Raw genomic sequence first — 137,991 nt, forward strand, 5'->3', positions numbered from 1 at the left:
TTGTTGTGTAGCGTGCGCGACTCCGCATCCAATGTAGACAGCACTGCTTTTGTTAACACACAGCTCGTAGAAACGGACCTGGCAGCTCGCGCCAGTTTTAGACACGGTGAAAGTTTCCTGATTGTGACGGAAGGCCGAATTTACATGACACATTATAAATGAGCATAGTCTGCGATAGATACAGTGCCAAAAAGAAGAGAAGAGGATAAAAGGGGATAAAGACAGAGGTAAAGTGATGTAGTGAATGAACAATTTATGGCATAGGAGTAAGATACTATAATTTCATGGCAGTTATTTTTACCTTAAACTTAATGTTAGCAGTTGTTCTGAGTTCTCCAGAGTCCCCAGACTGTGTGGTTTTGTAACAATCATGTCAGTTTTAAGACGCATTTTTTATTATCACTTTTTTATTACTGTTTTACTCTACAGTTGTGCAGTTGTGGGGATACAGTACAGGCCAAAAGTTTGGAAACATTACTATTTTTAATGTTTTTGAAAAAAGTTTCTTCTGCTCATCAAGCCTGCATTTATTTGATCAAAAATACAGAAAAAATAATAAATATTGTGATATATTATTACAATTTAAAATAATTGGTTTTCAATTTATTATACTTTAAATTATCATTTATTTCTGTGATGCAAAGCTGAATTTTCAGCATCATTACTCCAGTCTTCAGTGTCACATGTGACATCCAGTCTATCACATGATCCTTTAGAAATCATTTTAATATTCTGATTTATTATGAGTGTTGGAAACAGTTCTGCTGCCTAATATATTTGATGAATAAAATGTTAAAAAGAACTGCATTTATTTAAAATAAAATAAAAATATTTTCTAATTATATAAATCATCTTTACGATCACTTTTTATCAATTTAACACATCCTTGCTGAATAAAAGTATTGATTTATTTCAACCAAAAAAAAAAAAAAAAAAAAAAAACAACTGACCCCAAATTACTGACCATTAGTGTATATTGTTGTTACAAAAGATTTCTATTTTTAAAACATTTAAAAAAAAATTTATTTATCAAAGTATCCTAAAAAAGTATCACAGGTTATGAAAAAATATTAAGCAGCAGAACTGTTTCCAACTTTGATAATGAATCATATTAGAATGATTTCTAAAGGATCATGTGATAGACCGGATGTCACATGTGACACTGAAGACTGGAGTAATGATGCTGAAAATTCAGCTTTGCATCACAGAAATAAATGATAATTTAAAGTATAATAAATTGAAAACCAATTATTTTAAATTGTAATAATATATCACAATATTAAAAATTTTTCTGTATTTTTGATCAAATAAATGCAGGCTTGATGAGCAGAAGAAATTTATTTCAAAAACATAAAAAATAGTAATGTTTCCAAACTTTTGGCCTGTACATTTTATGGCATAGTAATGATATTTATTTACAGGTTTATTGAAAATAGCAAAGTTCACATTAAATCTTTATTGTAAATCGTGCTATAAAAGATAATGGGGACTTGACATGAATGCTATGTAATGCTCTTGGTATATATAGATATATATATATATGCTAAATCATGAACACAATGACGGGGTGAAATGGGCTGTGATGCATGGGGCGCCAGGTAAAATCTTGCCTAGGGCAGCAAATTGGTCAGGGCCGGCCCTGTCACAGAGGATTCCAGTCATTGTCCAGAGTGACACGTCCACTCTTCTGTCACCCAAGATAGAGGTCAGTGGTTTTCAAAGCTCAGTCAATATTCACACTGAAAAAGCAATGGATTAGACTACTGTAAACATATTCTCCATACCCTTTTACGTTGTTATATAATTTCTAGTTAATGTAAAAAATAAAAAATAAACTCTGAAAGAAAAAAACTTTGAAAAAGTATTGGCACAGTTTGGAATCTGGGGTTTTAAGTCTATAGTTTAAACTCGAAGTATTTACTTATTATGCTGAAATTATATTTTAAAAAAATCATAGAATAAAATTCAGATCGGCCCCGCAAGTTTAGAGCCTCAGCTGGACATTCAATCTCGTTTCGCTTCTGGCCCTTTAAAAGTCTCTTTTTGAGTTGGAGAAACATCTGGTTGTTGAATGAAACCCAGTCATTCATAAAAACAGGAGAGAAACATGCTCTGATTGGCTGTCTACAGCCTCAAGATCGCATTGGTAATGCAGTGACAGCTATTGGTCAATCACTTGAATGACATGGTGGACTAGCCAATGAGCGTGACTTACAGTGTTAAGCCGATGCTCTTGGAAAAGCAAGCGATCCCATTGAGAAAATTTCAGTCGCGTCAAGCTGAGGGAGAGTGCGATCATTAGTGCTTTCAAAAGCTGTCTGTTTTTCTCTTGGATTTATCAAATCACTTCATCTTTTTTCAAAATCAAAGGATTTAATCACCGTTGGGTGAGTATATTTTGCACGCTGCTCTAGCGTTGTATTGTTTAATTATGACCCGATGCAAGTTTCGTCTTCTGCTTTTATTTTTATAAAGTTGCATTACTTAAAACGGTGCGTTTAGTTTTGCTGGTTCGCCACGCCATTTTCTTCTTTGTGCGCATATTTGGCAACCATTCCCCCAGTTTTTCAGTACTTTATTAAGCTTATTGTAAACTTAATCATAAGCGCAAGTTTGCGCTCTGCAAAATCCATATGTGGTTTGGAGAAGTGCTTCTCGCGCGTTTGGTGTTTTTATGAATGGAACGTCTGAGGTTTTTTCGGGTAGCGCGCACGATGGATCAAATTTCACTTCATTGAGAAAAACAAGCGTCCGAGGGAAGGGAGGGGGAGCGCGCGGCGATAATGGGCGCTGGGGGTGGGGGGGGAAGGGATTGGACTTCTTGAACTCGCTCTTATACCTGTTAACTCGCTGTTGTAATGCTATAATCTCGCTTTACTTATTCAACAACTATAGCTTCCGCTGGCTGTCTTTATTGTCGCCAATAAAAATCTTTAAAAGCACAAACTCTTCTTTTTCAGCATGAAATGTGCAGACGCACGTTCCTCCTGTTTTATAAAGGTCTGATAAGCTTCAGGAAGCAATAATGTTAAGCTATGGATGTTTAATTAGTTCTTGGTCCAGAGAGGTTGGCTCACTGTGAGGTGTTTTCTTGGCCTCGCGGCTGTAATACGATTTTATGGCTTGAACACTTGCGTCAGGGAAAATAAACACACGTGTGTGACGAAGCGTGAATAGCTTAGGCTGCTTATTTTATTCATGGCGTTCCACTATTTAAATCCGAACCTTATTTGTGTTAATAAAAGTTCCTTTTATTATTATTATCTCTTTCGTTTAGATTCATTCTTAGTCTCTTGGGCAACAGATGGTACTGTATGGTTATGTAAGGACCCCCATCTGTACAGTGTGTGTGTGTGTGAGAGAGAGTGTGTGTGTGCGTGAGAGAGAGAAGAGGCTGAGCAAGTGTAAGTGTCCTGCACTAATGCAGCACACTTCATCTGAGCAGGAGCTGAGAGTGAGTGTGTGTGTTACACAAACAAACATGCTAGCTGAAGTTTTCACAGATCAAAGGGACAGTTGGTCCTAAACTGTCAGGTCCCGGGACGATCACTGACAGCTGCATCAGATCCTGACTTGTCTTTCTCTAAGTGCCATTTTTCTCGGCTCTTCTTCCGACAGGCGACGATATCACCCGTGGGCCCACCCCCCCTTTATCCCTGTTTATTCCTGCTTTCCCTCCTGCTGCAGCCCTAGGCCGCAGTGAAAAGCAAGCGACATGGACGGATTTTACGACCAGCAGGTCCCTTTCGTGGTGCCCCCCAATGTACGTCTCTGCTTTAACTTTTCATGCCTCATTTTCTTCACTTTTTAGATATTTCACTACTGAATATCCATTTGTGGATGGCTGTACACAATGATCACTGGTTTCAACTTCATTGTTTGATCTTGGTCTTATTTTACAGAAGTCTCACATGCAGGAAACATTTTGCAGAACTTTCAATGACCGAAAAAGGAAGTTTGTTGACACAGAGCTGGCACAGGATACAGAGGGTAAACAAATGAGCATGCAATCAATCCATCCAGATCTCTCTGAAACACATCATTTAACCCAGGCCCAAACAAGTCAGCCTGTTTATTCACAAATCAATCTTTGTGTTCCACAGATCTCTTTCAAGATCTCAGCCAGCTTCAAGAGATTTGGATTGCAGAAGGTACGTCAACAGCTCTAGAATAGTCTAGGTTATGGAATACATTTCATAACTACTGTTAAAACACAACTTGGTGGTTAATGCATCCTCTCAGTGGTTGATCTTCAAATTGTATAAGACAATATGGCATGTATAAACATACAAATTATTGATATTCATGTTACTGACTCTGAAGCAGGTTTGCAAGCCAGTCAGTATAAATAGTTTTCCTTCTCCATGTGCAGCCCAGGTACCCGATGACGAACAGTTTGTTCCAGATTTCCAGTCGGATAACTGTGAGTACCTTTTGAATATTCATGTAGCAAGGAAGTGGGGTTGGTTGCAGAATAGCACATAGAACTTGCCTTTATGAATTATAGAAACTCCCAGCATATGAAAAACATTTATTTATTTATACTGCACAAATTATTAGCACTGGATAATTTGCTATGGACATTATGAAGCGTTTTGAGATGCATACTACCTTCCTCCTTGAAACCAAGAAAATGTATCACTAAGAGTGTCTGTGCCAAACCTGATTCTTAGCCATGAGTTTAAGATGTTTCTATGGTGTGAGTGTGTGTGTGTTCACACACACGTGAGGCCCAGTCTGCCGCTGCGGTGCTGTAACTCATGGCAGCCTCCAGCTTGGTGACATTTTAATGGGGTTGGATCCTCGGCGCACACACACTCTGGTTATTATGTGCTGGTGAACAGTGCTCTGGCTGTTTCCCTTGTTAGCTTTTCTTCCCATTTGGCTCTGAATAAGTCTTAATTGTGTGCATTTCAATGGTGTTTATTGTAGAACGTGAATGCACATGGATGTGTTTGCATAGAAATTGTGTGTGAGAGGGTATGTGTGTGTTTGTCTGGCACAATTCCTCTTATCTGGCATCGTGCCTGTAGTTCTCACAGGCCCCTCTTTCACCACAGCTGGGCAGTGGGGCCCTTTTCCAGAGGAATCACGCGATAGTCTGCGAGTTCTAACTTGCGGCCTCCTTTTCTAGAAGGAAAGGCCTTTTTTCCTTCCCCTCTTTAAAAGGAGTAGTTCTAGTAGTTCAGTGCTAAATATTTATCAAACATCTGACACCAGAAACAAACTAGGTTAGGTTCCAAGTTAAAGAACTGTATTTTTGTTCTGGCATTTTAATTTATGTAGACACAATGTATTAAATTAAATGAAAAACTTTCTCTCTAGTGATGTTCCATGGACCTCTTCAAACTAAAGTAAAAAGGGAACTGAGTCCAAGCAGGGAATTTTCCCCCTGTGGACAAGAGCAGAGACTCTCTCCATATGGAGAGAAGTGCCTATATAACTACAGGTATGTATTTCCTTGTCCTTTCCCCATCTTTCCCTTCTCCATATTCCCCTCACTCATGCTTTATTTGTTTTGTCGATTTTAGTGCCTTCGATAGGAAGCCATTTCCTTTCAACAAGCCACTGACTCCTCCTTCTACACCAGCATCACCCTTTGGCTCCTCCACCAGCACAGCAACGCATAATGTGCAAAAAAGAGCAATGCAACCAGCCCAAACTCAGACACAAGGACTGCCACTATTACCTGTCCTAAACCACAGTTCTACCCCACCACATCAGAGAGCACATACTCCACTCCACAGTCAAAGCCCACCTTTTGCTGTGCCCTGCCAACCAGTCAATCACCCAGATGCCTCCTACAGTACAGACCACAGGTATGAATATATAACATCTTGCAATTTATTAGGTTGTTTTTATTTCCGACACTTCACAGTCATTTTTTTGGGTCACGATGATCGATTTCTAACCTCATTTCTATCTTTGGCGTCAGCTTGAACTGCTCGTGCATGTTAAAAGTACTGTAATCAGCTCAGGTTGAGCCTTTCATTGGGTATTATCTTGTTAAAGATGCCACACTGACCTGGAAAGCAGTTCTATGTTTATCCCATTCAAGTCTCCAGGTTTAACTACTGGAAAAAAAGAGCTTTACCACTAGACTTATCCCTCATGATCTCAATTGCCCTTGATGTTAATGCCTTATGTCTTTTCTCCACTTTTTTCCCTTTTTCTTGCTCTTCATCTCGTTAGGTTCCATCGGCAGCTTTCCGAGCCCTGTCTGCCGTTCTCACAGTCCGATGGTCGTTGTCAGACACTTTACCCCCCACACACCCGTGGCCATTTTCCCCGACATAGCCGGCCCCCTTATCACCGGCAGATGTCAGAGCCGTTGGTGCCAATGCCTCCCCAGGGATTCAAAAAGGAAATGGTGGATCCTCGTTACAATGACCAGGGTGTGCAAAACATGGGGCCTCCTCGTGCACCGTTGATCCACCAACTGTCAATCAAACAGGAGCCCAGAGACTTCGGCTTTGACTCAGGTGGGTGTAAATCTCTCAGAGATTTTGGATTCAGTCCCTGTGAAGCATGTAGTGGTGTAATGAGAAATCCTTTTAGCTCCCACTAGGTCAGATGTACTGATGACTATTGAACTGTCAAAAAAGTGAAATTTTAAAAGCAAAAAAGGTCCATTGTGAATAGTGTAGCGACTTGTGAAGCACAGCTCACACAGAAGTCACTTTCTGTTGGTCAACATGGCAAAATTTGTGACCAATTTAATCTGAAGATGAAATGTGCATGGGGAAATATTTTGACATGAAGCGAAATTCCCCGTAGTGTGGATTCCTATAGAAATTACTCCTAGGAACTCCGATGAACTTGAAATTCCAAACTTTACATTTTATTATATTGTATATATTTAAAAATGATTATTAATGTGATTTTATAAAGTGGAACTCTGATAAAAACTCTGATGTATATATTTTTGCAAAAATATTTTTAAGGAGATTTTTATATAAAGGAACACTGATAAACTTGAAATTCCAAACATTGTTATATTATATATATTTTATTAATATTCATGTGTTTGTCTTGCAGAAGTACAGAATTGCCAATCATCTATTGGCAAATCAGCAAATTTCTATGGAGCCAACAGCGAGGGTGAGGTTTTTATCAGTTTAGTTTCACCTACTATTTCCATAAAGTACAGATGTTTTATTAAGCAACAGCTTCTGATTAGTCTTCTGTTGTAATGAAAGTTCTTTCTCAGACTGTCCATATTAAATCCAAATTTTTTTTTTTTTGGGCTGTCGATTGCAGGTTTTGGGTATGATGGAGAATCCCACCTTTATTATGATGATGCGTGTGTGGTCCCAGACCGCCTGGAGGGAAAGCTGAAGCAGGAGGGTGGAGTTTTTCGAGAGGGTCCTCCGTATCAACGAAGGGGGTCTCTGCAACTCTGGCAGTTCCTGGTCACTCTGTTGGATGACCCATCCAACCGCCACTTCATTGCTTGGACTGGCCGTGGGCTCGAGTTTAAACTCATTGAACCAGAGGAGGTCAGTGTGTTATGAAAGCCAATAGCTTTATAGGCCATTTTTATTTCAGCCAACAAGCAATATTAACAACACCAACACCTTCAATAGGTTGCTCGCCGTTGGGGTATCCAGAAGAACAGGCCTGCAATGAATTATGACAAGCTGAGCCGTTCTCTGCGTTACTACTATGAGAAGGGCATCATGCAGAAGGTAAAGGCACGTTCACGTTCCAATGTCATTTTTCTTCATTCAATCCCTTAATAATTAGATTGTAGTTCCCTCATTACCTGTAGTTAGTAAAATCCACCCCATCAAAGCATATCAGCTTTTTCCAAACAAGATTTTCTAAAACATTTCTCTTTCTCTTGTTCATATGTAGGTTGCTGGAGAGCGGTATGTGTATAAGTTTGTGTGTGATCCCGATGCACTCTTCTCCATGGCATTCCCTGACAACCAGAGGCCCAGTCTGAAGGCAGACCCCGATGGGATGCAGGTTCCTGAGGATGACACCGTTCCACTCTCACACTTTGACGAGACTAACAGTGTCCCTTATCCAGCAGATGCCAGGGACCAGTGCTTAGTGGGGCCGTCCTTTCCTGAAAATTATGCTTTCTGAACTGTTTCACTACCAGAACTCTAAAATGCATCCTCACACTCCAAATGCAGCTCATGTCAAATTGTAATCGCTCCAATGAGGAATCTGTAACGCCTGCTGAAAAGTCTCTAAACTTTCTTGCCACATTTTTATTGTTCATTTGTTTGTTACTACACAGGTTCCATTATAGAAAAAGGCTTTTCATTGCTTTTTTAAATGTACACAAAAAAAGTAAAGGGACACAACAGTATTTTTTCAGTATAACCTTTTATATATAATATAAATAAAATCAAAGGTTATACTGAAAAGTACTGTTGCTTTCTTTGTGTATTGGGCCTGGTGTCTATTTTTCAATGCTCTACTTCAGTGAGTTTTTTTAGAACACTTCTGACAATGCATAATGATGCACCTCAGGCTGTGTTGTAATTATCTGTGTATATAGCTTTGATTATAATCTGGAAAAATGCACAATTTTTCTCCAGCTGGCCAAGTAAAATCTTAGTAATTTCAACTGCTTTTGTAATGTGATTTTTATGGATATGGGGCGGGGTAGAATAGGCAAAAAGAGAGCAGGGGAAATGAAAAGTGAAGAATCTATGTATATTATGAGTATATTTTTGCAAAAGCAGAATTGAATAGCATTGTATAACCTGTACAACAGACTTTTATCACTTCTAATCTGTTCTGTTTGTACAGTGGTGTGTGTGAAATTGAAAACCAGCTCTTGATATAGGGCAAAATTGAGGATGAAAAGCCTGATTGCTGATTCAGGATCAGTCATGCTTGTGTGACCTTTAACTGTTTACCAAAGGATTAGAGCAAGGCCATCTGATCACTGTTCAGTAGTAAACCAGCATGGCAAGAAACCCCCTAGCTCTTTCCACAGTCACTGTCAACCTTAATTGTCTTTCCTAGGTACAACAGACCCCTAGTTCTGTTTCACTGTGGATAAAACTGTTGTTTCATTGTCTTTTGAAGGCAATTTCTTTCATTAAGAATTTTTAAGTACAGTTTTGGTGTACAATTACAGACCTGTATTTTCTGAACTATATAAGTACAGGATAATAAATGTCCATAAACAGATATGGTTCTTTTTGGATACAGTTTGTTTGGTTTTTGTGTTATTTATAGCCAGTGGCACATCACCTACACTTTGAGAACATATTTGGGGTAAATAAACAAAGTAAAGAGCATTATGACGGTCATTAATACACTGGTTTCACAGACAGGGTTTAGATTAAGTCAGGATTAGACATTAGTTTTTTAGGGCATTTAAGTAGATTTTATATGTAAATGTGCCTAAAAAACATTACTGGTGTGCATCCTGAGACAAGCCAATGGCAAGCCAATATTTTATGATATGCCAGTGCAAGTTGCTTTCACTTAAAACCACTTAAACATGCCTTTAAGTCAGGGACTAGCTTAAGGCTTGCCTGTGAAACCGGGGGTACATGACTTTTGCTCAGATTTGCATTCTGGACAAATCTAATTGATTCTTGTTGACGAAATTCAGAGCAGTCTGCAGATTTTGGGCAGTTCGAGTTGACAGATTTCACAGAAAATCGTGTAGTGTATGATGGGCACAGACTAAAAAAATGTTTTCGCGTTTTTCACATACAGGCGACAACATTGAAAAAATGATTCCCATTCACACGGATCTGCGAAAACAACTAAAACGCTGTATCATGCTGGCATACCAGTATGTCACTTTGTAAAGAAAAACGACTGAACACGTAATACGCATGTGCATGACATCACTGTTTTCACAAATTTGCATTTTTGTAGTTTACACAGAGACGACAACGGTATTGTTTTTCAAAAACTTGCTCTTTGAGGCCAGTTACATGAGTGTTTTCAACTGAAAATGGAAAACTATATGGGTTTAAGCCGTTTATTTATGCGACAACAGCATTTTGGGAGACTGAAAATGCAAGTTTTTGAAAATAATACCAGTAATGTCTCTGTGTAAACTACAAAAGCCAAAACAAGTGTTCAGTCTATAGACGTTTTTAATTGTTTTCGTGGATCCATGTGAACGGGGATCGTTTTGATAACATCATCTGTACGCGAAAAGTGCAAAGTGAAAACGTTTCAGTTCTTATTACATCATTGTCGTACACTTTGAAACCCATTTTCAGGCCCTCAAAATGCTGTTGTCAGGTAAATGAATGGCCAAAAACCATCATTTTCACAAATTTGCATTTTTTTGTTTTGTTTACACAGCGAAGATACAGTATTGTTTACAAAAACGTTGAATCCCATTTTCAAAGGTTTTAGTTTTCAGGCCCCCAAAATGCTGTTGTCGTGTAAACAAACGGTCAAAACGCATAAAATGTTTTCCGTTTTTAGTTGAAAACACTGCCGTGTAAACGGCCCCTATGAGTCCATCCAGTCTGAGAATATCAAACATGTTTGATATTTTGAGCCGGTTTTAGAACACATTGTTTTCATTTGTCATGTGTCTCCACCAAACCATGTTTCTGCATTCATTTGTTATGTTCTTATGGTTTAAAAGTCTGGTATGTGATCCTCAGGCATTTAGTGTATAATGCTAAAATCTATTCAGATTTTAAAAGTTGTGTACTGTATTCCAGCCTTTACATTTAGACTATTCAGTCCATTTGGCACATTGAGGAATCTCATTTATGTGCGTGATCTTTCCAGGAACCTCTCAGTCTGACTACTAAACTGTAACCCAGCAAAGCCTGTGTAACGAGGCGATGCAAAGTAACAGGGTATTGCATAACCTAGTGACGCTCGTTCTCTTTCTTCTCTCCTCTCTCCTTTAGCAGGGTTAGTCTTAATCCTGCTGGTGACCTTGTTCCATGGAGCCAGAGAATAGAAGAGTTATTAAGCTGTCATACACCCTTATCATCATAAAGGAACTCAACCTTAGTGAATGCTTGACAAATTATGAAGTATTACATTTTTGGTGCCAAACCACAGAAAAGTTACATACCTAAAAATGTGTAATTCTTAGAGATTGAGTACCATAAGTACTGTTATACAACAGTTCCAGCACTCAAATCTGATTGGCTGAGCTGCGATATAGGTATAATAGCACCGGGATATTTAACTGTTCGTATAAGTCAGTTCCTCGGTTTATGCTGTCCCAGACCACAGTGGTGCTGAGTAAAAGGCCAAGCAAAGAAAGATTTTCATCAGAAATGTAAATTACTTTGTATCATTACTTGTTTATGGAACTGTTGTATAAGAGCAATATCACATTCTCATTTCTCACATACTCACATTCTTGCTAAATATCATCTGTGATATTTCTGAAACAAGGCTGCAGCTCTGCAGATATTCAGCACTCCTGCTCATGTGATATTGCTTAAATAAATTTACAGTTTTTTTGTGTATTCAAGTGGAATGCTTCTTCATTAAATTTAAAATGTAGCTCTTAAAGGGCTCCTATTATGCCCTTTTACGAAGTCTTGATTTTGTTTTTGGGGTGTACTAGAATATGTTTTCATGCTTGATTGGTTAAAAAACGCATAATTTTGCCCAGTCTGGCTCGAACACGCCGATTTCCATGAAGCCCCTCCTTCCGAAATACGAAATGTGCTGTGATTGGTTAGCTGACCCATTGTGTTGATTGGCAGCGCTTAGCGCGTGTTCGGGAAGTGTCCTGCCCATTGATAACTGCAAGTTCTTCTCTATTGTAAATATTAATGACGGCCTAAATTTCAAACCATTTCGAGCCCGATTCAGACCCTGACAATGTTAATTACCCATAACCCTTAATGCTATTGGTTAATTTCAGGTTCACCAGAGAACCTTTTAGTGAACACTTTTTTGGTGAGTGTGAAAAACAATGTAATACTCTTAAGAATCCTTTCCTACTATAAAGAATCTTCAGTGCAATGGAAAAGTTCCATGGATGTTCTTCGTGGAACTAAAAGATGTCAATAAAGGACCTTTATTTTTTAACCCAGCAAATAGCCATCATTTCACCGTCTAGGTTAACTATGGACCCGATATAGTCTGGCTATGAGCTTGAATTGAAATATTGAATTGAACTGAAAATAACCATGAATTTGGTTACATGTCGTTTTTGCCAAAATAACTTGTGAGATGATGTTCCATCATGTAAGCAAAGTCAACAGTGATCATTTTTTAAACATGTTATATGCATAGCCTGGGAGTCTATTCTTGGGCTATGGTTATATTAAATGTTCACTGACAGACCAAATTTTGCATTGTTTTAGCCTAGACGTCAGGGCTGTGTTTGGATGGCTATTGGACGTTTTTTAAACACAAAATTGCTTGCTGGGAACTTGGAAGGGTATGTTATGACGTCCAAAACTTTCATACGCACAAAACATCCTGAATGGAAGGAGTTGTCTCCTTTATTATTGTTGTGGTTGATATTATGTGATGTATGATTACTCTTTTGTATGTTTCCGTTCTCTGCAATAAAAAATAAATAAACAAATAAAATCCTGAATGGAAGGAAACTCTGTCCAAAACGTTCTTCCAAACTAGAGTTTTGTTGCTGGGTTGAGCACAGGAGCTGCTAGCTTCTACTTTTAGTGTTTTAGCGCCGACCGCTGGTTGTCAACGTAAATTACAGGTTGGTGTTATATAAGCACGCACCATTGATAAACACGTCACCCCGGCCAATGGCGAATTACTACAGAATAACTCCATTAAATGAATCACCAGTAAATACGTCTGTGATCATTTTGAACGTAACAGTGTTTCCCATGATGCATTTAATAAGCAAAACTGCTGTCAAATTGCCATATGACTTCGGACTTCCGTGTAGGTTATATCTGTCACTGAACGCATGCTTTACATTTGGAGGTGTGATCCAAAATCGGCTCTGCATAGATAATATAGTCATGTTTTATGACCTAAGGTTAAACTAAAACTCTGCAACCAGTCATCCGATCGCTGTCAGTCCCGCTGATCATAATGACGTCATCTATGACTTCCCGCAATAGTCGAAGTAATCCAGGAAGTGATCTGGACTGGCCGAAAACTTTCCCATAAGATTCATTTTTAAGTCGTTTCTGTTCCTTGAGGGTGCAATCACTAAGTATGGCGTATCCTGGGTATAACAATGTAAGTATCACTTATATGTTTTATGTTGTAGAATGTAAAAATGATTTGATAATTAGTTTAAGAAACGCCAGATTGGTTGAAAAATCTGTATGTCTTGTTACGCCCCATATTGTTACATTGAATAAATTACATATAATTTAATACCGGTAATTACATTTCCTCTAATATGGATTTGGCATAAACTAATATGGATTAGGCATACCGATTGAAACCACAGCAAGTTAGGCTATACCTGAACCCGGTATCAGTAATGTAACTTTTTAACTAACGTTACAGGGCTATTATTTTGCCCACCGCCCACCCGGTTTTCAAGGGGAAAAGGACATTTTCAACAATACAATATATAAGCCATGACATTTTTGTTTTGTTTTCCATTGAAACATAAACATTACTAAAGCAAATTATCTTGAGATTTAAAATTGTGGAAGATTTTTTCTTGAAATGTGTTTTAAGCATAAACTTTCACTTCCACTTCTAGACATTTTATTTTAAGAATGTTTAGATGTTTTTATAAAATATCTACACAAAAAAAATAAAAAAATAAATAGTCACAGCACGTTGTCCATCTATGCCAAAAACAAGCTAAATGAATCAAGAGAAATAAATTATTTATTTGCACACCACCCTCACATATTTTTTAAGGGCAAGGACATTTTCAACAATACAATACATAAGCGATAACATTTTTGTTTTGTTTTGGTTTCCATTGAAACATAGAAAGAAACATTACTAAAGCAAATTATATAGAAATTTTGTTGAACCTATTGGCAAATAATTTGTCTTGTTTTAAGCATAAACTGTCACTTCTAGTAAATCTTATTTTAAGGATGTTTAAATATGTATATATATATAAAAAAAAACAAATTTGTTTTTTGTTGTTGTGTGTCACAGCACGTCGTCCATCTATGTCAAAAACATAAGTTAAATTCCTACACTGTCAGGAAGAAAAAATGTGCAAAAATGATGCCGGTTTAGCAAGCCACACCTTGTGACTTGCCTCTGGGAAAAGCTGTTGTACCCTTGAAAGTTTGTTTTCCCCCTTTTTTTCTGAGAATGTATAAGTCCAAATATTTATTTATTATATTTTGTCACTTTTATTGACATTTTCTGCTCCCAAGTCATGTCTATCTATATGCCTGTCTAATTTTGCATGGACAGGTTAAAGTAAAAAAAAAAAAAGGTATATGAACATATAGCATAGATGTGGTTTCACCACAGAAAGCACATGTATAGCCTCTTGGCTAATATGTAGGCTGGACTTTATTTAGGCCCAATAGTAATTGGCCGCCCCTGTCTGTACTCTTGGTAAAACCCAGTGGAATGTTATGAGTTTAATTGGACAATTGTGTGTGTTTTGAAACAAATCCAAGTGAAGTAATACATGATGTTCAGCAATTGGTTGGTTGATACATTATTTTGAACAGACACTAACGGTTGATTTAGATTGCACATTTGATTCTAGCTGTAGCCTATTAGGGCTGTTTTCAGGGGCAGACCACTTGAACCTTGTTGTGTAAGTGTACCCATTAAGCCCATTTACCCTTTAAGCCCACTTTCAATTCTGAAGTCAAATGAATAAAAGAGAAAATTATATTTTATGCTGCTCATTATTTTAACCAATCCAGTGATTTGTTACTTCCCTGGCATTTTTTATTGCATACCAATCACATTTGGCAATGTTGAGTTAGCCCCACACATGTGCATGCTGTCTCAGGGGAGGCTCACACAAATTTAGGTGTTTTGGGACCCTTCAGAAATCAACACATTGCTGCAATTTCAGCCATTTCTTTGGTAACTACATTGATATTATGTCAAATAAGAGATAAATGTACTGTTTTTTGTGTATGAACAAATAGTACTTTATCATTGTATATAATTTTCCTTTAAATGGAAAGATGAATTTTATTAGCTTGCGTTCAAAGCTAATCTCTAGGTCAAACCATGAGCCTTACAGAAAGGCTAGACTGCCAAAGAATTAAGCATGTGAACTGCAAACAATAAATGTTTTGTGATTCATTTTACATTAATTTACAAATAAATACATTATAAATAGTTTTTTAGAAAAGATTCTTTTCATAAATTAAGTTCTTTTTTAAGATGGCCTTAAATGGTACAGTGCCACAAAACGCATGCAAACTATAGCCAACACAAGCTAACCTTGAATTAAAAAAACGTAACATTTCTCAATGTTGGCACAATGAAAATTACTATGATACTTAGTCCACAGTATATTTAAGCTCCCTGCATGTATTTGTAAACATATCTTACTTTTTTAAAGGGAAAACATGTGCATTCACCATTACTTACTGTGGAACCATTTAAGCCCACCTTATGTGTTTCAATGAGGAATCCCTCTAATTGCAAACTTTGATACATTTTCTGAAAGTGTTTTTTAATCATTTTAACAAATGATTTTTCTTATAAACTATGTCAATATCCATGAAAAAAACCTAGACTTAGATTTTGGTGGGCTTAATAGGTACACTTACCTAAGTCTTAAATGTAGTCATGAACCGAAATTTACATCTGAAAATTATTTCTCGTTTTTAATCAATCTGCATTTTGATGAACCAAGATATTTTAGTCTATACTGTTTTCAGTTAGGCTAATGCATGAACAAAACATCACTAAACATTATTTTAGCGCACTTAACGTTACCATCTAATAATCGTAATAAGCATTGTGCTTTGATACGTAACAAAGTGTGAGCTTTAAAATTCTGTACATTTTGTAATGAAATTCAAACAATAAATGTTGTGCTTTTTTGAAATATCACTGTAGCCACCTCAGTTATTCTTCTTTACTTATAGCACGAAATAAACAATAATGGCCGTCAGAAGGTATGTTAAAAGAAACTGTACAACTTACTGAAATGTCTCATGTAATCGCTCCATTAACCGTTAGAGCGCCAAAAGTTACAGGCTGCAGCTTTAACCTGTTGTCTCCATTATTTAATGTATGTTTGATTAAATCTGTCAAGAAAGCACCATTTAAATGTTAATATTTCAACAATGAATTAGAGTAGAAACATAATTATATCATTAAAGGGTTGATACAAAACTGCCATATGTGCAATTTAAATGTTTGTATACAGCTCAGTATATATATAACTAATTTGATTAATTAACTGATTATTAAATACATTTTGAGGTTCGGTTTTTCAGCCAAATAATTTTTTTTTTCCGATCAGTACAGTAGGCTGCTTAAAAGTCTCACTTTTTTACTTGCAGTTTGGTGGTCCAATGCCAGGAGTTCCTGCTCAGGGTATGGCAATGCCAGGGGTCCCTGCTGCAGGTGGTTACCCAGCACAACCATATGGGGCGTACCAGGGGACTTTTCCTGCTTCTCCTGCCCAGGACCCAATGTGGGGCTATTTCACAGCAATAGCTGGTCAGGTGAGAGCTGCTAGCTATACTGTCTTTTCTGTCCCATTATGTTGTTCATGCAGTAAACATAAATCTTATGTCAGGATGGTGAAGTTGATGCTGAAGAACTTCAAAGGTGCCTCACTCAGACCGGAATCAGCGGCACCTACAGTCGTGAGTACAAAGATTGTAGAAGGATTTTTAGTTCAAAATGCTTGGACTAGCAAATCAATAATATAGAGCGAGTGTCGATCATGCTCACTGTGCTTCTTTTTTTGCAGCCTTCAGTTTGGAAACCTGCAGGATTATGATTGGCATGCTGGATGTATCCTTTACAGAAAAATGAAACAGCTCTGTTCTTATCTCTACAACTTGAGTCAAAAGTTTGCTTCATGCAGTATCCCAACATCTTGATGTGGTTTAGATTCTTTAAGCATGTGTGTACAGAGAGATCTCACCGGAAAGATGGGTTTCATTGAGTTCAAAGAATTGTTCACTGTGCTAAATGGCTGGAAGCAGAACTTCATAATGGTGGACAGGGACTGCAGTGGAACGGTGGATCCTCATGAGATGTCCCAGTGCCTTGCTAACATGGGTGAGTTTGACCTTTCATAATAGTATAAGTCTATTTCCATTGACTGAGATCAAAATGTAGCTAGTTCTCAGGGCAAAATATCTCTCATAGAATAAATAACAAGTCACTAATTTTGAGCTTTAAAATCAAATCAAAACTACAGGGCACAATGTACATGTCTTAGCCAATAGCCTTGGAGACTGTGTTGTAAGCAAAAAATGTGTCATGATTGCACAGGTTTCCGAATTAGCCCACAGGCACAGAACGCCATCATCAAACGCTACAGCAAGTCTGGAAAGATCTACTTTGATGACTATGTGGCGTGTTGTGTGAAGCTAAGGGCACTTACAGGTGAGACTTTTTGTAAAAATTTAGAAATGCAAATCTATACAAAACTTGATTATTATAACTACACCGATTATAGTTATACTAAGTATTCTGTTAATTGTATTTTTGATCAAACACTGTATGACTTTTTTATTTTTACGTAGACAACTTTAGGAGGAGAGATACAATGCAGCAGGGAATGGTGAACTTCCAGTATGATGATGTAAGTGAAGACAAAGTTTTCCCATTTAAGTGCCTATATTTTCTTATTTTTAAAATCTAAGATGGTTTTTACTGATTAATTGTAGAAGTAAAATGGTTTACTTCTTAAAAGAATATAGGAAGCTGTTGTAACATCTTCAATTTCCTCTTGCAGTTCATCTTGTGTACTATGTCTCTCTGAAGAGGATTAAAGACAAGTAGAGTATGCACTCCAGGAAGAGCACTGAGTGACTGAAGGTGCAAAGAAATATATGTGCTAATTTGCCAGTATGATGTTATATGTGAACGTAGGAGTAAATCATATATTGCTTGAAATTGCTTTCAATATTTGTGCCAAAGCAGACCTCAATTGTTTTTAAATGATCTTTTTCATATTCATTCTTTATAAATTATGTGTATTATCTTAAAATATAACCTCACTTACCATATATTTTGCCAATAAAACATGGTACATCTTTAAGAGTTGTGTTCTGGCTTTATTTAGCAGCAAGGACAGTGATTCTCACAGTGAACCATGTGCTGTTGTGGTTCATGTAGGTAGTAAAAATCAGTGTCGGGGTATCTTGTACACATTACAAGTACGTAATCAGATTACTTTTTTCAAGTAACTAGCAAAGTAACACTACTTTTTAATTTACATTTATTTACTGACAGCTTTCCTGTCCACATGTTGAGAGAAATCGTAAGTAAGAGCAGAGGCGTTGTGTGTGCTGTCTAAACATGAGCTGACTTGTTGTAGTTCTAGACTAAATGTGAGCATGCTTTTACTCGTCTCACTTGCACAAAAACAGATCAAGTACCTCAAGTCAAGTAACCTTCATTTATATAACGCTTTTAACAATATAGATTGTTTTAAAGCAGCTTTACAGTGAAAATAGGAAATTAAAGTAACAGAGATTGTTTTGGCTTAACAGCAGCTCTAGAATTAAGTTATTGTCCAGCTAAAGTTAGTTTTGATTGATTCACATCCGTTGCAAAGATCATTAGTTATTAACTTAGGGGCCGCTTACACAACACCGTTCTACCAGAAAACCCTTAACGCGCTCATTCCCACAACAACAGTGCCTGGTGGCTCGAGAACGCAAACACTGAAATAGGTTTCAAGGTGCAAGCGTTGACTAATTTTGAAAAACGTCATCTCCGCGTAAACTTCAAAAACGCTAATCTGTGAAAACGCTGATGGCGTGCACATGCGTATTACGTGTTTAGTCTATAGGTATGCGCGTTTGAATATACATGTGTGCAGGTGTGTTGTAGTCCTTCTTTACAAATTGACCTCAACAAATTACTTGTCTGGCCTATGAATTCATAATTCATCATTTTTTGTTGCTTCCGCGTATCCATGTAATGTAAACTGGAATAATTTTGACTGTTGACGTTTTAACTGAGCAGAGGTAAAGGGAAGGGAGGGAGGCCTTCACAGGGAAGAGACTAGTTGACACTTTAGGACTGTGTTGTCATGGTGTCCAGGTGCAGGTCCTTCATTAGATCTGGATACGGCCTGGATCCGGCGGACTGCGATAAACCTTGGGATAAACAAAGAAACTAATATTAGTGTAGACGCCATTCTTATGATGCAACGAGTACATCAGGATTTATGGGAAGTGTTCCCGGTTCCGGCTGACCTAATCTGTGCAGCCTAACATTGAATCATCTAAATTGATAATGTGTTATGTGTATGATAGGTCAAAGAGATGTGTTTGATACAATGAATAAAATTATAAAAACGGTGAAATGCAAACTCTGAGTATTATGCAAGCCTGCAAAAATGAAATGTTAATTAACACAAATATTCTTAATGTATTTAATCTCACGTTATTAAACAATGTCTTTGCTGCTGACCTTCGATGATCCAGTTCAACCATATGAGTAAGCAATAATCACTTTAGTTAGACATCACTTTTTTTTCTTTCTTTTTTATTGCTATGAGGGGCTGCATCCGAAATAGCAAAGTGTCCAAAGCCTACTCTTTTATGAGCACTGTGTATGCGGGCATACTTTTGTCTTATGCTGTTTTTCGCCTACAATATAGTAAGGATGTATGTGATTTTAGATGCAGCCAGAGTTAGTCTCGCGTAGCCAGACCTTTAGCCAACGTTCTGTGGGCGTGACGTCTTGACCTTTCTTCTTCTGCAATCCAGAATGGCAGTATGCAAAGCTGAAAGGTTTGTCTAAGCTGTGCCCTCTACTGTTCAGGCGTGAATTTGCATTTTCTTCAGCCTGAGAATATTTATTCCAGTTATGGTGTGAAAGGGCCTTTACATTTGCCAAAAATGTAACTTTTTAAAATTATTATTATTAAAAGAAACAAGCCCGGGCCAGCCCAGCAAAAATTACGCAAAAGTAATGCCACACAATACTTTCAATAAAAAGTAACGCAGTTATTACTTTTTAGGTAGTAACAATATTGTAAAGCATTGCTTTTAAAAGTAATTTTCCCCAACACTAGCTGCTAAAATTCAACTAGTAGGATATAATAAAGCAATGAGACTCCTTTCTGTCAAAAATTAGGTTTTGGGTCAGCTATTTTTTATGTTTAATATATAACTATGTGTTTTTAAATGATTCTTGTTGCAAATTATACAGATATGCACAAGCAAAGAGTTCAATACATGAAAAAAATAAAACACTGAATAAAAAGACACATATACACAGTGATGCTCTGCATCACTTCACAAACAAGTTTTATTAGTCATCACAAGATACAAAATATATATACTTTTTTAAATTCTTTTTTTTTTTTTTTTTTACACTGATTTGCCAGAGGAATAGAACAATTAAGCTGATCACAATAACCATAAAGTAGAGATATTTTGACCAAGGAGGAAAAGGGGGAATTCGATCACTGTCGTCAACATAACACTGCAACAGATCAGCATGTTCTTCAAAATTGTATCTGAAATTCAACATATCTTCCACTTCAAGTTCCTGCTGTCACATGAGCATTTGATAGCTTTCTCATTGAAATGAAGTGTGATGGATTCCCATAGGAAACTAAAGAAATGTGGAGTCTCTAGGATGTGATTCAGACACATGAATAGGCTCAAATGGAATCAGCAATTTTTTCCACATTTTATGTTCTGCTTGTGAGGGCCAGTTGTTATAACTATGTATAATAGATTAAAACTGTAAAATGGAAATGGATTTATTTTTATTTTTATAAATGAACATGCAAGGGGACGTTTAAAATTCTGAGGGCACACGTTAGCATTGAATGTGTGTTAAATATGTTGAACATGAGACTACAGCAAAGCTCACCTTCATGAAAATTGTTTTCCCCGCCCCCTACCACCCCAGTAGACAAGACTATTGTGTAGGAAACTCACATAACACTGAAGAAGTGTACGTAACAGGACTAAGTCATCACCATGGTGAAACTGAGGGCAGCATAAAAGAGAGAGCGCAAACACGGAGAAACAGACTTCCCTTTAGATAATTACATTTGTGTTACCAAGAGTGAAGGCAAGGAAGAAATCAGATCTTGAAGAGCGTAAATATAGGTCCAAGTATATCTTTTTTTGTGAGTATTCATTTAAAGGAGATTTGATATTACATGCTGTAGGAAGGCAATTTTGGAGAACTAGTTGGGATATGTGGTTTTGAGTGTTTATGTGCAGTAAATCAGAAGTAATAATTAGGGATGCCACAGAGTAATTTTGTAGGCAAGTACTCTTACATTAAAAACAAGTAATCATTACTCCTAAAAAAAACTAAAACGTAAAAAAAAAAAAAATCAACTTTACAATGGTTTCACAAGATAACAAGCTATGTCTTTGGAAATCATGACTCTAACAAGAACCATGAAGACTGATATATTGCACACTTAGATCTCTCACCCCTCTTCATCATGTATCCAGAGTGCCACCCAATGCACTTACCGTAGAAATAACGATTGAAGTGAAGGCAAAGGAAAATCAATTTGCGAGTAGTTTGTGTAGAGTTTTACTAGTTAGTTGTAGAACGAGTACTTGACTAGTTGATTACTTGTGCACATCCCTAATACTAACCTCAGTGGCCACATAAGGCATGTACACATGCATGTAATCTGTGAGTGTGTATGTGTGTCTGCTCAGTCATGGGAATTCATTTCACTGGGGTAGAGCTTTGAGAATAGCATTAACCTCTTCAGCAACAGCGGTCAGTGCAAACTCAAACTGATCCTGAGGAGAGAGAAAAGCATAGATCAGCGTTTATATTTTACGATCCACTACTCCATCCGTCAAACTCTCCTTTAATAACACCATCAGCGCCAATGAAAATGATATATAGCAGTTACTGCAACTGAGGAGAACAAGAGAGGCTGCAGATACTATGGTGTTTTATGGGTACAATAGTGCTTTTATTTCTCATTTGGGGCTCTGTGGTGTTACTGAGCACAGCTCTGCTGTTCTGTCCTTCATTACCTTGGTGCGCACCATTCCTGGCCTCTGGTCTCGAATGTGTTCCAGGGTTGCGGCAATATCGATCTCTTTTACTCCTGTGTTAAAAAACAACAACAAACTTTATTTAGCATCTTCAGTATGTTGTACTTTCCTAAACACTGATTTCTTCACAAGCTTTACTAGTTTGTATCATGTGCTGACCTTTAGCCATGCGGTTCAGGACCATGTCGATCAGGATGTATGTTCCAGTCCGGCCTGTACCATCACTGCACAGAAGGGCGATACTGTGAGCAATACACTCTAAAAAAATCTAATGTGCCATTTGTGAACATACAATTCACAACACAATACTTGATCTCGACAAGAATACTGGGTGTTTTTCAAAACACCTTCTAATAAAATGTTTGGTAGGCTTAGCATCTCTTAAAGGGGTGGTTGATTATGATTTCACTTTTATAACTTTAGTTAGTGTGTAATGTTACTGTTTGAGCATAAACAACATCTGCAAAGTTACGACGCTCAAAGTTCAAAGCAAAGGGAGATATTTTCTTTTAAAGAAATCACTTTTAAGGACTACAACAAACGGCTGGTAGGGACTACACGACATTCCTCCCGGGTTAGTGACATCACAAACCTTTAAATTTACATAAATCCCGCCCCCGGAACACGATTTATAGATTATCAAGACAGAATATGCTAATCAATGACTAGAAGATAACTACACATAAGCTACATAAATTCATCAACTAACCATTCAGAAATGTTGTCTACATGTTGTCACTTCTTCGTGAGTCTCTCTATCTTTGTCTGACTCCGGTTTGAACATAAAAGGCTAAAAGCTTTTGAAATTTTCAGTGCATGTCTGTGTGAGTGGAAGCTGTTGAAGCTCGACCCTCTGTGCCAGGAGCAGCAACTCATTTGCATTTAAAGGGACACACACAAAAACGGTGCATTTTTGCTCACCCTCAAAAATGTATTTTGAGGTATTTTGAGCTAAAACTTCACATACACACTCTGGGGACATCAAATACTTGTTTTACATCTTGTGAAAAGGGCATTATACCACGCCTTTAATATTAAACTCAAAAAGGAGTCAAACTACACTTTTTAATAAAAACGTTTAATTCCTCAAACGCGCCAATGTGTTAAAATACCTGCAGTGCACGATGATGGGGCAGGAGCGTCCACGGTAGCACTTGTTGACTTTCCTGAAGGGCAGAAAGAAAGATTTCCTGAAGGAAATACTAGTGCTTACAAAGCAGCAAAAAATAGTTTTTATGTTAGATTAGCTCTGGTTCTGAGTAAATGAAGTAACGATTATAAGTTGCAATGGCATTGCTTTCTGTCAGATGTTCACAAGAATGCATACGACAGTGTAAAGGAGTATGCAGTACAAAAGTATGTAATATGTACCGTAATTAAATGCCAGAAAAGCAATCCAAATCCATTATCCAAATATTACGATGTTGAATAACAAACATTCTATTAATGTAAGTCCGTTTCTTAAATGTCTATAAAAACTGTATAGAACTGTATTCAACGGTTTGGGTTTAGTACGATTTTTAATGGTTTTGAAAGAAGTCAATTATGCTCACTGAGGCTGCATTTATTTGCATATTATTACAATTTAAAAACTGTTTTCTATTTTTATATATTTGTAATTTATTCTTCTGATGGCAAAGCTGAATTTTCAACAGCCATTACTCCAGTCTTCAGTGTCACATGATGCTCCAGAAATCATTCTAATATGCTGATTTAGTGCTTAAGAAACATTTATTATTAACTATCATATATGTATAATTATAACATTTATTATATGATTATTAATTTTGTAAACAGTTTTGATACTTAATATTTGGTATAAACAGTGATATTGTTTTTCAGGATTCTTTGAAGAATAGTTAAAAGTTCAAATGTATTTGTATAGCACATTTAAAAACAACCACAGTTGACCAAAATAGCTTGGTTTCTATTCTAAGATGAATAGAAAGTTTATTTTATAATAAAAAAATTTTTTGTAACAATGTAAAAGTCTTTTCTGTGATTACTATGTGATCAATTTAATGCATGCTTGCTGAATAAAAGTTAAATCATTATTAAAAATAGTCCTTACCTCAAACCTTTGAAAGGTAGTGTGCATTTATAATGTAATGATTCATCATTTTAATCATTTAACATTTTAACATACAGAACATTTTTGAAGTTTAAAAAAATAAAACAAATAAGTATAAATATGTTGCTCTGTGTAATTTGTTGTGCTTATACGATGATTGTGATTTGTATTGATGATGATGACAAATATAACAAGTTTTTTGTTAAAGTGTATATATATATATAAATATACAGTATATACACGAAGACTTCAGATGTCCCAAAAAAACCTTGAGCATTTATGTTTTTAATTTTACTCATCAGTGAAATTTTTGAAAATAAGGCAGTTCAATAATCTTCACATAATAACCTTTTCATTGCCATTAAAGTGAAATTACTGAACCTAAACATAGGAGCCTGATAAAAAAAAAAGGTCATTTAAAAAAAATATGTCAGACCGACTTTGAGGATTTTGCAAGTCTTTATATATACACGTTGCTCTGTCTGTTATTTATTTTTGTGTTTATATTAATATTATGATGATTGTGATTTGTATTGATGATGATGGCGAATGTTTGGATTTTGATATGGTTAAGCTTTATAATTGAATAAAAAACGAAAAGAAAATTGAAATATGTTCCATTGGGTGTTATTCATTTTAGTGTTTATAATAATATCATGATGATTGTGATTTGTATTGATGACGAAGAATGTTTGGATTTCGATACATTTTCTCAGTGGCTGAAAAAAAACAAAACAGATAGCAAAGCACAACATAAGCTTAATTTAATCTACAGAGCAATGATTAAATTGTGTCTGGACTGGAATATATGTAGCCATTTAAGATGAAATAATTGCAGACTTTGGTGGAGAACAAAAATTTATAAAGATGAGAGGAATTTCAACACAGTGGTCGCCTTGCAAGAACTGTAAAATCGAGGCTAATGTAGAGTAGAGACCCACAGAGATCAGAGGAAAACATCAGGACCACTGCACAGCAGAGAGCCAGAAAGATCAAAAAGAGGAGTGTTATACCAGTCAAGAGTGGTAAGAAACAAGCAACATCAACCCCAAACATCAAAAAGCATGTAATGTAAGGACGTGTTGGAGAAAGGAGAGACACAGAAAAGGAAATGAAAAGAGACTAAGATGGAAAGGTCGACAGAGAACGTGGAGGGGGAGTTAGGCGATGGAGCGTTTCATCAGCGTTGCTGCAGCCACACCTGTCTGTGCTCATTTTTGTGACTATGCAACTGGAACCAGACTACTAGCTGCAAACCACAAAAATGACACAGACAGCTGTGCAATACCTCGCTACTGCGCTCCATCGCTCTCAGAAAGAGACTGACAGAGGTCGAGAGGATAAAAGAGACTGAAGTGAATGGAGGGAATAAGAGTATAGCATGATGGAATGATATCATGGCAGCTGGGAGAAAAGAGAGAGCAAATGGAGAACATGACGTCAAACTGACATATACATAAATTCACACAGAGCTGTCATGGTTTTAGCTGCAATTTTTTTTTTTTTATGTCATTTCTGACTATTATTTGTCATTTTCTGTATGAAAGTTATAGTGTACGCTTATTACACTAACACCTTAAGAATTCAGTTGTTGTTATTAAGAATTAATAACAACAACTGAAAAGCTGTAAAATGACATGAATAAAAATATTTATAATTGTTAAAAAATACCACCTATCCCCACCTTAGTATATAATTAACAGTAAAACAAATAAAATGATGGTTCTTATTATTTTATAGCATTTTATAATATTATGATGTTATTGCCATTAGAGTAAATAATCACAATCAGGCAATAATTAAGCCTTCATACATGTGTAAGTAATGTATTTACACATTAAGTATGTTTGTGAGCATGTGTAGTACCTGCGGAAGTCCAGCAGAGGGCGTGTGGAGGTGGGTATTCCCTGTGCGGGCCAGCTCAGGAAGTGGAACTGAGTGAGGGTTCGAGTTTCCTGGGTTTGGACGTTCTTCAGGTAGAAACTACGCACCAGGAAGTCATTACACCATATATGCTCAGACACCAGGTTCACCTGAGAGAGATGATTGAAGGGTAACAACATTTTATATAGTTTACACTACATAAAGCAAACTGCTCAAGGCATCTCTTCAGGTTCACAAGTGATATTACAAACCTCATAAATGTGGTAAAGAGAAGATCCCTCATCGGGCCAGTAGCGATCGCACTGCTTTTCTCCGTCCTCAACCAGAGCCGTCATCATCACTATGACTGTGCATCCGCTCTCCCAAACCATCTGCGCAACATACACGCCTTACAAAACATGCCATTTAAGCTGTATTTACATGAATGCACAGAAAATAAGCAATAATTGATACGTAGAACAGTGTAAAATATACAGAAATACACCATTAAAAAAAGATTTTTAAAGTTTTTGAAAGAATTCTCTAAAGCTGCAAAATTATACTATTTAAATGTAATATATAATTATTTATATATTCATTTATATTTTAAAGTTTTATTTATTCCCGTGATGGCAAAGCTGAATTTTCATTACTCCAGTCTTCAGTGTCACATGATCCTTCAGAAATCATTCTAATATGGTGATTTGGTGCTCAGATAACATTTCTTATTATTATCAATGTTGAAAACAGTTGTTATGCTTAATATTTTTATGGCAACCGTGATGCATTATTATTATTATTTATCTGATGAATAGAAAGCTAAAAAAAACCAGCATTTATTTGAAATATATATATTTTTTTAAATGTAGACATCTTTACTGTGACTTTTGAACAATTTAATGCATCCTTGCTGAATAAAAGTATATATATAATTTTACTGACCCACATTTTTTAATGGTAATGTACATTTCAAGCAACTTGTATAACTTTATATCAAATGATTACAAAGGTCTCACATCCATACACAGATGTGACTGACCTGCCAGAAATCAGAGATGGTGTGTGAGAGAGGTCCTTGGGTGGCAATATAAGCTGGCATCCGGGGGTCATGCTCGATCTAAAGGGTCAATAGTAGACAAAAGGTCAGGGGTCAGTGCTTTAGCCCTTCTTAACCCTGGATCTGCCCATCACCACGACAACAGGCCATTAATGTGATCCGAGGCGCGTGAAGGCTTAATTGATGATCCCTTGCTCTCAACTACAACAGAGCAGCAGGGGATTCCAGACCTAAACATCATGAATGAGATCAATGCAATGTAACCATGGCAACGCTGAGAGGGGGATTCCGAAACCAGTGGCAGCCTTGCACATCTATGAGGAATAAATGGATTATTGCCTTGGTAACAGGAGGAGATGCAAGGAAGGGACGGCTTTCTAGCTTTAGATTTCAGCTACCGAGGAAAGGAAAGAGACAATAATGCAGGCCCTTCAAACTGCACTGAGTCACATGATGAGGTCCAGGTCAAAGAGGACCATCAAGTGCACATACTTACAATGGTGCTGGCGTTGATGTAATCTGTCCTGGAGGGGTTAATCTCAGCCTTCAGCTTCACTCTTGAATGGTCATCTGCATAAAACAATTGACGGTTACACATCTAATCCATTAAAAAGGGTCGATCAGGTTGTGTGAAAAAGAGATGCGTACTATTTTACGTACTTATGCACTTTTTTATGCCATTTTATAGTATAAATAGCGTGAGTAGTGTGTTCACACTGAACTAACTCCTCAGGTACACTTGCAGGCAGGGGGTGGGGGTGGGGGGCAATGGGGTCGTACTCACAGGGCACGGCATCAGAGCAGCGGTTCTTCTTTATGTTACTTTCACTCTGGGCCACTGAGATGGTGCTGGGTTCAGCCTGGTAGGAGCACAGAGCCTCCCATTCTTTGAGCAAACGGTCTTTATTCTTCAGATGATCCTCCATATATGCCTAGAAAACATGAGAGAGAGACAGAGAGAGAGAGAGAGAGAGAGAGAGAGAGAGAGAGAGAGAGTGAAACACCAGTAAAGACTCCTGATTTCTCAGAAATGCTGCTCATTCATGTGATACTTAAAAAAAAGAAAATTTAGAGAATGCCAGTATACTAACAAAATCAAATCAAAAACACTCTTTGTAAAGCATGAAGTAAATAATATAATAAATATTAATGTTTATGAACAGCAGCAGGCCAATTCATATACAAAGTGTTAACCAAAGGGAAAGAATAAAAGGCTGTGACACACCAGGGATGAATACTATAATGATAACTATAAAGTTTTAATAAGTGTTGTAATTCTATGAGAATAGGAAAGTCCACACCATATAGTAGAGCTGCACGATTTAAACACCCACACGATCTCATTCCTAAATGACAACAATTCTCCTGTGTCTACTAAAATCACACCGGAACATTCAGATCTGCGTTGGCGCTGCCACTGACCTGGAGAAAGAAGTTGTCATGTATAGGTACTGAACAGCTTCACAGTCTTTTCAACCAAAGCATCATTATTTCTGTGTTACAAACAGGGTTTGAAATTAACACCCGCCAACCCGCCTAATGCGGGTAAAGACCAACTGTGGCAGGTAACGCTGTCAAATCCCTAGCCAATTTGGCAAGTTATTTATTGTTTACTCACTTTGCTGGGGAAGTTTGTGTAAGCCAAATCTGCGTAGATTTAGCGCAAATACTCAACTCGTGAGTCATCATGATATATTAAATACAGCGTATTGCGCAAAATCTGCACATATCTGGCTTAATTGAACATACCCATCACTATAGTGGTGGGCTTGTTCATTTGCATTGAAGTAATAGCAACGATTAAAAAGCATTTGGCACACTATGCAGTTTCCGTTTTTCTCAAACAGCGACCCCTAGAGTCGCTGTGGAGTACTTGTATTTAACGTTACTGTCGTAAATACCACTCACGCAGAGCCATCTCTGCACTCTTCCGACCACGCTATCTTCGTCATATCTATGATATCTGCCATGATTCACGTCTGAAATGCGTGCTAGTGTCTTCCATAGAGGCTACTTCATATGTTGTTGATGTAAGTGACGTTGTGCCGTAAAGCAAGTCGTGATTCTTGCGAGATTTGTCAGGGCGCCACCTCTCAAACTTGCATTGCTGGTGAAAAGGATGAGGATGAAAGAGGAAGGGAGGAGATGACTGGATTTCATACATTCATTTCTTGTTCAAACAAAATCCTAAATTTATAATATAAGCTGTGACGCAGTTAATCTGTTTTTTTCTCTCTCTCTTTTTTTTTTGTGTGTGGGGAGGGGATGGGGGCTAGAAGAAGTTCTGAATGGCCGGTAACAAATTGGCTGGTGAGTGAAAAAGTATTCAATGTATTCAAATGATAGCAGAAAGTAACCCCTTTTGAAAGTAACTTGGTGCTTCATTTCGAATGAATTTTGAAATATTGTTTAGAACAGGTAGTCTGCGAATTGGGATGTAGCGACATATTCATCCAGCAATAAAACAAGTGAAGTATTTATGAACGAGTCATTGAATCATTAATTCAAACCGATTGTTTTTGAAAATAATTTATTCAAATTAATTAAACGCTTTTTAAATAAACAGCAGCCATTAACATTTTTTCAGATCCTCTAGTAAATTACTTGTTATTCTGTTTAGTTGTCTGTTCAGAATCGTTGGAAATCGCAATCTCTATTTGAAACAAAAAAAATGTGATTCTCAATTTATCCAGAATCGTTCAGCTCTACCAAATAGTTATCGTTCTTGGTGTGAACGGGCCTTAATTTTTTTGTGTCGGTAAATAGGGGTATAGAGTGTCTACCAGTATCATGTGCCCAGTGGAGATATCCATGTTAGACTGTGCTGGCTCCTCACACCAGGAGGGGGTGCTGCTATGTGAACTAGGGCTTGGCTGAGGTGCATCACTGAACTGTGACGACACGCTACTGACTCGTGACGTATCCGTTCCTCCTCCACCACCTCCTCCTCCTGCACCGGCACCCCCTGCAGCTCCGACTCCGCAGTCCTGCCTGCCCATAGAGGACTTAGCAGCCATGTGCTGCCGACAAAGATCCTGAAAAATTAAGAAAATCAGAGAATGTGAGAGAAAGAAACAGAGAATTAGCTATTACTGACAAATTGCAGCACATGCTGCATATGAAATTCAGACAGTAAATGAATATCAACGCTAATCAAATTACTCTGCTTTGCTTCTGTTCAAATCAAATAGCCTAAATCTGATCACATTAGTGTCAGATAATAACATGCCATCACAGCCAAAGCCACTAAATTAGCTTGAATTCAGAGATTTTATTACAGAGATATGATGCAGTACGCATTTCAAACACTCCTTCCGACCTGGTACTCATAATGCGTCACATTTCCTGCTTCAGGTCCTAGTCCCAGTTTCCCTGAGGCCAACTGGCGGGCATGGGTGCGCAAGCAGGCGATGGTCAATGCCCCCACCAGGAGTCCACCCACACAAGCCACACCCACAAACATGAGGAACACCCACTGGGTGTTGTCACGTACACGTGTTGCCACTGGCAACGCATGGCCATCGTTCTTCTGCAATGACGGAGAGAAGGAAAAAGATGAAAACAAATATATGAATCACAAATCATTTATACATCCCATACTTAATGTTGTGTTACCATAGTTTGTACTATCCTAGAGAAGCACAAATTTTACCCCTGAGAGGAACCATAAAGGACTCTGAAATATTTTAAGATGGAAAAGTGAAGAGGGAGAGAGGGTCCATGAGAGTATTAAAAAGAGTATTTAAAACAGGGCAGAACATCCCACCCCGCTGTCTGGAACTATGACTCAGTGGGCAACATCATAACGTCTGATGCAAGTACCACAGTAGTAATTAACGTGACAATAGATATAAAGCAAATAACTGATGAGAGAAACAGAGAGTGGAAGACTATCTAAAATCTTTATTACACCTCATTTCAACACACAAGAATCCCATCATATTCCCTAGTCCTATTTCTCTGCTAGAATGATGCAGACCACACAGGAGCCAGGGCATTACATCATCACTCCTGTGTGCACACCGCACTGACCTTGTCGCCACAGCAACCAACTTTACCTGACATCACTGTCTGTGCTGAGATTCTGAGTGCAAATCATTCTGATTGGTCATTTTTTATGCGCGTTCTTTATTTCAACAAATCACTGAGCACTTCGAGGAAAACAGTTTAACGACTACAGCAGGTTCCTAGATTCAAATAAAACAGTCTGGACCGGCCAGTAAAGTAACTCATTTATTATTACATTTAACGTACATTTAATTATTTATCAGACGCTTTTATCCAAAGATTACAAGTCTGATCATTTAAAACACTGACTTCGGAGAGTGAGTAAATGAATGCTGGTAAAACCAAGGAGTTAGATAGTGTGTGGTTAAAACGGTCATATTTCATAATTAACGTTTTTAAATATTTTTTTTTTCCAGCAACATGTGATCTGTATGAGATTTCTAACCAAGAATCAAGTGAACTGAAACGACAGGTAGGTGGATACGTTAGATTAAAAAAAGCAGATTTCTTTATAGTTTTACTGCTCCGTATGACCTGCACTTGCACGTGTTTAATTAACATGTTTAATATAATGTAACACTATATTAATACAACGTAACATTTAATCAAGTTTAAGAAGAAGTGCAACTCACCAAAAAATCAATAAACTAATGGAGAATGGAAACCTCACGCGCCCCGTGGTCCGCCGAAGATGAGCAGAAATTTGTACGTGCAATAACCCTAGAGCTCTTCTGCACCGGTTTGACATTTGAATTTCGTCCACTTTTCTTAGGGAGTGGAACGGTTGGTAAGTTTAAGTTCGCGGGAAACGAACAACGGTGACCGAGCTCAGCCCTGGAACAGACATCGTGATGTTTTGCGGGAATGTTGCGCTCTGAGGGGGAGAAGCATTTGGGATGGCAATCGGTCGCGCGCTTAGAGTCGTGAACGCGCCTGACAGTTTGACACGTATGATGTCGTTGTCATAGCAACAAAGCAAATGAGACGGGGCGGGGGTGGGTGTCAGGGGTCTTGTGAGATATTCCCTCCTCAACCATCGAAAGAGACAGAAATCATCGGGAAAGGGATAAACAACAGGCTCAAAAGTTAAGACATTGATTCAATGTTTCTGCACATCCTTACCTCCCCAACACCTGCCTGAAGCACCTTTAGACCAGTCTCTGATTCTAGAAGGTTCTTTTGAGCCACTGCATGTGAAAAAAATTAACAAAATCAATGTAAAGACAGTCACAGACAGCTTATTCTAATGTTTTCTCCACATACTTTCTTATAAACGGATACATAGAAGACATTTAAATAGACAGGTATGAAAGCGAAGCTGTGAGGGATAGACTTGCCATGTTTTCAATGGCATGGGCTGTATAAAGCTCCTAGATCACTTATAATTTTCCATAGTTCATGTTGTCTGGAGTTTTTTTGTCTACTGAAATTTCTTGGAAATATCATTTTGCAGTGTTTTGTAATCCAAAAACACATTAAATAACAGTACAACCCACTGAAGAGATGTATGTCTATCCCTCATAGCCTCGCTTTCATTCCCATTAAAAATCAAAGATGGTGCTGCTGTGAATAAGGTCTATTCACTGTGCGCCAGTCTTTTGTCGTATAAAGCAACGAAAGGTCACAAAAGGTTGTGCATTAGGCTACAGTGATTTTTTTAACGCGATTAGAAAAGCGCACAGCTTTAAGTAGCTTATTGCTTTAATAATGGTACGTAACTGAAATATGATCAGATACACATAGCTTATGTTCAATAACATTAATCAATAATGTATACACTTGATGCAAATATAGAATTCAAAGGATGTGGGTCACGTGACTCATCCAAACAGATTTTTAGTCACCTGGGTCTGTTTGCTTTTACGGCTAGTGTGCTCCAAAACTTTGTCAAAATTCACTTTTTATACGCAATTACAATCCAGTCCTCTTCCAGAAGCAGGCCAAAAAAACTGATGACTCATGGTGCACTCACTTATTTAGTCAAATCAAATGCTCTCTAGAGTGAGAATGCCCCTCCCCCTAATAACACCAACATCTAGTGGCAAATCATCTTAATGGCTGTAGCATAAAATAAAGGCCATTTTCTATTTAAAAACAAGGACAAGCTCTTCAGAAATACATCAAGATAGGGGGGAAAAAACTAAGCCTATCAAGTATTTAGTTTTTACTTTGTGTTATATGAGTTCTGAGCCATTATTATGTATCTCAGAAACACTTCTGTGTGACCAACATCACTAGTCAATAGTCATGAAACATTCTCTTCATTACTCACCGGTCTTTTCGGACACCTCATTTGCTGATAAATTCTGGCTGTTAGGGAGCACCCGGAAAGTGACAGCTGGACCAACCACACTGTGTAGAGCAGAATTTTTAATCACATGCAAGTTTCCCGTATGATTATGAACAGGGTTTGAAATAAACTTTTTCACTCACCAGCCAATTATGCCACTAAATTTTTACGTTACAAGCCATTCAGAACTTCAGAAATAAACCAGATTACCAAATTCAAAGCTTAGATTTAAATATATCTCATTAAATCTGATTCTGAATCATTGAATGGCTTCCAGTTTTATAAAAATAATGTTTGCAGATACCAAAATAAAACAAAATGATCTGTGACTTTTCACATTTTCTAATTTTAAAGATGTGGCACGACACACCTCGTCAAAGTTCTTTAAGCTTTTGTTTCAATAATGTTGGAGGTTCCTCTTAGGGGAAGGGCTCTGGACATAATAAGGAAAATAGGAACTTCATAGGAAAAAAGTCATAGGACATCATTTATGAAACATAACCTGTCAAATTAGCTAGTGAGTTGATATGCATTACCTGCCACGATAGATTTTCATCTGCATTTGGTGGGTTGGCAGGTGTTAATTTCAAACCCTGATTATGTTAGATTGTGATCCAAGCAAAAAGGGAAGGACAAGTAGTGAAGCAAATCCACTTTTGAGGTCAGTTCATTCCATTCACTTTTCTCTCTCATTCTTTCCCTCTTAGCCATCCCCCTCTGTCCTCCTAGGACAATGGATCAAGGTTCCAGCTCACCACAGTTTGATTTAGTAAAAAGGGTTGGTGGGATTAGTGTTTTCTTCCTAACCACAGCAACAAACAGTAATCAAGACTGTTTGCTTTAATAAAATAATTATATTAAATAAGTAAAGCATTGTTAGCTAAGTTAAACAGCTTGCTTTTTTATTTCCATATCTTCAAATTGTGTGTTAGTACATACCTTTGCAAGTTTGCTAATTAAATAAAGCTTAGGGTTAGTGCCCACCGCATCAAAGCTAATTCTGGGACTCTCCTCAGCTTTTGCTGCTAAACCTAAGCCTACCTGATATTGATGAAAGAGCCAGTGGTGAGATGGATCCTCTCAGCAAGGGTCTTCAGAAGACGAACCCCATCAGACAGACTAAGATGGCTGTAGAGAGACATACACATTCATATGCCCCCACACACAATTTCACAAGCACAAACCAACACATAACTCACAAAAACAACACACAAACAGACTCTCCACTGAATATCCCATTTGACGTGTGCCCTCAGGTCCTTCAGTAGTGTTTTGAAAGTAAATACCACATGACTACTTTGCTTTCAGACAAAAGTAACGCCCACATAGACTAGCACTCAGTACAACAGTCTAAACTGTTAGTTGTACCTTTGATTGGTGACAATGTATCCAAATTCCTCCTTTAACTTGGTTTCATTCTTTCCTGGTTGCACACTCAGGGCTCCCTTTCCAAGTCGTCCGTCCTCTTGTTTAAGAGCTGAAGGCCCTAGTGCACTGGCACCCATTGGGATGGAGTTATCCTGGGAGGTTCCTGGGGACCCGGGGCTCTTATGGGAGGTTTTGGGCCCGGGGTTGAGTGGGGAAGGGAAAGAGGAATTTGTAGCTGGGGCAGAAGCCTTCTCCACCACATGGGTCATCTCCTCCTCTGAAATCTTCATCTGATATAGCACATAAAACATGCCATGTCAGGAATAGGCTGGAATAAACTCCACAACTTTTACAAATTTTAAAACAATAGGCATCATATACTTGCTGACTTGGTTACACTGCCTACCAGACATTAAAGTTGTTCGAAACACAACCAAATCAGTCAGAAACACTTGCCTTGTAGCTTGTTCTAAAATTTGCTCAAAATATCAAACATGTTTGATATCCTCAAATTGGATGGAATCATAGTCTGATTGTGAAGCTAAAAAATCAGAGTCATCTTACACTACACGATTTTCTGTGAAATCTGTCATCTGAAATCTGTAGACTTGCTCTGACTTTCGGCAACTAACCTCGACTCATCCTGTAAATCTGAGCAGAAATCTGGGCAAAGGTTGTGTAGTGTATTCCAGCCTAAAACTGACAACAGATAATAATTTGTTCAATTTATGATGTATAGTGCTTTTCTCTCTTATTTTCTTTAAAATGCCTTTGGGAGGACCATCAAGTAGTGTCTGTTTATTTTTTAACCATGACTATTGATCATAGACGAAAGGTGGAGGAAAGGATATCTTGTTTCAGCAGTATAAAAGCACCTATGTGCAGAGATACAATGTTTGGTAAGAGGCCTAAAAGATAAAAGATTTACAAAACAAATCACACATAATCATGCTCTTGTTTCCCTCATGTTATACATTTATTTTCATAGTATTATGAGTTAACACTTGCTGCCCCCTGTAGGTAATATATAGCATTACTACTGAGATGAACGCAACCTTGTAACAATACTAAAGCACTTTACAGCAAAAACATTTTGATGCTCACCACTTTTGGAGGCCCAGAAGAATCCTTTGTTTCAGCTGAATAAAGGAAAACAAGCATTTATGACTTTACATATTTTTTGGAGCTCCAACTCCTCGTATATGGTGCGTATATTTTGGAGTTGTATACTGATACTCTATAAAAGTTCCAGTGAAATCTCAGGGTGCTCACGTTTTCTCTGATTGTTTGTCGGTTCGCTTTGCAGGAGTTGAAGAACAGTGAAGAGACGCTCCGTCTCCTCGGGGTTCAGGTGGTTTAGATCAAATCCATGTTGCAGGAGCAGCTCATTCAGGCTCTGTTGAGTGGGTCCTGGAGTCAGAGTTCAGAAGTCATTGGCAAAGTATAAAAGTATATATAACATACAGTGTATATATATATATATACATACAATGTTTTTTAACTAAACATAAATTAAAAAACAATCTCACCACTGTGCCCAGGAAAAACTCCATACTTCTGAGGACCTTTCTTTTGCTCCTGTTGGCTGTTGATCTTCTCATCTTGGGAAAAGAAGCCCTTGTTATAGTCAAGCGGGAAATCCAGCTCCTGAAAAAAAGACGAGGCGGAGTGAGGCGCTGCCACACGATGGCGTGAGGTCGGCTGTGCAGGCGAGGAAAGGAGGAGAGTCATCAGATCCTGCAGAAGCTGATCATCTTTATCTAGAGACGGAGGAAGTGGAGAATTTCCCTTAATTCGAGAGGAGGCCGGTGGGTACCTGCCCCCATCCACCAGGTTCAAAGAGCGCTCCTCTTCATCTTGGTAACCATACTGTGAGACAAAAAGACATGATGCAGGAATTAAAGAGAAGTAGTTGTAGACATCCGGCCAAAGCTACAATGAGCACAATTGAACAAAAGTGCTACAGTATGTGTTTGGTGCTTGTGCAGGTTCTCTCACTCGCTGGTAACTATATGGATCCAAACTCTGCATATGGAGAGATGACTGAGGTGGATCGACAATCATGTAGTCCATATAAGGCTGCACCAGTTTGGAGTTGAGCTGGTTTGTAGGGCGAATCTGAGGCCTTTTATAATAGAGAGATTAAGAGAAAAATAAATGCAGTGGAAGAAAAGGGAAAGGAAACTGAATATGTGACAAAATTGTATACTCTGTGGATGGGACATTCTTTATCCCAGAAGAAACTGGGATCTTCGGAACTTTGCTAAGTTCTTTCTTAATCACTGATTGGGTGACATCATCCCGCCAAGTTAATCCTGCAAAATAAAAAGTGAAAAATACATCAGCCCAGAGCAACCAAAAAGGTTTGTATTGTTTGTGGGTAAATTACACAATAAGAATGTTCATGATAAAAAAGGGAAAAATCTAGTCTAAAACATGCGAAATGTTCTTAGAAATTGTAGCCTACTAATTTCAGTTTCATTCTAAAAATGTCATTTGTTAATCCTCAAACTAAAAGTTATAATGTTTTCCTTAAATCTTAAGTGTTATTTATTTTTATGGTTTTAAAAAATATATATATTAAAGTATATTTAATTAAATATATTACAAATATCATGAGTAATTAGTTTTAGAGAGTTTCACAGGGTAAGGAGTTACACGGTCCTCTCAATGGCACATCAGAAGATTTTCTTTTTTAAGAATGATGATTTTTATTGAATGAGGCTTTTTTATTATGATACCAGGACAGTTGTAGCACCCTGACATATTAATGCTTTATCGAAATAAAGAGGTGATTTAAGTGCAAGTTTAAGTTAAACTGCATTATTTTTATTTATTATTAAACCAATAGATCCAGAAAAAAGGCGTCATTGATACATGTATATTCACACATGTATTCACTTTTGATTCATTTGACCTTGGTTACTGTGGTAACACTTGGACCATTTTCTGTCACATGTTGGTGGATGAATCGTCACTTTGCCCATCGTGTTTGCATTGTGTGGTTTCTATGCCAACCGTCATTTTTTTGCTAGCTGGAAAAGTGCCAAGAATTTTCATTTCCACTGAAGGAGGATTTTAAAATTTGCATGAGAAACTCACCTTCCTTCATGAGCGTTTGCAATAATGACTGCAGTCTGTCTAGTAAGGCTGCAGTCACCCTGTAGCGAAACCTTTCCTGTCTCTGTGTGAGACACTGACCAAACAGCTCATCTGGAAAACACATATAGAAACCTTACACTATGTGTCTTAGACAGAGTATAAATATTGACAGTGGTCATGGCTTGTGCAGTAGCATCAAACAGCTCACCTAATACATACATATATATATTGTGCAGCTTTCTATTTAATGTATTTATGACAGCCACAAACATTGACAAAAAATACACTCAAAGGTTTATCTGAGGATCTCTTTGCCTTTTTATATTTTGATTTCTCACCCCTGCTCTTTCTGCTTGTATTAGACATAAACAGAGACTCCAGGAGGGTGAAGTTGTGTGATGTCACAGTTGCCATGGAAATGGTTGAAGAACACTGATTGGGTAAGACCAGGTGATGGTGAAAGTGTGTGTTTAGTGTGTAGTCAATGATTATTTATTTTTTTTACACTCTAAACTGCACAGATCAGCTTTAGCTAAAAGCTACAAAATAGTCAGAGATCAAACCTACACATAATAATCTGTATTTACAGGATTTTTTTTTTTTTTTTTACAAAATCAGTTTGTCGTGTTTGTCAGCATGACAGGCAATGAAGGCGATTTTATACACATAAAACAAATAAACATGAGGACAAGACTGGTGCATGAAAGCCAAATAAAACATAAAAGACGGAAGGGATGGCACTACCACTACTATGTAGAGTCAATATTGCACATCTGTTCCAGAGACTCATAGTTATTCATTATTGTTCATTATTTTCCAGTGATGAGTAACATTATGTAAAACGGAAACTGTAAAATATGGCAGCACTCACCATCCCAGCAAACCTGCCCACTGGAGCACAGGCCTTCATCAAACAGACAACCTTACCAGAAAGAAATGGAGAAAAAGAACAGAGTATGAAAGACTTTTAGGTTAATGTTTTTCTGACATTTGACAAAATAGACCAGCACAGACCATCTCTTCTCATAAGTGAGCAGGTTGTTTCAAGATTTGTACTATAGCTGGCTCACAGCAGCACAAACATCCCAGAGATATGAGTTACATTTACATTAACCAGCACACCTCTGACAATTTCAGCACCATAAGTCAGTTTGTGCAATTGCTTATCAAACAATTTCAATCAATTTAACACCACAGCAGCAAACAGGTTCTGGTTTGGAATAATGACCAGCCACCATAATGGGCATTAGTAAAATTTGCCAGAAGATAAAACAAGCAAGAGTAGCTCTAACTGCCATCTGCATCTCGGTACAAATGTTTCTTAATAGGATTTACAAATAAGAATGGTAAATTACGGAGAGAGAGAAAAAAAAAAGAAGAAAAAAACACAAAATCAAGCTCTATAGGACAAGCCAGTTTTTCATGTTTGTTTGAAAGCATAAAAGAAAATTTTGCACTCTGCCAACCTTCTGTTTCCTCCAGTCCCCTTGTGCTCTCTCAAACATACACACACACTTGAGAGTTGGGCAGACACACTCATCATATATAATTGAATCATGAGATGAAAGTTGGTTACATGAGTGGGAGTTCCTGCTCCAGTCTGCTGTAGGCTACTATATCAAAATAAATGTAAAGTCTTTCTGAGGCTGTATGTGAGGCAAAAGTGTAAGAGATGGGGTGCAGAAGAGGAGAGGAGATAAATCCCCCAAGATTCCTTTCTTAATTTGAAACCCATAATTAGTAGCCTAATTACACATCTCCTATCTATTATGCCACTTTTGTCACATGGAAATCAATATTTATGCTGTTCAGCTTCCACAACAGCTCTCTCATAGATTAATGACACATTCCCATAGAGTTTTGTAGGCTATGCCTCTGCCCTCACAGTGACGGCTGTTATAAGAATGACGTGAGATGGATCGTCAGTGGTGAGTCAGCCTGCCGAAGAGGAGCTAACACAGATGCAGTGCACAAGCGAACATACTATCTCTGTGTACGAGACAACCACTCAGACACCCCCCCACCCCGCTTACATACGCCCCATCAACTTCAGTTTAATTTGAAGCAATTGTTCCCAAATCGACCCCACTGTGCGCAATTAGAAATTGACTACTTCCGCTGTCCATGGTGCTGAGTTTTTACACCACAACAAACAGAATGGCCTCTTAGCAATGGACTATGGTCTTGTGTGAAAGTCGTAAAATGCCTATGAAGGCAGAGGATTGCTCAGCTGTTCAAATTATCGCTGCATAAGTGATTAATGCCACTAAATAACCATATTGTACCAGAATAAAAATAGTGTTGTTACTGTGAACTATTTTAAACACAGATGTGGCTGTTCGCGTCGTATAAATCGCACAGTATGCTGCGTTGTTGCGGGGATTATGAATCATGCCTGTATCTCATGCCAGATCGCCAAAATGTTGCCTTTTTTTGTCAGAGAATAAGAATATTATACAACATAAGACAAATAATACAAAATAAGGTAGAATAAATAAATATTTTGTACAATTTGCACATACTTAATCTTAATACACAATCTTAAAAGCTTTTTATTCAGTTTCCTACTCGCAATGAACCCCATGATTTTCCTTAATAACACACACAACAAAGTTAGTTTTGTTATCAGTAAATTTACATTAAGACTATTGTGATAAATATATATTTGAAATGTAGCCAAATATATATATATATATATATATATATATATAAAATGAATACAACTGTTTTATCATCATCATCATCTTAAAGATAAGTGAAAACAATAAGCACTTTTCCCACAATTAAATATATTTTCTAACGCTGCCATTCATCCCACCCGAGACAAGCGTTATATCTTCGACGTCAACATTACAGCAAGCACAGGATTTTCTTTGTCAAAATTATATTAAATACATGTAACAATTTTACTGATAGCGTTTAGCAAGCACGTTCTTGTGCATAACATTGCGCGTTTTTACTAATTCCAAATGCAGCTTTAGATTATAAACGCTTACAATGTGACATTAAAGTAAAAAAACAAAACAAAACTATGAAGGCTATAGATAGTGCACATGCATTTAATGTGTGTGAGTGGGGGGAGGAGATATGCAACCATATTAAAATCTGTTATTTAATACAGTTGATTTTCCGCAGTTGAATCATGCATCAGTCAGCTGAAGTTAACCTGTGGCTCGTGCTCTTGACGTACCGTATCTATCACCGGTGCCAAGCTGACAGCACGCAGTCGCCAAACAGACCAGCATCCACAGACGCGCCGATTTCATCTTCCCTCGGCTTCTCTCTCCTCGGTCTCCGTTTACACCGACATATTTAGATGACACAGCGATCAATGTGATGTTGCGCGCGTGCCAAACTTCAGAAACACGAGACGTGGGCAAGAGTGCGATAAAGATGAGTGTTTGCGAGAAGAAGCACCAGTGCGCTCCTGAAGGGAGGGGGCGAGAGGGCAGGACAGACTGAAAACCCGGATAGTGGGCACGACAATCAGTACAGTAATGCAGTTATTTTGAGTAATACACAAATTACATCATAATGGCCACTGCTGGTCTGTGGTTTGGACTTAATGCTTACATATTAAAGGCACATATGACATGCAAATAACAATAATGGAAGACATGAAACATGGCATCATAGGTTTATCGGTTTTATTAGCAAGTTCACAAAGTTGAGTGCATGGAAACGTTGTTGAAGTACCACACTATATGAGTGTTTAAAGTCTCCATCTTCACCAAGCAGTGATTAACAAATGGATATATGTTGACAAATGAACAGATGGCAGTGATTGATACAATGAGAAAATGAATGGGTGTTGGACAAGTGATACTGATTTCGCTAATAATGATGTCCATGAATCCCATCTGTATGGTTCTGATGATTCAGTCTAGTCCACAGTTACTGTGCTTCGTACAATGGGGAAGTGCTCAAAGAAGCCCTGCACATTACAACACAGTTATTACAACCCAAAACAGACTTAAAAAAACATTGATTAGACAATTCTTCCTTTATCCTTACAGTTCACCCAAAACTGAGCTCGCCCTTATGCTGTTCCAAACCCATTTTTCTTGAATTCTTCCATGATACAGAAAAGATGAAAATGTAAAATATTGCACTTGTCACTCCTTTTCATGCAATTACAATGAATGGAGCATGAGGCTTCAAAAAGTGCTCTTCTTATTCTAATGTGTTGGATCTTTTTAATATATTGGTTGACCCCGTTCACAAAACCTCTCTGAATAATTTATTCACCAATATAACAACATTTTATGATGCATTCATGGTGCTTTTTTGGAAACTTAAAAACCGTCAGTCTCCATTCTTCATAGTTGTAAAGGAGAGACCAACGCAATATTTCAAAAATGTTCCTGTGTTCATGGAAGAAAGCAAGTTATCCAGGTTTGAAACAACATGAAGAGTAAATTACATATTTCATTTTTAAGTGAACCATTTCTTTAAGCTTATTATCCGCATTTTACATGCCTGATTTGTCATTCTGAAATAATTCACTTAATAACCATGGCCATTTAATATAACATTTTTCATAGAACTCCAAATTTTACAAGTAAATAGGAGTGTTTTAGATTTATATTTGCCCTTATAATACTGAATGACCAAACCTTATGAGGTTAAGCTGGCGTTTACCTTAAAGAGGGTGGTGGTCTGGAGAACTCCAGATGTGCAGCACATCTCACGAATGGAGTGCATGGCAAGTTGCGGTGCCCCGAGATCCAGGACTGCCATTCCTAAACGAGCTGCTAAAATGGGCCCGATTGTTGTTCCACATGGACTGTCATTCCTAACCATCACATCCTGTGGAAGAAGAAGCCTTTTATCCTTTTATTTATATAGCGCCTTTCCACATGCACAAGGTCGCTTTACAAAAAATACATTTCAAATTAAATTTAAACGGATAGTTCACCCAAAAATTAAAATTCTGTCATGAATTACCCTGACGTCGTTCAAAACCCATAAGACTTTCATTCATCTTCGGAACACAAGTAAAGATCTTTTTGATGAAATTCGAGAGATTTCTGTCCCTCCATTGACAGATACTCAACTACCACTTTGACGCTTCAAAAAGTTCATAAACAGATCGTAAAAAAACGAATCAATATGAATCGAGTGGTTTAGTCCACATTTTCTGAAGACACGATCGCTTTATATGATGAACAGATCGAATTTAGGCTTTTAAATATTAACATCAATGCCCATTCCACACAGAGAGAAGAGAGTCATTTATATCACTGTTAATTGTGTATACAAACAGTGTCATGGTGACCAAGGCAAGATTTCATTCACCCTCTTTCTATCAGTCTTATGAGCTGCCTGTTGCTAGGAACAATGGTATGAAGAGAGATGGCATTCTCTCTCTCTATATATACAAACATTAATAAACATTCTAAATGGCTACCAACAAAAACAAACCACACAATATTAATCAATTGCTTTCTCTTCAATTTCATGTCTTCAGAGCAGTAATGCTAATTTTAGCTCAGATAATGAGGAGCACTTTAATTGATTTATATGGCAGAAGAATCTTGACAGATGGTGAAGCAGGATATAATGAAATAGAAGGGAGGAGGGAATGTTCTGCTTACCTGTAGAGGTACGCCCACTTTTCCTGCAATCTCTCGTAATATAGCAGCAGTTACAGCAGTGGTGGCATAGCGCTGGTTACTGTTAAACTTGATGACTGGACCCTGATCCAGGACAAACAATGTGAGAGATTTAGCTGACTGGGCTCTGCCGGAGACTTCATGAATGTGTTAAAGAGGCATTAGTGAGTATGTTTGTTACCTTATGAAAAGCTGGCCTGTGGTTCTCCTCATGTTTCTCCCTGTAAGGTGAATAATATTTATTATACATTACAAATATAATGCGTTTTAAACTAGAAAACGAATATTCCTTTACTTTAACGTGGACACTTATTTGTCATTGACCCTTGCCCAGTTGGATAATTAATAATAACGTAATTAATCATTTTATTAAGGACAATTTCCAGCCTGTGAACAAAATATATACATCACATATTATGCAAGATGTTTTTGAAAGAAATCTCTCATGCTGCATTTACTGGATCAAAAATACATTAAAAACAAAAATATTGTGAAATTCTATTACAATTTCAAATAACCGTTTTCTATTTTAATATACTTTAAGATGTAATTTATTCCTGTGATGCCAAAGCTGAATTTTCAGCATCATTACTCCAGTCGTCTATGTCACATTATCTTTCAGAAATCATTCTAATATGCTGATTTGGTGCTCGGGAAACATTTCTTCTTATGATCAATGTTGAAAACAGTTGTGCTGCTTAATATTATTGATACTGACTTTAGATTTTATTATTTTTTATTACTTCCAAGACTGGAAATAACAATTAGAAACTTCCCAGGTATTTCTTGTGACTGGGAAATATGATTATTATTAAAACAAAAAAGCCACAAATTCCGGTGTCGCCATAGTGATGATACATTGTACCAGGATAAAGGCCGTAAGCGCAGAAACAAACAAGCTGGCATAGTAAGAGACTGACTGGTAGTTAGGGTGTGCAGCGTGTGCCATGTCTGCACTGATCATGTAGGACAGTGGCACTGCCTCCTGAAAGGCGGTCAGATTGTCAGGGGTCGAAGCTAGGCGTCGCAGAATCAACTCAGTCAGGTTAGACTGAGCTCCCTGAGCGCTTTCAGATCCCACCTATTGATCAACCAAGAAGTCAAATTATTTGGGTTAGGAGACTAGTGACCGATGGATTTAGAATCTGCATTTTCTCATAATACTGCATTTTGTTTTTGTCTCACCTCTTCGTTGTCATATAGGGTAACCATACGGATGTTTGGATCTTTAGCTAGAGAATCAGGTGTGCTGGAGTCCATGAGTGCCTGGGAGAGAAGACATAATTATGCATTAATTATTTATCATCACTCCTCAGATAATTTCTGAGTGAGTGAGTGAATGACTGAATATTTAATAAGATGTTGCTCTCTGTGTTCAGACGTACCGTGAGGGCACAGAAACAACTGTGCAGGTTGTCCAGACGAGGAGAGAAAATGAATTCCTCATAGACACCTCCTAGTGCCTGCAGAACACAAAAACATGTCGAAACTCATGATAATCAGTTAAAAAACCCAGGTGAGAACCCACCGCCGTAGTTCCGACAGTTAGTTTATGTGTAAATCATATGGAAATGAGAGCCATTAGAGCTCTTCGTCTTGTTCCTTCCAGATTCTCTAAAGTAATGCTTAATTCTGCTGGGAGTCCCACTCTCACATTTAAAGGCTTCTCTTCAGTCGGGTAAAAATAACAGCAATTCTCTTTGCTGAGCACAAATGTACCCTGCATACTAATCCTCTTTATGTCAGCACAATTTTGTGCAAAACCTCAACAACAAAGAAAGAAAGAAAGAAAGAAAGAAAGAAAGAAAGAAAGAAAGAAAGAAAGAAAGAAAGAAAGAAAGAAAGAAAGAAAGAAAGAAAGAAAGAAAGAAAGAAAGAAAGAAAGAAAGACTACCCAAGTAAAAAACAAAACTATACTAAAATACATTTATTTCATACCAAGTATAGTACAAATCCAGCAACATATTTAATGACATTTGCTTGAGACTTTCTGATAAACATGCACTACTTCAAGATAACTAAAGTACAAATTTAGTTGTTACAATTTAGCAGACTTTAAGTATATCAATTTAGGCTACCAAAATTGCAGGGTATTTATAATAAGTACATACAAAATGTAAATGTATTTGTAGTATACTTAGCATTAAATAAATGTTTTTCATATACCTTTTGGCATATTTATTTTTCACTAGGGGTAGAAAGCAAAAACAGATCTTTTGGGTATTTGTCTAACATGAAGACGAAGAGACTTACGCCAGGCTGTGTGTCTGCCAGACAGAGCTCAAAGTCCAGTAATGCGTTTGGCTCGACCCCGAGCTGTCCACACAGCATCTGGATCAGTGCAGGGTGATGCTTCTCTGCCTGAACACACATTGATGCAAAAACACTGAGAAAAATGTTTACACAAGGATTGGTCACTTGTTCAATTGTAATCAGTTGAAATCAGAAATCTTAAAATATCTGTTTTTCATACTGCAAATTGTGTCTAAACTCACTTGTAGTATTCTACAACTGAATTTGGGTTATATTTTAAATGTACTTAATAGGCCTATAGTATAGAATTTGAATATTGGTCATAAGAAAATAATTATTGGCTTACTCACTTTCATGTCGTTCCATTAATATGGAAGCTCAAAGGTGTTTGCTTCACGCATGACAACCAATAAGGTATGTTCTCGCATGTCATGCAAGCACGTTTGAGAACGTCTTCAAGAACCAATGAGGTTTGCTCTCGCCTGAGGATGAGCTGCCATTGGCCAAATCTGATGTGCTCTATATATGTGAGTTGATAAATGTTTATATGTGAATAAAAGCTGAAATTAAACTTGTTCATCCTATAAAGTGGTCATATCTCTTTGGAAGACTTGGAAGTTAAACGGCTTGATTCATATGGATTACTTTTACAATGTCTTTATAAACTTTTGAAGCTTGAAAATTTGATGGAATGGACTTTCAATGGAGGGATGGAAATCTCTCAGGTTTTACAAAAAATTAATAAAAAATCTTCATTTGTGTTTCAAAGATGAACGAAAGTCTGATAGGTTTGGAATGATAAATGATAACCAAATGTTCTTTTTTGGGTAAACTATCCCTTTATCATTGGTGCATCTCGATTTTACAGTGTTAAGCATTATGCTGAATAATTGGATTTAGTGCTTGTATGTACGGTGGCCGAGAGAGGGCAACGCGCTGCAACTGAAGAAAACACCCGCAAATTAAGAAAACATCTTCATCAGCTTCACAACACATGTGTGCTCCAAATACTCACAACACAACCAAATACAGAAACGTACTACAAATAGCACAGACCACAACGGAAATGTTTCCAAGGGACCCCAATAAGTGACGAACCCGGCTGGGACGTGCTTATTGCTCACGAGCATCCCTATGCCCTACTCCCTTCAAAGGGCAGACGGCAGAGCCCTTGAAGTGGGGACTTTGGAGGGAACAGGGCACGTGTGGGCCATTATGTAATGTTAGCCGTTTGGAACGGACTTGATGAAGTGAGCAACGAAAGACAACGTAATTTCCTCATTATTTTCACCTGGGATGTTCCTATGACAACGCAGCACGGTGTACATCAGCTGAATAGCTGTTATTACTAGAACTGATGCAAATAAATATACATTTTATACAAAAAAGCGTTTAAAATATGCGTTATATATCTGTGTGTGAGTGTCTCATCTTTGGACCCCACATTACCTAACATTTCTTATGAAACTTATTTAAACATAACAAAATTTGTACAATGTAACTGATGTATAGATTAATATCTTCCCCTCGTGTTCTTTTTCTCTATCTTTTTTATTTATTTATTTTAGTTTTCAGCTCATTAGTATTCTGATGACATTGAGCATATTGTTAATACATTTTGTATATTGTATACAAAGTTGAATGTCATAAACATGTCATCTCTGTATGTTTTGCAAAAATAATAAAATAAAATAAAATGTAATAAAATGTAATAAAATGTAATAAAATGTAATAAAATAAAATAAAATAAAATAAAGTAGACTTTGAGTTGTAAGCACGTCCCAGCTGGGTTCGTCACTTATTGGGGTCCTCTGGAAACATTTCCGTTGTGGTCTGTGCTATTTGCAGCACATTTCTGTATTTGGTTGTGTTGTGAGTATTTGGAGCACACATGTGTTGTGAAGCTGATGAAGATGTTTTCTTAATTTGTGGGTGTTTTTCTATTTGCATGTGTTTTATTCAGTTGCAGCGAGTTGAGCTCTCTCGGCCAACGTATGTATGAGTCTAAGTTATTATTGTTACATTTTAGACACAAAAGTGAGCCGTTGTTTCAGTGACCCATTCATAGATGGTCACTTGCTTCGTTCCTGAATGAATCAGTCGTTTGAATGAATGACTGACTCCTTAAAGGTACAATATGCAAGAATTTTTGCCGCTAGAGGGCGCTACATTCCAAACAACAACAACGGCGTAGCTTGATGACGATGTGAAGGAGCGTGGAATGATGGGAACTGTCGTTTTAAACTCCACCGTGGATGTAAATCAGTCAGACGGGAATCGAAAAATCATGTTCATGGATGAGGCAAGTTCTATTTTTATAAATGTTGCGTTTAATGACATGCTTTTTGTGGCGAGGGGGGCGTGGTTCAGCGCGGTCTGTGATGGGAGAGAAAAGAGACGAGCAAGTAGGTCAAGTGCAAATGCACCTGTGTCTTATTGCAGTGATCGGCGTGGAGAGACCGCTTATAAGCCGCGCTGGAACGAGAGAGAGACTGGAGAGAAAATTGGACGCAGAGGAAGAAAACCGGTGGATCCAAGCTCTCATTTTTGAACTGTTTTGTGCCGTCGCGGTTGCCACAGTGAATGAGCGTTGTGCGCGGCTTTTGTTTGTTTTGCTTTATTTGAATAAAGTACGAGTCCCAGTCACGACGACGCGTCTTCTTCCTTCCTGACTCTTAAACCTCATCACACTTTTATTTCATTAAAATGAATTAACCGCAAGAAAAGTAAGGTTTAATACTTCATAGATGTTACTGTATTTGTTGAATTCATTGTTGTGATAACGCTGCGCAGTTTTACATGTTCTAAACAATTGTTGTAAAAGTACATTCGAACATGCCCACATCATTTGCCAAAATACTGATTAATCTTTATGTATAACACATGCTATGTTTATTTACATGGCCATAAACACCAGACGTGATAAACAATGTCAATAAACTAAACACAAATCTAAAGCAATAATACTTTCCTTACATAAACATAACTATTACCGAATGCTACATTTGGAAAATATAAAATTAAGCATGCTTTGTCGACAGAACCAGCTGCAATCGGTAAAGAATAATTGTGTCCCATAACGACTGCAAGAAACAAGCTAAAGTTTGTAGCTTGATAGACGCTACAACTACAACTTCCGCATTTGTCCAGGACTCCACGCAGTACGAGCGGAAACCGAGGGTGACGCGGATATGACGCAATTGACTGGCGACTCCCAGCTCACCCCTGCTCTAACGCCCCGTTTCCTTGGTTAAAATCGCAATTTTCTCACGATTTAAAAATAGTTGGAAACATTTGGGATATTGTAAGTAATCAACTTAACAAAATATATAACACTGGCCTTGAGATTTTGGGATATTTTAATGCAAAATTCTTACATATTGTACCTTTAAGAAAGTGACTTGCCACCACCTACTGGCTGTTTTAGTTTTATATTTAGAGTATCATTTCATTTTTCCTTCATATTCATACCACCTCTGAGCTGCATTGAACAGTCTGTGTAAATATACCTAAATGCCACTTCAGATGCAGCTTCAAAAAAGTATGGTCAAAGTTTATGTATAATAAATTCTGTGGCGAATCAAAATATTTTTTTCTATAAAGCTACTTTTTGTAATGTCTATTCAATGCTTTTCTCATCTAGCAAAATAAATAACTTCAATTATTTTTGGGGGGGGTAACTTCTCTGCCAAAATGGATGCGTGATTAATTCGAATCGGCACATTATGTAATTATTAGATTAAAAATGTTAAGCGCTTGACGACCCTATTAATTGTCATTTGGTTGCAAAGAAAGCACATACTTCAACTTTAATCAGGCTTGTGTGGTTTTGTACACCTAAAGCATGAATTTGCATGATCTTACGATGGATGTTGCATTAGAGGCATCTCCACAGGAGGCAGTTCCTGTTTCCAGCTCCTCCTGTATGGCAGTGGCCAGGAAAGGTGCTCTACAAAGGACAGAAATACAGATACATACTAAACAAACATTCCAGCGTGCTTATCCACATCTGTCCGAAGCTCCACCTGTCCTGCTCCCTGTCTTTTCCTATGGCTAAATTAGTGCTTACAGGTGGTTTTCCTTGTTAGGTCCAAAGGAGTCGTTGATGTCTCTCTGCAGGTGAATGGCAAGGTGGGGGATCCTGAGGATGGGACGGGGAATATGAACCAGACGCTGCACAAGCTTGCCTTCGCTCTGTACAAAGAGAAATAGACAGACAACATCGGTAAAAGCAAGTGTTATTCATATATAACTTAAGATCGATAATGGATAATTCAAATGAACTTGGGTTGGTTTTACATTTCTATATCATGGACTAAAGGCCTGTTCACACCAAGAATGGTTACTATAATGATAACGATATAGTGTTTAAAATCACTCTAAATGTAAAATAAAATAGCAGAGTCCACACCACAACTATAACAATAACGGCACCGAAAACTAAACTGAAACATACCTGGCTAACAATCTAAACCGGCTTCATGGTATAGGCCCCTAGTCGAGGACGTGATAATCACGATAGGTGATAGGTTTTTGCAAGAGGGCGGAGTAGAATGCAGCAAGTTTGCTTTTGATTGGATCACGATGATCGCATGTTAAATGCCAAGTGTAAACGCAGCCAGAGGTTTACCTTAACCATGATACGTCCAGCAATGGTCAGGTCACGATCAAACCATGTGTTCCAGATTCCCCCTCCATAACACTCCACTCCTATCTGCAGGAAGCCTAACTTTGTCTTCTTAGAGCGTGGCTTCACCTGAGCACGCACACACAGGAAATTAAGAATGATACCCACATATGTATCCTCTACTTACATTAATGTGCAATACAGTGATCTGACTGCTATAATGTAATTACAAAACAAAACTACAGATCACTCAGAGAACTGACATGTAATCTATATCAAAAAGCCCTTTCACAGGGCATCAGGTGTTTGTCCTTCTCACCCTCAGACATGGACTGTCCGTATGAGCCCCGATCATGGAAAAACCATTTCCAGGCTTGTAGAGACCACCGACAGCAAAGGCAATAATGGTGGAGTAATTTCTGGTTACAAAGTACTGGAAAGGGAAAGATCACAGTAAAAATACAGTGAAAAGATAAGGATGAGCTGCATGTTTCTTGTTCTGTGCAAAAATAATAGAATAAGATACATAATTATGGCTGAAGACATTTTGTAAGATGAGCAGGACCTTTTTATACAAGTTTCTACACATCTGCCTGCTATCATCCAGGTGTTTGAAGAGTGATTTTTTTTTTGCAATATATAATATAATATGCATCACAATATTATTATTTTATATATTATTATAAAATCACCTTTGAAAGTACTCCCCCATTTGTAGGGGCTTATTATGGTATGCTAAGATTTAAGCGCGCACACACCTTATTGGCAGGTTTAATGTTCCAATGTTCAGCCTCCTTGAGCTCAGTAAAACCAGCCTTCAGCAGGCGGGATTTACATTCCTCCACCACTGCAAGACGGAGAAGAAAGGAAAAGTGAGATATACAGACTGTAAACTGACATTACAAATCTTGTGATCTAGGGAAAAAGTGAAGGTGCATTCTTTCAAAGTCTAGATCAAGATCGATTAACCATATCTGGACCTCTATTAGCCAGTAAGGAACAATGTTCAAGACCCATATCTAGTCAGACTGTAAAGTTGGGTAATCATATTACAGACAAAGTGGAGCTCAGGCTTTCATGCATTTCTCTATAATACATTGTCATGGCTCGCAGCTCATTATACAGCATTTCAGTCCTATGTCATTCTTACCATGGTATGGTGAAACTCCTTTATTGACAAAAGTAAGAAACTCTTTGGCAGCGGCCTGCACAGCTTCTTTGGAGCTTTTCATGATGAAAGACTGTGAAAATTATTGAGGAAACAGTAAATAAAAGCACAAGCACTCAGTCATATGCAGAGACACTTTCACTCTATTAGTGATAGGCGTGAAACCAACTGTATTCTTGTTTTGGAGATTTTAATTATCATTGTTTTGGAGATTTTCATATCTTTAGTAAGCTTATGCACATGAATAAATTAGAAACAACAAAAAATAAAGTACAAATGTAAAAAAAACACCAATCACACAGTCGATACCTATAACCAAAATACAACACTTGCAGAATTACCTAAAATCCGACACAAGGAACACTATCCCGATCTCTGCACTGTCACAGCACTTTTAAAGTGACCCGTCAACCGTTCTTACCTGCATATGATAAAGTGGACTTTCACATTCAGTTCAGGGCATGAACGCAGGAAGCAATGGGGATTTGCTGTAGTCTGGTTGGAACTGGTAGCAGAAGAAGATTTGCGCCCTCTAGTGGTTGGAGGTGCAATAGCTCTTTTAATGACTATTGACAAAGGCAGTTCAAATACCCACTGCAAGTGTTGCTTGCATCATGTAACTTTACTCAATGCATTATGTGAAAATGTATCATTGCATTTTTTTCTTACTTGGTGGCTATATTTATATATTATTCAAAAAAAATAATAATTAATAGGCTATTTATTGTAGTTGTAATTTTGCAGTGTAAATTATTTGATTTGATTGGCAACAACCCTATAGTGTCTTATTGTAACTGAATTTGCAATTACATTTTTACAAATGTAAGAATTTGACATTAAAGACGATGGATACATTTAATAAGTAAAAAAAAAACCCACCTTTATAAAGGTAAATAACGCCCTGGGGTAATTATCACAAATATGCAGATTTAAGTAAGCTGAGAAATCAGATTTGGTCAATTTGATCCGTGCATTAGGTCTTAAAGTGACAGCAAAATGTTAATCAAACAACTAAAGGGACAAAGAGAAAATCATTCCTTGCTTTTGACTGAAAAACTTCCAGCTTTAACAAGGATTAATCTGTATTTATTTTAGGGTGAAGACTATGCAGTGTTATTTTACATTTGAATATTACATTTCTGCCTTCCTGAAAATCTTAAAACTGTGTTTATTTCATCTTTGTTCTTTTAAATTTGTTTTTGGCTATTGCTTGCAAGTTTATTTGTTCTTATTTTGTTTGAATTTCACTGGTAAGCCTAAGTAAAATTGAATAGCTAATTTATTTGAATAAAAGGTTACATGGGTCAAAACCTTTTTATCTTGCAATGATATACTTCAGTGATTACAGTGGGGAAATGTTTGAATGCCTCTTATTTGGGGCAAATGCTTTCTTCAGCATAACAGTTTTTACATTATATAGGATTTAGGAGATGGGCAGAATTTGACTTGTCGTGCATCTTCAGAATGTCTTTTTGTCTGTCTGTATCAAGTTCTGTTAAGTTTGGCCTTTGCATTCAGCCAACATTCTTCAGACACAATGCCTCAAAATTGAATTGGCTTCATTGAGATGATCCATGCCAAATTCCATGCAACATATCTAGTTTGTAAGCTAGTTAGAAATTCAAAATGGCTTATATTTTGCAGTGTTTGACTTAATGATTCAGAGGAATTTGGTTTCTGGCCCTTACGGTTTCAGAGTTAAGATCTAAAATGTACATGGCCTTATTATAGCGCCACCTAGTGTCAGACGGATATGTGTCTGTACACTTTTTTCAGGATCATCCTGCCAAGTTATGGTCTTTGAAGAAGAAGAACTTAAAACAGCTTATTGTCCTGGTCAATATAATATAATATAATATAATATAATATAATATAATATAATATAATATAATATAATATAATATAATATAATATAATATAATATAATATAATATAATATAATATAATATAATATTATATAATATTATATAATATTATATAATATTATATAATATTATATAATATAATATTATATAAATTTCGATTATAAATTTCGATAATATAATATAATATAATATAATATAATATAATATAATATAATATAATATAATATAATATAATATAATATAATATAATATAATATAATATAATATAAAATTCAGTCATGGGAAAGTAAAGTAATTGGGGGACTCATGGCAAGCAAGGAAATGTGTTCACTCAAAAAACAGAAACACATATCAACATTAAAATAATTTTAATGCCCAGGGATGAGTACATAAAATAAAATAAAAAATACACTTGTATTTGTATGTCTATGTTTTTGTACTGTTGCCTGGTTGCAGTACAATATTTAGAAACATGATCTTCCCCGCTTCCCATCACAAGAGCACACAGCCCTGAAGCATGAAGCTGGTATGATTCACAAAACTTCATAATAACATATAGCATTTTTCACAGTCTATCTGGAATTCACAGTTGTACAAATTGTTATGTTGTTTGGAATTATCCTGTAACATTTATTTGAAACCTTCTATGCATTTTCAGTTAGTAGCAGTGTGTGTGTGTGTGTGTGTGTGTGTGTGTGTGTGTGTGTGTGTGTGTGTGTGTGTGTGTGTGTGTGTGTGTGTGTGTGTGTGTGTGTGTGTGTGTGTGTGTGTGTGTGTGTGTGTGTGTGTGTGTGTGTGTGTGTGTGTGTGTGTGTGTGTGTGTGTGTGTGTGTGTGTGTGTGTGTGTGTGTGTGTGTTTGTCCTATCCTGTTCTGAGAAACAAATAAAATATTTTATCTCATCCAGGAATTGCAAGTTTATCTGAGTGATATTTGGCAGCAACATCCCTGAACTTTTAGGGTGTGATGTTTTCGACCACAGCATATTTTTATTCAGTCAAAAAAACCTAAAAAAAAAATTAAAAAAAACTAAATGTCACAGCTTCTATGTGAATAATACCATGGCAACATCTGATAGTGAAAGGTCACACTCTCTAATTAAAGCAGTTTTATAGAAAACAGCTTTTCCTGTTGCCAAGCAAGGATTTAAAGACTCTCCTCCGAGTTTGTCACAATTTGATCTGTTCTGGACAGCAATTTATTTATATTTGTATATATTTACCTATTTATTTGTATTTGTTTTGCATTTATTGTTTTATTATATTCAGAATTACACATTAAATAGAGAAAATGTAAACAATAGTCCAAATTATTGTCAGGATGATTAATTGGCTTACATTTTTGCACTCGTTAATATGGCAGTCTTTTTGGACATACACTGACACCTTGTGTCGTGAATGTAACATTACCCAATATTTCCAAATGTTTCAGCTGGAATTTATGCTCTAATCACAATGTTTTTTTATTTGTGTGTGTGTGTGTGTGTGTGTGTGTGTGTCTCAAACTTTTTGAATGAAAAAAAACATTGTTGAATGCAACTTTAAATACAACACATACCTTCATCATTTTACTTCATTATACTTGTGCACCTTATATAGAGCCGAAAGAGATAGAACAGGGTGAGAGGAGAGGTGGATAAACAGGAGGAGAGTGGAAGAGTAGAGGAAAAGAAGATTTGTTTATATTCTCTGTCACCTGTGGTCTCTCTCTCCTGCAGTTGAAGGCTTCCAGAGAAGCTTTTGTAATGATGGAATTCCAGTCCTCTTACACTCTCTATAAATAGGTTTGACAAAAACCATGGAAAGCCACCAGAGGCTTGTAACAATTTATATGCCTTATTTGATCCCTCAGTCCCAAATATGTGAAATTGCACACTTTAAAATATATGAGATTGTATAGGGGAAAAGGTGTTGATCTCCACTTTTCGCAATTCAGATCATCTTCAGAAATAGGTCTGTCATTACATGCATATCTTAGGTTATTTCATTATTAATACTGCTTGATACTGCTTGTAGAACAGGGGTCTTTAATAGGGGGTCCACAACTCTTAGGGGGTCTTCCAATTATTTTGTGAAATAATGAAAATGTGAGGGGGAAAAATACAACAATATAGTTAACTAAGCAGATGTTAAGGTAAAGTTACGTAAAACTAAAATGTACTAATGATTATTTTAATGGCTTTGCAATGTACACTCACTGGGACAGTACCCTTCAAAGGGGTTCTAATATGTACCATTTAGGTACTAATATGTACACTTTCGGTACCAATATGTCACCACAGTGACAGCTTTTGCACCTTTTTTTCTGAGAGTGCAGGCTATGAAAAATTTAAATGCATTAATATGATGCGAATATGACAAATACATTAAATGCAACACTCAATTTTATACAGTATGTAGCAGGGAATCCCTGCGCTCCCTCTCATCCTCTAAGGAGTACATGGCATTGATAAAGACGAAATACCCTTGGTTTATAGTATTATTGGCCACTTTAAACAAATTCACTCACCATGGTCTCTAAATCAAATGAACTCGGTAACAAGGGTGTGTTGTGTTGAAACATCTTAAAACTGTTCTCCTTCAGTAGTGACATGGCAAATGACATTATGCAATAATGGCAAAATGCATTTACCAATGCAGGAGGAAAGGATAATCTATTCTGCCATTTCCAGAGAAGGAACACAGTAGTGACATGCAAATTACATTATCCAATAATGACACAATGCATTTACCAATGCAGGAGGACAGGATCATCTCTTCTGCTGTTTCCAGAGAAGGCACACAGTCGTACATCCCCTGCTCTCCAGTTCATGCCTTTCCTTTTTAAGGCAGCTTAGATAAACCTTCTGCTCGATCTGTGCTCATCTGTTTACCAGCTTTGTACATGTGACATTTTCTCAAGCTTTTATCAGGGCATTTGCAAAGGGCAGAGCAATGCAGTGAGATCATTGTGGCAATTTATGGAATCACAATGTAAATGCTCTTTAATTTTTTCCAAACAATAAATGGGACACATTTGAGGAATTATTTTATTCTTAAAATCGCCCTTTGCTTTTGAGCTTAAAGGAACAGTTCTCTCAGAAAAGGAAAAAACTGTTACCCTCATGTCATTCCAAACCTGTATTACTTTCTGGAAAAGAAAATAAGTGTTATTTTATTATTATTGATATGCTATTATAGTTTTTATTAATATTTAGAATTTTTTAATTAAAAATATTTTCCATTTTCATTTTATTTTTAGTTCAAGTTTTGGTGTTTTTGTTATGTGTTTTGTCATTTTTTATTCGTTTTTTTATTTTTATTTTAATAGTTTTTAAAACGCTTTTGAAATCGAAAATGAGTAATGCTGCCAGCGCATCTGAAATTAAATAAATTGTTTTTGGGTTTTTTTTTTGTTAAAGTTTATTTTATTTCAAGTAATGGGATTTTTTATGGTTTTATTTTTATTTTTATTTTAAGTTACCTATAATAACCCTGGCCCATACAATGAAAGTTAATGGGGTCCAAAACAACAACAACAAATACCAAGAAATTTCGCAAAATATCTTGTTTTGTATTTCACATAAGATTAGTAAGTGAGTAAATGATGAAACCATTTTCATTTTGGTTGATCTATCCCTTTAATTAGAAAAAAGAAATAGAAAAAGGTGAAAAACATGCATGTGCTTGTCATTTAGTCATTTCCCAAGATTGCAGGTTTGGACCAGAGTCCACAACTGTGTTGAGGGGCACAGTTGGTTCTCTCTCTCACTTCATACTCAATATTCTTGTTCCAAGAGTTGGGACAGCTGGACAGTAAGTGAAAGAGGTATAGAGATAATTAAGGGGTAGGATGGGAGTGTGGGGCTGAAGGAGTTTGGGGTAGTTGGGGAGGGAGGGAGGGGGCAGAGGCCTACAAATAGCCACAGATGATCATGTCATGCGCTCATTCTGTCTCTGTCCTCTCCGGGGGCTGTTTGTATTCATCTGGTCTGTCCTTCTTGTGCTCCAACATGAGCCACTCTTATGCCTCCTCCTCAGGCTCTTCATACCGTCGCATGTTTGGCAGTCCCGGCTACATGACGCCACCAATGTCCCGTTCTACGTTTGGCCGAGCCTCCACTGGGGGGTCCGGCAACTCTAGGGTCAGCTCCAGAGTCTACGAGCTCTCCAAGACCTCCACTTCTTCTCCTGGATTCTCCAATTATCGAGCCTCCTCCTACAGTATGCCCAACTTATCTGCGGGCTATACCCGCTCCTATGGCGGGATGGGTGAGACGCTGGACTTCAGCCTGGCAGACGCGCTCAACCAGGAGTTTCTCCACACACGCACTAATGAGAAGGCTGAGCTTCAGCACCTGAACGACCGATTTGCCAGCTACATCGAGAAGGTTCGCATGCTGGAGCATCAGAATCAGGGGCTGGTGGTTGAGGTGGAGCGTTTGAGGGGGAGGGAGCCCACGCGCATCGCCGACCTGTACGAGGATGAGATGAGGGAGCTGAGGAGAGAGATCGAAGTGGTGACCAATCACAGATCACGTGTGGAGGTGGAGCGGGACAACTTGGCAGATGACCTGCAGAAACTGAAAATCAGGTAAGATGCATGAATACTCCACTGGAAAACAAACAAACATCTTAAACCAGCCTAAGGTAGTTTAACAGTCTTCAGGCTGGTTTTAGATGGGACATTTCAGCTAGTCAGGCTGTGAGAAACCAGTTGACTGCTCTCGACTGCTCCTGTGAACGCGCGTTGGAGATGAATATTTTGTAAATAAAGTGGTAAATTATGTGTGTGTGTGTGTGGGGGGGGTTCAAATAAAGCACTCACTTTGCTTTATTAAATTAAGTTTAAACCACTGGAGTCACATGGAGCATGTCTTTACTACCTTTCTGGGGCTTGAAAGTGGTAGTAGGGTGTCAATGAAGGGTCAGAAAGCTCTCACATTTCATTAAAAAGATCTTCATTTGTGTTTCGAAGATGAACGAAAGATTTACGCGGTTGGAACGAAATGAGGGTGAGCAATTAATTAATGAATTTTCATTATTTGGGTGAACTAACCCTTTAAGATTCTTTATGGAGCCACAGATGACAATACAGTAACCATCATTTTTAGGAGTGTCAGCCAGAGTCCAACTAGACCAGCTGGAGACCATCTTAAACCTTCTAAGACCAGTAAACCAGCTTGGGCTGGTTTAAGCATTTAAAAATGGAATAAAAATGATAGTTTTCTGTTTGAAAGGATACAGTTGAAAAACATGCTATTTGTAAAAAAAAAAAAAAAAAAACTATTTGCAAATGTTATGCATGTGATGTATTCTTTGTGGTAGTGAAGCTGTCAATCCACACTTGAGTTTCATATTTAGAAACACAGTGCTTTACATAACAATCTAGAGTCTTTCAGAGCCAACAGAGAAATGAACATGATCTCTCCCCGTCACAAACATCTTGTAAACACTCATAAGACAACAGCACACTCTCATAGCAATTGATGATGTTATGTTTAGGGGTGGACCTTCTTTCTGAGTAAAAAAATAAATACAATTTTACCTATGTACAAATCAAGTTCATACGAAATTGGTACCTTGTAAAATAGTTATGTTTTCTCATGAGATCAGGTTGAAGGTAACATAATCTGAGAGGAATACAAACATCACGTTCACCCATAACACAACATGAAGACTAAATCACAGCAAAAAGAGCATAAGATCTTGTGAACTATTTAACAACTGGAGGAAAGAAAAATAACCATTTAAAATGAAAATTGTTTTATCAATTGAGAATGTCAGTTTATATTTAAACCAATGTATTATTGAGGTTGTAAAGCTTATGCTATATTAAAGCATGCACTTTCTCTCATGAAATATCTCTATAAGAATGGGAGAATGGACTTTTCTCCCCTAAAATGACCTTTTTTTCCAGAATAAGTGGGCTATATGTAACTGTTGGAAGGGTTATCAGGCAGAGAGACCATGTCACTGGATTGTTCTGATGTGTTCTAAAGAGTTTCAAATTGCCTCTCTCTGCAGAGACCAAGCTAAGAAATAATTTCAACATTACTTCATCCGGTCTACAATTTAATTATGAGCTAAATAAAATGCGGTATCAGACATTGAGAGGTTATTAAAGGCTTAAAGAAACTGCCTTTATAAAGGAAGCTATTGTCCTCTCAAACATGTTGTTTACAATAGCCTAGCTTTAATTCCTATTCAGGAGTTAGTCAGCCTAAAAGTGTTGGCCCCACTCCACCTTTCAGCGCGAAGAACATGTGTGTGAAGTTGTTGTGCACCTTCGGTCTATAAAAGGAAAGGAAAGAGGCTGGTTGTAATAAATATGACATACACAACTCCCATTCCCCCTTTTCTTCTTGCCAGGCTTCAGGAGGAGATTGCACTGAGGGAGGAGGCAGAGAATACTCTGTCCGCTTTCAGAGCAGTGAGTCCCCTAAATTGGTTTTATTAATGAACATTAAAATGTGGCATAGATTTATTTTGGTATCACGACTCTCAGGACGTGGATGCCGCCACTTTGGCCCGCCTGGATCTGGAAAGACGCATAGAGACTCTCCAGGAAGAGATAGCCTTCCTCAAGAAGATCCACGAGGAGGTCAGCACATTTAAAGACTTCTCATTTATTTTGTCTGTGCCAATTTGACTTATTGTAGCTTTTTCAGCAACAAACCTTTTTACAACAAGTATTGTGTTGAGGGATAAAACATTGTTGTTCATCACACACACACACACACACACACACACACACACACACACACACACACACACACACACACACACACACACACACACACACACACACACACACACACACACACACACACACACACACACACACACACACACACACACACACACACACACACACACACACACACACACACACACACACAGCCTCCAGGTAAGTCAGCTAAAATGTAGCATTTTGTGTCTTCTGTCTCATACCAACTATGTTGTGCTCATTTAAAAAATAAATGATTCACTGATTTATTTGTAGTATTGGAAAGTGAGAAGACAGTCATTTGTCTCATACAAACTGATATTTATCTGTTATTTTTTTGTTCAAAACTATTATGAAGTGTGTCAGACAGCTCAGGCATATGCATCTCTTCAAAACATGATTCACTGATCCATTTAAGTCCTTTTACTTAGGGCCTTGTCTGCATTTACAACTTTTTTGTAGTGCAATATTTGGTTAAATTCTGCTGTTTGTCACTATATTTTAGACTCAGTTACACTACTGTTCAAAACTTTAGGGTCAGTACGATTTCTTAACGTTTTTGAAAGAAGTATTTTTTATGCTCACCAAGGATGGATTTATTTGATCAAAAATACAGTAAAATCAGTAATTTTGTGAAATATTATTACAATTTAAAATACTATTTTAATATATTTTAAAATGTCCTTTATTACTGTGATGGCCAAGCTGAATTTTCAGCATCGTCACTCCAGTCTTCAGTGTCACATGATCCTTCAGAAATCGTTCTAATATGCTGATTTGGTGCTCAAGAAAGATTTCTTAATTTTGTCCATTTTTGTGATATTTTGTCTGAATTTGAAGTCGAAAAGAACAGCATTTATTGGAAAAATAAATATTTTGTAAAATTATAAATGTCTTTACTGCCACTCGACCAGTTTAATTATAAAAAGTAATTATTTCTTTAAAATACTTTTGAATGGTAGTGTACATTTATTTTGTAGTTTTTTTTATTTGTATTTCATATAAATGTACCTATTTTGTACCAGATAAAGGACCTACATTAAATTACTGTCTATAAATGTACTAAAATTTAAATCATCATGATACAATGCGCTTATTGTGTCCATGCATGTTTTTACGTTGTTGAGCATATAGCTTTAAATGAGCTTAAAGCTTCATAGTAAAGTAGCTTCCCCAACACTGCTGAGCTGAGTGAATCTCAGAGCTCTATTAGAGCTGCATCTGTTCTGATAAGATACTTTGAAACACAGTATGACAGGCCTCTGCTTCAGGGCCAGGTGTGTGTGGATGTTTGAGTTTAGCCCTGCCAGTATCAACAATGCCGTGCTGCTTTATTAGAACAAGCACAATCACATACACACAAGCCTTTTCTTCCTCTGTGTGTAGGAAATCCGTGAGTTGCAGGCCCAGATGCAAGAGACCCAAGTCCAGATCCAGATGGACATGTCCAAACCAGACCTGACCGCTGCCCTGAGGGACATCCGTGCTCAGTATGAGGGCATCGCTGCAAAGAACATCGCAGAAGCCGAGGACTGGTACAAGTCAAAGGTGAGACAGAAGAAAGAGAGAAGTGAAAGGAGAACCTGCTGATATTTGACCTTGGTTTTTTTCACCATCAGGTGTCAGACCTTAACCAGGCAGTGAGCAAGAACAACGAGGCTCTCAAACAATCCAAGCTGGAGAGCATGGAGTTCAGACACCAGATCCAGTCCTACACCTGTGAGATCGATTCCCTCAAGGGCACTGTGCGTTTGTCTGTTCTATCTGATGTGGATTGCTCTGTTCTTTTGTCTTTCTTCACGCGTCATTCATCTCTTTCTCTCTCACTCTGTAGAACGAGTCTCTCCTGAGGCAGATGAGAGATATGGAGGATCGCCACGGTCGTGAGGCCGGCTCTTTCCAGGACACCATCGCCAGGCTGGAGGCGGAGATCTCTAACATGAAGGATGAGATGGCACGTCACCTGAGAGAATATCAGGACCTGCTCAACATTAAGATGGCCCTGGATGTGGAGATCGCCACCTATAGGAAGCTGCTGGAAGGAGAGGAGAGCAGGTACAAAGGACAGGGAATCCAACAGATGTGTTTTTGTTTTTTTTGACATACTCCATCCTTTCTGCTTATTCTGATGGCGTTTCCTTACTTTTTTTTAATCTTCCTTCCTCTCCCACGTTAAAGGATTGTGATGCCCATGCAGGCGTATTCCACTATAAGCTTTAGAGGTAAGATGAAAACCTTGTTTTAAAGGACAAGTTCGGTATTTTACACTTAAAGCCCTGTTTACAGATCGTATCTGATGAAATAGAACGGTTAAGATTAAAATTTGGACACATGCTGCTGTCCCGAGAATTTTAGGTTTATTTCGCTTTCCCCCCCCCCACCCCCACAATGGTTGTCTATGTGCACTTGAAGATTCCGTCCTAAAAACACATTAAACTTTCGTTTACAAAGACGTGAAACTCACCGAGTGGTCAGGGGTGTTCACTGATATGTGCACTCATAAATCGCTGAAAAAGATGCATTCCAACAGGTTTTATCGTAGTTTTTGTCCATCTCCATTGACTTAATAGGACGTGCTGTGAGACCGCAGCACCTTTACGGTATTACTCCGCCGCTTCTTCTTCTGCTTCTTCTGTGTATTCAATTAAATGCCTGTGGTTTGCTTGCAATTGGCAAAGGTGCATTATCGCCACCAACTGGGCTGGAGTGTCTATTATTCAAGCTCTCAACGGAAGAATCACGGGTGTGACACGTTTGGCAAAATAGGTCCACAAAAGCGAAATAAACCTAAAATTCTCGGGACAGCAGCATGTGTCCAAATTTTAATCTTAACCGTTCTATTTCATCAGATACGATCTGTAAACAGGGCTTTAAGTGTAAAATACCGAACTTGTCCTTTAAGTAGAAATGTTTGTATGTGTTTCCTCAGAGGCCACAGGGTGGCGTTGTACCTGACTTAATGCAATTTGTGATGCCTTGTGTATGATTTTCTTTGAAGACTATTTCATTATTGAGTCAATTTAAACAGAAAGTGAGTGTTAAATACAGTTAGTATGATTTAATTTAATGTTAATATATTTAGAACATTTTTTGGGCGTCACTAATTTTTTTTAAAGAAATAATACTTTTATTCAGATCAAAAATACTTTTATATTACTAAAGAAAGCTTTCAAATAAATGCTGTTCTTATGAACTTTATATTCATTAAAGAATCCTAAAAAAGAGTATCACAGTTCCCACAAAAATATTAAGTTGCACAACTGTTTTCAACATGCTGGCAACTTTCCATTTGTTAACATTAGTAAACTACATTGGTTAACATGAAATAACAATGAAAACTACTTCTAAAGCATTTTTTAATCTTAGTCAATGTTAATTTTATAATTTACGAATGCTTTATTAAAACCAAATGCTGTATCTGTTAATCTTATTGAATGGACCTGAGCTATCATGAACTTAACTATGAACAGTTGTAGGCTATTTTTATTAACTAACGTTAACAAAGATTAAAAAATACTGTATCAAATATATAGTTAATGTACTCAACTAATGTTAACTAAAATCGACTTTATTGTGAAGTGATACTGGAACGTTCCTTGAGCAGCAGATCAGTTTATTAGGATGGTTTCTGAAGAAGAATCACAGGAATAAATTACATTTTTAAATATATTTTATTAAAAATTATTTAAAATTTTAATAACATTTAATATTTCCCCCTTTTCTGTATTTTTTATCAAATAAATGAAGCATCGGTGAGCATGAGACCTTTTTCAAAAACATCTTACTAACCCCAAACTTTTGAATTGTAGTGTATATGTCTTTATTAATATCATTTTCAACAGAGACGAGTCCAGAGCACCAACAGAGAGCATCTGAAATGCACTCAAAGAAAACGGTCCTGATCAAGACCATTGAGACGCGTGACGGAGAGGTGTGATGCATGCGCGCACACATTCACACATTTCAGTTCATTCTCCTCATAACATCATATGCAAAATCAGCTTCATCTTAGGGGCGGTCAAATAGTTTTGTGTTCAAAATAGTCTAATGAGACATCAAAATATTTGATTAAAGTACTTTGATATTGTAAATCATTAAATAAAGTGACATTCATTGCAGAAGCCTGATGACAGGAAGAGATGTCTTTGAATTTAAATAAGTCTACTGCCCCCTACAGGTGGTGAGTGAATCTACACAGCACCAACAGGATATCATGTAAACCTCGGATGAAGAGCATCAACTTAAAAAAAAAAAAGTCAAAATTTTTTATATATATATATATAAAAATTCAAACAAAGACGAAAATAAACCATTTAGGACAGTTAATCATATTCTGTACTTTTTTTTTCTTTTACATCCTAAAAGTGATACGAGCACATCTGCATGAGTGGGAGAAGAGAGAGATCACTTTCTTTTCAAATATATATTTTTAATAAAAAGTCCAGTATGTCAATTTGGAATGATGTAAGGTAGATTAAGCTTTAAATTTCAAATAAAGTAAAAAGAATGAGAGAAATATTAAAGGAGGTGTGAGTGCAGCAAATGGAGAGAGGTGGAAGACAGACTAAGCCAGCAAAATGGAGAAAATTGTGATGGTACCAAGCATAAAAAAAAATAAACTAAAGATACCTAAACCAACACATTGTATTATGTTATCTTTCTGTTTGTGTGTCTGTTCACCTTTACATAGTATAAGAATGCACCTAAACAAATAAATCATCGACCACAAGAGAGAGTGAATTCACAAACTTTACTATAATAACCAGGCCCATACAAACACATGCTGTTGTACAGTGTTAAAGAAAAGTTGATGTCAGATTGTCAAAGGTTTCATTGCATGAGGACTTTTAGTCTTTAAGACTACGCTCCGTTATCAGAAACTAAGTAATAAAGAAAACATGACAAACAAATTAAACAAACTAATAAATACCACCATCCATTCACCTGTCGGGACTCAACATCCCTTGAAAAACAATTAATTAGAATTAAACCAATATCTAATAAATATGAGAGGCCATGTTGAAATGGATATACTAAATGTGCATTAAATGTACATAACATAGACTTTTCTGCTTTGCAGAATTTAAGTGAGAGAGAGAGAGACACCATGGCAGAAACTGCTCATTTCAATTATTTGTATGAAGATGAAGATGAACATGAAAATGCATTGTTAAAAGAAAATTGGGGTGTTTATGTCATGCAGTTTGCCCCAAGGGATTGCGGGGGTCTTTTTAGAAGGATGTTGTCCTCCTGGACACCATAAATGTTCACTTGTATGGCACTGCAAACTAGTTTTATACGCAGCAGTAACTGAACAGTCATGGTGACATCCCTTTTGCACTTGCCTCAGAGGGGACATCATCATCATTTTTGCATCATCATTCTGTGTCCTTGTCCTTTGCAGTTCTTCTCCCAATACTCCATGACATTCACGCCGTCCCTGAGTAACGTCTTCACTTTTTTTCCACCATCTTGACTTGTCCTCGTTCGTTTTATCACCAGGTGTTCAGCTCTGCATCCCAGAGTGGACCAGGTGGCTCTGATCAGCAGTAATATGGCTCTTTGCCCTACAGCCTTTCTGAAACAAGGCTAAGGAGTTGCATTCTCCTGAGAGAGTTTCTTACTGGTGTCTCGAAGGCACCCCTGCTCAACAGTATTTGGTACAGTCCTGGGCGGGAATGCGGGATCTCACAGTACAGACACTGACTGGTGGAGTCCACAGACTTTACTATGAGAGGAAGGGCGGCTGACTTCGAGTGAGTCAGCGTTATTGTACAAAGACAAGATTCAGCACCAACTGATGAATTTGTCACAAACAAACGGAAACGCAATATCGTGAAACACTGATGAACGGGCAACACGCTAAATTCACCACACTGACGTTTTTAGAAAATAAATGACAGAATGGAGCCCAGATTGATTTTTTTTTTTTAACACCTCATAATGGTTTCAATATTAGGTGAACAGAATGCCACATCTCAGGCACATGTTCAGGGAAAGTGTATTAGTGTAATTATGTGTGTGAAAGCAGCTCTTTAATACAACCATGGTCTCAGAAGGATGAGTCCAGTATTATAGTTAGAAGTGCTTTAATTGTTCGGTTCTGAATGGTGAGGAGACCCAAGCCTCTGTGCGTGCGGGACCAAGGGTCAGGTCAGCACCGGATTTGTGTGTGTGCGTTTGTGTACGTGTTTATTTGTAAATAAGTGAGTGTGGTCAGACCCGAACATGTGGTCCAACCCCAGAAGTGAGAGGGACGGTAGAGCCACAGTCATAGTCCATATCCACACTCGTGTGACCTGAAGCTATCAGCCCGCCCACCGGATAAGCTCGTCCATCCACCTGTCTGTCCCGAAAACTCTGGATGTAGCTCTGCCAGACAGAAGAAATAAACATAAATAGGCTTATATATCATAGGTATAGATTCAAAATATTACTACATTATACAGTGAACATAAACAAAAGCTCAACCTTACTTAACATTTTGAAGCTATGGGTGAACAGACCTTCAATGGAGGGACAGAAATCTCTCAGATTTGAGTTAAAACATATCTTCATTTGTGTCACAAAGATGAAAGAAAATCTTATGGATTGGAACGACGTGAGGGTGAGTAACTCATGACTTAATTTTAATGTTTGGGTAAACCCTTTAAAGGGAGACTTATTTCAAAATGTATAACATTACCATTTCCATGAAGATGCATCGAGCTTGTCACGTGACACCGCGGCCACAATATCGGACAAAATCAAATAAAACGATACATCAGTCATACACACTGATGTATCAGTTTTATTTAATTTTTATTTAAAATATTCACAAACTTGTAAACCAGATTGCGAAATATCAGATTTTCTCAAATACATGTAAATAAATGTATTTTGTCTACACACATTTAAGGTCATGCTAATTGACCAGTGCCTTCATGTTAGTTTATGAAGATTTACAACAGATACATTTATTCACTTCTCCTGAAATTCATGAAAGTAAGTGGCCAGTGAACTGGGAGAAGAATAAAATAAATGTTATAGTTACCTCCCAAATGTGTTTGTAACATAAAACACATTGTCAAATTATGTTTGAAAGGGTTCAATTATTTCCCATAGATTTTCTGCTTCAATAGACATCAGTGTGTATTTATATTAATACATATTATATTAATATAAACTATAAATGTTTTTGCTAGTATATGTGTGTAAATGTCTGAAACCTAAAATAAACAAGAAAACACTGAACAGTTGTGATATACGATAAGTCTCTCTCTGGCTTAGCGCCAGTCAAAGCAGATTTGAATTTAGCAGTTGATCACATGATGCACTGAGAGTTTTAAATACACTGGTGTTATTGTATGCGTCAAAGGCTTAAATATATTCTCCATCCAGATAATTAGAAAAAATTAACCAAGCTACAAAAAAAAAATTCCCCAAGGAATTCATTAAGGGGGCATTATGACATTTTTTGACCCCAAGCCCCATTCATTTCGAACCTTGCCCTCCAGTATATGTGTATAATTTGTGCAAGTATGCATGTACAGGACGGGTGTATGTGTGTGGACTCACAGGAGAAAGTACATCACCGTCAAAGCGTCGTATAGGGTTGGGTTTCCTGCGGTAGGCAGGCTCTGGGTGCAGGGCCTTGGCGGCATGTGTGTGTTGTGAGTCCTGCTTCTGCTTCTTTTTTTTCTTCCTGCTGCTTTCCCTCCTCTCCTCCTTCTGACGAATACGCATGAGCTGAACTCGTCGCTGCTGACGACTGATCATCACTGAAAAAGAGAGAAAGAGTGCATTACATAACAGTAACATACATTTTGTATATAATTGGCACAGTTCACTCAAAATTTAAAACTATTTCTACTAACTAATTCTTTCTAAACTACTGGTTTCTATACAACTAAAGTGAATGGGAATGAACATTGTCAAACAAATGAAGCACAACAAAAGTACCATAAATGTAGTAATACAGCACACATGTGGTGTGTCATGTGATGTATAATTCCCAATCCATTCAATAACTTAATGCGATGAACACAGACAGAGCATGTTTACATGCACTGTGTTAGTGCTTAGTGGTGTACTATTTTTCCTTTATTTTAATCATCCATTCTTTTGTACAGTCATGCACACTCTTTAAAATCCTACATATGTTTGCATGATCAAAGTCGCATTCTCTGGCACAAACCCAGGTGTAAAACCGGTTTCTCTTAATCCCTTGGCGTAAAAAACTAACTTGGAGACTAATTGCAATTTTTCTGATAAAATATTATTGCAAAGAGCTCCAGGTTACAATAGAATATTACTATTTAACTATAAAATACAAATAGAGTATTTAAGAAAAAACACCATTATGATTATTTATTTTTATTTTCCAGTACAACTGTAAAATTACAATTCTAATATTTATTTCTTCCAAATCAAGCTTTTATTTTGGCTGAAAACTGCAGGGAGCTCTTCAATTCCCAATGAAATGTAAGTAGAGACAGCTCTTTTCTTCCGTATTGTGACATTGTACATCCAAGTAAAACAGATTATTGACAAAGAAAAAAATGCAGGCTGTGACTTGGTTCCATGCATTGATTGTTAATTAGATTTTTAGGTCAAAATTTTTTTTTAAGACTTTAATGCTTTTCTCTTTATAAATGCTTCCGAGCTGCTTGGAGACACTGAAAACACTGTATCATGAGCTGCACGCGTGGAAATGAAAACAGTGCCGCTTTTTGCTATAAAACTCGCTGTGCATATGTTTTTTATTTAATAAAATCGCAGCCTTTGCTATTGATAATCACACTAAGCAATATTTCAATTTAATTTGATTAATCATTCAGCCCTAGTATAAACTACTTTTATAGTCTTTTATTTTTGGAGTTTGACAGCATCTGTGCCTATTCACTTTCAAAAGAGCACTCTGCACGTTCTGCCAAACATCTCCTCGTGTTCCATGGAAGAAAGAAAATCATGCAGTTTTGGAATGACATGAGGGTGAAATAATGCCAGAGCATTCATGTAAACTCACTCTTTAAGAAATCTGACATTAAAAACCATTCAGTGGACACACACTTGGAATGGAAACTGCCTTGGAGAGACAGAGAGAACCTCTCCATGACCTGATGCTCTGCTCTGCATGATTGTTTCTGTGATCATTAGTCACACAGGCCTGAGAGCACACCGACAGACAGGAACCATCTGCCGTGCTGCGCACACATTCATACAAACCTTCTCTCCCTCTCCGGTAGAGTAAATCTACAAGAACAGTGTGTCACATACTCCAAACAACACTCTGTCTCTCCCTGACTCACCCTTCGTGTGGGAGTAGCCCTCTGCCGTCACTCTCCACTGCACCAAAACACCCAGCAAGGCGAGAGCAGGCCAGGCTCCCAGGACCACCCATGTAGTCCAGCACACCGGCTCCCGGGGGCCCGTTTTCACCCGATCGTAAATATACCTCACAAGTCCAAAGAGCTCCACGAAATAATCAGTGGCCACGACGATCACTGCAGCCCCGAACACGGCTGTGGAGAGCGTGGTGAAGCATCTCTGCCACTGCAGGGTGAGGACGGCGAACAGCATGCCCAGCCCCAGCAGCACGCCCAGGGGCACCCACACTGACCGCGGGGGGTTGGATGACAGCTCCTCCATGCCTATCAGAGTCCCGATGCCCACCAGCAGGCCCAGGAGCAGCCCCACCATAAAAAGCCCAACGCTCCGTACCAGCATAGTCACCAGGCCGCACAGGGTGCCGATGCCCAGCCCGATGCCCACGCTGGCCTCAATGCTCAGCTGCGTGTCTAATATTCGCTCCTTGTAACAGAGCAGGAAGATGATCACAGAGCCGAACATCAGACCCGTGAGGAAGAGTACAGCCTTAAAACAGCGGTAACCTGCAAAAGGGAAAGAGAACTGGAGGTGAGAGTTGAATGAGTGAACAAATGTGCAAAAGAGTGAAGGAGGGAGAAGAGAAAGACATCCGAGGTGGATAAATACTGAAAGTTTGTACAGAGTGGCTGATTTCACAGCTCAAGAATAGCAGTTTATTAGCAGCTCAACACTTTCCATAGTTGTCAGTGAGAAAGAAAAAAAAGAAGAAAAGAAAAAAACTAAAACAAAACAGAAATGACTTTAAAGTTGAAGCCCTCAGGATTATACCCTTCATGTATAATACAAAAAAATAACAGGGTATTAAATAAAAATAAAATCATTAAAAAGTTAAATAAATTTTAAATGCTACATGTGAATTTAGGCATCACATTACAATATACATTATGAAAATAGATATGCACATTTCATTGGGTCATTCCGTGTCAACTCCCGGTCCCCAGCTAAAAATTTAGATTTTTTTACTGTTGAAAGAAATACATGAATGAAGAAGACAGACATAATATTGTTTTGATAGAGGGAAACACAATACATTTCTAGTTTCAGTATTATTTCAGCTGAAAAGTTACCCACATTTGGTTTTTGAACATTATAAATGGGTAACATTCAACAATTTGAACATGCACTGAATTCATTTTAAACATATATTTTTGGTTTTTTTTTTTATAGCTATTTCAGTTCAAATATATTGAGAAGATTCCAATATATTCAAGTCTGTGATTTTGAGTAAGGGAAAATACCTGTTTGTATTTGACATTCAGTTATGCTGTACAATTAAAAGACTGTCTGCAACTAGCACGGCACAAGTAGAATGATAGCTTACTTGTTAATGCACTGGCATTAGCAAAGCTATTGCTCATTGGACGTACAATCATGCAGCATAGTTTTTGTACATGCAGCCATCCACAACCTAACCATAAGCTCTACGTTTCTGCACAATGTTAACCATAAAAACTTCAACGTAACAGAAACTCTTAAATGTCAAACATAACTAAACATTAAACATTAACAGGTCTTTCCCTTCACTCCAAAACACATTAAATAACACTTAATTTAAACATTTACTCTCCAGATCCAGCCATATCCAAAGCATGCTGGGAAATATAATTCCTAAGCCCAGTTTTAGTTAATGCAACAAAAATCATTCATGTAATCCCAACACGAATGGTAAAAGTAAACTTAAATTCTAAATATATTTAAGTGGATTGAACACAATGAGATTAAGTTAGGACAAAATGTATAGCAATTGTGTTGCTTTAGCTCATTTTAATTAATTAATTTAAACAAGCAGCACAAATCTTCTTTTTTCAGCGTGGGACCACATTGAGATTCCCATGTCTCTGGGATTAAACCTAATAGGACCTTAAAAATTAACATTACAAAAGAAACATTTATTAAGAACCAGAATCTAGAAGGCTATTAAGATATCTTTAATACTTTTAGAGTTACAAGCACACAGCCCTTTGGAAAAGAATATTTGTGGCACTTGTATTTCAATGCAATTGTTTTGATAGGAAAAACAATACATTCCTAGTTTCAACGTTATTTGTTCCTCAGCTGTTCCTCTTTGAAAAATAATAATAATAATAATCTGCGGTACTTTTAAATAGTGGATTATTCAGTAAATATACATCCATGACATTTAATATTTTATCTTTCATCACTATTTATATTTGTCTTTCTTTCTTTTTTTTTTTATACAAAATAAAAAAAAATTGAGGCAGGGAAGTTTCTCAAAATTGGTTGATTTAACAAGAACAACCCACCTTAAGTTTATTCAGAGGCATAACATATGCTTAAATTTGGTGTAGATGTTATTTATACAGATAAATTACTGTACATTAAATGCACATATGCAAATATATCATTTTTCACTCTATAAATTGTTTGATTAAGATGATATGTAAATGCATGGTTTTACAATCAAAGCTCAGTAGTTTTAATTGTGGACGTTTTTAGAATTATTCTAAAAGGCTTTTTGCTTTATTTTAAAAAGTATGTACTATCAATCAGATAACAGAAGGTACATTGTAAATTGTGTGCAAACTGGCTTTTCAGAAAAGTTCATTTTCATAACAATGCTATTACATTGTTAATTTCTTTACAATGCTATTGTTTGCATTTCTCTTGCAATGTGAGTAGCCATTAAAAATAGAGAAGGCTTAAAGGTACGGTGTCAAAAACATCCATTAAATTCTATATGACAGCTGTTGACTAACAACATAAGTGGATTGAATGTTACAAAAAAGTAGAATATGTTCCCTTTGTAGCCATCTCAAGAAGAATGCAGTACAGTTATACAAGCTATGACCTTATTTAGAACCTCATCAATATTGAAAAGAGGGCAAAAAACAACTCTCAGAACAAGAGAACATGGGTTTGACACAGAAACAGAATAAAAATTGAAAACCACCACCACCATAACTCTGAGAAATAATTATGCAAGCATGAGATCATGTGCCATCTACAGACTGTTAACTGTAATAAAATTATTAACATTGTATCTTGGTAACATATACAAATAATGGGTCTCATTCATGAAACACGAGCAGAACGAATTTTTGTGTAAATCGTGTGTAAAGTGGTTCTGGCGTAAATTTTCGGATTCATTAAAATGTTCGTATTTTCCAAATGTTAGTTGGTACGAAAGAAACCTACACCTGCTCCCAGCCACGCGTAAATAGTGCGTTTAAGGCGAGACACTACAGGTGAATAGGGTAAAATTTTTAACTAGCAGATATCACCATGAAACTTTCCCAGTTGATTACCTACATTAAGATGAGAAAAAAAATGTATTACAAGTTTTCTATAATTTAATGTTTAAATATGCAAATCAGGCAATTTCTAATTAAATATGCGCTGTTTTGCATATATTTAAAAAAACGAAATCTGAGTATTGGATAAAGCCAGGTTAAAAATAATTTTTTCATTGTGTTCACATATTAGATGGGAAAAAAATTACAGAGGGATTTATGGATATCTACTTTTGTTATCCTGTAAATCAGAATATACTGTCAATAGCCTTAAAAAAAAAGATTTTCGCCATGTTTTTTGGAATAAAATGTTATATAAATCAGGCTAGGAATAATATATTTACAAATCCCTCTGTAAATGTCTTCATAATATAACTAGGTACAAGACTGGAAAGTTTGGTGTATAAAGGTGCTACTGAAGTGGAGATTTCGTACTTGGAGAATGAGAGAAAGGTCATTTTGAGAAAACGGGCTTTAAAGATTTATCATCAGCCAATGAGATTGCGCTTTCAGCCCTTTTACTTTCACGATTGGTTGCTGATAAAAAGGAAATGACCATATTTGGATCCGACAGCATTGTAGAGGAGAGAGAGAGCTATCCAGCCGTGCGTGTGATGACAGGAAGAAGACAGAGATCGCGGAGCAGTGGGAAGATTAAGAACGCAAACTTTTGTTGAATTTATGAGAAATCTACAGACGCGAACAGACAAAGTGTAGTAAAATAAAGACCTAAATGTGTATTTCGGACTTTTTTTCACCACAAGTCTGAAAGAAGACATGCTATTGAAGACAAATATCCAAAAATCTCAAAATTGACCAGTAAAAAAAAAACGATGTTTTTGCCTGCCGTGTCTCGCCTTAACATCCGAACGTTTTGCTCATTAATAAGGCTGCATTTTAATTCACCTTAATCGGGCACATATTACACAGCATTTTGAAAAAATATTATATATAGCCTAGTAATTACATACGGTTTTTCTTTTTACTTTTATTACGAGAGCCAGTAATAGCATCTGCAAACGGAACACAAGTCCGCAAGTCTTTTATATTTTTTATATTTTTTATATTCAAGCTGTTTATTCATTTATTTATTTTTTCCGCAAGTCCGCAAGTCACAAGTGTTGCAGTCAAGCTTCATGTCGAACCATTTTCTTTTCACTTCTGGGACTGTTCGATTAACAGATGAAACTCCGTTAACTGCATCTTTAGGCTAATATGCTGCCAAGCATTTTTACCTAAAGCATTTAGGTAAAAGCATTATTATATAAAAAATCCTTTTTTTTAGGACCTGATACGCCACTATGTAGGCTACGCTTGAAAATAAAATGTGGCGTTTTGAATGAACTTCTGATAAATAAAACTTCAATTTCTGCATCTGAGAAATTTCTCTTCTTCATTCGCTTTTGAGAAGACATGTTGAAATCCTTCGTTTCGTGTCATAATATGATGCCCATATATAGTTGTCAGTCGGTTTTAATGGGCGGGATTTATGGTAATTGAGAATGAGCGTGCACGCGCGCGTCCCATTTACGACTGATTGGAATTCATTTCACATTTCACTATCAAATCTGACGTTTACGAAGTATTTGTGAATCAGGAGAAGAATTTTCGGGAATGTCTCTTTACGCGCAAATCACTCACATATTTACTCGTATATTTACGAATGTTTCATGAATGAGACCCATTGTGTCTTGGTAATGCACATAAACATGAAGACTCAACTCACCAAAGAAGCAATAGATGATCCCGAAGAGACAGCACATAGAGCAGACCACCGAGGGGACCACCTCATAACGTCGTCCCACTCCATCGCTACAAGGCTCTGGTCCAGCTTCTCTTGAGGGAGGGGCCAGCTTAAAGGCTAGGGTCTGCAAGGTGGACGTCATGGTGACCGTAGTGCACTGGACGGAGCGAACAGGTTGTAGGGAAGGGGTGACTGAGGGAAGGGGAAAGGGCTGGGAAATCAGGGTACACCACGTGTCCACATGAATCTACCTGTAAGAGAGAGAAAAATCTGTGTTATAAGATTGGAAGACTAGAAGTTGCATAAACCAACATGTAATTAGTAGGAAAATCGAGCCAAGTCAAATATATTCGTATAGCAGTTTTCACAATACACACAGTTTCAAAGCATCTTGACAGAAAATCATGATGTTAATGTTTATGAGTCAGGCGATAATATAGTTTACATTTTTCTATGATATGACAATCAAACAGTTGAAATATGCCAGATATAACATATTTCGCTCTATGCGAGTATACTGTATGCATGCATATCAAGTTGGACATGCTTATATATCCAACTTTATATAAAGAGCAGTTATATAAGAGTAATAAGTTACATTTTGCACAAAAAAATTAGGCAGTTGAGATTTTCAATATAGTGCATATGGCTTTACTATACGTGAGTGTACTGTATGTATGCGGATAAGGTTAGATATGATAACTTAATATATGGAGCTGTGCAATAATAGTTTACATTTTGCGAAGACAAACAATCACGCAGCCAATATTTGCTATACAGTATATTGCTTTACATGGGAATACTGTATGTGCAGGTAAAGTAGGATAATCTATTTATCCCACATTTAATATAACGCTGGGTGATAATATACTGTAGTAAGTGTACATTTTTCAACAATGTAACAATCAACCAGTTGAGATTTGCCTTATAGAACCTATAAAATCGAACCTAAAAAAAATTAAAAATCCCTAGGCCTATATTTATTATGTTTATTAAAGTTTTCAAGTTTTAAAGATTCCGAATTACACTGACTCTTTCTCTGTCCTGCCCCTTTAGTTCGACCTTTTCCCCTGTGTCTGGCTGTTTGGAAAAGATTTTGGATAATGTAAGGCTACTTTTATGAAATTTACACATGTCTACGACACTACTGATATGTAGGCCATTACTCACTCACAGATATTGCCGTTTCATTTATTCACTGCTTTACTTCACTCTTCTTAATTCTCTCCCTTTCTTTTTTTACATTTTCTTAATTTAATTTTCAAAATTACAGAATTCAATATCAAATTCTTGACACATTTCTTTTACACATTTTGTAAGTATAACTTGAAACACAACAATAAAAAAAAAATATATATATATAAAAAAAACTTAAAAATAAAAGGCATCACAAATATATGTTAAATTGATTTAGCAGAGATATAGATCTTTGGGCTTTTCGATTTTTTAAAAACTTTATGGATTGAGCAAACTTGGGTTTTGAGTTACTCCATTTAGTTTGATGAATACAACATTTTCCTAATAACAAAAACAAATCGAAAACATATTTTTCTTTTGGAAAAGTCATATTCATTTGTATGAAGTAAGACAGATGACAAATTTAAGAATGTAAGTGCCATGATCTCTGAATAGAGATTCAATTTTGGCTGAAATAGAATTCATGACAATACAATATTCTTTAACAGAAATATGACACTTACATTTCAGACATAGTTCAGTAATACTCAAAAAATGACCATCAGAATTCAACAACTGACCAACAAATAATATATCAGACTCAAACCAATGTCTAAAAAATAAAGTTTTTCTTTGGTGTGTGATATACTTATTATTCCAAATAAAAAAGGAGTGAGGATAGAAGTTATGTTTAAAAGCCACACCATGTCAAAAGGACTTGCTTGTGAAAATTAGATAAACAAAGAAGTATTTTGTTAATATCAAAACTGCATCTAAGGAAAAAAATATATACCACCAAGTTGATTATTAATTAGCCTAAATGGTTAGGGAAAATATTCCACATAGAGCAATTAATTATAATAAAACATTTTAGCCAATTTATTTTAAAAGTACTATTCAAAGTTGTAAAATCCACAACATTGAAACCACTCTGATCATATGGATTGCATAATATTTTTCTTTAAATAATGAGGTTTGTTTTTCCACACAAAATCAAATAACAACTTGTCAAACGCTTTGGTACAAATAGAGCTTGGGAAATATACGCAGACCTTGACAAACCTTCAGATTTAGACAATAAGACACGACCATAAATGGATAAATCTCTCTGCAACCAAGAGTCAAACTTTCTTTTTGTACTGTTGATAATCGGATTAAAGTTAAGAGAAGCACGATATGATTCATCTTTACAAAGTTTTACTCCAAGATATGCGACTACCTCCTTAACCGGGACTCCATCAATTTCTTCAAGGTTAACACTCCTAAGTGGAAATCTCTCATATTTGCTAATATTAAGGTTAAGACCAGATACTTTAGAGAAATTATTGATGGTACAAATTGCTTTAGCTGCCAAATTTTTTATTCATTCCCAAAAATGTTAATACCTTGAAAGAAATTCCTATTTACATAGCAAGAAAGAACCTGTGCAACGAGCCAAAAAAAAAAAAAAAAAAAAAAGAAATGGTGAGATTGGGCAGCCTTGTCTGATGCCCCTAGAAAGAAAAAAAATCTACCAGAGTCCCATTAATCATTTTAACAGAGCTGATACATTCGGTGTACAGGGTTGTAATTGCCTTTCTAAAAAAAATACCCAAATTTAAAGTAGCCTATTCTAATGTTGCGAACATGAATTTGTGTTCTACTGCATTGAACGCTTTATTAAAATCAACAAATAGTATTAGATTGTCATCATTGAGAAGGTGACTATAATCAATAAAATCAAAAATAAGACAAATACATGCCTCCCTTTCATGAAACCAGACTGAGACTGATCAATTAGGGAATCCAATCCTAATTTCAGCCTGCTGGCAAAAATAAGAGAAAACAGTAATGATGGGTTTACGAATTAATTTTTCTAAACTTTCAGAGATGCCCTTTCCCCATTTATTTTAGCTATGTTTAATGAATCTATAAATAATGGAATTTTACCTTCATCTCTCAGACAGGGGGTAATTACCTTAATACCAAAGGCAAATAAGGACACCTTATCTCTAGATGGGTGGAGACCCATAACTTTATTTTTCTCTCCCTTTCTTTATCTCCTCCACTTTCTTCCTCCCCCTCCACCACTTGTTCAGTCATGCCCTTCTCCTCTGTCACATAGGCCTAGTTGTGGTTCCTTTTGTGCTTAACGATGCCTAATAACTGTTCTGCCGTTAGGTCTTCTTTAATGATCACAATCTAATCAATGGACAATTCTTAACAACTTTGTGTGATTGTTCTGGCACTGTTTACAACAGAATAGTGGTCGACCGATATTTGACATTTTTTATTAATAGGTTTTTAAATATGTTTTTCTGTTTGGCGATGTATTGGATGTATTGAATTTTATTTTGACGGCACGCCAGACTTTTAAGGCTACGTTCACACTGTACATTTTTGGGATTGACAACCGCATTTACTTACAGGTGTGTGAGTCTCGAAATGTCCCGTTCACACAGCAAATTACAGCAGCATCTCGAATAATGACTAGAGTCAACCCCCAGTAACCATAGCGACATTGACCGAAGTAATATCCAAGATGGCGACGTCCATAACTCTGAAAAAGTATTATCACTTTTGACACGACAAGAGTCCAATTGACCCGCGAGTTCTGTCAAAATTTCAATAACCGACAGAAGCTTCAATGAAAACACATGCAAGCCGGACGCTTTAATCACTCGCATCTCACGTCCTTTTACAGTGTCTCGCGCATAACACGACATCTGTGAAGGGAGCTAGCCTGGTTAAAACCAGACCATTCTCAGTAGTAACTGAGTTATGGTCTGGCAAAGCTTAATTAATAACTCATTTCCAAAGGGGCATCACCAATGGACGTCGCTCAAATGCCTCTGGGCGCAATTGGATAGACCTAAAACCAATCAGAGCGATTGTCATCGTGTAAAGCCCGCCCCAACGTTTCTGATTGGTGCCGCGATTTCGAGGGATTAGAAATGGGCTTGAATGAGCTCTTTGCCAGACTACTTGCAGAGCAAATCTTAATTTGCCAGAAGTTGTCTGGGTTTTCCCAGGCTAGAAGGGAGCCACTCCGGTGGAGAAACGACTGAATCTAAAACCTTCAGATGACACACACGGCTCATATCTCCGTCGCTGTAAGTTACCGAAAGCAAAACCCCTTAGCAGAGCGACTCTCTCGCACTGTATGACGTGAAACAGACAAATATTTGTCCAGTGCGGTTCCGTTCACACAGCGCGGGTTTTCCGAGAATGCGTTGTGCGTCCTGAAAATTTAGTGTGAGAGTTCGGTTGTCACTCCCGTAATTAAATAACAGAACTGTGTGTGAACGTAACCGTATTAAGGATTCAAATAAAGGAGTCGGACTGATAACCGTATTCTGCTGCTGTGTGAACGTGGCCTTATTTTGACGGCGCTAAGAACGCTGGATCTGAGAAAGAAAGCGCCTGAGCACACAGCGCTCTCACTCTCGGTTTAAGTTTTGTCTAATACGTTACTAGATAGAACTGTTAAACAACAAAGAAAGTAAACTGTATACAAAAATGTATTGTAGCGTTTGCTTTTACATTATTTGTAACAAAAGCAAACACTATTATACTTTCTCACTTACTATCAGATTCAGCAAATACACATGCATATCATTTAAACAAATCTTTGAATATCTAAGAAATATTTAATTTCACAAACCATCGGCCAACCTTCTCTCTTAGATATCGGCATCGGCCATCAAAGAAACAATAGGTAACAACTCTTAAGTTTCTCAAATTCTAGTTCCAGATTCTTTATCCAACACTCTTTGACACTGCAGAAAAAGTAGTAATGTGTCAGAACTGCTGACCAGCAGTGATTGGAACCACTAAGTAGTTGTACTAAGCCATTTGTTTCAATGAAATGAACTGGTTTGTTGCAACCATGATTCATTTTTACAACAGTCCTAAAAGGGGACATAACACACAGTTTCTGCCTATCTCGTGTTAATCTTGAGTACCTATATAGTATTGCATCCTTCATATCTCAGAGGAGTCTTTAGTTTGATCAGATTTATAAAAGAGAGATACAGCTGTACCGCTTCTTTCCGAAAACAGACAAAAAACTTTGGCCATGTTGGCCAACTTTGGCAGGAGAATCCAACTGTTTAACAATGCAAATAAGTCAGAATGCATGAAATAGCATTAGCGTGTGCAGCACAGCAAAAATAGACTGTGCGGAAACTATCGCTGCACTGCTGTATACGCACCGCTCCTGGAACGCATTGCCGGATCGCATCTGCGTGCAGTGTGAAAGCTCTAACCTGTTAAAGGATAATTCCGGTATTTAACACCTTGAGTCTATTTTGTAGTTTGTTATGGATGAACTAGAGTGGTGGACACAGAAATTTTGACTCTTTTAGAATCACCTCTGACCGCTTCAGAGTGGGTGTCTATGGGCATGCACGAACATGTCCTTATAACAACCCTTAACGTTCGTTTTCAAAACTGTGCAACTCACCGAGTGGTTAGTGGTGTTCGTTGATGATTAAAAACAAATATATCGGCGCAATGTATGATTTCAATCCGTGTTATTTGCTATAGTGGAACTATTTTTTCAGATACCACACAACCGCGTATAAACTTCCGCTCGATATTTGAGTCTGAAGCGTTAGCACACTCCGACCACTTGATGGCGACAACCACTTTGCCGTACAAGGACGCTGTGCGGAACTCGGTGTCTATCGCATAGAGCACAGTTGCTCTGCTCACGCTAGCCTTCTGAGAGACGGAGAACTGAGCAAAAAGACTACAACCAAATGTAAACAGCCCCCTTTTCCGTTTCCGGTAGCGCAGTAATATAAACGAGCAATGAGTCCTCCAACAGAAATCAATGGGATTTTACAAAATGACAAATAAAACACGACAGAAACTGTATTTCGCTACGCTACTTGTTTTTAATCATCAACGAACACCACTAACCACTCGGTGAGTTGCACAGTTTTGAAAACGAACGTTAAGGGTTGTTTTAAGGACATGTTCGTGCATGCCCATAGACACCCACTCTGAAGCGGTCAGAGGTGATTCTAAAAGAGTCAAAATTTCTGTGTCCACCACTCTAGTTCATCCATAACAAACTACAAAATAGACTCAAGGTGTTAAATACCGGAATTATCCTTTAATATGGGTACAAAAAAAAGTTTTTGTGAAACAGGTATTAGACATCCCCTTTAAGAATCTAAAAATACTTTGCATTTGCACATATTACTGTTTGCAGTAACTATAACTGCTTTTCAACCAAAGTAACTGTTGTTACATCCCTTTTGGTTTGTTTATGTGTTTTATGCTGTTGTGGCATAAATCCAAAATGTGGTTTTTATCCAGGAAGAAGACCGAATTGGTTCCTGCAGTCTGATTGGTGCCATGCCCTGATTGATCAGCTGACACCTGGACGTGTATAAAAGCCTCCTTCGTTACTGCTTTCATTAGCCTTGTGTTAATTCGCTACACTTGTCTTGCCTGACTTTGCTACTAAGTGTATTAGTAAGACTGTTGAGAGTGTTTATTCTGGGGTGTGCATTTGAGAATTTGTTTAAGAGAGAAGAGTTTGTTTTGTTTCTTGTGAACTGCCATTTTCGTGATAATGACTACCGCCTGTTTAATTACCTAGATTCCAGATTACCCCTGCACTGATTTATTTGCTCTTATACCTGTATATACTTGTGTTTTGGATTTGGGAGGTAGGGAGACCGACGCCACCTTTTTGTTTGATCTTTATTGCTTTTGTTTTGGATTAGGGAGTTAGGGAAGTAATTGTATTTTCTTTTCTTTTTTCTTTTCTTGGACAGTAAGAGGTACATACAAATTAGTTACTTTTTTGTTTGTTATTTTGGGCTTTGTCGGCTCCTGAGGTAAAAATCCCCAATTGAATTATAAACCAGTTAAAACTCAATAAATAGTGTTTCATTCACTTTTCCATAAAAAGAAACCGTATCGTTTCCTTTTTTTATGTTACGTCCTTTACCCTAGACGGGGCGTAACACTGTTAAAGTAACTTTTTACCTCATCAGTCAAATCCTCAGTGCATTCCAAATGGCCCGAGTAAGTTCACTCATCTGCTTTCTCAGTATAAATCAGACTTGTCTGAAAGAGATGGTTTTCAGTTGTAATCCTGCTCATTATGTCCAAAAGAGAGTTCTCAGTTCAATGACCTGGTTGGCGACAAGCGGACAACTCTACAAGTGCTTGATGGTTGACTGATATTTGGCATTTTTTTTAATTATTGGCATCAGCTGATCTGTTCACTTAATAAGTGTTGGAAGCGGGACTTTTATTTTGAAAGTGCTGAGAGCACAGGTTCACAGGAGCTCCCATTCTCTGTCTTCATTAGTTTACTGTGTTTGTTTAACAGTCCTGTCTAATAAATTAATAACTTATTTATTTGTGCAAAAAAACAAAAATACATCTACAGAATCAAGAAACTTCTATCTAAAAGTATAAGGGGCCATTTACAAGACACGCTTTCAAACTTTTTATGCGTTTTGGGGGCCTGAAAATGTAAGGCCCCAGGTTTCAAAGTGCAAGATTTTGAAAACGATACCGTTATCCTCTCCATGTAAACAGCAAAATTAACAAAAGTAACATCATGCGCATGCCATGCGTATTATGCGTTTAGTCTATAGGCCCTTAGTTTGTCGTCAACTACTGTCGTGGTGTCGTCAACTACTGTCGTGGTGTCGTCAACTACTGGCCAGGCATGCATAACAGCATTGTTATGCTAAGTTGTTTTTGTGGATCCTTGAAAAAGGGACAACATTGTCGTCTGTAAAAAACACGAAGGAAAAACTTTTCCATTTTAAGTACACATTGACATGTAAATAATATACCCTAAATTGGTTATATTACATTAATATATTTATTTTTCCCCAAGTTCAATCGGCTTATATAGGCTTTATATTGGCCATCCTGCTAAGATATCAGCAACACACCCATAAAAAAAAAATTTACACTTCAAAGGGAATGAACTCAAAGCCAAAAATGGTGTGTGTGTGTTTTTAAGTGCTTTCTAAAACCCTCTAAGCAAAGCTCTCACTCTAACGGTGCATTCACACGGGGTGTCGGCTTTAACGCTTCTCATTTACTTTGAATGGGTGACGTCATGCATTGCTGAACTAAAATGTGGGTTACATGGCGTTGCTCGTGGCAGAAGTTGAAAACTTTTCAACTTAAAGCGCCAACGCAGGCACCAGCCAATTAGATCGCCTATGCAAATACCATGGCGCAGATGCTAGTCAATTGCGTTCATGCAACACCGGGGTCGCGTCAACACCAAGCTTCAGACACGCCCTCCATCAAGCATTGACGCCGATGCCCTGTGTGAATGCAGCGTATAATCATCCTCTTTAAAGCAAAGCTGCAAAAGCTATAAACTTTTTGCTGCATACATTCTGCAGTGTTATGTACAGCTGTTTCTGAATTACTGCTGGGCGGTATACCGAAAGCCGGTGTTTATTTTTGTTATGGTATGAATTTTCAATATACAGCAATACCGGGGCCGGTTTCACAAACTATTTTAGACCGGTCTATAGTGTTAGACAAGTCTAAAATTTGCTCATAGACTAGTCTAATGCAAGTTAGAATGTTTCACAAAAATAAATTCTAACTTAATTTAGACCAAAAAAAATTTACACCTTACCCCCAGGCTAGAGTTCTCAACGGGCGTGAAAATTACAACCCGACCCGACCCGGCCCGTGGCTTTTAAAGCCCGGACCCGATGTAACCCGACACATCAACATTAATGGCGCTTTTCCACTGCATGGTACGGCTCGGTTCGGCTCGACTCGGCGCGGAACGGTTCGGTTCGCTTCGCTTTTCCACTGCGTGGTACGACTCGGCTCGGTACGGCACGGTTCGGTTCGCTTTAGCTCGGTTGCTTTTCCACTGCAGTTAGTACCGCTTCAAAGTGGGTGGGACTGATCGTCTCTACTGCCATTATCATATTAAATGCGAATTTTTCATTCCGTGTTTCCCCATCCACTCCTCGGCAACCAACGAGAGGAACGTCTGCACCTCGTCCACTGACCACGATTCAGCCATTTCTTTTTTAAGTTTATTTTCTTTCTTTTTTTAAGCAAATACTTTTAAAACAGGTGCTACAGCGTTGGCTGTTGTCTACTGGCTTTTTAAATCTAGCGGGTTTAGTGTCTCGTGTCGTAAATACAATGACGCTGGTAGTGATGATTCTGTCTGACCAATCAGTGATCTGCAGTGTTTTCACGTCACATTTTAGTATCGGTACGGTACGCTTGGAACCTCAACAGAGGTGGTACCATTTAAAGCGAGCCGAAGCGAGCCGTACCGTACCATACCGTACCATGCAGTGGAAATGCGCCATAAGTGAGCCGTACCGAACCGAGCCGTACCATACCATGCAGTGGAAAAGCGCCAAAGCGTGCCGTACCGAACCGAGCCGTACCGTACCATGCAGTGGAAAAGCGCCATAATTATCTGCCCGAACCCGGCCCGCGGCGGAAATTTTTTTTCTCATACACGTATTATCATGACCAACAGACACGAATTCAAATCAACCTTCTTTTTTTTTTTACTGAGCGGAAAAGATTAAGCCCAAGGTCCGACCCGACCCGAGTCATTTGCTTATATTTTCGACCCGAACCCGTGGGTCCCGTCGGGTTTGTCGGGCCGACCCGTTGAGAACTCTACCCCAGGCTAACTTAGGTCTAAGACTCTGTGTTACCTTGGCAACCAGCAGTAACAATCAGTTACATTACAAACAGCCAAAAGAAAAGGGAAAATGGCTCATAATTTGTGGTTTGCCGACGACGTTATGGAGAGAGCTATGAGAAGTGAATATTTCCTCTTAAATATTTCTTTTTTGGCATCTTGTACCATGTTTTTGTATCTTTTCTGTACGTCTTTAACGCTACGCTCAACGGTCGGATTAACGCTGTTAACTGTCATAGCAATCTTTTTCCAAATTAAACATTTCTTCTTGTTACTACATTCTCCGCTAATTTTCCCAAGTAAAATGTCCTGTAACTGTTATACTGTTATAAACGCTTACTCGATCCGTCATGTTTTTTGTTTTGAAAAGTGTCTTATTTTACCCAGAATGCATTGCAGTGTAGTCCTACTTAAGATAGTCAGAGTCTTAAGTGCTTTGTGCAACGGTCTGATTTAGATGTCTATCTGAAGTCTGACTATCTACTATATCTAAGCCATAGTCAAAGTCTATCTTTGTGAAACCGGCCCCCGGTGTATGTCGCTTTAACAACGATCGGAACTAGTGATCATTTGCGATGATCATTTCCGATATATCGGCCGACCGATATATCAGTCCGATATTTGTGGGTTTTACGTGCATCGGCAGATACGCGGCTGCTGCGTTCGCTGATAGTTTTTTCCCGTCATTATTTACAGACAGGCGTCCGCTCTGTGTTGCTGGAGACGCTGCAGTTCACGTGCAGCCCATGCACTGCCCCTCCCACACTAGCAGAGTGCTGGAAGCCTCTTCAAGACAACTGTAAGGTTTAAATTTTCAAAGCATCTTTTAACTGTTTGACTTAGCTGAAATATTGCCAGCCATACACTTTGAAAGTGGAAACACGTTGCTCTATATGTGCGTGCAACTATAGCTAAGCAAGTTTGTGGGTCCAAATGGAAAACGCGAATGCCAAATGCCTCATCTATAAAACTGCTTGTCATTGTATTTAGGGAGCTGCAAATAGCTAAGTTTGAGGCTATCCATATGCATACGGCAGCTGTTACGAACACTGGTCATAGGATTAAATAATGCAGACGTTGTTCCGTGATTCCGTTATATTTGTGGGAGTTTTATTCAGTGACCACCTGGCTGAGGTTTGGACGTGTGCTCATAAACGAAGTGACGCGGTTGCGACACGCATGCAATGCAGCGCGCTCGTTTGTCCAGGCGCTCCTATGCCGTGGTGAGATGAAAACATCTAAACTTTTCAGAATGCCACAAGCGCACGCAGGTCATGTGACAAAAAACAACTGACCTTTCCATGACAACATCGAAAGCTCGACCGAAAAGCTGATCATAGCTGGACAGGGCTGGTTTTTATTTCTCATCTCCATAAATATATGTAACGTTAGTCGTAAAGGGCTAGAAATAAATTAATCCTTACTTCCTCGTCATCATGGAGAGCGCAGTTCATGGTTGCACAGCAACGACAGACGCCACGGGAGCACAAGCGCTTGTAGAAAGGAGAAAGCGGCGCGGTCGTGCTTTCCACACGTTTTTAGACGCGATATGTGAACAGTCCCTAATTCATAATAAACTGAGAATCTATTTGGTTTAAAATCGTTTTTGTTTTGTTTAAAATGGAGATCACGATTACATATATCAGACAACTAAGTTACACAGAATAACATGTTCCAGTCTATTTATAAAAAAAAAACTAATGTGAATCATTAATTCAAACACGTTTAAAACAAATTAATTCAGTCTCAGCAGTATCGCCTCCAAATATCGGCCCAAGAAAATCGGCAGCCCGTATCGGTCATCGGCTAAGGCTGATGAAAAAAAAAACGGTATCGGCATCGGCACTAAAAAATCCATATCGGTCGATCCCTAATCGGAACGCGGCGCGACACTGTTTGAGAGGGGTCGCTTTTCAGTGAGGTCACAGCTGTATGTGTTACTAGCGTGACGGTGAAGATGGATAGGATAAACTATAATTGATTGCTGTCAAATTATATTACAGTGTTTCCCATACATTCGTTCACAATATCAACACTGCCAACCACAAATAGATTTTCCAAAAGGCTTTGACATCGTTGAATAAACATGAGCACCGCACATTTCAAAGTCAAACCGCGGCGCGGGTGTTTTTATATGAATGTATCTGTGAACTGTGAAAGTGAACTGACGTTTTTTTATAAGTGTTTCAATGTTATTTCAATTTAATCTTTCTTTATCTTTCCTGATAAAGCAGAGTTTATGAGCCTGCTTTGTGTACAGCCGTTACCGGGGAAACCGATATTTCCGCCGCTCCTAAAGCGCCTCCTGCTGTCACCTCTTTGTAAACAGCCTTGCAAACCTGTATTAATACTAGTGTGGATTTTTTCTACAATATTCACTCATGGTACAGTTAAAAATAGGGTATTCTAAGTCAATCTACTGCAGTATTTCCTCTCTCAATCAGTAGAAAATGTGGTTAACACCCAGTCATGCTTGAAAAAAATAAATACCGTCATATACCGTTAAACCGGTATAATTTTGAAAAATACCGTGATATGGATTTTTGGTCATACCGCCCAGCACTATTCTGAATGCAAAAATACATTTTATGAAACATGTCTGGTGGGCATGGCCCTAAACCAACTTAATTATACAGGGCTTCCTTAAGACCCACAAGTCAACTAGTCATTCAGAAAACCAACTGAGTAGAAGATTATGAAACTATGTAGTTCTGCATATCCCTAGCCCATAATTCCCCTGAAGCCAGTCTGAGTTGAGCTTGAGAAAATTCTCCATTCGGTTGTGCTCCCTCCCTATTTTCTCCCCTTCTCTGTCATACAAAGCACATGCCTTAGTAATTATCTTTAACATAGGGATAATCAAAGCTCTGTTTATGTCAACCCCCACGTGGCAGAGAATCCCTGCCAAACCAAACTACAATCCAGCACAGAAAGTAAAAAAGCCATATTCTACATTGGTAAGTACATGTTTTGATAAAAACATATTTTACATCAATAGATCTCCCTATCCAGACAGATGTCCAACATCAATGACCTTCCACTTCCTGTCTGTGACCATAACAATAAAAAGATGCAACCCTTATAAGCTCTAGGCCAGGCAGCATTGACCAATAGGAAGGCAGCCTCCCCCTCCATAGCAACAGACTAGAATCCAATCAGAACCATTCTAGCTTGTGGGGCTCTTCTAAGTGTTGCTGTAGCATCATCATCACAACACGAGGAACTAAAACGACTGACCACATACCCTCATTTATGCTTATACAAAAGTTCACAATACTCTCCTGAATGCTTAAACTCGCATTTGTGTACACAACAAGCACAAGTCTAGATGAGGGATGAATATAGTCCAAGTTATATGTAAAGATGTAAAGAATTGTTTGGGGAAGTTAGTTTGATGATTTTACTTTTTACAGACTAACATTTCTTTTAACGCAGAGTGAAAAAAGAGGCTGATTGAACGTAAAGTGGCTCCATGGAAATTGAAGTTTGGGATAAATTAGGAATTCTGAATAGTGTATTCTGCAAGCCATCACACAGGTTGTGGTCTAAGCAGGTTTTTAAAACCGTGCAATGCATTTCAAGTGGCAATACCATCAAACACCATTTGTTTTATTCAGAGTGTGTAGAACTCACTCAGAATGGCCCTTCAAAATGACTGCTTCTGAAAGTTGAAAGCTTTAAAACAATCTCATAATTCCCTTTAAAGGCTACATGCTAGAAAATGAACAGTGATTACATAAATTATAAAAAGACATGAACGAATAATATTATAAGTAGCTATAATGTAAATAGCTATATATTTTATTTTATAATATCATTCTATAATATACTATCATTCAAAGTTTAGGGTCAGTAAGATTCTTTTTGAAAGAAATTCAGAAAAAAGTATGCATTGTTATAAACCATTTCTATTTCAAATAAAAGCTGTTTGTCTGAACTTTCTATGCATCAAAGTTCCCACAGCACAACTTTTTTTCAACATTGATAAGAAGAAGAAGAAGAAGAAGAAGAAATGTTTATTGAGCACCAAAACAGCATACCGGTATTAGAGTGATATCTGAAATGAGTTACTGCAGTTACACTGCTGTGGTTTCTGATGCTTTCTGAAACTGTCACTTTCTAGAGGTTACCTGAGGTCACAGGGATGACCACATTCAAATAGACAACACCTGTTTATCGACCGTGTTAATATCATGACCTCTGGAGTTTCTTGCTCCGCCTGTTGTTGGATAGCGAGGTGGACACTTGTAACCACGGTAACCTAATCTGACACAGCTGTTAGAGCTGTCTGGCTTCGATTTATCCCATTGTTTCAGTTTGCCTTCCTTTTGCTCAGTTCCTAGCCTCCCACTTTTTTTGTTCTTCGTCACTTGCTGTTCTCCTCTAAAGCTCATTAATTACTTCCATCTGCGGTTGTTTACCTCAACTTGCACTTCTTTCCATTTAAACGGAGAAGCTTAGTGTTCACCATCTTCATTCCCTGGAGATGTTTTAGTGGATTTGGTCACCTCTCCTTCTGTTTCTCACCTAAACACTCTCAGAGTTGCCTCCATGTCACACGCTTGTGTTTATCTGTCTTCTAGAGCAAGAACATAATCAGATTCCTGACAAACACTATATGATTAATCGCCCGCTGGTCCAACATTAGCCACCCGGCCCATTCCCATTCCAGGAAACACGTTTAAATAACCATCCAATTTACCTTACACAACGGCATGTAAAAGCGGAGCACTCAATGAGATTAAATCCCTTGCTTTTGTTCATTGTCGCTTTCCATTCTCTTATTTCCTCTGATAAACTGAAATGCAGTCCAGACTTTACTGTTCCGCCAGAGTCCCTCTCTTTTTGAATGGAAGCCTCTGAGAAGATGCACCTTTGGTGCAAAAACAGCTTAACACTTAATAAATTGACCGATAGACAATTGACAGATGAAGATGTTGCCACTTCCTCCTGAGTAATTCTCTAGTTGAACTACCACTGTAAACTGCTCTAGCTTTTTAACCTGACACAGAGGATAAAATATGTTTAAAGGGGACTGTGAGAACGTCTCGGGTTACAAATGTAACCATGAAGGAGAACGAGACACTGCATCCTAGGACGCTTTGTGGAACGCCTCCAGAGTGACCTGTGTCTGAAGCAGGTGTCTTAACACAACAATAACATTGGCAGGTGACAGCATATGACGTCACTACCGGTGTGGCCAGAGTATAAAAGGGCGCCTGTAGTACACGTCAACAACTTATTTTGTCTGATGGAGATGTGGGCAGGCATACCCGAAGCATGGCAATGAGACGCAGTGTCTTGTGTCCCTTCTCAGGGAACCATAATTACATTTGTAACCCAACACATTCCCTTTCGAATGGGAACTTGCACTGAATCCTAGGACGCTTTGGGGAACAAATACCAATTCCGCCATGTTAAAGGAATGAATGCCGTAAAAGCAGACATAAAGTCAATGACTCCATGGAGCTAGGTCCAGAGTCACAATTCCCCATCCTAGATGGTATGCACCAGCGGCTGTCGTGACTATTCCCTAGGGCCAGAAACTCTGGCTGCATACCCTGCGGGCAGATCTCAGGGCCTGGTATTCTTCCAAATATCTTCAAGGGAATATGGCCATGGATTAGAAATATCCTGCCTGTCACTTCTGGGGAAAATATACGTTCTACGTTAAGGACTGCTTACCATAGAGGCTCACAAAAGAGCCTGACAACTTGATACTGCCATCCAAGCAGAGCTCTGGGGAGTGGAGGCCTCAACAGAATGACTCTCTAGAGCGAGAGGAGGCCTAACAACACTCCACCTTAAAGACAGTTCCACCAAGGAGGCCCACAGAGAACCATACCACTCGATGTCACTGCCTATAGTGGAATAATGCTGCAAGGACCATTGTAAAACCTGTAATATGATTTGGTCTCTAGACTCCAGCACTCTAAGAGTACAACAGGAGGGGTTCGCCCAAGACGAACAGACCACTTCCTGTTGGAGTCCAGATCCCAAGAAAGTAGGGATGGGCATTTTTCAAAAGCTTTGTATTCGAACATTTGGGCTTGAATTAAATTAAGTTTAACGAGAAAGACATTTTTTAATCATTACGTTTTTGTCATGATTTCTGAACAAGCTCATGATTAGCAAATATACACAACAAGCTTACATTATATCTTGAGATTTTCTTTTAGTTGAAAACATTAGACAATGTGTGTAAACAAAAAATATACAGAAAAAAAAAAGCATTTAAGCTAAAGCAAAGCGAACGGAAAAAAATGCTAACAAATAAGACTGTTCCAGTTATCGTGCAAAACGGATACACGGATATGGTTATCGTGTTTATATTGTTCCACACGTTCATGTTGAGGAAAAAAAGAATATCCACATGCTCAGGTGAAAGTTGGCTCCTAAGTCTGATAACAATAAGGCCAGGTGCAGAGAAAATGCGTTCCGCCAACAGACGTCGCAGGGACACAGATAGGGGGTGTGCGATATCACGTTTTTTGATCGTGGACGATTAAAATGCCTCGACAATCTGCTTTTGAAGAAATATCGTAGTATCATGCTACAGTGCATTCTATCAGTTTACACTTGGCATTAACGTGCGACCTGTATCCGGATGTTGTCCACAAACACATTGAAAAGACAAGTGTAAACGCGCTTCGGAATGTTATCCGATCAGCGTGCCCAGGTTCGGAGGTAGTCGAGGGCGCATTGTGATCGGATCTCAGTGTAATGTAAACGCAATCCAGCCATCGTGTACCGTTTCCATTACGGCATCTATCCACATTATTAGTAGCCTACTTACAGCCTTGTCATCCTCCTCATTTTGCGAGCTTTGTAAAATGTCCCCTGACTGAAAACTGTTTTTAAAAGAAAACCCACCACTTCAGGTCAACTTTTCTTTTTTTTCGCGGAAATGCGATATCCGATCTGTGCACTTGATGTGGTCAAGTGTATACGCACTGTGTCCTGATTGGCTTATGATCCGATCTGCTTGATCGGATCACGGTGATCGCATATTAATGCCAAGTGTAAACGCAGCCTTAGATGCACCGGTCTTAAAGTGACAGTAGCCCAATAGTAAACATGCTGCCGCTTGTCCTTAAAGGGATAGTTTACCCAAAAATGAAAATTCTATCATTATTTACTCACTCTAATGTTGTTCCAAACCAGTATTCATATCTTTCTTGTGCTGAACAACAACAACAACAACAAAAAAAGAATATATTTTGAAGAATGTGGCTATCCAAACAGTTGCTGGTCCCCAATGACTTAGGAAAAAATATACTATAGAAGTCACTGGGGACCAGCAGCTGTTTGGTTACCCACATTCTTCAAAATAAATTTTATTTTCAACAGAAGAAAAACTTATTCAGGTTTAAAACAACTTGAGAGAGTAAATTATGACAATTTTCATTTTGGGGGAAACTAATCCTTTAACGTTAATAAAACAACAAAAAACAAAGAGAAAATCACTCTCTTCTCTTGACTGAGAACTTTAAAAGTAGCTTTAATAATAATCAATGTATAATTTATACAGTGATGTCTATGTAGTGTTTTATTTTTATATTTGTTCATTTAATTTCTTTCTTGAATGCTACTGTTAAACACACCTACTGTAGCTGAAAAAATAAAGCACTGTTTATTTCATTTGTACATTATGTTGTGTAGCCTATTTTTATTTGCGCCACTTTGGCCTAATTGTCTGCCCTTCTTTTTTTTTTATATATATATATTTTGTTACCTTGTAAGGCTTTGTTTTTAAAATAGGGAAATTAGTTTGGCTGTAATGCTCAGTAACTTGCAAAATAGTCAAACCAACATGAAAGAGAATCGTGATAAAATCGTGAATCGTGATTTTCCTGAAAAAAATCGTGATATGATATTTTTGCCATATCGCTCACCCCTACGGTGTGCTAAGCAAAGTTTGTTACAGTGCTTTGTCTTTTCAGTTCTTAAACCCATCTCCCTCTATGAAGCATGTGTCTCAAGATGATTGTGCATTAAGTTATAACTATGAGTTTTAGTTTGTGTGCTTGCATGCAGCTATGCAACATATGTGGCAAAATTCATATTTTTCGGATAATAATTACAGATCGAATATTCGTGCACACCCCTAAAAAAGTATAAGAAGGATTTGGCAAAATTGCTAGCCACGCCAGTATAAATGCTCAACTGAGACTCCAGCAACAAACCAAGCTCTTTTAAGGAGTCAGGAATCCTACTATTGAGGATTCCACTTACTCTCAACCATGAAGACTTTGCTATCAAGGTGCTAGCTGCGACCACTCAGAAACAAATTTGTAGGAGATTCGTAGGATCTCAAGATTCCAGACACTCTCAAAGGTGCATTACAACAAAGAATGGTTTGCAAACTGGGCGAAAAACCCACTTCCTGTCTGATTCTTGATATTGAAAGAGCTCATCATCATAGGGACTGGAGGACCCTGCTTCAAGACCCGACTCAGAGTGAGGGTTCTGCTCTTCAGTCAAACCAGAGGAAAAATGGGCTTTCTAGACTCTAACACTCACACAGGTGCCTACAGCTGTAAACTCGCACTAGACTGACTTGTTTGACCATTGGGCTCACGTCTTGTCTTTTGCAGCGTGTCACGCATGACACAGCGTTCTAAAAACGTTGTGCTCAAGTTAAAAGAAGTGCAATTTTTAAATACGCATCTTGAGTTTTGCCCCATTACACTGTCCCATGTCTCAAATTTTTTTTCAAGCAAAACCCTGTTCTGTGTGAATGGCCCCTTATACAGGAGTGTTGTTGCCACTGTTCCTCCATCTCCGCTGTTCAACTGACCCGTACAGCAACTTGTTTCATGGTCATAATCATCCCGATTTAAAATCCTAAATATAAAACATGATGTTTGATATTATTGGGGCGGTCCCGGTGTGTCTGCAAACAGATCGGGAGGTTTAAGATTTGATTTGTAAATGCCTTACAACAGCAGATAATCTGGGGTCCTGGACAAGATTTTTTCTCAGATTGTCGAGAGGGGTAAATCAGGGATAAATCGGCCTAAAACTCCTGTAGTCTGAGCTCAGCGTTAAGGGAAAATAAAAACATAGGCTACTGCTTTCAGAATTCAGAAGTTTTAGATCTCAAAACTAACTCCCTAGTTTAAAATATTAACAATTAAATAAACAATTATTCTTTTCTACCCTCCTCAAACAGAAAGATTTGAAATCAGGAGAACTGTGATGTCGCCTTTCTCCTTGACACGCCGCTTAACATGCATCATCATCGTGAATTTATGGAGGTGTGTTCTGAACAACTCATATCTGTTCATCAATCATAAGAGTGATTCTGCTGTTGGATAAAGATGTCGAGTAAGACCGTCAAACTCGTTCTCAGTGGATGTACAGAAACTGCACCTCCAAAAACGTCCTAAAATTACAAATGCATGGTTGAATTTATTTTTAATGACGAGCCTGAACACTAAAATTATGGTTTGTTTTTCACATTTTTCAAATTATCTTTTATTGAAAGATACAGCAATGCCAAGAATTTTGTCCTCGGAGTCAACGCACCCCTTAAAGCAAATTTTACTTTGAAGACCAAAAAAGGAACTGATTCCAGACTGATTCATGCATGAATAACTACAGACAGAGTCATTTGTTTGTATGCGTTTGATGATGTACTGAATGAGTGGCACTATGTGAGTGGTATTTGACCACAGAAGCAGATCCGGCACCACCTGCTACACCCCCTACAAGCTGTCCTGTCATACCTAACACCAGGGCCTTGTCTGTGGGCTATGTTCTCTCACGACTCCCTTAGTCACCCACACCCAACACCAATCATCCATTAAGTAACCCACCTACAGCACCGTCAGCATGCGTTGGCTACAGATGATATTGTGTGTGTTTTAGGCAGTGTCGTGTTTGGAAAGCATTCAGTTCCAGAAGAATTTGGCTGATGATTTGAACAGTGTGTATGTTCATCAGAGCACAGGGTTCCAGCCTGATGCGTCACCCTGCAACAAAATCAATGTGTATCATAGCGTTGTCTCATTGTTTTCCATATCTTATCCAGCCTACAGATTGTTTCTCTTCTCTGCCAACTCTTTATCCAGTTTTGCTCATGAAATGCATACTCTTGACTCGCACACTCTGGTTTGTTCCAGTATTGTGTGCTAGTGTTGCAAAATGTCAAAAAAGCATCTGTCCAGCTGTAAACCTCAATCATATCCTCCCACAAGCGCCAAAAACTACACCCCACCACTCTATCTTTCCCTTACATAAACATTTACACATTTTCTTTGTCTTATCCAATTTAAAACACACATACAAACATTGTATATCATATTTGCACAGACATGGAGCACCCTCTCATTCACACATTGTCTAGATAGCACCCAACACACCACCATCCTAATGATAATCCTCCACTAGCAGATTTTCCTATTTTCATGAATCAGAAGGTGCTCTTTAGCACAGGCTGCTACTAAAATAGTCTGCCATCTCAGCCAAACCCTGCAGGGGCTGTTTTTCTCTCATCCCATTGCGGTTTGGACACTGCCAAACACCCAGCGTGGAGTTACAGAATTCCACTCCGGAAAAGATCAGTGTGAGTGAATTTGTGTGTGTGTGTGTGTGTGTGTGTGTGTGTGTGTGTGCGTGGGTGCACCTGGAACACTGCCAGCGGAAGAAACTTGGGCAGAGAATAGAGAGGATGGAATAAAAAAAGGAGGAAAAAATGAGATTGATGAAAAGCAATGAGCAAAACAAAAGAGAGAAGACTGTGGTGATTTTTAAAGAGTACAAGAGACGGAAGGAGAATACATATACAATTGATAAGAGGGAGAGTAAACGTGTGTGTAGGGAGGAGAAAGAAATGGAACCCTCTCTTGCATAACTCCTTCATAATGGATCAGTCATGCTCCACTCATTCTGTTCATGTGTCGCCTGCAGTATCTGCTGACGAAGGGTGAAAGGAACCCACAGCCTGGTTGTGCAGAGAACTAGAAAATGGACGGAGTCAGATGAAACATTTCACAACTCTTCAGACTGAGATTAGCAAAGGACCTGTTTCCACGACACCGGTTTCAACTAAAAACTGAAAACTTTTTATGCATTTTGGCCATTCATTTACACAACAACGGCGTTTTGGGGGCCTGAAATCGCACATTTTTGAAAATGTTTTTAAAAACTATACCGTTATTGTCTCTGTGTAAACTACAAAAACGCGAATTTGTGAAAACGGGGACATTATGCATATTACATGTTAAGTCAATAGGCATGAAGTTTTACTTTACAAAGTGATGTCGCCAACTACTGGCCTGGCAGCATAATACAGCATTTTTAGTTTTTGCAGATTCGTCTGAACGGGGATCGTTTTGACAATTCTGTCGTCTGTATGTGAAAAAACGTACACCGTTTTTAGTACATCATTGCCGCGTAAATGTGCCCTAAATTGCTTGAGTGTGGACAAGAATTTTTTTTTAATAACAATAACTTTTTTTCTCTGAATGACAAGGAAATGAACCTCATGTGCTATAGTTTCCAACGGCCAAACTCTGGGGCTCCCAGAACGACAAGGCTCCAGTGAGGTCATACTCTCGGCACCTCATGGCTCAGTCTACAGGAAACACACTGCATAAAAACAACAAAATCAACTTCAAAGCAAAAACAACATCTAAAAAAATTAAAATAAATACAACACACAGAGAAAATAAAAAGCAGATGATTAGCACATAGGCTAGAGGCTGGCCTACCTATTTTCTTTCACAGGATCTATCGTCACTCTAATAATTCATCAACCTACTATTGGTAATGAAAACAATCTGTTATTCTAGAAACCTTGAGACTTCTGGATAGAATTTTAGAGGTTCTTCTGGTGTCAGACCTGTAATCGTACCCACAGGGGTGGTCACATGAAACCAAGAGACCAGAGAGAGAAAGAAACAGGCTTTCCTCAGACTACCACACCAGTTTTCACTACAATGCTTGCAATGACTCTGACATAGAGCACTGAACAAAAGATTTTGTGGCTATTCTACTATAACTTAACACAAATAAGTTATGGCATTGCTCAGACCACTGAATATCACAGCCAGCTAGGGAAGAGTTTTCTAGTAAACGTACTTGATCAGTAATGACAGGCCTTAGATGGGGCTACTAGTCTAATATACACAAGGACATGAGATCCCTGGCAGACTCAGTTTATTTAAGGTTTCATTAATTCTGAATCAGACTGAAATACATTATTCTGTATCATTTTATAGCATGCCAACTAATAACATTGAAGCAAAGAAGAAACAAAACAAACAGTTTTGGAATAAATGATGGCCAGAGTGCATAAATGATGACAGATTTTTCATTTGTGGGTGAACTATCCCTTTAAGGCCACTGAAAATGTCATGGATTGAAAAGTATTTTCAATGACCTGATGGCTGAACAATCTACACTAAGGTTCTCAACAATATCTTTGAGCTGATTGTACTCATGTCCCATAAAGCCTTGTCTTTATTCGCATCATATGAAAAATGCCATCTACCCATGTCTATATAGTAATTTCATGAACGACTAATTAGAATGCACAGACTAGTTCCAGAAATGTAACTGTTTTCAAAACGACACAATGATGAAATGCTTGTGCATGCTTGCTGGAATTTAAAAAGATTCTGCAGTACATGTGGTTTGTGTTGAGTGGATTAATAGTATTATGACCTCACGCCTCCACCCTCTCTGTGCGCCTTTGTCTTTTCTTTAGCAGCAACCCCATAGCACCTCTCAGTCTTTCCAGGTCACTTCTATTGTGTTCGTTCAAGGTTTAAGGAATGCCTCCACCTAACCACCTGTGACTTAACTGCACACACCATTACACTCAATATTTTTGTTCATTATTATTACCCTGTAACACTTAGTACACATATCACCAATTACACCAACATGCAGAAATTTCCACATAATCTGTTCTGCAACCAATACAATTGTAACATAACGTGGGGTTAAACATACAGACTGATCGGGACTTCTCAAAACAAAGCAATGAGTTTTTTTCTCTGCACTGACTTTTTATGCTCCTATTAACTTGAAATAATAAATTTTTAAAAAATCACATCATAAGAAGGTCTGAGTCATATATCTGTCAGAGTTGGTGGACATCAAAAGAATGCAAGTCTTTTGGTGATTTGGACATGGAACAAAAGGATCCCCATGTGGCACACACAAGTGAGGACGAAAGACGAAAGATTTGTCCTAACCGCTAGAGGCCTAAAGGACAATGAATGGTCTGTTCATCATACAGTGCATTCGGGGGAAAGTCTTGCTCTGTTTGTCTGTTCATGGAAGTTGAGCCAGCATAAAAAGAGCTAAACCACATCAATATCTGCAGTTTAGATCAACAATATGCATCAAATTATAATGGTCCAAACATACGTTACATGGGCAACATATGTTTTGGTTAAACGCATAAAAAAGTAGCGGTTGGTGTAAAGAATAAAGACTAAAGGTGCGGTCACAAAAATGGTGCAAACCGGTCCATTGTCTATTGTCAATAGTGTAACGATCTAAGAAGCACAGCTCACACAGAAGTCACTTTCAAACCATGCAGCTTTTTGTTCATCAACCCAGAAAATGACCAATCAACACTGCATGGTCAATTTGAATCCATTGCGAAATGTGTGTGGGCCATTCCACGAAATTCACAGTTGTGTGGATTCAATGACTGAGTCAATGACAAAAATTCACCAAACAACAGTGAATGCGACCGTGACTTAAAACTCCACTGCAGTGATTGAAATGACACGCGTGTATTGATGCTACCTCACTTGAGTGTGATCCCTAATCTGGTGTCCATATTGACAAGCCAAATCAATACAAATTAATAATTTATTAACATTAATTATACTAATACCTGAAAGCAGACCAAGGCATAATCTAATATATCGGTACCAGTTGCTAATGTAACCTTACCTAACCATAGCAATTATCACAAGCTCCGATCCAAACTACTCAAATCTGTTGGAGTCACATGATAGCTCTGCTAAATGTGACAGATTTTACAGAAATAGGTCTCCAGCCATGATGAATTAACTTTTATTCGATGTGTGCTGACATGCAGGACAAATGATGGGGACTGCCCAGGGGGCATCATTTGTGCTGTGCCACTGCTGCTTTACTGTACCACTGCAATCGATAGGTGACATGTGCCAATACCAAATGTTCCAAGGGAACGTCCGCACAGGCTAAAGGCCAACTGACAACATCACACAAATAAAATTGGCAGTGCACATGCTGACAGTCACCAACTCCTTAAAGCAATCTGCAAGGGAGTAAGTCTGTAAGAGGCCATTCACACAGCACAACACAGGGTTAAAAAGACAGATGCCAGTGTGTATGTGTATTGCTGTCATTGAAAAAGATTTGGTATGGTGCATACATTTTTTGAAGCATGCACCAACAAAGTCCACAGTGTGTGGGAACTCTGATGGAATCAGAGTTAGACCTAACAAAGAACCTAAAGAGAACATGGTGATAAGATGAAGCAAACAAACTGTAAACATGTCATATCACGATATGACAGCGGTGACATACCGAAGATCACAGAAGAGGTTATGTGAGAAGACAAATACTTGTACAGTACATGACACTGATCAAGATCACTGGCTCTTCCTTAAGAAAAGCACTCTTTGTAAAAATGATATTAAAGAAAGTCTAAAAAAAATAATTTAATGATACCGTTTCTCACAGTCATTTGATCTGGAATCGGACTACACTAAAAAGAACCAGTTCGTAAGAAGAATGAGTTTGGGTCACTGTTCACATTATTTTCTGCACTGTAGCTGCTACATTCTGTAGTTGTGGTGTTGTAGTAACATTTATTAGTATTGTAAAGCAATTCCGGAATTTTTTTTAAATGGTTCCGGTTCTTGGAGGGATACTCCATCCAAAAATCACTCTCATGCCACCCTGGATGTATATGCCTTTCTTCTGTGGAACACAAATGGAGATTTTTACAAAAATAATCAAATCTCTGTGAGGTCATATAATACAGATAGGTCCCACAAAGTTGACGATGTGAAACTCGCACGAGAAGTGACGGTCCTCTGTGCTTCCGCATCACTTCTCGCACGAGTTGCACAACATGCTGACGTTCACAGCTCGCTGACAGTAGGCCAAAAGTGATGGTTTGTATATTAGTATTAGTAAAATATTAGCCTAGTATTTTTCCTCACACACCTATAATTTTGCATCAGAAGACAATAATTCATCAACTGGGGTCATATGGATTAGTCGTGTTCCATTTCACTTGGTTTTTGAAGCGTCAACTTTGAAGGACTTGCATTATGGATAATTTTTTCCGAAAAATGTGTTCCACGGAATAAAGGAAGTCATATAGGCTACAACTGGGACTGCATGAGGGTGAGTAAATGATGAGAGAATTATCATTTTTGGGTGGAGTATGCCTTCAATAAAAACAGTTCTCAGTTCTCCAAGAAATCAAAATAGTTTGACATTTTATCTCCCAATTCCATTAAATAATGTATTGTACATTCTTGGGACAAGAAAATGTTTACTAAATCGTATATAAAACTAAAATAATATAAATTAAACTATAACACACACATAACATACAAGCCAACACATAAAAAAAAGAAAAAAAAAAGAAAGATTAAGCTCATGAGGCTGTCGCATTCAAGTTTGTTTGTTTGTGTGTCAAGTCCTGTCTCGTCTGGCACGTCAATGCCCTTCTGCTGTATGTTAACAGAAGTCATAATCACTTTACCCGCAGATATGAACACACATGCATAGATAGCCTAATTATATATCTATAAGCGTACGACACTAAGAGTGTCATATCTTGTAAATCTCATGCACACACTCATTTGGACTGGGAGCAGATGAGACATCTCGAGCGAAGTAGGCCACGACATCATTTTCTTGATATGATCGCATTCATAACACGCAAGCAAATCCCCCTATGCTACTAATGTAGACATTTACAGTGACACGCGTGTCTGTTGCATGAACGACATTGCCTGAATGCTAAAACCAAACCCGCGCTTGGCATTCTCATGTTATTGTGAACAAAAGCGTCCAGACGTGGCCATATGCACTCACCCTGATCGCGGTTCAGCATCCTGCTTCTCCCAGATCCCGGTCCCGTGCTTTGGCTTCGCTCGTCCGACAGTCTAATCTCCGGCGAAACAGCCACATTCCAGTCCTATCGATCAAGCCCTGCACACTTGAGCTCGCTCGGGAATATAAAGCACTTGTTTGTCCTGACAAACCGCTCCGGAGATGTTCCCGAGGTTCTCCTCGACTCCCTGTCGGCTGCTCGTTGGTCGTGGGTGCTGCCAATTAGTCCACGCACTGATTATCGCCTTACATTTGTGAACCCTAAGACAGATAAAGCACAATATTTATAGTATGCTGTGGAGTGACTTCAGTGGGATGACAGACACTGATCAGAAAGATGCCGAAACACACATAAATACTGCTGTTACCTACTCAGTCTGGGGCGGACCGTATTGGCCCGAGCAGGCGGGGTCAGGGGAAGATGTAGGGCACGAGAGTGCTACTAGTGGAGGATCGTGAATTTGAATGAACACAGACGCAAATCCCTGGGATTCATTTCGATTAATGGGAATCTCTAAAGCTACTCTTGGTAGTATCTGGGGGCAAATCTGATAAAAACCAGTATTTAATCCGTGTCTGTACATAAAACGTTCAGCTGTCCTCATCTAACAAACAACTTTTCTGTAATGAACTGTATCTCAAGAGAATATATGCAAAACAACTACAAAACGATACTTATACATACAGATTACGGAACATTTCATTTAGCCTACTGTGAATTAAGTCTACTGGCACAAATGAGTGGATTCAAAATCTAAGTACGCTTATTCATTCATCAGACATTATCAAATACATGTTATTGAATAGGCTATATACCGTAAATATCATTATATGTCGTTGTTATTCTCACATTAATATTAAAGCCAACATTCCAACAGACGAAGGAAAATAATGACGTGAGCAAACGTGACTAAGAAAGTGCAACACCACTGCTGCCACCTGCTGGATCACAGGTTTATAGCATGTAAGTGAGGTGAAGAGACGCAGGGGAGCTGCAGAATGGATTTGTTCACCCAAAAATAGAACACAAACGAAGATGCCAGGCTTTATGGCATGGCAGACTTCATTCACTTTCACTGTATGAAAAAAATTGCCATGAAAGTGAATGGTGGACTGGTTTGAAACAAACCTCAAGGTGAGTAAATTGTGAAAGAATTTTCCCTTTCACTTCAACACTTATTAGGCTGACTAGCAGCACAACATTGCTGCAACATTGATAATAAATCAGCATATTAGAATGATTTCTGAAGGACCGTGTGACACCGAAGACTGGAGTAATGATGCTGAAAATTCATCTTTGCCATCACAGAAATAAATTATACTTGAAAGTATATTAAAATAGAAAACTATGGAGTCAATATAGGGCCATATATATCTGCAAAATAAAACAATGTTTTGCAAACAAAAAATATGTTTTGCAAAAAAAAAAATATGTTTTGCAAATAAAAATAGAGTATTGAGAATTTTTTTTGCTTTTTTGCAAAAAAAAAAAAATTTGCAAAAGAAAAGTTAACCACTGAGAGAAAAAATAAAGTTTAGCAAAGTAAAACTTCAGCAGCATTGACTTTGCAACACATATTTCCCTTTGCGCCGCTCCTTTAAATCCGCGTTTCAGTCATCCGTGCCTCTGCGGCGCAAGCTTTCCTTTGCGCATCATTTTTCTTTGCGCCTCGCTTTGTGTCCCTGATTTGACGTGGGGGGAGGGGTCAAAGAGGTTGGGGTGTGTACAAGGGACGAAGGCGCGTCCTTCTCGTAACGTCATCAGCGCGAGCCCCAGACCGAGTGGATCGATCGAAATGGCGGAGCAGAGACATGCTGTGCTGCGTTCCAGTCCACTTTTAGACACGCACTTGCGAACTTCCCTAAGCACTTCCCCTTGGGGGAATCCCTGCCGCCATTTGAAGTGCGTTCCACTTCGTGAAGTGGACGAGGGAAGTTTATATGGACAGACCCTCGTTCCCTCGATGTTGACCGAGGGAGCGAGTCTGCTTCAAATGTACACTTCAGGCACCTATATGTCCCACAATGCAGTACGATTGTGACGTCACCACATATCTCGTCTAATCACCACCACACAGACAACTCTATGATATATTAATTATAATGTTTTAAATTTAAAACAACCCAAACACACCTATAAACATTTGGATACTGCATTAAACAAATTATTAAAGGGAAAAAAATTTAATAATAAATCAACTCCACAGCTGATTCCAAGTGATCAGAATCAGAATCAGAATCAGAATCAGAATCAGAATGAGCTTTATTCGCCAAGTGTGCACAAACACACAAGGAATTTTTTGTGGTTTTTACAGGAGCTCTTGGTACATACATACATATATGACATTAGAACAGGCATTTAAATGAGAACATAAATAAATAGAATAAACAATAATAATAGTTCTAGTATACATCTGAAACAGAAGACTTATGTACAGATTTGTGCATTGTGTGTACAGCTCTATAAATAAAATTTGTATATGTATTTACACAAAAAAAACCTCTTGCTTCTCTCTCAAGTACTGAATGAGTTATACAGCAGGTGTTAATGGCTGTTTTAGCTGTTTAAGCTGGAGATAGCATGGGGGAAAAAACTGTTTTTGTGCCTAGATGTTCTAGTGCGCAGAGATCTGTAACGTCTGCCTGACGGCAGAAGTGCAAACAGGTTTTGGCCGGGGTGGGAGGGGTCTGTGATGATGTTCCCTGCCCGTTTCTTCACTCTGGCATTGTACAAGTCCTGAAGGTTGGGGAGGTGTACACCAATGATCCTTTCAGCTGTCCTAACAGTCCGTTGTAGTCTTCTTATATCTGATTTGCTGGCTGACCCAAACCAGACAGTTATAGAAGTGCACAGAACCGACTCAATAACAGCTGAGTAAAACTGAGTCATCTGCGCTTGTGGTAGGTTGAACTTTTTCAGTTGACGAAGGAAGTACAACCTCTGTTGGGCCTTTTTGACAATGGAGTCAATGTGATTGTCCCACTTCAGGTCCTGAGAGATGGTAGTGCCCAGGAACCTGAATGACTCCACTGCTGTCACAGTGCTGTCCATGATGGTGAGAGGGGGGAGTGCAGGGGGGTTTCTCCTAAAGTCCACTATCATCTCCACAGTTTTGAGCGTGTTCAGCTCCAGGTTGTTATGACTGCACCAGACAGCCAGCTGTTCAACCTCTTGTCTGTAAGCAGACTCGTCACCGTCCTGGATGAGGCCAATGACTGTGGTGTCGTCTGCAAACTTCAGGAGCTTGACGGAGGAGTCTTTGGAGGTGCAGTCATTTGTGTAGAGAGAGAAAAGCAGTGGGGAGAGAACGCACCCCTGGGGGGCACCAGTGCTGATGGTAAGGGTCCGAGATGTGACTTTTCCCAGCCTCACTAGCTGCTGCCGGTCTGTCAGGAAGCTGATGATCCACTGACAGATGGAGGAGGGCACCGAGAGCTGGGTTAGTTTATTCAGGAGGGTATACGGGACGATGGTGTTGAAAGCGGAGCTGAAGTCCACAAACAGGATCCTTGCATAAGTCCCTGGTTTGTCCAGATGTTGGAGGATGTAGTGCAGTCCCATGTTGACTGCATCATCCACAGACCTGTTTGCTCGATAAGCAAACTGCAGGGGGTCCAGCAAGGGTCCAGTGAGGTCCTTCAGGTAGGCCAGCACCAGTCTCTCAAATGACTTCATGACCACAGATGTCAAAGCAACAGGTCTGTAATCGTTAAGTCCAGAGATTTTAGGTTTCTTGGGTACCGGGATAATGGTGGAGTGTTTGAAGCAGGAGGGGACTTCACACAGCTCCAGTGATCTGTTGAAAATCAGTGTGAAGATGGATGACAGCTGGACAGCGCAGGCTTTTAGACAGGCTGGTGAGACACCGTCTGGGCCTTTGGCTTTCCTTATCTTCTGTTTCCTGAAGACTCTGCATACATCCCCCTCACTGATCTGAGGTGCAGGCTGAGAAGCAGTAGGGGGGAGGGAGGGGGGTGTTGATGGTTGTGTGTAGAGACGGTCAGAGCGGGTGTGGGGTGTGAGAGCAGGCTTTTCAAATCTACTGTAAAATACATTGAGATCGTCGGCCAGTCGTTGATTCTCAACAGTGTTGGGGGATGGTGTCTTGTAGCTGGTGATGGCTTTCAGGCCTTTCCACACTGATGCAGGGTCGTTAGCTGAAAACTGGCTTTTCAGCTTTTCAGAGAAGCTCCTCTTAGCTTCTCTGATCTCCTTTGTCAGTGTGTATTTGGCCTGTTTGTACAAGGCTCTGTCCCCACTCCTGTAGGCATCCTCTTTGGCCTGACGAAGATGTTTTAGTTTTGCAGTGAACCATGGCTTATCGTTGTTATATGTTATAAAAGTCCTAGTGGGGACACACATGTCCTCACAGAAGCTGATGTAAGATGTCACAGTGTCAGTGAGCTCATCCAGATCAGTGGCTGCAGCCTCAAAAACACTCCAATCAGTGCAGTCAAAACAACCTTGTAAGACCTGCTCTGTTTCGCTGGTCCATCTCTTTACAGTTCTTACAACTGGCTTAGCAGATTTAAGTTTCTGCTTGTAGGCTGGGAGAAGATGAACCAAACAATGATCAGAGAGTCCCAAAGCTGCTCTGGGGACAGAGTGGTATGCGTCCTTTAAAGCAGTGTAGCAATGGTCCAGTATGTTAGTGTCCCTGGTGGGGCAGGTGATGTGCTGTCTGAATTTAGGCAGTTCACGGGTGAGATTAGCTTTATTAAAATCGCCGAGAATGATAGTGAAAGAGTCCGGGTAACTTTGCTCCGTGTGTGTGATCTGATCAGCCAGCTGTTGCAATGCCGCGCTCACACACGCATCAGGGGGAATGTACACACTCACCAGAATAAATGAGGAAAACTCCCGCGGCGAATAAAAAGGCTTACAGTTAATGAAGAGAGCTTCCAAATTAGGGCAGCACATCTTCGTCAATACTGTCACATCTGAACACCAGCCTTCGTTGATATAAAAACATAATCCACCGCCTCTCGTTTTCCCAGTTAACTCGGCGACGCGATCCGCTCTGAACAGCTGGAAGCCCGTTAGATTTAGCGCACTGTCCGGTATGGAACCGTTCAGCCATGTTTCTGTGAAGCAAAGAGCAGCCGAGTTTGAAAAGTCCTTGTTTGTGCGGGTGAGGAGTAGTAGTTCGTCTGTTTTATTTGCTAGAGAGCGGAGATTTGACAAGTGAATGCTCGGCAGCGGAGTCCTGAATCCGCGCTGTCGAAACTTCACGAGCGCGCCCGCGCGTTTCCCTCGTTTGCGTCTTTTGAAGCGCTTGTACAGGATCGCAGCTCCGCCAACTAGGATGTCAAATAAAATGTCGGAATGCTCAAAAGTCGGCAAAATTTCGTTTGGTGTGTTGTTCCTGATGTCTAGGAGTTCGTTCCTAGTTAAACTGACGGGGAAAAGGTTACATAAAACAGGACAAACAAACAAAAACAGTAAAAGTACTGAGGAGCTCAAAACCGAAGCAGCCATCCGCGGCGCCATTTTGTAGCCAAAGGGCTTAGGACGTTCCAGTTCAGCCCATTGCAGTTTCCGCCAGTAGTGGGCACTCGCAATGACGTACATCCGAGTGAACGAGATGAAGGGAAGTTAGCGAGTGAAGAGCATGACTATTTTGGACTGGAACGCAGCACGGGTGATGGATCACAGGTATGTATTATTGACAATAATAGTCTGGGGCTCTATTTGCCTGCTGATGAGAATATGTATATTGTGATGTAATATCTGTATGTACGCTCAGGTTTGTTTGTAAAATCTGAAATTACGAATGCCTTTTTTGTTAATGTTCTATAAATATGTCAATAAAAAAAAAAAAATAAAAAAAATAAATAAAAAAAAGTCTGGGGCTCGCGCTGATGACGTTACGAGAGGGACGCGCCTTCGTCTCTTGTACACACCCCAACCTCTTGACCCCTCCCCCCACGTCAAATCAGGGACACAAAGCGAGGCGCAAAGAAAAATGAAGCGCAAAGGAAAGCTTGCGCCGCAGAGGCACGGATGACTGAAACGCGGATTTAAAGGAGCGGCGCAAAGGGATTGTGTTGCAAAGTCAATGCTGCTGAAGTTTTACTTTGCTAAACTTTTTTTTTCTCTCAGTGGTTAACTTTTCTTTTGCAATTATTATTTTTTTGCTTGCAAAAAAGCAATTTTTTTTCTCAATACTCTATTTTTATTTGCAAAACATATTTTTTTTTTGCAAAACATATTTTTTTTTTGCAAAACATATTTTTTTTTTGCAAAACATTGTTTTATTTTGCAGATATATATGGCCCTATATTGACTCCATAGAAAACCATAAAAAAATTATAATATTTCATAATATTAATGTTTTGTTTTTTTCTGCATTTTTGAAGAGACTTCTTTCAAATAAAAAATAGTAGTGTTTGCAAACTTTTGTACCGGTACTGACACTGCTATTCAAAAGTTTGGGATTGGTAATAGAAAGCTTTTGTAACATTATACATACCGTTCAAAAGTCTGGGGTCAGTAATTTTAAAAGAAATTAACACTTTTATTCAGCAAGGATTCATTAAATTGATCAAAAGTGATAGTAAAGACATTTATCATCTTACAAAAGATTTATATTTCAGATATATACTGTTCTTTTGAACATTTTCTATTACACAACTGTAATATTTTGAATCTTACTTTATCTTTTACTGTATACTATTTTAATAAAATAAATGCAGCCTTGTTGAGCAGAAGAGACTTTTTTTTAAAAAATCAAAAAAAATCGTACTGATCTCAAACTTTTGAATGGCAGTTCATATCAAAAGACCTATGAACATCCAACAAACAATGTTCTTTTTTAAATATATATATATATTTTAACAATGTTTTTTTATACAATTGTGTTTCTTAAAATTACCCTACAACGTTTTCATTTTATAAACAGGTGTCACAGCACTCGAAAATCTGTCCGGAAGCAGTAAGCCATCCGGGAACTTCTCGCCTATTCTTTTATGAATACTGATGTTTCGAACGTAGCCTACTGCTTCCTTCACGTAGGCTACTGTTTTCGCTCAAGACCTTATGCGCCAGAGAAACGAGGGCGCCGCCATCTTTAGGATATTGTCTTTTAACTTCCGTTTTGCGGTCGCTCTGTATATTTCTATGGCATTGCTGTCCAGGAGTAATTCGCTTTTGAAGTGGATTTACTTAATGTAAAGTTAACGAAACTTATCATGAGGACTGTAATGTTTAAAGCAGATGATTAAACAAATGTCAGTTGACCGGGAAGATTTTAAAACGAGCAAAACATGCAAAATCGCTGTGAAAATACAGACCGGAAGTCAAAAGACAATGAGCGCAGCGCAGTAAAGGGGCGGGGCTACATAAGGTCGTAGAAAAGTAGGCATATTCGAACGCACTTAAGTCCGAATCTCGCGATAATTAGTACGTCACCCAGGCCTTGGCCCGCCCATGAGAAAATGAGTTTCGCGAGCGCGATATTGGTTTTTCCTCGAGAGACACCATGGCTTGCAAGCCATGGTGTCTCTCGAGGCAGTTGCTCGATGGCAGTTGCTCAGTGTTTGGATGTACAAATGAACACAAAAAGTATTTTTTTAGTCTGAAGAACCAGTGGGTTATGTGAATTTCTGAGGTGTAATTGAAGAGTTCAGATGCAAAAGCCTCCAAGTGCCATCTGAAAGGAGAGAGGGCTGGCAAAAAGTAACAGACAAATTAAATGCGTAAGTGTTCCATGTTATGGTTATATCACTTATTACAGTATATATTCTTGTATTTTAATAATTTCATAATTGCTTAATGTCAGAGCCAGCTCAGGACCCACTAGAACATGGGAACAAGTAAAAGTGAAGTACAAGAATATTCTTCAAACTGGTAATCTTTTCTACTTCTACTGATTAGTCTCTTTTAGCAAAGACATTTTAAATGATGTGTTTGTCTGTTTATGGTTATCTGCAACCAAGAAAAAGGCGGAGCAGAAAAAAAAACAGGTGGTGGTCCTGCATCCCCACATTATACCCCGGCAGAAGAGCTGGCCCTTGGGCTAAATGAGAACTGACCCATTGTGGAGGGCATCCCTGGGGGCAGCTCTTCCTTAAGGCCTATTTATACTTCTGCGTCGGACCTACGCCGGAGCCTCTACGCTGTAGGCAACGCGTTGGTTTTAATTTATACTTCTGCGTCGTTGTCCGCGTTGATGCGCAATTACTCATGCAGAGGGACCATGTGAAACCCGAGGGAGGGGTTCTAGCAGACCAATCACAGCGCTTGCGTCCGCGTAGAATTGACGCGTTGTTACATTTTTGGAGAGGTGCGCATCAGGGTACGCCAAAGGGTACGCGCGCTAAGCACAGCCTAAAGGCCAATTTATACTTCTGCGTCGAGTGTACGCCGTAGTGTACGTCGTAGGCTACGCACGTAGGCGACGCCGTCGTGAGCATTTATACTTCTGCGAATGTCTGTGTTGATGTGCAGTTACACCGCCGAAACGCTAGTTGGCGCGGGTGGGTTTTAATGTTCCACTGTGTTTACATTCCTCGCGGCTGTATTGAGTTTAGGTTTCTACGAGCAATGGCGACTGAAGGAGTCATACAGATGGCTGTATTTCCGCACTTCTTCAAGCAATCTCTCGGTCACTTGGTCTATTTCCATGGCTCTTCACTGATCTTCGGAATTTAAAAATGGCGGGCGGGCGGTGCAGAGTGCAGAAGATCATTCCGGAAATGCGTAGGTGGAAACGCGATGCTATCCAGCCGACCATTCACAGATCTTGCGGTCCGCGTCGAAGGGTACGACGTATGATACACGTCAATGCGTATGCTACGCCATACCTTCTACGCGCACCCGACGCAGAAGTATAAATTGGCCTTACGACGTAGCTACGGCGTAAGTTCGACGCAGAAGTATAAATAGGCCTTTAGATCTAAAGCCAGGGACCAGTAACAGCAACACCTTAATTACAGGTAAATGAGTTTTAAATCATCTAGCTACACTGTAAATAATTTGTTGCTGCATTAAATTAAGTATGTCTATAATCCAAATGGCTGGTACAGTATCAGCTCCGCTTATGAAGCCGGGATCTAATCCTGTTAACATGAAATAAGCTTGCGCACCTGTTGCTATGACAGCAAGTCCAGGATGAGCGTCGAAGAACCAAACAATCCCAGATCATGCCAAATCGCCAATAATCAAATCCAGCTAACTGAGTTAGCGACGTACGAAGAACGGGCCCCAGGTGCGCAAGCTTAAACCTGCTCGGGAGCAGGCTTATTTCATGTTAACAGGATTAGACTGCGGCTTCATAAGCGGAGCTGATACGGGAAGTCCAGCGCAGCGCAATAGTGCACTTTCTGAGATATATATTTTTTCTCGTGACTGGTGAGATTGTCGTTTACATTATTAATTTGTTGGAAACGCACACTTATTTTCGACTTGTCGGAGTCGGGCTTTAAAGGTGCTGTATGTAGCTTTTCTACTAAAACGAATCCTTTTTTTATTGCCTTTGTGTGAAGGGGTTGTAATATCACATTAAAATGATCCACTTTTCGGGTTTTGCTATTACCTCTGAAAGCAAGTATTCTTATGTTTATGTGAAGGTGCCGGGTCGGATTTACCGCGAAATCCAGTGACGTCACCTGCATGCGCGGAGCGCTCCCGAGCCTCTCGCCTCGTCTAGCCTACTGATTTTGCACTCAACAGCGACGACACTGAAACTTATGACATGGACTTATGACTTATGCAACTTATGACATGTCTGATAACACTAAGAAACGACCTGCTCCCAGCACAACACAGACTCCAACACAAACTCCACATATTGATAAAAAAACAATAAAACGTTTTTTTTTTTTCTGCTGAAGCTCGTATTAAAGGCCAGACGTGAATCGGATGAACTTCGGGTGAAAAAACACGGATCAACATCGGCAGGGCGTTTGAATCATGGAGAGACCTTATCTACAAACCTAGAATGTACATTTCCTGAAGAAAATGTGAAGTAGTGCTTGCAGTGGCAAAATTCGGCACGGTTGATAGGGTTCCATTCTTATCATGGTACGAGCATGGAGCATTAGTTCAACGTCAAGCTGATAAAAGTAACCTATTATTGTAACGTGGCAGTCTGGCCGGTATCCACAGTGCTCGCTCATAAATTCGAGCACGCGCAAGAGCACGCGCTTGTCAATTTATTGGTTGCAATCTGAAACATCACCGCTAGAGGCCGCTGAAAACTACATACAGCTCCTTTAAGTGGCTTGGAAATGCCACAAAAAAACCTAAAACTGTTTTTTTAAACCTAAAAGCGCCAGGTAAACTCCGAATGACACGACAGACAGCACTTTCCATCAAGTTCTCCGCATCTCCAATAGTGTAAAGGAAAGAGCCACTCGCAAATAATCTTAAGGCAATGCAAACAGTTTGTGCTGTAGTTAATGAAGTGGTCAAAATCATGTCTGATCCGCTCCATGTCTCTCGATATATTGTGCATCCTATCTTACTCGTGCTGTTCACTTTTCATAAATCAACATACATTGGGAAAAAAATAACATTATAACATTTTAACAAATATGAAAATAAATGCGCTTATTTAATGGCTACAACAGTATAGGCCAACAGACTCTCTATTTGTACAAATTGCTGCACATTCATTTAATTCTGAATTTTGCACACACAAGTTGATAGGCATTTGTTCAAATCAAGTTCATGATAATTGTGCGTGAATTTATTAATCATTATGATTCTAAAATCATAACAAAGTAGGCTATGCTATGTACAAAAAAATCAGATGAGCCCAGAATATTCCAAACTGCCAAGGCGACATCTAGTGTATATAAACTTTTGATCATTTCATTTCCTGTTTGGAATGGAATAAGGAGAAATGAAAACCATCTCGTTTATTCGTTTTTTTAGTTTAGCTTAAAAAAAAACGAAAAATGAGATTTTGGCTAGATTTTTCATTTTTCGTTTATGGTTTACAAGTCGGTTTATGGGTTCGATATTTCATTTGCACACGTGGGCGGCGCTGAAACGCCCCTTTCATCTGATTGGTCAAACCTCTCCGCCTTCAGTAAGCTGTGAGCTTTTCTTTCTCTGTCAGGCAGAATAAGAGACAGTAGGCTACGAGTGCGGCACTGACAAATGCCCTTTAATGAAATAATGTCTGAAACCACCACTCACTGTTAACTACACACAATATTTGATTTAGAAATATGTTGCTGGTCACGTAATTCGTGCTGCTGCGACTTGCAAGCAACCCCATTAATGTGAGCCACAGTATATGACAGATTCTATTAGCATATTTCCCATTGATAAATACAGTGCAAATAGTTCCGTCTCTTTGGATAAAAGGGAAGTGGAAATAAAAATCAATAATAGGCTGAACTGTACCATGATAATATGTCCGTAACATTTACCACTCTAGTCTTTTATTTACATCAAAAGGCAGGAAGGCGTGTGTGACATATAGCCTATGGGCTATAAATAATTTTGAATAGAAATAAAGTTTATATTTTTGAATTTAAGCATGTGTAGCCTACTCAGTTCACATGAAAAGAAAGAGACTGAAAAGAGAGAAGCCAGAATCAGTGAACGTAAATTAAATACTGACAAAATTACCAGGTTTGGGATTAATTGTTATTATTATTATTATGAGAAATTGACTCCGCCTAGAACTTTGATGCTTCACCAAACTCAGCTCAGACCCTCAGACTGGTCTAACTTGCTTCTAACTGGTCAGACTTTCCCAAAAAATCCATCGACTTGAGTTATCTGAGCAATGAAGGCCGTAATACTTAATGCTGTCCACTAGAGGGGGCGACAGGATAATAAGTGTTTTCTACTCTCTTTCCCTGTTTGCATCAGTTTAAATGACAAATAAATGCATGAATTTCATTCATAAATAGGCCATATCTGTGTATCCACTCTCTAGTTTATTTTAAGATATTGTTATTCACACTGGTTTTTGCATTTAATGTTTGTCCATCCGGAACTTTTATTTGTCATGAGCTCTGTAGCCTACTAGAAAAAAAAAAAATGATTCAACAACACAAACTCTGTTTTTACTTGGCAAATTTGTTTTTCTTTCAAGTAAGCTATAGCCTACAAGTTATCCTGTTTTTTGCCATGGCTTTCCATAGCCTACTGCCCAGAATAAACAATATTTTCTCCACACGAGATGTTTAAAAACCCTGCATTTAGTTTTTTGTGAAGACAAGCGCATATCTTACAAAGGTTCCAGTTCTGTTTAGGCCATTGTAGTTTGTAATGCTTCACAAAGGAAGTCCATTTGTGCGGTCGTTGGCGTTAAACGAAAAGGACATTCTGAATATGAGCCTATACTGTAAAATTAGCTGGCTTAAAAATGCGGACTGATCATTGCAGAGAATAACAGACGCCTCCCGGTGCTATTCGTATTGGAATTGTGTAATCACAGATTATGAACAGATGTTTTACACAACAACAGGATATATTCCCATTGGGTTGTTGTTGGGATTTCATGTTTAGTGGGAACTTTATAGACATAATGATTTTTATACTATAGACAAAATGATTTTTATACTGTAGCCTATACAAACTGTATTATCCCCTAATTCTAATGTAACAGTTATGGCTAGGTCATCTACGGACATCTAATGTTACGGACATATTATCATGATACAGTTCATCCTATTATTGATTTTTATTTCCACTTCCCTTTTATCCAAAGAGACGGAACTATATTTGCACTGTATTTATCAATGGGAAATACATCATGCTAAAATAATCTGTTATATACTGTGGCTCAAATTAATGGGGTTGCTTGCAAGTCGCAGCAGCACGAATTACGTGACCAGCAACATATTTCTGATTCCAATATTGTGTGTAGTTAACAGTGAGTGGTGGTTTCAGACATTATTTTATAAAAGTGCATTTGTCAGTGCCGCACTCGTACTGACTCTTATTCTGCCTGACAGAAAGAAAAGCTCACAGCTTACTGAAGGCGGAGCGGTTTGACCAATCAGATGAAAGGGGCGTTTCAGCGGCGCCGCAAATATGCATCGAACCCCTAAAACGAAAAATGAAAAATCGAGCCAAAATCTAATTTTTCGTTTTTTAAACTAAACTAAAAAACGAATAAACGAGCAGGTTTTCATTTCTCCTTATTCCATTCCAAACAGGAAATGAAATGATCAAAAAGTACACGGACCCTATGACTTAGCACGACGGTGTAATTTACTTCCGGGTAAAGATAGGATCAGTCAAATGAAATACAATAAACGTACAAATAAATATTACAAATTAAAAACCGATCGGAAATGTCGTCCAATTTTCTAATACTATTATTGGATGACAACAATACATTTGGAAAACAAAATACAGCCATTTCTGCTTTTTTTCTTTTAAACAAAAAACCAAGCCGCACCCTTTTTAAAATGTCATCTTTCATTCCGAAATAGAATAATGAATGAACGAAAAAGTACACGGACCGCTTCAGTTCACGAGCTTCAGTTCTTCAGTTCAGGAGCAATGCAATCGCGCCGGCGCCTCCATGATTATATTATCTGCTATATTTGCCTTCTTATTTATTAAATCCAGGCAACTGGTTGATGAAACATTGATTAAAATTAAGATACAATTTATACAAATCGAAATTCACTTTAAAGAAAGGCTTTCTACAAAAATTAAAAAGATCTTTCTATTCATCAAAGAATCCTCAAAAAATGTAATAACTGTTTTCAACATTGATAATAACAATGAATGCTTTTTGAGCATTATTCATATATGATATTAGAATGACTTCTGAAGGATCATGTGACACTGAAGACTGGAGTAATGATGCTGAAAATGAACACAGAAATAAATTATAATTATATATTCGTATTGAACCGTTATTGGCTTTCGGTTCGGTCCTGCCGACCAAAATTTAGATAGCAGTCGCGCTGGCGCGAACACAACAACGCTGCCCAAAATCAAATGGCAAACTCAATCATGCGATAATCATTTGTGCTTCTGCTTCACTGACAGTTTATCAGTTTGGACCAATGTCAGACAGTGCAGCGCGAGCCGATCTTGATCAAGCGACACAAAGATAGGCTACAGTAAAGAAAGCATGCATGTGAATTCGCCACAGAAATAGTAACATCGCTGCGAGATCTAGTGAAAAGCATTCAAATTTCTCCGTTATTACCCGTAGATCTCTATAAGATCAAACAGCGCTGCCGTGGAAACCAGGAGAAACATTGTGCCATGATTACGTCCACAAATCAGAAACATTCACGATGGATTTAATGTAGTAGGCTAAATACTAACTGTCACCATGGAAGTTTGGCAGGAATAGTAAAACGCTTTCAAGTACATCACATATATTTTCTAGCACTTCAAAACTCAAATATGGTCATATATTTAAATGTTATTTTTAATGTGATGACCAAAACATTATTTTGTTCATCCTTCAAAAATTACCCCCATTTATGAAACTAAAAGTTTCTAGATGTAGGGGGGAAAAAACACTTATTTAAAAATAAAAAAGACATTAATTTCCACTCTCAAATATATATTTTTTAATCGTTTTGCTTTTGAATTATTTCGACATTATGAATAAAATTGCTGCCCTCACATGTTAACCTGGAGTCTTGCAAACTTAAAATAAAAATAAAATAAAATAAACCTTTGTCTATAACTAGGCTACTACAATAATAGCCGACATTTCATTTTTTATGAGGAGCGGTTTTTGTTTTATATGCTGCTACGAAGACACCCCCAGAAGATGTGTCAAGTATAGCTCCATCATTGTTCAAAGTAAAAAAAGATAATACTTTATGATGTTAGTTTTAATTTTAAAAATCATAATAAAAAAATCAAGGGAATTTCTCTGGCATTTCTTTCTTTTTGCTGTATCGAAAACGTACCGAACCGTGTCACCACTGTATCGTATTGAACCGAACCGTGAATTTTGTGAACCGTTACATGCCTAATAAATAATTATAAATTCAATTGTTATAATATTTTACAATATTACTGTTTGTTGTTGTATTTTTCAAAACTGAGGCAACAGCAACTGCACACAACACAACAACAACTTTACACAAAGTCTCTCAGGTGGGCCGGCGGTCTTGTTTGCCTCCGGGGCCGTGCAGGCACTGCAAGATCATGAGCTGGAGAGGGTGGCCCTGGGGAGGGGGGTGTGGTGGAAATGTCTGGATGTGTGTCTGTGTGCCCGTTTGTGTCTGGGTGGGGGCTGTTAAGGGGGGTCTGTGAGGGCCTGGGTGGGAGCTGGGGGGAAGCGTCTCCGTGGTAGGGGGCCAACCTGTCTCTATGTATGGCCACTCGTTTGCCACGTGGGGGTAGCTGTACTCTGTATACCACCTCCCCTAGTCGCTCTAACACTCTACAAGGGCCTACCCAGTCACTGTCCAGCTTAGGGCAACGGCCTTTTTTTCTCTGCGGGCTGTGGACCCAAACCAGCTCTCCCGGTTCCAGGTGGCAGCCCTTGTAATGTAGATCGTAGTTCCTACGTTGTCTCGCACCTGCGCTCTGCAGCTGCACACGTGCAAAGTCGTGGGCTGTGTCTAGGCAGACCTGTAGTCTCCTGGCGTACTCTCGTCCTGGGGGCACAGCTGGGGTGTCAGGGGGAGGCCAAAGGCCATTGCTGGCGGGGTGCGGAGCTCTCTACCCAGCATGAGCAGAGCTGGCGTGCAGGCCGTAGATTCTTGGACGGCGGACCGACAGGCCATCAGCACCAGCGGGAGGTGCTTGTCCCAGTCGCGTTGATGTTTGGCGGTGATGATGGCCAGCTGCTGGATCAGGGTCCTGTTGAAGCGTTCTACTAAGCCATCGCTCTGGGGGTGTAGGGGGGTGGTGCGAGTTTTGTTTATGCCCAGTCTGTGACACAGGTCGGCAAATACTCGTGACTCAAAGTTTCGCCCCTGGTCGCTGTGTATGGTTTGGGGCGTCCCAAAACGGCAGACCATGCTCTCCAGTAGGGCTTCAGCCACCGTCTCTGCCTCCTGGTCAGGGAGGGCATAAGCCTCGGGCCACTTGGTGAAGTAGTCCATGACTGACAGCACATACCTGTTCCAGCTGTCAGTGACTGGGAGTGGACCGACTATGTCCACCCCAACTCTTTCCATTGGTGCGCCGACAGGGAACTGTTGGAGCTGGGCGTGGGACTGTTCGGAGGGGCCCTTCTTTGCCGTGCAGCTGTCACACCGCCTGCAGAAGTCCTCTACGTCCCTCCTGAACTGCCCCCAGTAGAAGCTCTGTCGTAGGCGACGGAGAGTTTTGGTGACCCCGAAGTGACCGGCCCCCGTGGCCCCATGCACTGCCTTCAGCACGGTCAGTCTCTCTGCTCTGGGGACCACCAACTGCCACCTCAGCTCTCCCGTCGCTGGATCCTTCCAGGCCCGCTGTAGCACCCCATTGGTGAGCCGCAGGGCCTGGAACTTTGCCCACAGCCCTTTTGTCGCTGTGGAAAGCGGTGCCACCTCCTCCCATGGTGGCCGTGTCTGCATTTCCACCCACTGGAGCACTGGCTGTATGTCCATATCGGCCTCCTGCTGTTGTCTCCACTGCGTTGCTGAGATTTCCGTGAGCTCGCAGCACACTGCCACCCCGGCCCGGCTGACGATGGCTGCCTCCTGACCCTGTAACTCCCTCTCTCGTGTCTCCCTCCGATCGCAGTGGCGGCATCCTCCCTCCGCACAGGGTCTGCAGGACAGGGCGTCGGCGTTGGAGTGGCGGGCTCCCGCTCTATGCACCACTTTAAAGTCATAGGACTGTAGCTCCTCCATCCAGCGTGCTACCTGGCCCTCCGGCTCTTTAAAGTACATGAGCCACTGGAGGGCAGAGTGGTCCGTCCTTACGGTGAACGGTAGCCCACAGAGGTAGTATTTGAAATGTCGAATGGACGATAACACAGCTAGAAGTTCTCTGCGTGTGACATAGTAGCGATGTTCGTGCTTATTAAAAGTCTTACTGTAATACGCCACCACTCTCTCCCCCTCTGTGCTTAGCTGTGCTAGCACCCCGCCCACTCCCTGGCCACTCGCGTCACAGTCCAAGATGAACGGGAGAGAGAGGTCAGCCGGAGCCAACACAGGAGCCTCCCCCAGCGCCTTCTGCAGCGAGGTGAATGCTGTTTGACACTCACTGGTCCACACAAAGTCTTGGTCTTTGTGCAGTAGTCTGAACAGTGGTGCCGCCACACAGGAGAACCCCCTCACGAACCTCCTGTAGTAAGAGGCTAAGCCCAGGAATCTTTTCAGCTGTTGCTGGTCCGTTGGTGTGGGCCAGTCTCTGACCGCTCGTACCTTTTCCTCCATTGTGCCGATGCCGTCTCTGCCCAGCCTGTGCCCAAGGAATGACACCTCTCTCTGCATGAAGTGGCACTTTTCCGGGTGGAGTTTGAGGCCCGCTGCTGCTATACGCTCCAGAACCCGCCGCAGGGACTGGAGAGCTGCCTGGAAAGTGGGGCCGTGGGCGAGAATGTCATCCAGGTACACCACACACTCACACCGAGGGACTCCTGACAGCGCTTTGTCCATCAGTCTTTCAAATGAGGCTGGTGAATTGCAAAGGCCAAATGGGAGAACTTTGAACTGCCAGAGGCCACGGCTTGTGCAGAACGCTGTCTTTGGTTTGGCAGCGGGAGAGAGAGGCACCTCCCAGTATCCGGACCTCAGGTCCAGCGACGTGAACCAGGCGGACCCCGCTACCTGGTCCAGGGCTTCATCAACCCGTGGCAGGGGGTAGGAGTCCTTCTTTGTCACCCCATTGAGCCGTCTGTAGTCCACACAGAACCCCCACTGACCGTTCCTCTTTGGGACCATGACCACAGGGGCGGCCCAGGGGCTGTCAGACGGCTCTACAATGCCCGACTGCTGCATCTCCCACAACACCTTGTCTGCTGCTTCCTGGCGTGCCAGTGGGAGGCGACGTGGGCGTAACTTGATAGGCGGGCTGTCACCCGTATCTATGTCATGCTGTATTAGGTGTGTGCACCCCACGTCACCTTCTTTAAATGCAAAAATGTCCTTGAACTGTAGCAATAGTTGCCACAATTCTTTGCCCTGTTGGGGGTCTAGGTGAGAACAGTTCCGTCGCCATATGCCCCGTACTGCCAACACGACACTTCCCTCCTCCATTTGGGGGAGCCGGGCTGCTAATGGGTCAGAGGCCTGGCTCTTAGGAATCTGTGTAGTGTGTGCTGGCTGTGGCGCAGGTGGGGCGGCTAGATGAGGTGAGGGGGGGTAGTGGGGGTGGCCTCCGCCAGGTCCAGCCGACAGCCCGTGTTCTTCAAAAAGTCCAGTCCGAGAATGCAGGGGTCCTGGACTGACGCCACCCACACCGGGTGGCGCACTGTTTTGCCGCCCACCACAAATGTCAGTGTCCCTTTTCCTTTCATGGGTGACAATTCCCCAGTCACCGTCCGCAGGTGGACTGCTGTTGGCTCCAGCACAGTTTGCCTGGGGAGCACATCGGGCCGCACTAATGTCACTGTAGAGCCGGTGTCGACCAGCGCCACGCACGTTACTCCCTCCACAGTGACTGGAATGTGGCAGAGGTCCCCAATTGAAGTCCGGCCCACTACCGCCACCGCCATCGGGCCAGCCATGCCTGAGGATGTATGTGGGGGGCTGTGGTTCGTGGTCCGCGTTGCCCCCTCTATACGGACCCGAGGTCGTTTCCCCGGTGTCTGGGTGCTTTTGGGCATGAGCGTACCAAGTGACCGGGTTCCCCGCAGGCCCAGCACAGTCTAGTAGTGCGGTCAGCGTGCCGCTGGGTGCCCAGGGAAGCTGCCCGCACCAGCTCTTTCAGCTCCGCTGCCCATGCTGGTGTTTGCTGATCCTCCGCTGCTGCTCTGACATGGGGACTGTTGTGTTCCTGTGTGGGCATTGTGATGTAGGCACGGGCCGTTTTTCTCTCTGACGCCCTCTCCAACGCCTCCTGCAGGGACCGAGGGTGTGTCAGCTGTACCTCCACACGCAGTTCGGGTGGTGATAGGGCTTGCATGAACCGGTCGCGGGCTTACTCACTTTGTACCATCGTGGGCATGTTGCTATATGCTCTGCGGGTAAGGCTCTCAACGTCATTGGCTAGTTGCCGTAGCGGCTCGCCGTGTCTTCTGTATCTGTTATTCAGTTCATTGCGGAGGAGCTCCGATCCCGTAAAGTTCCCGAACCGTCGCTGGAGAGCCCCCACCAGTGCGATGTAGATCTCTCTGTCATCTACGTCTAAGAGTAGCAAGCATGCTAAAGCCTCGTCCGTAAGGCACATCGCCAATTGTAACGCTTTGGTCTCTTGCGACCAGTTCTGTGAATTAGCAAGCAGTTTGAATTGTGCATGAAAAGCTTCCCAGCTCACCTTCCCGTTGTACTTTGGAGTTTTCACGGAGCTAGCCGCTACCGCTGTTATTGTGGACTGGGCCTGCCATTGTTGTTTACTTCTGAGCTTCCCGCGCCGGAAGTGACGTTGGTGTCTGCGCCCCCCTCCGACTTTAGCTTGCGGGTAGCGGAGCCTGCATGTTTCCGTCTGTCAAAGCCAGCCTCGGAGGCCATCGCTTCCATCGTGCCCCTAAGATGGCCTCTGCTGTCCTCCAGCCGTCGCAGCTGCCTTTGTAAGTCACAAAACGTCCATTCCGCGGCTCTGGCTCCTTCTCCGTCACTCATCTCCCCACGCACACTGTGTTGACACGGTCACGCTAACGCTAACTAAGCTAACAAACTAAACTGGTCCCTAACTAGTAGTGCAGGGTGCACCCTCGGTCTTCCTTAATCCCTTTTTCCGAATTTTTTTCTGCTGACACCAGTGTAGCATCTTACAAGAGGCCAGAATTCAGTTAACTTGTTTATTAACCAGAAGCACAACGTGCAGACATTGGAACACAGCGGCCGTGTTTTGGCCCAGAACAGAAAAAAGAGCAGAACTTCCTCAACACAAACGCTATATCCCCAGGGAGCCCGCCCCCTCTCCCCAGGCCGCCAACCAACAGCGCGCCCGGGGTTACACAGAGCTGATTGACAGCCACAGAGCCATTGACAGTCGCTACAGTATGTACGAATCCAAAAGAGTAGGCGAGAATTACGTACTAATTATCGCGAGATTCGGACTTAAGTGCGTTCGAATATGCCTACTTTCCTACTATATAGGAGGCGAAAACAGTAGCCTACGTGAAGGAAGCAGTACGTTCGAAACATCAGTATTCATAAAAGAGTAGGCGAGAAGTTCCCGGATGGCTTACTGCTTCCGGCCAGTGCTCAACCGATGGATCCTCTTCTATCCCAGGAGGCCACGCGAGAGGACGTCATTATCAAACATCGCAGAGATCGGCGACGCGGGTGCTTTCAAATGTGAGTAAACACGGTTCCTTGTGTTAAAATTGCATGTGTTGAACTTCTGTGGAGTAAACTGTTGAATTGCTGAAGGTGTAAAGACGTTACACAGTATAGTATAGTTGTGATTTTGCTGTAAAAACACGTTTTATTATGTATAACGTTAGCTAAAAGGGGAGCTCCAGTAAGGACACGTAAGTTACTTCTCTAACGTGGATTTACATAAACCATATACATCTTAAAGACGCTTATTTTAAATGTCTATTTACACCTGACAGGAAAATCAACATGAAACATGAAATAGACATCTGAGTGATGAATGTGTGCTATTATGTAGAACAAATCTATAAAGTAACTAAACATAAGTTATCTATTTTATTTGTCCATTACTGTTGATAAATTGAGGGACATTTATGTTGGATAAAAAGTTAAAACAACCTCAACATGTAAATGTAGTGTTGAGCTCATAAATCACAGAGGTAATGTGAATCTTGTCTGGATGTTACAGGGTCGGATGAACAGATGTGTTTATCCAGTGGAGAGTGGCTCATGAAGCTGAATGCTGCCATCAAAGGCTTTGAGTGAGTATACTACAGAAATGAATAACAACAACTATTTAAATATTAAGTTGTAGTTTATTTTAATTATTGTAATTTCAAACAGAGCTATTACAGCACTTTTCTGATTCTTGATTTCTGTGCATTTGCTGCAGATCTTTTGTGGTGGAGCAGGACCTGCAAGGAAAGATGATGGCGGCATTTGTGAAAAAAAGCGTTTTTGTCCTCTAAATAATACTGAAATCAAATGACATTGTGCGGTTGAAATGACTGCTTTTGTGTTATGTTTGTGCATTTTTGTAGGATCTGAAATGTCAGCAGGCTGGTGTGAGCACTGAGGATGAGGAGCCCAGAGCTGAATCCTGGAGATGGTGCCATGGACGAACACTCCACCTGCCCTTCTGAGACCCTCCATCACTCCACCTGCCCTTATTGCCTCAGATTGTGAAGCACAACGCATCACGCAACAACCTCAGGCACGAAGGAACGGCTCACCTCTGGCGGTCAGCTGATTCATCAGAATAAAACCGCAGAATGGGAACCGCTGTGTTGAGATGGCAGTAGGATGTGGGGTTCAGTGCCTGTAGCCTACATACATGATTGTAGTTTGAATAAAGCTTTGTTTCATGTGTTGACTTGTATGCATTTGTTTATTGTGTGATGGTGACTTTCATTCATTCTTTTACTAATTTATAAAAATGTCTCGTTGTCAGTAAATAAAATATAATTATTTAATTAATGCTTTATTTAATTGTTTGAATGAAAATGTAGATATGTTTACTATATACACATCTAGAGTGTATTCATGCATAGCTATGTCATATGACATACATTACATTTTGTTTGTTTTATTGAAATATATCATTTTGAGTAAAAAGTAATATAATTAAGTATTGGTCAGCATTTATCGTTGTTATTATTGTATGTTTTGGGGTGGGATAGCAATGCAATTCATTCTGGGGTAATATACATTTTTAATATTAATGATACTTAAATTTTTCGAGTATAAAATCAACAGTTTTCTCCAAAGGCGAATCTTTGCACAGCTGCCTATCTCCTTTGTGCAGACATTACAAGCGCTGAGGAAAACCGTTCTAGGTAGGGCTGTTGAGTTACTGATGTTTTGAGGTATATATATATATATATATATATATATATATATATATATATATATATATATATATATATCAATCATGGGTTTGCATACATAATATGAGATTTTTTACACAGGAAAAAAGAATCTACAAGATTGAATATCTTAATATATATTTTCTTAAATAATTCATTATAATACATTTTAAAAATTCATTTTTTTGTTAGTTATAGGCCCAGGCCTGAGGGATGAAACGAGAGTTAAATTCAACAAGAAAAAGAGGAAAACAAAGCAATAAGCCACTTTTGCTTGTGGATGAAAATGTTTGGATATAAAATAAAGAAATTAACAAAATATTCAAGAGATGACAATTTTGGGATTTCGTAATAAAAATAAATAATATCGTTAAGGATATAACGGTGGGTCACATTAGTAGGGTTAAATATAAGAACTTAAATCAACCATAAATGTGTTCACAAAATAAATGGGCAGCAGTTTCTTCAAAAAGACCACTAAATGAGCAAGTTTAATCAATATCAAGATATTTACAGATAAATGAATTAAACGTGTCGTTCAAATCTTATAAGTTGTTGCGCGTGTGATAACGCGTCGTAGGTCACATGACAACGTCAACATAGCAGATGTCCGGTTCGCATTCATACCATAAGGTGTGTTCGACATCGGCTGCGGCTGGATGTAACCGATCGGCGAGAGTAGCCGCGTGCAGGCGGGGAGGAGCTGCAAACGGAGACGTGAAGTCGGACACTTTCTGGTTCTCGTAGTGACCGCTCACGTGGTGTTTGCATACTTTACCACAGCTGAAGTGAAATAAATGCAATATTTGCCAAATAATACACAGATGTTTCAGAGACATTTTCATTCAATACTTTAAATGTACTGCTTCATACAGCGTCTGTTTGAACAAGAATAAAGTTCAACATAAGCTATACTATCAATGAAGTGGAGTCTACGTTTTTTAATCAGTTTTAATTTGATAAACATGACACAATATAACATCACAACTACATGAAAATAGTGTTTACTGTTATCAAAAACTGATTTGTGAGCTTTAGAGGAACTAAAGGTGTTCGAATAAACACGAAACACACGTGATCGTTGTCATGCGGTGAATCCGGCCAATCGTGGAACAGCTGTGTCGTCATCAGCCCTCCTGCAGCCCAGTGCAGCCGCTCTTGAGAAGCTGCGCTGGCTGAGTTCTCCGGCTACTCCCGAATCGCTCTCGCGGTACTTTGATGGCATACGTCACAGTCACGTGGCGTCGGCGCTGTATCAAGTCGGACAAAATTTCTAACCGGCATGCACTGCTTCAAGTCAGCCGCCGATCGGTCTGCGCAGAGCTGCATGAAGTCGAACAAGCCTATTGACTGTAAAAAATATGGACAAAGCGTCTGTGACGTCACCCATAGACTTTCTGAAGAACGGGTTTGAAGCCGTTTATGGGGGGTATGGGCGGCGCCATCTTGGAAAATCTTGGGAAACCCTAACCCCGCCCACCTTCTGACGCAGCGCGCGTCACTCAGCTCGCTCTGCTACTCCGGTTATCTCTGTGTATATTTTAGGCAACGAAATATGTTATAAAACACCATACTAACTCTTTTCGTTTTCATTTAAAGAAATCTTAAACATTATAGCCACACAAATGTGGTTCAGGCAACGCGTATTGATTATATTCACTGCACATAACGTTTGCCTATTTATAACAAAACGAAATATAAAACACAAACCTGCCTCTTTTCGTTTTAAATATAATATAAAAATATTAAACATTTTAATATGGTCCAGGCAATATGTGCATTTGTACTAAACAACAGATGTTGCAGTAAACAACATTACAGATCATCTTCGTTGTATTAAAATTTAAAATGACAAAACTCAACCCAGTCTCTTTTTGTTAAATTTCAGTTTTATCAATATTAGCTATTATAAAAGTATAAGTAAAAGGTAAAGTTACAATAAGCTATACAAATAAAGCAAACAATTCAGTCAAACATAAAAAGTCATGCGCTCGATCTAGTCTAACCATACAACGGTACAAGTTAAATATAGCTTATAAAGTTATGAAACTTCCCCTCAGCCAAAACGATTGCCCACGAGACCAAAAATCGCCCGTTAGATATAGACAAGACGAATTATATCTCATGTTTAACCACTACAGAGACGCCAGAGTCAGCGGCAAACCTCAAAACGTCTAGCCGATGAAAGGCTGCTCCAGGCGGGGTACATCGCGCCGAGCGCCCGGTCATCGCTGGATCTCACAACTGGATACAATTTTCATACATCTTTATAAATAAACCACAGATTTGAGCTTTAAACAACTACATTCTCGCCTGAAAAACTCTTACAACTACATTTCATGATACAGAAACAGTAGTATTATATGTCAACTGTATTAAAAAATGGCGCTTCTTATGTTGTCATTCTGCCTTTCAGCTGTCAATCAAGCTGTCAATCAAAGTTAACCACGCCCTTATTGTCATACATTTTATATCTAAATACTATCTAAACTAACGAGTTAGAAAAAAATTCACTACCCTCGCCGTTGTCAGGCACTCGGAACCTATCGAAAAATCCAATAAAAGTCCATGGGACCAACCTGTAAAAACATGATTTTATGCTGTGAAAACGGACATTTTAACATGGGGGCTATGGACATTTGCTCCCTTTTGGGACCTTCCCCTAGCGGATTTTCGATGTATTGCAGTTTTTCGCACTTCCGGGTAGGCTTCATTTTTCAGATCAGAATGTTGCCCCTTGATTCATACTCAGATCTGGCTATAAAGTAGCCTACCTACTCTTTGAAGCGCTCGTTAAGTAAGTAGCCTACTTATTGAGTAGACTATGCGGTTTCGAACGCAGCACGTGTTTACTCACATTTGAAAGCACCCGCGTCGCCGATCTCTGCGATGTTTGATAATGACGTCCTCTCGTTTGACCTGGGATAGAAGAGTATCCATCGGTTGAGCATGGACTCACAGAAACTCACGTCATTTCCATTATTCACCACACGATGGCGCCATATTCTTGCAACAAGCACCGAGCAGAAACAGTCATCGAAGCGAGAATATAAAATGTAGGTTTTGAATGTTAGCCTACACGTAATCTAATTTAGAACAGTTACGTATTTAACCTGAGGTAAACTTCAATTGTTTATGTGATAGGCCTAATGGACAATAACTCATATTTGATGTTATTCTACTCAGAAGTGAAACCCATCTCTTACTCCTCATGTTTTTCAGTTTTCTCTGCACATACATAACATTAGCTAACCTACAAAAAGAAGTAGGCTGGTAGACGTCCATCGGGTAACTATCTTTTTCAGCTTCTGATCTAAATCAGGGGGGGGACACATTTGCAAGTGTCATGTAAATTTTGTGCAAATTATACCCGCCCTACGTGAAACTGAGCAAGCCCTTCCTTGTCATCGTGATTCAGTGACTGAATGATTCAAAACGTTTACCGCTTACGACCACGGATGATCCATATAAAATATCCGTATATCAGATCTTAGATCGTAGAAGTAAAAGGACATTTGCATCTACAGCCTTGGAGGCCCAAACCACACTTCAGCAGGACCATCATCATCACACCCCGCCCCTCGGTCAACATTAGACCTGTGTAAAGTGCGACAGGTGCGTGGAGAGATCAGCACCTTTACAGCTGCGGGGAAAGGAGAGGGGGCATGATTTTTGTCGACTATAAAAACCCGACACTGGCCAGATAGATTCACAGGACCCGCAGGTACGGAAACGAGCATGTCGACCGAGGCCCTCCATCAGAGCAACCTGGATTTGAAACTACATGGGTGAGCCAGACAGGTAAAACCAACTAAACAAACAAACAAAACAAAAACTTAAAGGGATTTTCTATGACCATACATAAATGCATTAGGGAACATGCCTTTTTTTATTATTATTAAACTATTTGCATTGTGCAGAATATAGCCTATTTTACAAATTAATTGGATTTTGATATCAATATACGCACAAACTACAATATCAACATCTATTAAAATAACCTTTTTTAATTTAAGATAGGGGAAGGAAACCCTGAACTTTTAATGAAGTAAATTGAAAGTAGTGCCAAAATGACATCAAGCAGTGGAAAATTATTTGCAGTTTCAACCAGTTTGAATGTAATTGCTGCTAAGAAATCAAATTAAACTTCTCAGGTAAACAAAGCAAAAACATTATTGTACCAATATATCCAAGAATGTACTGTAATGCTATAATATGCTATTTAATTGAACTGTTTCTTATTTTACTTGTCTTACTTGCAGGTAAATGGCAGGGAACACCTGAAAAACAAAATCTATTGGATTCAAAGTTTTTGACAGTAGTTTCTGGAGTTTATCACGGTGTGCATCCAGAACTTCGACGGATAAAACTGCACTTGCTCTACGTTGAGCCACACGCACAATACATATGGATTCAGTTTTGTTCGTTCGGCTCGCGTTAAGCAAGTGCAGAACTTCTCCAGTTGCCAAACTCCTGTGACATTTTATGGATTGGAAGCATGAAAAACTGCTATGCTCTATGTTTGGAATGGAAAATAAGAACCCAAACCTCATAAATGTGAGATATCCATAGAAAAATGAGTGGGCTACAATTGATCACCTGCCTTCTGAAATGACCATGATTTACAATATCACCTGTTATCCAACACAATGTTTGTTGAGCTCTCCACTTCCTCTCTTCTGTGTTGGTTTTAAATGAGTAAACTTCTTCTCACACATGCTGCAGTGATGTAATGGCAAAATAAAATACTTCTTAACCCTTCAGTGTTTGTATGTTGAGTTATCACACGTACGCTATAGCCTGGTAACTGTGGAAGCATATGATTGCTATGGAAATCTAGAAGTCAGTGGAGAGTTTGATGGGTAATGGGTAATCTGCACAAATGGGTAACAGGTAAAACATTAACTAGAGGAGCCTGGACTCTCTCTTCCCTCTCCATCAGCCTGACCATCTGCTCCTGGCTGTTTCACACAGGCTCACATTGAGTCACCCTGGCCTCTATCTCTCAAGTCAAATTCATTCAAATAAATTAACATTACTACCTCAACTCTTCTGGATAACACGCACATAAAGCCATTCGACGTCTGGCTGTTAGGTTAGCAGTGCATCATTATAGCACGCCTTTAGGTGTGTTTTTTCTTTATTTACCATACAGCTGCATTATATTAACCGTTATAGTGTGAGGCACATTGTTTTATTTCACATCTGTTGTTTCTATTAAGCACTACCACAAAGCTCAGACTACACAAGGATACTAATAAAACAAGCAGTTTAGTTGAAAGAGAAACGTGGTTTGTAGCAGATGTGCAATCGGAGGGCTGTTATTAGATCAGAATTTGGTGTTCTGCTCTGATGATGCTGAAGGCTACTGCAACTAAAGAGGCTCCAGAGGCCATGTGTTTCAGCCAAAGACCATTACAATACCACTAATGAAATATGCAAGTGCCTTTGGGCGGTTTCCCAGCCTGTGATTGGCCATAGACGTATCTTCAATATCACCAATTAGGCTGAGGAATATTGAGGTCAACATTCAATGTGCCCAAAGCAATTTTGATGAGTGTTTTGTTCGAGCTGTTTATTGATTCTATCTGGCAAACAAACCTAAACACACCTACTTGTATACATGGACGTGCACACACATTTACAGTAAGCTCTATACAGTGTCTCCAAAACATTTGGACACTTAGCATACATTTTTAAACTCACATTTTCTCAATTCTGAATCTGAATTTTCAGCAGCCATTACTCCAGTCTTCAGTGTCACATGATCCTTCAGAAATCATTCTAATATGCTGATTTGTCAAGAAACATTTCTTATTGTAATCAATGTCGAAAACGGTTGTGCTGCTTACTATTTTTGTGGAAACTGATACATTTCTTAGGATTCTTTGATAAATAGAAAATTCAATAGAACAGCATTTATTTAAAATAGAAATCTTTTGTAACATTATAAATATATTTACCACCACTTTTGATCAATTCAATGCATCCTAGCTGCAATAAAAGTATTGATTTTTTACATGTAAACTGTGTGTGTGTGTTGGGTATACTTACAAATTATAGTCGGTTACTAATTCCAAATTACATGACATAAAGTTAGAAACATCCATACATATTTAAAGGAATCGTTCACCCAAAAATGAAAATTCTGTTATCATTTGCTCACCCTCATGTTGTTCTAAACCCGTAAGACTTTCGTTCATCTTCGAAACACAAATGAAGACATTTTAATGAAATCTGAGAGATTTCTGTCCCTCCATTGACAGGCCATGCAACTTCCACTTTGTCGCTTCAAAAAGGTCATAAAGAGATTGTAAAACTAATATACAGTATTAGTATTGGGTGGTTTTGTCCACATTTTTTGAAGAGATCACTTTTTATAACGAACATAGGCTATAAATTCACATATAAACATTCATCACCGCACACATCAGATATGGTAAACGGAAACTCAAGCATGCTTTCTTGACGTGCGAGAACCAATGAGGTTCATTCTCGTGTGTCAAGCAGGTTCAGTTGAGCTTCTGATTGTGTTCGCTGATCAATGTTTATATGTGAATAAAAGGAAAAATTCAATCTATTCATCATATAAAGCGATCGTGTCTTTTCAGAAAATTTGAACAAAACCGCTCTATTCATATGGATTAGTTTTACGATCTCTTTATGAACTTGGAAGGACAGAAATCTCTCAAATTATATTTAAAATATCGTCATTTGTGTTTTAAAGACGAACGAAAAGTCTTACAGGTTTAAAATGACATGAGGGTGAGAAACAGATGACATTTTTTTTCATTTTTGGGTAAACTAACCCTTTATGGTAATATAATCTCACTACATTTGGATTACTTTTAGATTACTTTTGACCTACTCGTTAATCACATTGATTTGAATAGTATGATCTTGTACCACATTAATATAAAGAGAAAGAAAATATTTTCCATTGATTTGTAATCAACAATATGCAGTGCATTGAATATTACATTACGTCAGGGTTTCCCAGACTGGGGTTCGTGAGATTAATGAAAAGCTGTTCCCCCTGGTTTCACAGACAAGGTTTAAGATATTCCCAGACTAAAATGCCAGTTTGAGCTCTATAAACTTGCTCTGATATCTTAAAATATGTCAGTGCCATTGTTTTGTCTCAAGTAATGTTTTTTTTTTCTAAGGCACGTTTATAAAAGCTACTTAAATGTCCTAATTGAACTAAAGGCCTAATCCTGGCTTAATCTAAGCCCTGTCTGTGAAACCGGGCCATTAAGTAATTAAATTATAAAAATGAAAATAAATAATGTGAAAAATAAATATTAGTATTAAGAGTTATGATTGCAAGTATTTTAAAATGTAATATAATCTAATTACAAGTACTTAATTTTTGGAATCTGACATAATCCAGATTACATGCAAGCAGTAACTATCCGGCACTATAACTATATATATATATATATATATATATATATATATATATATATATATATATATATATATATATATATATATATATATATATGTGTGTGTGTGTGTGTGTGTGTGTGTGTGTGTATGTATGTATGTATATATATTTATATATGTATGTATGTATGTATGTATATATATGTATATATATATATATTGTGTGTGTGTGTATATATATATATATACAGTATATATATATATATATACTGTATATATATATATATATATATATATATTACTAATATATTTTAAACAACTGTTTCAAACACGAGCATGTCACAGAAACACACAAAGTGAGAGTCACAGCATATTTGTTGGTGTTGCAGATGTCTGAGTTTGAGCTGTCAGGACCCGTTTTTCACATACAGAGCAGGATTAGTTTCCATGGTGGCAGTGAACATGTGGCAGGTGGTTTTTGCCCTCAGCTTTGTACTACCAGCAGAAAAAGACACTAGTTTTGTCTGTGAGGAAATTCTAAAATGACAGTCATAAAAGAAACGATACATTTTGCAGAAGGAAGCAGTTGATATAAAACTGTATATGTATACATGGATAAAACCAATGAATACATTTCATTTGATATATGTTTTATAATAATTTTTCCATTCCAGTAAACATATCCACACTGCAACTTCTTTGTCTGTTGCATTGTCATTTACATAAGAGATAGAATCTTTAAAAAGAATGCAAATTAGAAATTTGGCAGTGAAATTGGTCTAACTGTTGTGCTGTGTGTCTGTATGGAGGATATTAAATTCAAGGTGTGTGTAAACTTCACCGAATATAGTTCCAAGGACAGGTGACCAGTCAACAGCCCCTGGAGATGTGCGTCATCCAGACAGCTCTTGTTTTCCAGAGCCTACCTGACAACATGGAGATGCTAATGCCATCTCACAGAGACGCAGAAAGAACAGGAGACGAAGAGTGTTACCATGGAACAGATGGATTTATGAAACAGGCACACACACACACACACACACACACACACACACACACACACACACACACACACACACACACACACACACACACACAGTGCTTGCATACTATCTGACCCTGTCGTTCACACACGGAATGAGATACACACTAATAAACATTCATCACACACACAGGTATAGGGTGTAGCACGCAGACAGCAGGAGTGGGGGCAGATGTGTAAACACTACCTGTTTGTTCTGTGTAATGGCTGAATGACTGGGGAAGTGAGAAGCAGGTGATGGTCCTGCTGGAACACTGAGCTCCATATAATACATTCAAGCTACATGTGACAGCCTTGGATTTTCTCCAAGAGTGGGTGGAGTGTATGATTCTCACGGTAAAACAGCGGTAATAAGAGAGTGTTTACAGTACATGCTATACTAATAATAATTTGTACCATACATTGTTACAGAGTAGCCTGCTAACTATCTTAATCTGGTTCATAAAGACCTGGCTGACTCACTGAGCTACTTTGAATGGTTATCTGTGAGAGAGAGAGAGTAAGCTGGCCTGTGATGTAAATGGACTAATTTTACTGTGAAATGAATGCTGTAGTGATGCAAGGAGAGATGTGATTAGCCTGCGGCCTTGACTGAGTCTCACACCAATAGAAGCACAGAAACACCTCTCTCTTATTTCTATAATCCATGAACAAACATATGACTTTTTGATGATCACAATGTATTACAAATCAGGTTATGCTAACATTTCTTAAAACAAATGTAGGCCTATACACTGTCCTATTTTACACAATGTTTGCTGGTTGAGTGATAAGACTTTGACTAGTAGTGTTTTGACCCTCCCTGTCTGGTTAGTCATTATAATTGCATAATTTGTTGGTGAAAAGCTTGTGTGGAGGAGAACCTGCTTTTTCAAATGATACCTGTTCTATTAACATGATGGCAAATCAAATTAAAAACCAGGCATGAAATGTATGGTTTTGTATATTTTTTACATGTAATAATGAATTGGGAGTTTCTTCAACTATGGCCACTTTTTTTGGTCCTGCGGCCAGTTTACTGAATTACTGTCAATGAATTACCAACAATGGCTAATAGTCTACATATATGCATTACCGTTTTATTTTATTTTTTTTTACAAAAGAAAATTCCCACCAGTGTTCAGTAGAATTTTTTGATGATAATGGTAGTGGTTCCTTTAAGAGCTCAGAGCTGCATTTTATGTAACCTATAAACACAGTTCATTTTCTTTGTTTATTTTGAAAAAAATAACAGTTTGTTTGGAAATTTCACACATTAAACATTCTGCTAAAAAGAGATATTAACCTTGATTTTTTTCTTTGCACATCACATGCCTCATATTTCATCTCAAGCATGGTATTTGTTGACATTAGTCTTCTTGGCATCAAAATAGAGTAGAATTTTTTTTTTAATAATTGAAAAATACTATATTGTATGTGGTTCTGCAGTGGAATAACTGTAATTAATATAAATAATTTTCATACAAAATATTGAAGGTTCCTCTCTTTGTATAGATATTCATATTACTGAATCACTGGGTCTGAGATAAAGGTAAAACACAATTTATACGAAAGGCATTTGAGAAGTTTTCAAAACACTTTTACTGTGATATAAGTAATAAACAAACATACAAGTAAAAAAAAACCACCTATAACAGATGTATAATAGCAGCAAATGGTTCTATGCTAAACATATAATTCAACACATTATACAAAATGGTGACAATACCTAGAATATTATGCTTTACTTTCTTATTTTCGAGTGAATTTCAGTACTCTCTCACAAAAGTTATTGAAAGCTCATTTTTAAGCACTTTACAAGCTTGTTTTTGACAAGAGCTTTTAGCGAGTTCATATTATACTGTAATATTTTACTATGCTAGAATGTGCTTGAAGAAAAAAGAAACAGGGTTCATCTGTAGGTGCTACAATGACTCTACCACCACAAAAGATGAGGGTGATAGAACAACAATACCTTTTGTTTGGACTCGCACAATAGTGCATCATGTTCCTGAAACTCTGAGAGGACACCACATCATGGATGGATGTTCCACTGTAATAAACAACAGCATTAAAACAAGATGTTAGCCAGTGATGCAGTTTCTGTAAATATCTTTTAGCTGAGATTGATGACCGCTTGGTAGATATCTTTACCTGCAGATTCTCCTAAACACGACAGTAAATGACAAGAAGCAAAATGGACGAAAATCTGACACTGTTTCACCATTTCTTAAAGGGATAGATCACCCAAAAATGAAAATTCTCTCATCATTTACCCATCCTGATACTATACTTGATGTATATCCATTTCTTTTTTCAGATAAACACAAACAATGATTTTTAGAAAAAATAATCAATCTCTGTGAGTCCATATAATGCAAGTGAATGGGTGGCGCTCGTTTGACGACTGAAAAACCACCATTGATTGTGACGGTAATCCATAACAGCCCAGTGGAAGAAGCAAATGTTTGAAGCAAAATGTTAAGTGCATTGTGAAGTTCGAGCGAGAAGTAACGTGGAAACATAGAGGACCGACGCATTTTGTGCAAGCTTCACAACACACTTACGAACGCATATATGACAGTAGACCGAAGCAATGACTTATAGTTTAAAAAAGTTAAAAAATATTAGTGTTTTTCTTAGACGCCTATCGTTTCACATCATTGATTCATCCACTGGGGTCTTATGGATTAAGCATTAAACAAGCAGTAAATGATGAGATCATTTTAATTTCCCTGTAAACTATCTCTTTAAGCGGACTCCATGAATCTACATTAAGGTTAAACAGTATGGATGGGCCTTGTTTTTTTTTGATGAGTCAGAAATTGAAGCCCCCCGTTAGACAATAACAGGACTTAAGCTCTCTTTTGACAGATGTTGCTGAGCTAGCATTCCCTCTGCACATTCTGCAGTAACTGCAGAGACAGCGGCTATATAAACACCCCGCATTGGACCGACCCCCAACGTTTATTACGCCAAATCTCTCCCACAACAGCATGTGAGTATGGGTCGCCGTCATGCTGCCAAAATCAACATCAAAACAAACCTCATGAAGGCGGATTTAACTGTGAAAATGGATAAACTGATGCTCAGTCGTGCTGACTGGACACAATCATCATGAATGATGGGAGATAGATGCCTTTGTGAATCTTTCCATGGACTGAAAAGTCACCCATTTTTGGTGGTTTTCTAAATTAATTTTCAAAGAAATGTTGGAATTGAGACATTTCAGCCATTGCTGGATTCATGGGGCCCCTATTATCTATGACTGCAAACTATATACTGGTTGTTTTAGTGCAGATAGGCATCAGTTTGTGAATATCATGTCTGATATAGGTACCTTTCTCTTGTCGCAGCTACACTGAAATGGCCGAATAGAACATAATGTGTTTATTCTAAAGTGACCTAAAGAAGAATGCTTTTGACAACTTGACGCTAACAGTAATGGCCTGAGGTCATGGGTTAGGCCTGAATGTTGTTGATAGTGCTTGTAATCTGTCAGGTGAGGGCAGGTGGTGTTGTATTGTTAACCTTATCCCTTAATGTTGCCGGTAGCTGGAGAGAGCAGACAGGCGGCCATCATGAATCAGCGAGAGCAGATGGAGCAGAGGGGGCAGTGGAGGATCACAGTGTGGGAAGAGGAGAACTTCCAGGGCAAGCGCTGTGAGTTCATGCTGGAGTGCCCGAACATTCTGGACAGGAATTTCCAAAAGATCCGCTCTATCAAGGTGGACAATGGCCCGTAAGTGTGTGTTTGAGCTGATTATTTTTGCTGATATCAGCGTCTTACATGTATAACCCCATCATATACATACATATACTGTATATATTGTATATGTATGTATATATATATATATATATAAATATATATTATCGCAATTCAATTAATGTGTCACACATTGGCAAATCAATTAATCGCGTATAACATAAAAGTTTGTATATATAAATCTATTAATTGTGAATAATTGAGTTGACAGCACGCACACACGCACGCACGCACGCACACACACACACACACACATATATATAACTAATATATATATATATATATATATTAGTGCTGTCAAATCAATTAATCGTGATTAATCGTTGACAGCAATCAATTAGTCTGTAATCGCTAATTACAATGTCTACAAACTTTTCTGTTAAGATGCGATCATTTGCAATTAATCGATTTGACAGCACTAATATAGTGTGTGTGTGTGTGTGTGTGTAGTTAATAATATTTTTAATAGGTTTTTGTCCCTTTTTTTTCTTGAGATAATATAAACATTGATCCTATTTTTTGCAGCTGGGTGGGTTATGAGTACCCAGAGTTTCAGGGTCAGCAGTTCATCCTGGAGAAAGGAGATTATCCCTGCTATCAGGCCTGGAGCGGAAACAGCAGCTACCGCACTGAGCACATGCTCTCCTTCAGACCCATCAAATGCGCTGTGAGTTAAATGTACATTTGAGTACAAATCAAATTTGTTTGTGAAATATCACAAAACCAATAGTAATAGTAATATTAATAAAGGCATTGTACGATATAGAAATAATAAGCTTACAATCTACTCTGCTGAAATGCAACGTGTAGCCTACATCATTTGAATTTTATAGCATTTCATTCAAATGAACATGATATCTTGCATCTGAAATACAAACCTTTCAAAATATACTTTTTTGTGTGTGACCTCTTTCACCGCCAGAAACACAGTGATAGTAAAATTACCCTGTATGAGTGTGAGGACATGATGGGACGCAAGTTTGAGATGTGCGATGACTATCCTTCTCTTCAAGCCATGGGCTGGTGCAGTAAGGAGGTTCCTTCTATGAAAGTCAACAATGGAGCGTAAGTCATCCTCCATTTTGCCTCAATATAAGTTATGTTTTGTATTATTCTCTCTGCACACAGACTTATCTCAATTATAATATGTTCTTCTTCATCTCACGGCAGATGGGTGGGCTACCAGTTTCCAGGTTACCGTGGATACCAGTATATCTTTGAGAGAGACAGACGTCAGGGAGAATACAGGAACTATAATGAGTTCGGCACCCAGGCCCACAGCAATCAGATCCAATCAATCCGCAGAATCCAGCACTAACTCCGCCCCCGCTCTTCTCCTATTGGCTACTGTGAATCAAGTGACAGCATGATATGATACGAAGTAGGCAATAAACGCTTTTCAAACTCCAGAAAAAAAGAGTGTGCTTGTCGCCATTCCTTTAATTTTTTAAACCCGTGCCAGAAAATTGAACGTTAGATCGTTAAAAAACTGGAGTGTAATTATTTTATAACAAATCAAGATGGAATAGGCCTACTGCTTATAAGGCTATCCCAGCCTTTGTACTTATAAAGATTTAACATATTGTTAACAGAACTTTTCAATTCAGATTAGAGATTTTTAGATTAGATTTTTTGTTTCATTTAAATTATTAATTTTTTTTCCTTAATGTCAGACATAGAATGTATATTGTTCTTGTCGGATTGTATTTTATTTTCAATAAACAAAAGCACGAGATGATGGCTGGTAGTGTTTACTGTGTGCTATTGTTGCCGGATCGATTGTGTTTTGCAGCTCAAAACGTTTGTTTATTATGACGATTGGTCAGCATTGGTTATTTGAATATTAGCCTTGGCTACATAAAAGCTGGTTTAAATCTCTTCGTTTGGTCAGATAAAATTAAGATCATATATTTTAAGAATAAGTAGGCTAATTCATCGAGAGCTGTCCACGGTGCTGATATCTTCTAATCGCGTAACAGTGCAAGAGACTAACATAGCATTAATAGTTGTGGAATTATTACTGGCAAGGTCTTTTCATCCGTTTCTGAACTTCACAGAAATTTCCATTGGATTTTCATCGAATTAAGTTAAATATGTAAATTAAGAAGAATTAAGAAGAATATGAAAATGTAGTCAACACGCCTGACTGATTAGCCAACAGAAAAGCGGCTTTACAGCACAACAAAACAAAACACAATCGGTTACAAAGGTCCAGTAAATGTTGTATTTTGATCAGCGAGGCGCATTCAAATAGACAGCAGGTTGGCAACGCGGGAGACGATCATTGAGCGCCCTCTGCTGGTTACTTTTGTACTTTACAGTAGGTGTAGACCTCAGTTTACCTATCATTTTAAAACGTTAATTAAAATGTGTATTTTATTAAAAACGACTTTAAATAGATAAAAATGTGAAAAAAGTCTCATAATGTTCAAATAAAAAAGTATTTTTATACAGAGGTGCTATTAACGGTTATCATGATCACAAATTCATAACCTATAGGCTATTATTAATGTTTGCATTTCTATTTTATTTTATTTTATTTTAAACATAAAAAACATATGAAATGACTGTTTATTTTATGAATTAATAAATTACGTGGCTAATACATGATAAATGAAAAAAAGAAGAAGATAAAAAGCTAGTGTCTCATGTTGCCACATGATGGCGCCCTTGACTTTTGCATTGAAACGTTCGGGCGTTCTATGTTGTCAGAAAATAGAGAATTATGAATTTTTTTTTTTAGGAATTGTTTTCTATATCATTTCAAGTTAAATTCATAACTAACAGCTTCAGTAAATTTCTGTTTGTGATGTCAAAATGTCATGGAGAAACGACTAGGGATTTGACCGTGATCAATCCAAGTCAAGTCACATTTATTTTTTTAGTGCTGTGGGCTACAATGCAGATTGTTTCAAAGCAGCTCCACATTAATAGACAGTGTTAATGTTATAAAATCATCCATTTTGATACAAATTCATTTTCAGCTGTGAAGCAGCTCTACAGAATATAGGCCTATGGTGTCATTATTCAGCTCTGTCCAATGCTGTTTCAATTCAGATCAATGTGTTAATGTTGCAAAGCTCATCGTTATGAAACAAAATCAATTCAGATACAAGTAGGGCTATTCAGCTTAAAGTCCCCCCGTAGTCAATAACTGTATCCATTAAAACTCATCTTTGATTACCAAAATGACATATTTAAATGTTTTTTCCTGTGTAAAAAAATTATTCACGCCATAAAATAGCTTGAATGTAACTCTACACCCTTGCGTGGACCCATGAATATGCAAATTAGCTGCATCCACTCACTACTCACACAAGCTCAGAATACCTGATCCACTCGGTCAACTTTACTATAGTAAACGCTGCACAATGGTAAGTGGAAATGCTGGTTTAATTCAGCCATATGTTTGAACCAGAAACTGATTCAGAAGAAAAGTGGAAGAGTGCATTATACAGGCTAGTATACAAGTCGAAATATCTAAATGGTAATGTGTTTTATGCATTGCTCTAC

At 38.7% G+C, this 137,991-nt stretch overlaps 7 protein-coding genes and 2 long non-coding RNA genes across 17 annotated transcripts; 5 read left to right on the top strand and 4 right to left on the bottom strand.

Annotated features, from left to right (window-relative positions):
• Window positions 1–2,233: 2,233 nt before the first annotated feature.
• etv5b (ETS variant transcription factor 5b) lies at window positions 2,234–9,172 on the top strand. Of its 3 annotated transcripts, none has more exons than XM_082136902.1 (12): window positions 2,234–2,387; window positions 3,619–3,763; window positions 3,903–3,990; window positions 4,104–4,151; window positions 4,373–4,423; window positions 5,326–5,449; window positions 5,532–5,819; window positions 6,193–6,482; window positions 7,039–7,101; window positions 7,261–7,499; window positions 7,587–7,694; window positions 7,858–9,172. In XM_082136902.1, the coding sequence occupies exons 2-12, from the start codon at window positions 3,716–3,718 to the stop codon at window positions 8,092–8,094; spliced, it is 1,584 nt and encodes a 527-aa protein (XP_081993028.1). In that variant the 5' UTR covers window positions 2,234–2,387; window positions 3,619–3,715; the 3' UTR covers window positions 8,095–9,172. The 3 variants fall into 3 exon arrangements, with proteins under 3 accessions (XP_081993028.1, XP_081993029.1, XP_081993030.1); XM_082136903.1 differs by having other exon boundaries at window positions 7,587–7,688; XM_082136904.1 differs by lacking the exon at window positions 3,619–3,763 and having other exon boundaries at window positions 2,241–2,387.
• Window positions 9,173–12,984: 3,812 nt separating this feature from the next.
• Window positions 12,985–18,091, top strand: gca (grancalcin). Its single transcript, XM_082137046.1, has 8 exons — window positions 12,985–13,143; window positions 16,374–16,538; window positions 16,613–16,682; window positions 16,790–16,833; window positions 16,956–17,103; window positions 17,320–17,433; window positions 17,574–17,632; window positions 17,786–18,091. The coding sequence occupies exons 1-8, from the start codon at window positions 13,120–13,122 to the stop codon at window positions 17,810–17,812; spliced, it is 651 nt and encodes a 216-aa protein (XP_081993172.1). The 5' UTR covers window positions 12,985–13,119; the 3' UTR covers window positions 17,813–18,091.
• LOC309474528 lies at window positions 17,981–19,745 on the bottom strand. Its single transcript, XR_014197365.1, has 2 exons — window positions 19,474–19,745; window positions 17,981–19,157 (listed from the first exon to the last, which is right to left on the bottom strand). It is a non-coding gene; the product is annotated as an uncharacterized lncRNA (long non-coding RNA).
• A 410-nt stretch (window positions 19,746–20,155) lies between these two features.
• Window positions 20,156–41,300, bottom strand: ptprnb (protein tyrosine phosphatase receptor type Nb). Of its 2 annotated transcripts, XM_082136752.1 has the most exons (23): window positions 41,005–41,300; window positions 38,686–38,736; window positions 37,815–37,925; window positions 36,922–37,027; window positions 36,711–36,837; window positions 36,242–36,581; window positions 35,985–36,122; window positions 35,817–35,851; window positions 34,713–35,002; window positions 34,386–34,472; window positions 33,327–33,406; window positions 32,177–32,241; window positions 30,366–30,575; window positions 29,830–30,081; window positions 27,831–27,978; window positions 27,543–27,616; window positions 27,029–27,106; window positions 26,262–26,381; window positions 25,993–26,159; window positions 23,168–23,221; window positions 22,215–22,279; window positions 22,035–22,108; window positions 20,156–21,791 (listed from the first exon to the last, which is right to left on the bottom strand). In XM_082136752.1, exons 1-23 carry the CDS (start codon window positions 41,078–41,080, stop codon window positions 21,720–21,722), a joined length of 2,820 nt encoding a protein of 939 aa, XP_081992878.1. In that variant the 5' UTR covers window positions 41,081–41,300; the 3' UTR covers window positions 20,156–21,719. The 2 variants fall into 2 exon arrangements, with proteins under 2 accessions (XP_081992878.1, XP_081992879.1); XM_082136753.1 differs by lacking the exon at window positions 34,386–34,472.
• Window positions 41,301–41,447: 147 nt separating this feature from the next.
• dnpep (aspartyl aminopeptidase) lies at window positions 41,448–52,006 on the bottom strand. 3 transcript variants are annotated; one of them, XM_082136919.1, is made up of 15 exons: window positions 51,899–52,006; window positions 51,460–51,550; window positions 51,068–51,156; window positions 50,629–50,742; window positions 50,313–50,438; window positions 49,752–49,876; window positions 49,547–49,631; window positions 45,683–45,790; window positions 44,815–44,892; window positions 44,615–44,695; window positions 44,350–44,510; window positions 43,611–43,650; window positions 43,412–43,513; window positions 42,456–42,623; window positions 41,448–41,748 (listed from the first exon to the last, which is right to left on the bottom strand). In XM_082136919.1, exons 1-15 carry the CDS (start codon window positions 51,902–51,904, stop codon window positions 41,698–41,700), a joined length of 1,425 nt encoding a protein of 474 aa, XP_081993045.1. In that variant the 5' UTR covers window positions 51,905–52,006; the 3' UTR covers window positions 41,448–41,697. The 3 variants fall into 3 exon arrangements, with proteins under 3 accessions (XP_081993045.1, XP_081993046.1, XP_081993047.1); XM_082136920.1 differs by having other exon boundaries at window positions 51,819–51,909; XM_082136921.1 differs by lacking the exon at window positions 51,899–52,006 and adding an exon at window positions 51,846–51,894.
• Window positions 52,007–57,248: 5,242 nt separating this feature from the next.
• Window positions 57,249–64,282, top strand: desmb (desmin b; the record flags this gene model as incomplete). Its single annotated transcript, XM_082136908.1, has 9 exons — window positions 57,249–57,913; window positions 59,692–59,752; window positions 59,828–59,923; window positions 61,436–61,597; window positions 61,669–61,794; window positions 61,884–62,104; window positions 62,228–62,271; window positions 63,892–63,980; window positions 64,227–64,282. The coding sequence occupies 9 exons, from the start codon at window positions 57,249–57,251 to the stop codon at window positions 64,266–64,268; spliced, it is 1,506 nt and encodes a 501-aa protein (XP_081993034.1). The 3' UTR covers window positions 64,269–64,282.
• A 247-nt stretch (window positions 64,283–64,529) lies between these two features.
• Window positions 64,530–100,828, bottom strand: tmem198ab (transmembrane protein 198ab). 3 transcript variants are annotated; one of them, XM_082136970.1, is made up of 6 exons: window positions 100,713–100,828; window positions 100,323–100,601; window positions 74,396–74,664; window positions 69,340–69,921; window positions 67,607–67,809; window positions 64,530–66,421 (listed from the first exon to the last, which is right to left on the bottom strand). In XM_082136970.1, exons 3-6 carry the CDS (start codon window positions 74,553–74,555, stop codon window positions 66,266–66,268), a joined length of 1,101 nt encoding a protein of 366 aa, XP_081993096.1. In that variant the 5' UTR covers window positions 74,556–74,664; window positions 100,323–100,601; window positions 100,713–100,828; the 3' UTR covers window positions 64,530–66,265. The 3 variants fall into 3 exon arrangements, with proteins under 3 accessions (XP_081993096.1, XP_081993097.1, XP_081993095.1); XM_082136971.1 differs by having other exon boundaries at window positions 100,709–100,821; XM_082136969.1 differs by lacking the exon at window positions 100,713–100,828 and having other exon boundaries at window positions 100,323–100,685.
• Window positions 100,829–125,719: 24,891 nt separating this feature from the next.
• On the top strand, window positions 125,720–127,065 carry LOC309474847. Its single transcript, XR_014197438.1, has 2 exons — window positions 125,720–126,103; window positions 126,565–127,065. It is a non-coding gene; the product is annotated as an uncharacterized lncRNA (long non-coding RNA).
• Window positions 127,066–133,586: 6,521 nt separating this feature from the next.
• cryba2a (crystallin, beta A2a) lies at window positions 133,587–136,213 on the top strand. 2 transcript variants are annotated; one of them, XM_082190357.1, is made up of 5 exons: window positions 133,587–133,710; window positions 134,268–134,454; window positions 135,004–135,145; window positions 135,401–135,543; window positions 135,649–136,213. In XM_082190357.1, the coding sequence occupies exons 2-5, from the start codon at window positions 134,294–134,296 to the stop codon at window positions 135,794–135,796; spliced, it is 594 nt and encodes a 197-aa protein (XP_082046483.1). In that variant the 5' UTR covers window positions 133,587–133,710; window positions 134,268–134,293; the 3' UTR covers window positions 135,797–136,213. The 2 variants fall into 2 exon arrangements, with proteins under 2 accessions (XP_082046483.1, XP_082046482.1); XM_082190356.1 differs by lacking the exon at window positions 133,587–133,710 and having other exon boundaries at window positions 134,258–134,454.
• Window positions 136,214–137,991: the final 1,778 nt, after the last annotated feature.

The sequence above is a fragment of the Leuciscus leuciscus genome (genome assembly GCF_965113295.1).
Source record: "Leuciscus leuciscus genome assembly, chromosome: 14".
In the NCBI taxonomy this organism is placed as follows: Eukaryota; Metazoa; Chordata; class Actinopteri; order Cypriniformes; family Leuciscidae; genus Leuciscus; species Leuciscus leuciscus.

Excerpts from the sequence above, each read along its gene's own strand:
- dnpep (XM_082136919.1), bottom strand. Across the intron at positions 49,877-50,312 it reads CTGGACGTATCATGGTTAAG|AGCGAAGGCAAGCTTGTGCA; the intron begins GTAAACCTCTGG and ends CTCTTTGTACAG. Across the intron at positions 44,893-45,682 it reads TGGCAGACACACAGCCTGGC|GCACTAGGAGGTGTCTATGA; the intron begins GTAAGTCTCTTC and ends TGTGTTCTGCAG.
- etv5b (XM_082136902.1), top strand. The coding sequence starts at position 3,716 with ATGGACGGATTTTACGACCAGCAGGTCCCTTTCGTGGTGCCCCCCAAT. Across the intron at positions 5,820-6,192 it reads TCCTACAGTACAGACCACAG|GTTCCATCGGCAGCTTTCCG; the intron begins GTATGAATATAT and ends TCATCTCGTTAG. Across the intron at positions 6,483-7,038 it reads AGACTTCGGCTTTGACTCAG|AAGTACAGAATTGCCAATCA; the intron begins GTGGGTGTAAAT and ends TTTGTCTTGCAG.
- tmem198ab (XM_082136970.1), bottom strand. The coding sequence starts at position 74,555 with ATGACGTCCACCTTGCAGACCCTAGCCTTTAAGCTGGCCCCTCCCTCA. Across the intron at positions 67,810-69,339 it reads GGGCTACTCCCACACGAAGG|TGATGATCAGTCGTCAGCAG; the intron begins GTGAGTCAGGGA and ends TCTCTTTTTCAG. Across the intron at positions 66,422-67,606 it reads ACGGTGATGTACTTTCTCCT|AGCTACATCCAGAGTTTTCG; the intron begins GTGAGTCCACAC and ends TCTGTCTGGCAG.
- cryba2a (XM_082190357.1), top strand. The coding sequence starts at position 134,294 with ATGAATCAGCGAGAGCAGATGGAGCAGAGGGGGCAGTGGAGGATCACA. Across the intron at positions 134,455-135,003 it reads ATCAAGGTGGACAATGGCCC|CTGGGTGGGTTATGAGTACC; the intron begins GTAAGTGTGTGT and ends TATTTTTTGCAG. Across the intron at positions 135,146-135,400 it reads TCAGACCCATCAAATGCGCT|AAACACAGTGATAGTAAAAT; the intron begins GTGAGTTAAATG and ends TTTCACCGCCAG.
- gca (XM_082137046.1), top strand. The coding sequence starts at position 13,120 with ATGGCGTATCCTGGGTATAACAAT. Across the intron at positions 13,144-16,373 it reads CGTATCCTGGGTATAACAAT|TTTGGTGGTCCAATGCCAGG; the intron begins GTAAGTATCACT and ends TTTTACTTGCAG. Across the intron at positions 16,683-16,789 it reads AATCAGCGGCACCTACAGTC|CCTTCAGTTTGGAAACCTGC; the intron begins GTGAGTACAAAG and ends CTTTTTTTGCAG.
- ptprnb (XM_082136752.1), bottom strand. The coding sequence starts at position 41,080 with ATGAAATCGGCGCGTCTGTGGATGCTGGTCTGTTTGGCGACTGCGTGC. Across the intron at positions 36,838-36,921 it reads AAGAATGTCCCATCCACAGA|GCCTCAGATTCGCCCTACAA; the intron begins GTATACAATTTT and ends CTATTATAAAAG. Across the intron at positions 23,222-25,992 it reads CCTCTGCTGGACTTCCGCAG|GAAAGTCAACAAGTGCTACC; the intron begins GTACTACACATG and ends TCTGCCCTTCAG.